This window comes from Notolepis coatsorum (genome assembly GCF_963971535.1).
Source record: "Notolepis coatsorum genome assembly, chromosome: 10".
Classification (NCBI taxonomy): domain Eukaryota; kingdom Metazoa; phylum Chordata; class Actinopteri; order Aulopiformes; family Paralepididae; genus Notolepis; species Notolepis coatsorum.
The window spans coordinates 36,683,857-36,828,035 of record NC_140174.1 but is presented as its reverse complement, the minus strand read 5'-3'; the positions used below and the strand labels follow the sequence as shown (position 1 = coordinate 36,828,035).

The window sequence follows — 144,179 nt, the reverse complement described above, 5'->3', positions numbered from 1 at the left end:
CCCACCCCCTAATACGGCCAATGTGTATTAGTACGGACGACCAGCTAAACTGAAAGCAAATGTGGAGCGCTGGGCTCGAACTGACGAGCCCAGCGTCTCCAGCATTTCGTGGCGAGCGCCTTGCCCACTACGCCACGTAGCCGCCGAGCTCGTGCACAGTTTTATGCATTTGCATACCAGAACCGCCCCGATTATCCATATATGGTAATGGAACACCCCCATGGGATGTGAAATAATGGACTGACCCGAGCGAACTCTGAGAGATTGTTCACAGAGGCGCTGCCGAACCAAGATATAATATGATGTGTATAATATAATGTGTGTAGAGGCATATGATACAATCTATTTTGTTGTCTGTATTAGGTAGCCTATATGAATTACATATAATAGCAGCCAGCCCATAGCCTACATTATGCAACAGTAACTTGCGCATATATAATAACACACAGCCCTGCGATGCCTGCATACAGTAAACTAACTTGATCATTAATCTAGCTGTTGTATCTTTACGCTTATGAAAACATTAAATAATATGTATAGGCTATAGGCCGTCGCTTTAATAGCCTATATTCTCAAATTGCATTTAATGGCTATCCGACTCGAGTCCTCGCTATCCTCGCGGACGGTATACCTTTATATCATATCATATTCATATTCATATCATAGTTTACTCTATCAGCCTACCAGCATGTAATACGTTCTTTGTTAGAACTCAACTCGTTATTATTTTGCGCATAGATTGCAGAAATACGGGAACGTTTTGATTTAGGCTTTGACATTGTAAAACTAAATAAGTGAAATTCTGTAAGCAGAATACAAGTCATGATATCACCCACACGATATATGCTCTGTATCCAGAGCATGTATGCTTTTCATTCATTTAAGACACATTTATTGCAAGGGTTTTGTAATACACATACACTCAACAAATAACCTCTGTTCTCGTTGCAATGCATTTTTTATTCTTTCTTATACAGTAGGAAGGGGGAAGAACACTATATCGTGGGTGTTCATATGACTTGTATTCTGCTTACAGCTTCGGGGTTCCACTTATTAAATATAATCAAAACGTTTTTGTGCAGGGGGGGTACTCTCGCAATTTTGAAGTCTTTGGGTACGTGTCCCTGTTTTATGGAGAGGTTTATTATGCGTGTGATGACTGGGGCGATGGCGGCTGCTGAGTCTCTGAGCAATTTGGAGGGAATATTGTTATGGCCAGTGGCCTTGTTAGGTTGGAGGGCGCTCAGTTTTTTTAGTACCTCAGCTGTTGTTACCATTTCTAGTTTGAAGTTGTCTTTGCGGACCCCTAGGTTATTGTAGTAGGCTATGATGTGTTCTACCCCAAAATGCCCTGAGTGGGAGGGTAGTTTATTTACCAGTGTTGTGGCTATGTTTGTGAAGAAAATGTTTAAGTAATTGGCCACATCCAGCTTGTCTGTGATGAGCGTGTTATCTGTATTTATGTTTATGTTTGAAAATCTGGTTTTAAGCTTTTTACTGCAGCCTAGTTGATTATTGAGTCATTTCCAAAGTTCACAGGTTTATTTTTGTTTTCCTCAGTTTTGTCATTGATGAAATTCTTTTTTGCAGTTTTGATCATGGAGTTAACATCATTTCTTAGTCTGTTTCTTTGCAGTTTGAGTTCGGTCACGTGGACTTGGAGTTCACTTGCCATGCTTTTGGTAAGCTTTGATTGACTCTTACGAAACTCGGAGCATTTTTTGTCTCTGGTTTTCATAGTGGTCAATATTTCGGAGTGCATCCACGGCTCAGCACGATTTTTTACCCTGGTGGTTCTTAGGGGGGCCATGTCGTTTAGTATTGTTGAGAATTTGGTTTTGAAACCAAGCCATGTTTCTTCAAACAGTGTACCACTGAGTTCTTATGACCAGTCCAGGCTCTCCAGTTCTAGGCTAAAGGCCTCGCTAGAGTAGGTTTTGAGGTCTCTAGATGTGACTGTTTTGTCTTAGCTTTTTGCGGGTACAGAATATCATATAATGATCGCTTAACCCGCATGCTATAACCCCTTTATTGGAGATCCTGGACTTGTCAGAATGAGGTCAATGGTAGTCTGTGTTGATTCACATGTATGTGTGGGTTGGGTGATTAGCTGGCTGAAGCCATGCAGAACGCAAAACCTACTGAAAGACTTGAAGACGGGTGCATCTTTTCGTTGCATATCCGTGTTCCAGTCTTCAATAAGTATTTTCTCTACATCCTCAACTCCAGCTAAACACCCGTCAAGTGTATCATAAAAGCCACTATGATCTGGTGGTCTGTAGATTGAGCCAACTAGTACGGATTTCGCCCTTTCGAACAGGATTTCAACCCATACAGTTTAAATTGATTCATGATTCAGGTCAGCTCTGTTAATGAATTTGGTATCTTTATGTATATACATGCAGACAGCACTTCCATGCTTGTTCCTATCATTCCTGATTATTGAGTAGTTTTCTAATTCAATCTCTGGGTCATTCACAGAATTATCAAGCTTCGTTTCTGAGAAGCACAGTATGTTTGCCTTACCATTAATGAATAAATGTCTGATTTCATCCAATTTGTGTCTTAAGCTGTTTATGTTGAGGTGGAAAATGTTTAGACCATTTGCGTTGCTTATTTCGTTGATGTTGTCCGGTTCGAAGTATTGATCATTTGTGTTATGTTCGTCGGGGGCTTTGTTGTCGTGTTGTCGTCAAATTCTACTTAAGTAAAAGTGGAGAATAATGTACTTAATGTATCTAAAGTAAAAGTATGCATTATACATGCAGTTTGTGTATTCCAGTGCTTGGGAGCATTACATTCTCGATCCATTGACCTCTATAGGTTATGTTAACTCGCCACGCTGTTTTCCCATCTTTACTCAATGGCGCCAGCGTTATTGACCATTTTCAAGCCTAATGGAGGTGGGGATGCTGTTCCACAGTTCAGGGGCTGCGACAGCAAAGGCACGTCCCCCCCTGAGCATAAGGTTAGACCTCCGGACTGTCAGGAGCCTCTGATCGGCTGACCTGAGGGACCTGGTGTTGGAATAGGGGGATAGGAGGTCTGAGATGTAGGAGGGGGGCTGACCATTAAGGGCTTTAAAAACTAATAGGAGAACCTTAAAATCTATCCTGTAGCGTACTGACAGGCACTGTTTATAGTTCAACATTGACAAACCAGTTTGTTTCTACATACTTCAATTTGTACACTATTCCACGCTAATTCGTCATTGCAATTATAACGTAGGCAGCGGGGCCAGGGAGACACAGGCAGGTCTGTGCAAGTGTTTAGAACGGGAAAATCAAACAAAAAAGGATCTAAACCCGAGAAATCTCTGGGTTGCCGCTCAATGGTTGGATTTGAAACCCGAGAAACCTTGGGTATGGCATAGGCGGCGGGTGAGATTAAGAATTGGGTAGGCAATATCGCGTGGAGCGCGCAAAATCTTTCCTTTTTTGTCAATACACACACCCACTAGGCTATGCAAGGCGAGCCCCACTCAGTTAATATATAGTGCAAATTAAGTGTTCAAATGAAGGCATCCAATAATAGATTAACCATTGTCTTACCTTAACGCAGCAAAATTTGATGAACTCTGACTCTCATCATGTCCTCTTACACTTAGAGCAAGCCCTTGTATGCCAAGATAAAGCAACATATAGCCTCCGGTGATCCGTAGTTATGCCCAGGGGCAGCCCGGTGCAGCTTCTAAATTACTTTGTTTATATGCCTTGGAAAAATACCGTATATCCATTTTGCTTTTTGAAATTTGACTCAAAATAGCGCGCTGGTCTTCGCTACAAAGGATCGGCGGGCGGAGATTCGAAACGCAGATGTTTGCTTTACTCGGCCTGCGGGATCAGGATGATCATGTGAATTATGTGATTGGCTACATTATTTAACCTAAGCCTATGCGTGATTGGTTACTGCCTGTACCTGGAATGTTAAACACCGCCACCTAGCCGATTGACACCTTCGTCGTTGACACATTGGCCAGCGGGCTGCAGCACAAGACACACACAATAGCCAGCAGCCTGCGCACATATATATACATTTCAAGATTCCCAACATAACGATTTGGGTAGGCCTAGCCCTGGCCTTATATACCCCGCCGCCTATGGGCATGGCGCAGAAAGAGTTAAAGTGGTATGTGGTACAATTATGCTGCTCTGATTACATCTTCTTGAAGTTGACAGGCTTCAAATATGAAAGTATATAATCTTCATACATTCTTGCCATGTTTTCTATGCAAAATCCTTTTCTTCAAAGTAACTGGTAACTGATGGGTTCAGATAAATGCAGTGGAGTAAAGTGGTATCTACTTCTTTTCGTTGTACTGTACAACTGTACTAAGTGCTGTTTAATGACAATACACTTGAATCCAATCTAATCTAATCTGTTCTAATGGAGCAAGTGGCAGCAAAACCCCTGAAGAGAGAGACATAGAAAGAGACATGAGAGAGAGACAGAGAGAGAGACAGAAAGAGAGAGGGATGGCAGTCTGCCAGCGAGGTGACTTCTGACATGAGAGAGAGTGGAGAGAGAGAGAGATTTATGTTTGTCACCCCTTTGTTTCATCCAATCCAGTTACTCCTTTATGTTTTAATAAACATCTTTGGACAAATGTGTCCCTAAACCTTTTTTATTTTTATTTTTATTATTATCTTTTTCCCCCTTCTTTTTCCGTTTTTCTCCCATCCCAATGTTAGTCGTTATGCCAATTCCCAATCCCCTTCCTGGTCGTTGCGCACTCTACCCCCTACCGTCAGTCCGGGAGGGCGGAGACTATCACATGTTTCCTCCGACACATGTGTACCAAGCCCACCGCTTCTTTTCACCTGGCAGCGCGGACTCTCACTGGGAGAGTGTAACGTGTGGAAGGTCACACTACCTCTCCTAGATCCTTCCCTTGCTGTGCAGGCGCCCCGACCGAACTGTAGGAGTCGCTGTTTACAACGACCAGGACCCACCCTCGCCGGGTTTCCCACTCGCTAACACTGCCAATTGTGTTAGTATGGACGGTCGGCCAACCCGGAAGCACCACAGCTGGATTCGATCCCACTGTCTCTGTGGTGGTAGACAGACGCTTAGTCCGCTGCGCTACCCGGCCGCCTTGTGTCCCTTTTTTTGGTGTCGTTGCGTGATTTTTGCCATTTTGTTATTGTGAAATTGGTATTAAATTTCATTCTGAGTGGCATTAAAAAAGTATTAAAAAGCCTTAAATCTGGGCTAAACCTGCAGATACCCTGATACACAGTCCTCATATCCCTCCTAGTTACACATACACACAGTCCTCATATCCCTCCTAGTTACACATACACACAGTCCTCATATCCCTCCTAGTTACACATACAGTCCTCATATCCCTCCTAGTTACACATACACAGTCCTCATATCCCTCCTAGTTACACATACAGTCCTCATATCCCTCCTAGTTACACATACACACAGTCCTCATATCCCTCCTAGTTACACATACACAGTCCTCATATCCCTCCTAGTTACACATACAGTCCTCATATCCCTCCTAGTTACACATACACAGTCCTCATATCCCTCCTAGTTACACATACAGTCCTCATATCCCTCCTAGTTACACATACACACAGTCCTCATATCCCTCCTAGTTACACATACACAGTCCTCATATCCCTCCTAGTTACACATACAGTCCTCATATCCCTCCTAGTTACACATACACAGTCCTCATATCCCTCCTAGTTACACATACACACAGTCCTCATATCCCTCCTAGTTACACATATACACAGTCCTCATATCCCTCCTAGTTACACATACACAGTCCTCATATCCCTGCTAGTTACACATACACACAGTCCTCATATCCCTCCTAGTTACACATACACACAGTCCTCATATCCCTCCTTACACAAACACAGTCCTCATATCCCTCCTAGTTACTCATACAAGTAAAAATAACTGAAATTTTTTTAAAGCATGTATTGCTTTTTGTATAAAGTTGATCAATTGCATGTCTTTTTAAGAATATCAGTGAATTCCACGACCACAACACCAGAGGGAGTTCCACAAATCATGTTCAACCCAGATTCGGCTCAAACAAGGAACTAAACACGTTTTGCAATTATGCCACAACAATGTGGAACGCCCTACCCACAGCTGTAAAATAATGTGAATCCCTACCCACCTTCAAAAACGCCCTCAAACAGCACCTACGGGAGGCTGCAATTCGAAACTGGCCCCCGTAAATGTCCAAACTCACCAACCCAACCCCCTCCTAATGTACAGTTTCACTGGTATTCTTACTGCAAAACATCTCTTCAGTGTTTGTGAAGATTAACAAGTTGAAAATTAAATGGAACACTGATGTAATGATTGTTTGTTTTTACTGTTTATTACTTCTATATTTCTATATGTATATTCTTCTGATTACCAGTAGCAGCTAATCAAAATATATAATTTACTACTTTTTACAATGGGAGACAATGAATATTGAGCAGAATTAAGTTCAAGTTATCATTGGTTCGGCCCTCCAACACAGTTCAGGTTTCTCATGTGGCCCCTTGTAAAAATGTATTGCTCACCCCTGTTCTTGACTCTCTCTGGAGAAGACTGTAAGCTAATTTCCCCAAATGTTGGCATGTTCTTTTAAGTACAGTACTTGAGTAAACATACTTAGTTACTTTCCACCACTGGAGTTGAAGATAAGCGGGTTGCTGTGTGATGATGTCCGCACGTTGCACAGTGAACATCTCTCTGTTGTGTAGGGCTCATATGGATCGCATCGGTGATGGTGGGCTCTCCAATGCTCTTTGTGCAGCAGCTGGAGGTAAGTGGTTCCCTGCATTGCAATCATCCAGCATGCTGTCGTAGCATATGGTGTGTCTTTGCAGCTTTGACTCAGCTTTGACTTTGAAGTTATTTTCAGCAGGAGTAAAATGCATGTATATAGCCGGCAAGCGCCACACTCAACTGAGTCAGAACACAATGGCATCAAGCTCATGAAACAATTAAGTGTAAAGACATGATTGAGGCTTCTGGGGCCAACGCAGTTAAGGTTGAAATGGTGAACTACCATTTCACATTATGAATTTAGTGCAACAAACGTTTTCTTATCTGATTGATTGATTGATTGATTGAAAAGTTTATTAACAGATTGCAGAATGGGTACAGTACAGTACAGCTCAATACATACAATTGTTAAGGGGATGCAGACCAGAGAAAGACTTTCGTCTTGTTTACATCAGGGTCCCCCATTTTCAATTCATCATAACATATATGACATACATGACATACAGATAGACATCTGCTACATCTATACATTTATGACATCAGATTTGCAAATACAGTACTGTTTGTGATACAAAAGTGTCCAGAAAAAGAGTGTATATACATTTGACGTAGAAACTACATTGTAGGAGGTTGGGTGGGTGGGGTGGGGTTGGGTGGGTGGGTAAGGGCTGTACATTGGAGGTGGGGGGGGGGGGGGGGGGGGGTTGGGTAGGGGACACACACATTTTACACTGTACATTGGAATACTGACAAAGCCTTACTTGGTAATTTACTGTACAACTAGGTTAGGACATTTGTAGGGGCCAGTTTCGAATTGCAGTCTCACGTAGGTGTTTTTTGAGAGTGTTTTTGAAAGTGGGTAGTGATTCACATTCCTTTACAGCTTTAGGTAGGGCGTTCCACATTGATGTGGCATAATTGCGAAACGTGTTTAGTCCCTTGTTTGAGCCGAATCTGGGTTTTACATGATTTGTGGAGCTCCCTCTGGTGTTGTGATCGTGGTATTCACTGACCTTTGGGAAGTATTTTGACATGTACATGGGTACCTTGGTCGCGTAGTGTATCTTGTAGACCAGGCCCATTGCAAGTTGCTGTACTCTGTCGTCTACTCTAAGCCATCCTAGGTTGTCAAAGTGGGCAGGGGTGAGGTGGGTTCTAGGAGTCAGGTCACGCAGTAGTCTGACTAGCTTGTTTTGAGATGTTTGTAATTTGTTTTTTAGTGCCTTTGAGGTGCTTTGGTACCATGAGGTGCAAGCATAGTCGTAGTACCCTTGAATGAGTGCTCCTGCTAGAGTCTTCAGGGTATTCTTGTTTACCAGAGAGGAGATCCGGTACAAGAATCGCGTTTGTTGGTTGACTTTTTTTATTACATTGGATGCCATTTTGTCACAGGAAAGATTAGCCTCTAGGATGGAACCCAGGTAGGTAATTTCATCTTTCCTTGTGACAATATTGTCACCCACTGTAACCGAGAAGCCGTCGGTCTTGCTGAGTTTGTTATTTGAACCGAAGAGAATGGACTCTGTTTTGCCCATGTGTAATGATAGTTTGTTGTCGGCGAGCCATATGCAGATTTTGCCTAGTTCCGAGCTGAGGGCTTTTTCAACCTGTAACTTGTTCTTGTCAGAGACCAGCAGGGCTGAGTCGTCCGCAAACAGGAACAAGTTGCAGTCACAAGCTGACGACATGTCATTTGCATAAATTAGGAATAGTAGCGGTCCTAGTATGCTTCCTTGTGGAACACCACAGCTCACTGTGAGGGGGGGGGATAGGGTACCGTTTACCTCCACCATCTGTTCCCTCCCCTCCAGGTAGGATTGTATCCAGCTCACTGATAAACTATCAAAACCAATTGCTTTTAGCTTGTCAATCAGAATGGTGCTTACATGCCTATTAGTAAAGAACACAACGTATTAAATGTACAAATCAGGCCATCTAGCCTCCAGACATATACTGGCAAAGTGCACCCTGTCAATTTGAGCTCCTGCACTCAAAGAGTTGCCTCCAGACATATATATATATATAATAGCTCTTTCTAAATGCCCCTTGTTCAGGTGAAGTACGACTTCTTGTATGACCATTACCACGTCTGCTGTCAGGAGAGTTGGCGCTCGCGGACCCACAGGCAGGTGTACGCCACCTTCATCATGGTGGTGCTCTTCCTGCTTCCCCTGGCTGCCATGCTCTTCCTCTACACACGGATCGGTATCGAGCTGTGGATTCGCAAGAGAGTGGGCGATTCCTCTGTCCTGAATACCATGAACCACAGGGAGATCAATAAGATCTCAAGGTATACTATATATAAAAAATATATATTTTTTTTACATTCTTCCTAAATGATAAATGGCGCATTTATATACAGTAACAGCTTTGCTAATAAACAAATATACAGTAACAGCTTTTATCCAAAGCGCTTTACAATTTTGTTCCTCAAATTCACCCATTCACTCACACATTCACACACCGATGGCGGAGGCAACCATGCACGGTGCCAACCTGCTTATCGGGAGCAATTAGGGGTTAAGTGTCTTCAACACGCTGCCCGGGAGGAGGGGGAATCGAACCAATTATTTGTACAGCTTTGATTGTGAAATTAATTAAAATAATTATGAATTTGCAAGCTAATCATACATATTGTGTTTTCAGAATTCATAATCAAGAGCGATTATAGCAGTTCTAGCCTAGGTTAAACTGGTCCTGGACTTGGAGAACTAAGTGGAACACACATTCACACGCACGCACGCAGCACACAAAACCTCTCACTTCGACATCACTTTCTATCGCAGCTTTCAAAACCAATTATTTCCACTTAAAATTGGATGCAACTGAATAATACCGGCCAGAGTCGAGTGAGAACAGACAGCTGATCTTTTTCTCATAGGTAAAAACATAGATCTAATTTAATTGCATGGTGCAAACCTGTTCATCAGGAGCAGTCAAGGGGGTTAAGTATGTAGGGCTTCTATGGACTGTCAGTAATGAAAGGTCCAATTATGTTGAAGTAAAAGTGCATTCATTATATCTTTTGATCAGGAAGAAGAAAAGAGCTGTCAAAATGATGATCACCATTGTGCTGCTGTTCACCGTCTGCTGGGCTCCATTCCATACGGTCCACATGCTCTTTGAGTACAGTAAGTAGGCTATTACCTGCAGTGGTGAACATTTTTTACAATGAGTACAATTTCGAGCTACTTCACTTCAGTATTTTTATTTTAGAGAACTTTGTGCTTTTACACTCCACTACATTTAAAAAGGAAATATTGGTCCTCATTCTCGAAAATGTACCTTTGTAAATATCTTGGTAAAAAGTTTGTACGGTACTAACGCACGTACAAAAATCCTCCTCCGGATTCCTGAACGCGTGAAACAGTCTCCGTAAACAGCCAAAATCTTTGCAGCTGGGTTCCCATGAATGAAAAACGCCACTCATTCTTAAACTGGAAGTGTGTTCTCATACACCTGAATTTGCATACAGAAACGCCCTGCCAGCTCCTTATAAGGAGAGGCTATCCATTGCGTTTACTCCATGCTGACCCTTATGGGGGAAATATTCAACAGGTAGTGTGAAAAGCTATTTGCGACTAATCGAAGTTAGATTAGATTAGATTAAAATGTATTGTCATTATACAGCACAAGTACAGTACACCATCCAACCAGAGTGCAAATGTAACAGTAAAGTGCAATAGTAACAAACAATGCACAGGTGATGAAACTGGTAAAAGGCTTCATTTAATGGGATAAATAGTTTGCGTTCACGTCGATTCTACAGACATCCTCGGAATTAAATAATTATAATAAAGATAAATATGACAATATTTGTATCATTAACAATTATGTTTTACATTTATAGTCATGACTCAACGAACCATGTCCGAGAAACGGCTTGTGTGTGCGCTGAGCGCATCTGCCTTATGCATCATCACCAAGCCGTTTCTCGGACATGGTTCGTTGAGTCATGACTATAAACGTAAAACATAATTGTTAATGATACAAATATTGTAGTATTTATCATCATTATAATTATTTAATTCCGTGGATGTCTGTAGGATCGAAGTGATGGCAATCCCCAAGGACTTCTCCCAAAGACGGCTGTTATAAACTCGGGTGCACGACAATACATCAAGAAATAGTCGTATTTATTAACTTTATTATGATTTAATTCCGTGGATGTCTGTAGGATCGAAGTGATGGCAACCCCCAAGGATTTCTCACAAAGAAAGCCATTAAAAACACAGGCGCACACCGGTCTGTCTGACTTACGTCCGACTTACGACTGCCTTTTCGAGTTCGTAAATCCTACAACGAATTTACAATACGAAGCCATTCGAGAATGCTGAATAAATGAGTCAATCGAGTTACGAAGGAATTCCAAGGTAACTTTCACGTATGTCTGTTAGAGTATGAGGACCATTGTTACTTTTTACTCCACTACATTTATCTGAACCTACCAGTTACTAGTTACTTTGAAGAAAAATATTTTGCATAGAAAACATGGCAACAATTGATGAAGATTATGTACAATCAGGAGGATTTATACTTTTACTAGAGTACTAGTAAAGGAACTGTGTACTTCTTCCACCACCGATTACCTGATAATGGACCCTTTCAAAGACGTAAAAAACAGCTACACCCAATAACATTAAAGGAAAAATCCACCCTAAAACAAAATTCACATTGGGCTATTCCAATTATCTTGGACAGTTAAGTCAATATCAATGAATAGATATAAATGTATCGCTAGATATGAGCTAACACTATTGGTAATCCAGCTTCCTGCACACCAGTCTACCTACCATATCCAATGAGTGGTGCAGAAATGTTTATATAATTCCACACCTTCAAGGGTATATTTGCCACATATCACCATCATTGGTTCACTTTGCTCAGCAAACACAGATAGGAAGGTTTTGGGGGCTTCACCTTTGAAGATACTCTATGCTCTAACTCATAACTAGAGATACATATCGCTACACAGTATATCGTTAGTGATCCACTTAACTCTTTCAATGCCATGCCTGGTTTTCCGTTTTACCGCTTGAATGCCACCATCGGCGCCAATGTTAACGTTAATATCGCCTAATCTATGTTTTAAATTATGTGTCTAATCTGCCCATCGCATTATCAAATACTATTTTCCAGTCAGTGCTGTGAAGGCAGATTCTTTTTTTATCGCGTCGTTTCCGTTTCAGAGCAGTTAGAAAAGCCCCCGTTTTGATATAAAAAAACAGCTCATTCTGGAGCATTCTATGAAAATCGTCTTTTAGTGGAATATTCCACAACGTTGATATTCGTCTGCCTTTTTATGAATCGTTTTCAAATAAACGCTAGATGATCAATATTATACGTGCACGCACGCACATTACGGCCGCGCACTGATAATCGCCCCGTTGATTTCCTCTCGGACTTTTACAATGAAACCGAAAGAAGACATTTCACAAAACAGCTTATAACTTCATCAAACTTACTCCGATTATCCTACCACTGATAACACAGAGTCCTTACCTGACATCAGATGGTATCCAACTGGTATATTCCAATTCCTGATCACCATTCGAAAAAATCGATAAGTGTATGGATCCAACGCGACACAGTAGATCTCTATGATCCGCGGGGATCTGAGGCTCCAGAATGAACTGTGGTAACCCCGGCTGGATCAGTGAACTGGAAAATGTGGAGTACCGGATTTTTTTCCCCATTCATTTTCATTGAGTCCATTCCAAAATCACTTATGTCATCTGGGAGACGACAGGGGGCGCTTTTTTCCACAGTGATCGTCGGCGCCCCTCGGCTATACTCGGGTAGGCTCGGGTGATGCAATAATTTTTCAGATCGCAAAAAAAAAAAAAAAAAAAAAAATCCGAGAAATCTCGTGAGTGGCTAGCAACCACCTATAAAAAAACACGAGAAATCTCGTGAGTGGCACTGAAAGAATTAAAATGTAGCTACATTGTATTAGCTTGGCCATTAGCTGGAGGAGATGTGGTGTCAACCGTTTCCTATCTCCCATAGTGCTTGCTGACAGCCCAATCTGTGTCACGAGGCTAAACATCTTGTTGGTAAACTCAGCTGACACCTTGCCAGCTGGAACGTTAGGAAAATATTTTGCCGCTGCAAAGGAGAGGGAGTGAGGGGCCAACACCAGAACCTACTCTTCTTCTACGCGAGGAAGAACATGGCATACTTTGTCCAGGAAGCCTTCAACCCAGGAGACATCCATGCTGAAGATGACTGAAGCTGAAGCCCTGGATCTTGGTAGACGCAGCATATTTTCATTGTTTGTCTATTCCACTGTGGTGACTCATTTATCACTCACAATGGTATAGACATTCACCAGTCTTTAGGAGTGGAGTGAGGGCTCCTTTAAGTCTCTGGGTTCAGAGGGTATAAGGGGTGCATTCTGGGAAACAGGGGGTGTTGTTATTATTTACATATGTCAGCTGTCAGCTGTCACTTTTACGTTGATCGTCTCTGCACTCTATGTATGTAAATTCATGTTGGGAAGTAAAGGGAAGAACTCGACCACAGTCTACTGTCTCATCCTTCCTGCACTCCCACACCACGATGTACGGGAACGCCAGAGCGTTCTGGAGGGGCAGTCGCTTGCTTGTGGTCCAGTTGGTTGCACAACGAAGATCCCTGTTTACAAGACAGAAAGTTGTGTTGTGTGAACAGCACAGCACTCTTTTTTTTAAATATATTTTTTAGGGCATTTCTGCTTATTTTTTTTTTATTATGGACAGGACAGTCAGAGAGGGGAAAGTGGGTGAAGAGATGGGGGGGGGGACATGCAACACATGTCCTGGGCCGGATTCGAACCTGGGACGTTGCGATCACACAGTATGCGCGATCACGCAGTATGCGTCTTAACGTGGTGTGCCACCGGGGCGCCCCAACAGCACAGCACTCTGATGATTTTTAAAGCTGTGTAGTGTGTCGGCGGCATTAGTTCACCCAGCACTCAGTCCGTTCACCAAATGTTGGTCCTGCTGCTCATCTGGCAGGGTGTCAGTGTCAGAGGATGAAAAACTCATTGTTCCCTTCATCTGACGAATCTTGCTTTTGGAGCAGAAGTCGGCTGAGGAAGCTCAACCTTTTGCCACGGAAGAAGCACAGGAATCCTCATCGGCAAAAACAAGTGTAGCGCAGCAGGATGTTGTAGCAGATGTCTCCCAGCTTGGCACAGTCTGCACGTTGGGATCTTAAGCAATGAAGGCATGTGTGGTCCAGACAGAGACAGACATGCAGTGGTGGTCGGATCCTGAATGCTGTCCTGGCATCTGGAGCTGGCGTGCATGTCCACTCGTCGTCGACATCGTTCAGTTCGCTGAACATAGAAAGAATGAAGATGGTGGGTGATATGTGGCAATACCCTTGAGGGTGTGGAATTATGAACATTTCTGCACCATACATTATACAGTATGGTTGGCTGACTGGTAGGTTGACTGGTGTTCAGGAGCCATGGCTCTTCGTGGGACCCCATAGTACCCATAGTGCTAGCTTTGAAGCACTAATGATATATCTTAGATAGATAACTGTCACCCTAAACTGGAAATCACAGCATCAAGCCTTGAATTTGAGTTGGTCCATCCACAATGAATTAGTGGATGACTTTTGGGGCCAATATAAATATTAGTTTGAGCATTACATCCAAATGAGTTTTATTTAAATGTAGATTGTATTTAAATGTCTGAATCAGAAAATGTACCCATATCCCAGTAAAAATCACTATGGGTACCGTCATGTTGTCCTCTGAGTTGTTCCAGTACCCGCCATCTATGCAGCAGCTCCAGAATTTGATGACATGGTCACTAGAGTCTCTAGTGCTTCAGCTTAACTCTTTGACTGCCACGCTGTTTTTCCATCTTTACTCCCTGGAGACAGCTTTTTTGACCATTTTCACGATGTTTGCAGACTCATCGTATATTATAGCTATGGAGACAATAGTATGGCTCATTTGACAGGCACTATTTATACTCCAACAGGGAAAAAAACGTTTATTTCTAGTTTGTGCGCTATCCCATGCTAAAAATGTTCCAGAGAGAGAGAGAGAGAGAGAGAGAGAGAGAGAGAGAGAGAGAGAGAGAGAGAGAGAGAGAGAGAGAGATAGAGAGATAGATAGATAGATAGATAGATAGATAGATAGATAGATAGATAGATAGATAGATAGATAGATAGATAGATGGATAGATGGATAGATGGATAGATGGATAGATAGATAGATGGATAGATAGATAGATAACTTTATTGCCATTTCAACACATGGTTGATTGGGATTTGTCTTGGTGCCAAAACAAGATACATATGTCAGCTGTCACTTTTACGTTGATCGTCTCTGCACTTTATGTATGTAAATTCATGTTGGGAAGTAAAGGGAAGAACTCGACCACCGTCTACTGTCTCATCCTTCCTGCACTCCCACACCACGATGTACGGGAACCTACAGTAAAAAAAAACATACAATATAAAAACACACAAGAATACATGCAATGCAATCCCCACAATAGAAGTATTACACAAACAATAAAAAAAATGCTACAGTACCTAAAATAGCTCAGTGTTCCAGTTTAAAGTGCATATTGCCTTAAAGGAAAACTCCAACATTTTGGGAAATTAGCTTATTTGCCATCTACCCTGGAGTTAGACAAGAAGATACATACCATTTTCTTCTCTGTGCATGCAGTAGGAGTAGGAAGACGTTGGGAACTAGGCTAATGGAGGAACCTACTTCCAGTGACTGACGCTAAGCTAGGCTAATGGTGCACGTCTTACGACAGAGTACAGCAACTTGCAATGGGCCTGGTCTACAAGATACACTATACGACTAAGGTACCCATGTACATGTCAAAATACTTCCCAAAGGTCAGTGAATACCACAACCACTACACCAGAGGAAGCTCAACAAATCATGTTAAACCCAGATTCGGCTCAAACAAGGGACTAAACACATTTCGCAATTATGCCACATCAATGTGGAACGCCCTACCCAAAGCTGTAAAGGAATGTGAATCACTACCCACTTTCAAAACCGCTCTTAAAGAGCACCTACGGGAGGCTGCAATTCGAAACTGGCCACCGTAAATGCCCAAATCCCCCACCACCTCCTAATAGACAGTCTCCTCCCCACCGCATGTATACTGACGCTAAGCTAGGCTAACGGTGCACGTCTTCCTACTCCTACTGCATGCACAGAGAAGAAAAAAGGTATGCATCTTCTTGTCTAACTCCAGGGTAGATGGCAAATAAGCTAATTTGTTGGAGTTTTCCTTTAAAGTGCCTGTCGGCTGGTGCTAGCCCTTATGGTACAAAGTGGCTGTGCATTAGGACTTGAGTTCAGGTGACGGATAACTTCGGGATATGTACTGTTTTTAAAATGAGATGTCCTACACCTGAGACTTTGGAGTCTTCTATCAGAGGGAAGGGGGTTAAAAAGGTGGTAAGCAGGGTGAGAGGGGTCACCGATCACCTTCTCCCCTTTCCGCTTGATTTGTGTGGCATATATGGAGGCCACAGAAGGGAGATCACAGCCGATGATTTTTGACGCTGTGCGTACAGTTCTTTCTAGCTGTCCCCTATCATGGGCGGTGGAGTTTCCGTACCACACCGTCATTGAGAAGGTAAGGACACTCTCCACAGTGGCTCTGTAGAAGCTGAGCCGCTCCCTGGATATGACGTGTGTTGTGCAGCATGCACATTTTCGTGCGGGTTGCTCGCCTGAAACCTATATTATTTCTAGGTCAAAGGTAAACACAACCATATATAGAATGTTTATATTCACAAAGCCACCAAGGGGGGGGGGGGTCGTTTTCCGACGCTGGGATTATTACAAAGGCATGTTTTATGATGGGGTTCGGTAAAATAGATGTTACCTTTGTCAACAGGTCCACCAAAACCCTGTCTACTCTTGTTCCAAGTGTCTTGGGTTAGAACAGGATCAATAAATATAACGTTAGTTGGCCCGTTAGCAGCGCCAGGGTAACGTTACATCCAAACAGCCTGTTTGAAAATACTAGAATCCAACATACCGGTAGTCTGGTGAAAACGCACCTTATCATCCATAAGTGTGATCGTTTTGTCCTCTTCATAATAATTTCCAATAGTTTGCAGTCGCCATTGCCGCTAAAGTTTTCAAGCCTCTGGAGTGCTCTCCTGGCGCAGACTATACCATGGAGCGTTGAACAGAATACATTACCTCCTCGGCCGGTTTGACTATAGTATTTTTATGATTTACCAGAAGTTCTGAGTTCAATGTAGTCTGGTGAAAACGAGAACTCTCGTTTTTGGCGTTCAATGAGTTAAGGAGAGACTTGTCCATATTCACAAATCAAAACTAAGCTGAACAGTATTGTAGAAATAACATGTGAATTCTATTTTAGGGTGAATTTTCTGCTTGATTTAGGTCTGCCACTGAGCGGGCATACACAATACTCAATAAATGCTGGCTGACTGGCACACCTACATGAAGCGGACACATAGCAAAAACAAGAACCTGTGTTTACCCTTCTATGACAAAAGGGTCCATTGGGAAATTGATTGTGTCTATCATAGCATGCTGTCGTGTGTGAAATCACACTCTATCCCATCGTTTTGAAAATTATGCTCCTTTCTCTGTATATGTCACACAGATGACCTGGAGAAGAAATACGACGATGTCACCGTCAACATGATCATCGCCGTCGTTCAGGCCATCGGCTTCTTCAACAGCTTCAACAACCCCATAGTGTACGCATTCATGAACGAGAACTTCAAGAAGAGCTGCGTGTCCACCCTCTCACGTTGCATCAGAAAACCTGACCAACAACCCAATGCTGTGCAGGCGCCCAATCTGTGTGTGCAGTTCATCAAACCCCTGAACCGGGAAGCCTTCCTGGGGCCCAGTGACAACAGTTTCAAACATCACACCGCACAGAAAGCCCCCACAGATTCCTCAACTGGAGAAACCTCAGATAAGATCTCCACCATCCAGTCAGAGGTCCCAGGGAGTAGTTGTTCTACGAAATGACAATATAGTTCAGTCGCTTTGACCGCTGTTACCACCTTAATGTTGTGGAATCGCTGACGTGAGACATCGCAGCTGGACATAGCTGATCTAGATGCTCTCAAGTGTGGTTTCAAATCTGTGCAAGAGTCATGGCTCAATGTCTCGAAAATCTAAACGGTGAGTATGTCTACTCTATGACAGAAGAAGCAAACCTTTTACCTGGGTCAGAATGGAATGGAACCAAGGTCTGGACATTGATGACGTTTCCTTGACAACAATGCAGAAATTCATTGACCACTGGGACCAGTTTTTTTTTTTTTTTTTTTTTTTTAAGTATTATATTTATTTTTGGGCTTTCTGTATTTTTTCACCCATCCCAATTTAGTCGTTATGCCAATTCCCTTCCTGGTCGTTGCGCGCATTGCCCCACTGACGGCCTGGGGAGGGTGTAGAACTACCACATGCCTCCTCTGATACATGTGGAGTCGCCAGCCGCTTCTTTTCACCTAACAGTGAGGAGTTTCACTGGGGAAAGTAACGCATGCGGAGGTTCACACTATTTCCCCAGGATCCCCTCCCTATTGAACAGGCGCATCGACCGACCAGTATGAGTTGCAGTTTACAACGACCAGGACACATATCCCACCCGCTAACACTACCAATTGTGTGACCAAGCCGGAGGTACCGCTGTGGGACCAGGGTTATTTTCAAGGGAATGAAACATTGAGAATGCTGGTCCCAGGCAGTGCACCAGTAGATATATTTACTTCTTGCATTGTGACCGAACCTTCGTAATACAGGGACCCCATGTCATGTCCCCATGTCATTGATATTAACGGTAACCAGGGGAGAAAATCGGATATCAACTTTGGAGGGGACAATTACATGACATTTTCTCAAGAGCAATTCCTGAGGCGGACACCAAAAGTAGTACTGTAACACAGCCTGAACCATAATTACTCCTACTGGATAATTGATAGGTAGTTAACTGAAGGGTTGTCCCAACTTGTTAAAATAAAAAAAAATTGTAATTTTAATATAGTATATGTTTTAATTTTATATTGGCTGGCTTCCCACAATAGCTGAATTTGCAGAGCTAGCGAGCACAAATTCCGTTTCTGTGGTGTTTGCTATAATCTTTGCTATCGTCAGTTTACTCCAAGATCGGCACACAGGTGCATCAAAGTCCCCTAGCGACAATTTCGCTTTTGCAATGAGATAATTAAAGATCACAGGGACTTCGAAGCACTACAGCTGCATGCTGATCTTGGAATAAACTGATGATAGCAAAGATTCCACATAAATGGAATAGGTGCTAGCTAGCTAATATTTGCTTTAGTTTTCTCTATCGGTTTGCTTGCTACAGTAGCTCTGCAAATTAAGCTATTGTGTGTGTGTAACCTGCCAACATAAAACAAAATCGCTATGGTGCGATTGACTGGATTAACCTCACGTTAGCTACAGTACGTACATTGAGTGCCTTTCAGACGGTAGACATGGACACTGTCACCATGCCAACTAAGGAACACTACATTGTGGATGTTTTTAGTGTCAAAAAACACTTGTGGGCTCACTTGTCGATTACTTTGGGAAGAAAGTCCTGTAGCTCCTGAATTAGCTGTCCCCCATGGTATTGCGAGAACACTTTTTTATCCTCTTTAAGGTGGAAAAGTTGTTATGATGATTTTCAGCAGACTGACGCTCTCAGTAAAACTTAAGCCTCTTCTAGGTTGTTCTCATGGATGGATGTTAACGGTTACCCGCGGTTACCTTTGCAAGCTGTTTGAGTTATAACAATATCCAGTGGCTGGTGTGGACCCAGACGTTTGATTTCAATGTCCTCCAAATTCAGGGTTTAAAACCTGTGCTTGAGTAAATAATCCACATTGTTAATTTTCACGTAACGTCACTAGCTAGGTAGTTTACAGTAGCTGCCGTTAGCAATGAAAGGATTCTTTACCGACTGTCTGTAATCCGACACAGCCAATCAACTTTGAAATACGAAATTATGTTGTACTTGGGGTTAGGGGCTCCGAGCCCCATTTGCCATCAAATGTATGTGGTCTACTGTGAATGATACTACACCCTGAGCATGCACACTTGGATTTTACCACTAGCCCCGTTCATGCTATTTTAGACCTAATGGTCGGGAGAAGAACGCAATCTGAAACAGCAAAGCAGAGAGATGACATGAACTAAAATACTAATAAAATGTATATGCAATTTAGTAAGATGCTATATCCATTAGGGATGAGCATTTAAAAAAAGAAAAAATCCAGATCGATTGATCGCATGATGTACTCGAGTAGTGATCGATTACTCGTGGAGGAACACAAGTTACTTAACGTTACACAGGTCGAGCTATGCACGCTTAGCTTGCTAACGTTAGATAGCAGTGTTTATAAGGAGTCGTCTGCCAACAAATATGTTGTTTCAACAAATGTATTCACAAAATGGATTACCATCCAAATGTTATTGAAGACTCCTGTGACCAGTAAGTGGGTACTACATACATCTTAACTTTTATTAACTATTTTTGACCGCATAAATATGCGCAAATGTTCTATGTTATATGCGTAAATGTCCGCTATGTGCCTAAAGTCAAGACTCGACTGTGTGTGTACCAACCCCACTCATCCATGTCCACACGGAGACGAGTTTGGGTGTATCTGCCAAAGTATTTAATCGTATGCACATTTCGTCCACACGGAACCTCAACATTTGTATCCTAGACATTTTCAACCAGTCAAAGGAAGACAAATATTAGCTAGCTTAACTAGCGTTAGCTCAAAGCACAGAACCGGACAACACAAGTTGTCAACAATAATACTTCCGGTCGTGGGGTTTCAAAATAAAAGAGCGAAGTCTAAAACACAAATATGAAATATCCTAATATCCATACATAATACATTTGAGCAAATAATAGGCACATCTTTAAGAATGAATAACATTTGTCTGCAGTTCTTTTTGGTGACACTAGGTGGGGATTCCCACACACGCACTGTACCTACATCATGTGCCACTGCTGGGGGGTGGGAGGCAGTTGATCAAACCATTGTGAGGCAAAGGGCGGGGGATCGCAATCTTTTGAAACTTAAAAACTCGCTTGTGTCTATAATCAGTGCTTTCATTGCGTATTATTAATATTATGGAAATTACATAGTTATGTTTACAGTGATATATTGGGGGGGGATATATCATATTTTTCTCAGGATGAGGGGGGGGGGGGGTCACGTCCCCCGTGGGATTTCCGCCTATGCCGGTAACAAATTGTTACCAATGGACTGCAGTAAATACAACTTCTGTGTGAAGGAGGCAACGACTAAAGTATGAAGGGTTTCAAATGAAACCATTTCCAAATTGTTTAAAGGTCCTGTGTCTTATAAATGGCCTTTTCCAGTGTTTAGCATTGTTTCCTAGCAATGGGGGATTATATCAATGTGGTCTGTGTCTCTAATTATTATTTTGACTCATCAGTCTAGTCTCGAGTTCACGAGATCTTCCCTCACTCAACTAAGCCATTCTGATTTGACTGTTTTGCTGACGTGAATAAGGCACTGATCTGCATAACTAACGCCCCCTCTATGGTTGTAGCGCAACCATTCGCTCAATAGCAGAGGAGTGGAAATACCTTCACTTCCTCAAACGGGTGGAGAGAGGCAGAGAACGAGCGAGAGGGAGAGAGAGATAGAGAGGGACAGGAGCTTCTGTTGGGGAAACAAACACACGCATTTTACACACAACCTGACCGCACGCCGGGGAAGCACTAAGCACACACGCATTTTACACACAACCTGACCGCGCGCCGGGGAAGCACTAAGCACACACGCATTTTACACACTACCTAACCGTGCACCGGGGAAGCACTAAGCACACACGCATTCTACACACAACCTGACCGCACGCCGGGGAAGCACTAAGCACACACGCATTTTACACACAACCTGACCGCACGCCGGGGAAGCACTAAGCACACACGCATTTTACACACAACCTGACCGCGCGCGTGGAGGGACTTCTCCCTGGGAGCACTGCACATCACTGTCAAAATATCTTTGACTCCCACGCGCACGCCCATATTCCGATCCGTGCAATAATATTCACAGTGGTATATATTGTCATTTGAAACAAGTTACCAATGCATTGTCCCATGGGATTATGCCCCCCCCCCCCCCCCCCCCCGCGCCGAAATTAATTAGTATCCCCCTCCTCTATCTCTCTCTCTGTGCCAGTGCAGACTGTGGGTGACTGTCACTCAAAGCGCTTATGGGAGGAGCCCAGCCCAAACAGCTTGGAATCTTGAATTTGAAAAATAGATTTTGAGTAATTGATTAAAAATATAAAACAATGCATTTTTGGAAAAATACTTTACAGCTGTGTTCCATTGACTCACAGGAATTGTGTAAAGTTGCCCAAATAGTGCAAGGAATAGCAAGACATGGGACCTTTAAATTTTTTTTAAGTGAACAATCTGGCATATGAAATTAGAATTTTGAGAACTGAACATTGAAAAGATGGTGTCACAATGGCTACTGGTAGAATTATACGATACAATTTGGAGGATTTATGATGAACTTGTAATGACTCAACAGTATGTACTACTAGCAGTACGGTTTAAGGGGAACAATGCAGTTTCAGTGGGCGGGATTTTGTTTACAATCATTTTGACAGTGTGAAACACACGTATGCCTAGTATATGTTTGGCAAACACAATTGCAGGCTTTTGTAAACCGCAGTAACAACAGTAACTCTTCAGGTACTTTAGCTTTCTAGGTTCAAACAGTGTTCCAGTGCACATTTCAATTATGTGCAATACAGCAGGAACAAATAACCAACTGCCTAGACTTGGCTCCTGTCGGAAAGCAGTGAACACATAATCATATTCAGTACCAGCCGCAGTAATCTCACACACAGGGTAGCATCATTCTAGAATGTTCGGAATGCTAAGATTGTGATTTCTTTGGGCATGTGCAGATTGCTGATTTCTTTACCGTCAGTCCAAAAAGCAGCCCAGGGACACTAGTGTTGGGATATCGTGTGCTTGCTTCGTGCAGTGGCATTAAAATCAATTTAGTGTTGTAGCGTTGATGTTTTGAATGCTATCAAAGTGATAGTGTTACCAGTGTTGGCTACTGCCACTGTGTGTGAAAGTATGTGACTTTTTTGTCAGTGATGCCAAATACTGTATTTCCTTCTATGTAATGTACATACCGTAATTCCTCTAATAGTAACCCCGGCTTGTATTTGTTTCAACTGTAGCGGGTACCAGGCTTGTATTAGGAGGAGGCCTGTATAAGAGGGAGGCCTATATTTCAAATTTTCAAACGGATCATAATGAATAAATCAACATTTTGTGTCAGTTTGAACCCAGTCAAATGTACTGGGTTCATTTATTGAAACCAAGTACTGTATGAAATAGTAAACAGTCCAATTACAGGTGGTCACTGGTCATTTCAACGTTTTCAAAGTGAAATCAAGTAACTAGCTCAGTATGCAGCTCAGTATATTAGTAACCCGGCTTGTATTAGGAGGCCGGCTTATAATTGCTTAGCTCAAGAGCGCACCCGGCCATTAATAGAGACCCGGCTTGTATTTGAGACCCGGTTACTATTAGAGGAATTACGGTATCCATGTTTTTAAAGATGTGCTATTGACAATGCATTTTGAGAGACCATTTTGGTATTTCCAATTGTTAAGGTTCAATGTAAACAGGCTCTGTCCACAGCTTTTGTGTCTAATGAGACTTTATCCACATACAGTAATAACCTCAATGACCGCTCCTACCAAGTGTCATGGAAAGGGACCCTGTGTCCCCCAGGGCTCGGTCCTACAGTAGGACCCCTTCTCTTCTCCCTCTACACTACATCTTTGGGTAACATTATCACCTCTCATGCCTTCTCGTATCATTGCTATGCCGATTATGCTCAACTCTTCCTCTCCTTCCCTCCCTCAGATATTCACATCTCCGAGCTAATCTCGGCCTGTCTGTCTGACATCTCTGCCTGGATGACGACCAACCACCTCAAACTGAACCTAAGCAAAACAGAATTGCTTCACCTGCCGGCCAAATCCTCCCCCCTGACCGACCTTTCCATCACAGTCGAGAATGCAGCTGTGACCGTGTCCCCGACCGCCAAGAACCTTGGTGTTGTCCTCGAAGACCAGTTGAACTTCTCTGCTCACATCGCAGCGACAACCAGAACCTGCAGATTCCTCCTGAGCAACGTCAGAAGGATCCACCCCTTCCTGACAAAAGAAGCCACCCAACTCCTCGTCCAATCAACAGTCATCTCCCGCCTCGACTACTGCAACGCACTGCTTGCTAGCCTTCCGACCACTGCCACCAAGCCTCTTCAACTCATTCAGAACGCAGCGGCCCGCCTGATCTAAAACCTACCAAAGTCAGCCCATGTCACCCCACTTCTTAGGGACCTGCACTGGCTCCCCATTGCCACACGAATCAGCTTCAAGGCCCTCGACCTGGCATACCGTGCGGCAAAGGGAACCGCTCCCGCCTACCTCCGGTCAATGGTCTCTACTACACACCCTCAAGACCCCTACACTCTGACCATCTCAGACCCACTCCTATCCGAGCTCCGGATAGGAGAAGCCGCCTTTTCTCAGTCCTTGCCCCACAATGGTGGAACGAACTGCCCACCACAGTTAGGACAGCCGAAACCCGTCGAATCTTTCGCCGTCGACTAAAGACGCACTTCTTCAACAATTATCTGAAATGAATTTTTTTTTTTATACAAAATCTAACCCTAACTAACATTACTGTCATACACTTGTCCTAATACTAACCTACACTGTAGCACTCAACACTTTGATGAACATTGTTACTCAGCTGATAGAGTTGTGCCCTTTCTGATGACTTGTACAGAACTTGTAAGTCGCTTTGGATAAAAGCGTCAGCTAAATGACTAAATGTATCAATGGATTGGTGTATTGTCCTTTTCAAAGCATATGAATGACATTTCTCGAGCCTAGAAAATAAACAAGACTATACATTATACAGATTGTTCTTGGATTGTTCCCCGTTAAGATATTTAACTTTGGTTGTTTATTGTGTTGCAACACAAATCAATCAATTGGGCTGCAGGTTGGTCCTGATCAATCAAAGGCTGATCAGATTCTGGAGGATCACAGGGTGGATTCTAAGAGCTGAAGGTAGAGGACAATCCAGACAACGGGTTGGAGTCACCCCCAGTGGCTTTGGAAATGAGGGTTTTTAATATTTGGTTACAGCGTCCATAGGGGGCACTTTAACTCACTATAAAAGCCCTACTATTTTGTGTATTGTTACAGTTTAGTTGTAAAATGTGATTGATGGTTTTTCCACAATATTAACTTTTGTAGCAAAATGCAAGTCCTCAGCTCATTGGCCACATTTGTCATTTAGTGATAATCACCTGCTAGTTAATTACAATCCCCTGTTGTGATGCCTACGGTGATCTATGAACAGAAAACAAGTTAGAAACTGGTTACTTGATTTAGTAATTTACAGATATACTTCAGAATCTTCTGGTCAAACTCTTACCCCCCTTGCCCCCAGAAGATAGGATATTCCTTTATTGATCCCCTTGGGGAAATCCAGGCATCATAGCAGCATGGGGGAGGTACAGGCAGTACTCGAGTTGGTGGTCAATATCATCCCCCTTCTAAAACGGCCATCCCCCCTTCCCATCCCTTATGTAATTTTATCAATGAACATGGTATTACTGCTATTTCAACATTCAGTTTTGCGCATATTGAAAATATTGCTAATATATGCAATGACATTTTTAGCCATTATCAGATCATATGATAAAATCCACCGAACTGGCATCTGCATGGCTGCAGATCCCGGGGGGGGCATGTCCTCCCCAAATTTGGAGAAATATGAATGCCCCCCCCCCCCCCCCCCAATAATGTGTGTAAGAGTAGTGTATCTACTCCTGCTCTGTAATTCTAGTTTCAAAATACTCCTAAAAACTTAATTTGCGTATTAAAATCATTACAATTTTCTACCGGGGGACGATGCACCCGGACCCCCCTACTCTGTGTCCACCCCAAACTTGTCATGAGATCTGCAGCCCTGACCATCCCCCCCGTTTTTATTTTTCACAACTCGAGTACTGGGTACAACAGGTATGGGCACGGTAATATAAGACTATAGGCAATACAATTGTATCTGAATATGAAGATATGACGTCTGTATACCCTCAGTCATAATATGTTACAATAGAAATATAATCTGAATGTTACAATAAATAGAAATATAATTGAATATATACTATGAGGGTCTAAGCGGTAAAACAGTATACACAAGGTGCAGGTGAGGGTCTGTACCCTAACTGGCATAATATACATTATAGTCTGTGCAGGTTTTGGTGGTTTAAGAGTCAGACATAGTGATGGGTTAGACATTCGTCTGCAGCTGTTAGTTCTCCAGCTGCTGGCAGCAGTCCATGCCCCCGATTGTGGAGCCTGATGGCCGCTGGCTCGAAGCCCAATCCATTCAACTGCCCCCTCTATTTAAAACATGGCTCCCATTTTATCAGTACTTTTGTCTTCAACACAGCAACCCAGCATTTACATTGACATTCTCCCCTGGCTATCAGCCATCTATCACGCTGTAATCTCTCCCACTGCCCTCCTACAAATGACGTATCAGCCCATCACATCTCCATGCCTCACTCACATCTAAAAGGTCATGCCGGTCATGTTCCCAGTGCTTCAGTGTCTGCTCTTGGGTTTTAACTGACTGGTTAGACCGCGGCAGTTTGAACTTTTCATCCATGTGGATCGGGGGTCTCGGATCCCTTCGTGCATTTATATTGGTGCCTTCACTCGGATCCAATTAAATCCCCCGGCTCTCCTCCCAGCTGCAGATGACTCATTATGAGCCAACTCATTATGCATTCAACAGACAACCACACTTTTATTTATGTTCCCTCAGGAAGCCAGAGTAACAAATTACCTTGACATTACAACACAAAATAATGAAAACCCACAAAGGTTTGAGGCATGATTTTCAATGTTTTACTCCATTGTATTTATTCACACACGCACGCACCCATTTTTGGAGCTAAAAGCTAAGCAGCCTAACATTCTCCTTATCCAAGCGAAAAGCATTTTGTGAACAGAATATACTGTACAACTATTTTGAGGCAAATAAAATGTTTTGCCCTCATCTCTCAAACCATGTGGCCCCCTGCCGGGGATCCACGTTTGTAAACCGTGGGTCTAGAATGGATCAGAAGGGAGCTTCATTACATCATCAATTCATTGAGGATGCAGTTTCATTCCCTGGCTGTTGCCAAGGAAACTATAAAACAAGGGAGGGTCATCACGTCACTGTGTAGCACGTGAACGCACGTTGGTGCCAAGTGTGGAAACTTTCAGTTCGATGACATCGAGTTGAATGGGATCAGCCATCTCCTCATAATAACCATCGTCATTTAAACAGGTTATTACCTCGGATGTCAGAATGATCAACGTTTGATATATTGGTTGATGTATATTTCATCAGATAGCTTGTGTATTTTAATACAGGATTCAAAAGAACGGGCACCAAGCAGAGCATAGAACTCTGGTATTCTGAGCCTTCCTTCTTTTATAGTTTCCTTGGCTGTTGCCAACCAAATGGATCTTTCAAAATGATTTAATGCAGCATCCGATGCCACCAAACATTAGTGGTGGAAAGTAACCAAGTATTTTTTACTCAAGTACTGTACTTAAGTATAATTATGAGGTACTTGTACTTTACGTGAGTATTTAAATTTAAGGGAACTTTGTACTTTAACTCCACTACATTTCAAAGAAGCTATTGTACTCCACTACATGTATCTATCTGAACCCATCAGCTACTAGTTACTGTACTTTGAAGAAAAAGATTTTGCATAGAAAACATGGCAAAATTGTATGACGATTATGCACTTTCACATGTGAAACCTGCAAACTTGAAGAGAATGTAATCAGAGCAGCATATCCAGACCACACACCACTTATAGAAAACCTATAGTCAATGGATTGAGGGTTGAATGCTCCCAAGCACTGGAATACACAAACATCATGTATAATGCATACTTTTACTTTAGATACTTAAGTACATTCAATAGCAAATACTTCTCTACTTTTACTTAAATGGAGGACTTTTACTAGAGTACTATTTTATCTGCTTAAGTAAAGGAACTGTGTACTTCTTCCATCACTGCCAAACATTACACAGAATTCATCTTTTCAAATATACTTTATTTACAGACAAAATATATACATCAACATAGGACACAAATATTGTTGAGGTTCAATAAAGTCAGGCAATGAACTGCGGAGTACTCGGTATCATTCGGACCCACACGGAGCTCGGTGTGAGAATACTTTGTCTTGAGAGACATTGTACTTTACAGGATTCATTTTCATTACTCAATTTCTCTCAAATAAATATGAAACTGGGAATTTTTTTTTTTTTGTTGCAACATGCCTTTAAATCTGCTGAGGAAAAAAACATGTATAATATCGTAGTGAATAACTGTTAGCATCTCTCAACAGTGCTGCAGACTGTGGTATAGAACTACAGTGCAAAGCGCTCAACCAGAGGAGAGCAAGTCTGATTTCAGCTCGATTTAGAGGTCATCTTAGTTTCGACTGCATTCATCCACACACACACACACACACACACACGAGTGAGATCCGTTCTATATTATCATAACCGTAAACACAAAATGCAGCCTGAAAACAGCATTCATCAACATAGTGTTGAGGAAACATCAAATAAAACGTAATGGAATAAACACGTTTTTATAAGCAAGTAAAGCTGTGAATAAAGGGTATTTCACTGTTTACAGTAAACTGAAATCTCAACAAACTTAACTTATACGTAACATTATTATCAGCATCGAAATTATTCTAAAATAGTTTGTAAAATAAAACAAAAAGAAAAGAAAATCAGTGGCACTAGCAAGTTATATAATTCCAGAAGAAATCGGTCAGGACAACTCCCAGTTTTCTGTTCTACCTCTGTAAAGGAAGATATTTGATGTTTTGAGAGGCCCTTTCGTATGTGCTAAAGGTAAGTGACCAGACTATGGCACCATTTCGGGCTTGGTTGGCAAAATAATTCATGAAAATAAATGCCAGTCACTCTAAGGCACAGGCGAACAAAACAAAGCTGCTCTGCGAATGTTTTCATTGTCTAAAGGCAACGTTTAAGCCATTTATTATTCTAGGAAAACAGAAGCATTACTGAGGTATTGTCGTACGTACACACAGAGAGCAGCTCTAGTCACCGGGAGTCCATTCATTTTCAATAGAGCTGGGTGATCTGGGAAAACTGTCGTGGACAAAAATTACTAGAATAATATGCATTATATCAAAATGGAAGAGGAGTTGATCACATGTTCCAAGGTCTCCCGGCACTCTACAGCCTTTATTTGAAAGACTACAGAAATAAACTTCCCAAAGAGGCCGCTATGAAGACAATTGCGGGCAGCGCGAGAGGCTACAATTGACCCATCGCAAACTCCTCCCTCTCGCACCGCCCGCAAAATATCAGAATAGAAACACCCAGTGACCGCGCGGGCACGTGTGTGTGCACGGTTACCCCTGAAAATACACTGGAAAGTGAAAGCAACGCAGAACCGCTTCTCTTTGGTATCCATGTTAATGGTGTTCACACATCCCAGAGCTCTGCATGGCTCACAGAGGGGTTGGAATGAATCCACATCAAGGCTGTTTTCCTCCAAGCGCCAACATACACGTCACTCGCACCACGCAGCCCGTTCTGCCTCCATGCTCCGCGGTGTATCAGGGGGATTTGTCTCAAGGGATTCTACAGAGGGGGGGTGGGGGGGGTCGTCTGCCTGTGTATCACTACCTGATCAAAGGGATGTGAAAGTCGGGGCTGTCGAAGAGGAGGGGCCTGTGGGGCGGAGAGGGAACCTTGTCGGCCTTGTGTAAGAGTTTGAACAGTCCTGTGCCGATGTTCATAGGGATGCCCATGATAATGCACTCAGACACACCTGGAAGGAAGCAAAGTTACACGCTCGGATGAGTACGTAAATACGTGTATACTTGTCATGGATCCAAGCGAGGGTATAGATTTTCACTATACCGTATACAATATATACAAAAATTTATTATATATATATATACATACATATGTTGTATATTTCTAAGTTAATCAAAATAAGATTCCTTGCAGCAGTATTAAAAAGTTAAAAGAAAAACATAATAATTTGTTATGAAATATGACCATGACAATTGTATTACAAGATACAGTAAAGACATGAACAAATGTCATAACGCATTGTAATTTGTGCTGGAAAACTACACCGTCAAATACCATTATACTGTTAAAAGTATAAAAGTACGTAACAATGAGCAGATGTAATGTTTTTTCTCGTTAGACAGCCGCAACTTACCGCATACAGAGTCCTTTTGTCCAAAGTAGGCGGCGTCGAAGAGGTGATCGGCGGTTTTCTCAAATGACGCCAGCATAAGGACGCTTTCCTTCATCTTGGCCAAGCCGAACCTAGTGATTCCAAGAATCTCCCCCTGTACAGAAAACACATTCAGGTAACATTTAACTCAATGAGCGCCTAGAGGTCGCTGTTTACCGTCTGGTAAGAAGGCCAGCGCTCTGTTCAATGGGGTTAATGCCGGTGTTTGCGAGTGCTAAAATTATATTAAATATTATAGCTATGGATCTAATAAACACGTCGATTGTCAGTGAGTTTCTTCCGGTCAACATGCAAAAAACAGATACTTTTTTCATACATACATTTCCGTTTTATACCGTGGTGAATATGAGTATAGTTTTAGAGTGATCCTGTCGAATCCCAATAAACTCCAGCAAACGGCGCTTCAATGAATTTCCTTAGAAATCGTGCCATTTGTCACTTGATTTATGAATCGTTCTGAAATAAACGCTAGATTATCGGTATTATATGTTTCATCATGTGCGCACGGAAGCTGGGGCTGAAAAGTCACCCCTCCGTGCTTTGGTCGGCGCCAACAGCACGCACACACACACACACAGACAGGTTGTGATCGTTACGAAAGAAACATCGGATTAACCCAAGATTGGCAACATAGAGTCCTTACCTCACATCTGATGTACTGCAAAAAGATTAATCCAATTCCTGATCGCCATTCCAAATATTGATCGCGTTTATTGATCCAACGTTTCTCAACCAAAACACATGAATCCACGCTGCTCCAGTGTCCCCCAATCCGTGTCTTATAACGTTACTCTTGCCCAAGAAGGAAAACCTGGACTGGACTTCTTAGATCGATGCACATCCCCAGCCAGAGTGATTCCAATGATGTGCCATACCGGCCGCAAGGAATTAGGCGGCGGTATTGGCCTTTTGCGAGCTCAGACCCATTCCCAATGATAACGCTGGATGGATGAAAAATGTATGGATATAGCGAATAAAAGAAATAACAATTAAAACCAGACTTTTCACGTAATTGGCGCTAAACCGCTGGCGAGATAACCCGACTTTTTTAGTGATTGGCCCTGAAACAGTTAATAAGACAACTTATTAGAGGTGGGCATAGATAAAAAAAAATATCTAGATTAATCTATCTGCAATCCTGGAGTTAATCTAGATTAAAATGGCTCATTTGAAGTCTGCCGAAGGCATTCAAAATATGTGTGTTCTACCTAGGGATGGGTATCATTAGGATTTTATCGATACTACTACTCTTATCGATACTGCTTAACGGTTCGGTACTTTATCGACATTGCTTTATTATTTATAACTTTATAAATAAATATTATTTCTTCAGCAACAGCAGCAGCAATGTTCTTTTATATAACTTTATAAATAAATTATAAATAAATATAAATAAATATTATTTCTTCAGCAACAGCAGCAACAATGTTTTAAATGTGTCTGAATTATAGACTTTTTATAATAAACAACAAATGTAAGATAAAAAAAACTATATACGCTGAATGATTAGTTGTTACCTAAAGCCCTTGGACTCCACTGTTGAGAAAGGGTGCAGGCCTTTGACAACAAACTGGGTCACAGCCCTGTGACACTCATTCCCCCTACCTCTGTCATCCTTCCTAGCTGCTAGGGTGAAGGGACTTTTCTTGGCTGGGACCGGTGGTGGAGGGAGAGGGAGGAGGCATGGGCTGTCATCTTTCAAATATATTTGTAGCTAAATAATTAGCTAAGCAATTATATTTTATTTATTAGCCTATTCGTAATAATTCGTTATTAGCCTAGCTAACTCCGTATTATCTTGGCTTACCTGCAGTGGACGTGCATGGATGGAACACTGCAAGCAAAGCAGTCGAAAACGGCTCATTACTGCAGACTAATGTTATGTTTTGACAACAGATGTTTTGACAAATTGCTTGTATTGCCACCCATACTTGCAAATGTTTTATTGCACTTGTGGCAACGTGCGTTGTCGGCATCGACTTTCGTAAAGTGTACCCAGACTTTCGTTTAGTTCTCGCCTCCATGATGAGCGCAGAGCTCGGTCTGTGTCCTCAGCGCTTCAACACTGAGCCACAGATAGGCCCAACCCTGAAGTACCCGTATGTGTGAGTGAGTGAGCGGCTTCTCGTGCAGACAGAGAGAGGAGAGGAGACCCAAGTTTGAGAAATAGATTAACGGCGTCAATTGCATTATCGCGCGATAACAGTCCGGCGTTAACGCAGCACGTTAACGGCCCAGCTCTACAATTTATACATAACAAAAATAAAAACTCCGAACTTCCAAGATACAATAGGAATATAATACACCTTATAGATGGTTTCAACTTTCAACCCTTGACAATTATAAACGTAATACAGCGTTCTAGAACTGAAAACGATATATGTACTAGAACATGAGGTCATACAGTACCTTATAGGACATGAGGTCATACAGTACCTTATAGGACATGAGGTCATACTGTACCTTATAGGACATGAGGTCATACAGTACCTTATAGGACATGAGGTCATACGGTACCTTATAGGACATGAGGTCATATAGGACATGAGGTCATACGGTACCTTATAGGACATGAGGTCATACAGTACCTTATAGGACATGAGGTCATATAGGAGATGAGGTCATACGGTACCTTATAGGACATGAGGTCTGCTAGGAGCATGACGTGGCGCCGGTCGATGCTCATGCCATGGTTCACCATGGTGTACTGGATCTCGTTGATAATAGTGGACCTCGCGGCCTCGATGCCCAGCGTTTTCTCAACCTGGAACACAGAGTCCTCATTGAAAGCACTTAGCAGTAAGTACCGGTACTACACGGGTTACGAAACGGTCGTCCGCCTCCTCTAATTACCGTAATTACCAAGCCTGGTACCCGCTACAGTTGAAACAAATACAAGCCGAGGTTACTATTAGAGGAATTACGGTAATTAAATGTTCCTTCATCGTACCTCGTAAGTGTTGTTGGAAGTGGTCCTGCTCCCGTTGACCCCGTGGGTTGCCATGACAGCCCTCAGGTTATCGCCCTCCACCAGGAGTTTGTACTTTTTATTGCCGCTCTGCTCGTCGATGTGAATGACGGCCCTGGAGACCTCCGGGATCCCCTGAACCACCACCTTGTAGAAAGAGGAGTGGGTGTACAATGATACACCTGTAGGTACACATCCTTTATCCAACGTAAGTGAAATGTACACAGCAGTTTCCAGAGTAAATCGGCGCCTCCTCGGGTTGTTAACCTCTTAAATTAATCCATGTTGTAGGCGAAATTGGTTTAATTTGCATACAGCGATACAACGCGTGGGTGAAGTCAAGCCCGCCGCGCGTGGAGGACACAAACGCAACACTTCAAAAGACATCGGAGGGAGTGATTGATTCAACCTGTGTTTCCCCGTGTTCCCCCACATCAAACACTCACCTTGGGCAGGTCTCCCTTGAGAGTCTGCAGCACGTAGTACATGGAGCTCTTGCTGTTCTCCCGGGGAGAGACGCAGACCACGGCCTCGCCGTGCACCGCAATGTCTCCCGGCTTCACGCGCAGCTTGGACATGCAGATGGAGTAGCGCACCGTCTCCGCATTCACCTGGCCCGGGCGGAGGAGCAAAAGAGGACAGAAAGCTTTTGCAGTGTGTACGGCATCAGGGCAAAACGTGCAGTTCAGCAGCACCCCGCAATCTAGAGAACAATCGACTGGGAGACCCGTGTAAACAAACCGCCCTGTTGGTTCTTAAGCAACGGCCACGCTCTCCCTGGTCTGTTACTATGGTCTTGAGGAAACAATGGGTTTTTGCCTAGACGGCTTTGGAACAACTGGTTCAATCTGGTTCCATTTCATTCAACTTTTTTTCTATCCACCATAAAAAGATATCAAGTCAAGAGAATCAATTAATTTACTCGTTTGTTGACAATAAAAAAGAAAGGGAGGGTGAAAAAAAGGGAATCTTATTCAAGCCTTTTTCAGAAAAGCAAGACAACTAGGGATGTCCGATATTATCGGCCTACTGATATTGGCATTAAAATGTACCGTAATTCCTCTAATAGTAACCCCGGCTTGTATTTGTTTCAACTGTAGCGGGTACCAGGCTTGTATTAGGAGGAGGCCTGTATAAGAGGGAGGCCTATATTGCAAATTTTCAAACGGATCATAATGAATAAATCAACATTTTGTGTCAGTTTGAACCCAGTAAAATGTACTGGGTTCATTTATTGAAACCAAGTACTGTATGAAATAGTAAACAGTGCAATTACAGGTGGTCACTGGTCATTTCAACGTTTTCAAAGTGAAATCAAGTAACTAGCTCAGTATGCAGCTCAGTATATTAGTAACCCGGCTTGTATTAGGAGGCCGGCTTATAATTGCTTAGCTCAAGAGCGCACCCGGCCATTAATAGAGACCCGGCTTGTATTTGAGACCCGGTTACTATTAGAGGAATTACGGTAATATCGGAAATTATCGGTATACATTTTTTTTAAAGCCAATATCAAACATCCCTAAAGACAACGTAACATTTATCGCATAAATTTACCCTCTGTACGATGTATATCAACAATGCGACAGTAGCCCAGGTGGTAGAGTGGTCATCTGGTAATCGGAAGGTTCCTGGTTTGATTCCGGCTCCTCCTGGCTGCGTTTAATTTAAGATATTCCTTTATTGATCCCCTTGGGGAAATTTGGATGTCAAAGCAGCATGGGGGAGGTGCCCTTGAGCAAGACACTTAACCCCAACCCAAACTGTTCCAGATGAGCAGGTCGGCACCTTGCATGGTTGCCTCTGCCATCCGTGTGTGAATGTGTGAGTGAGAGGGGGAAAATGTGAGGCATAAATTGTAACGCGCTTTGGATAAAAGCGGTTATATAAATGCAGTCCATGCATTCTATTTAATACCAAAAGCCCCATAACGTACGATGGTTTGATCATTCATAAGCCCCCAGCCAAACAAACCCGACTGTCATTATCACAGACCTGCTCCATTTCAAGCCAATCAGACTTAAAGGGGACCTGCATTGCTATTCCTAGCACTATTTGGGCAACTTTACACAATTCCTGTGAGTCTATTGAAGACATCTGTAAGGTTTATATTTCTTATCAAGTACTCAAAAGCCTCATTTCACAGCATCAGTATTTTAGGCTGTGATGGCCTGGCTCCGCCCATAAGCACTTTGAGTGACAGTCATCCACAGTCTGCAACTGGTAGACAGAGGGAGATAGAGAGAGACAGGCACGGAGGAGCACTGTGTAACCAAGCACACGCAGACGCTGGCTCTCGGAGCGATCTCTCCTCTCTCTCTCCCTCCCTCTCTATCTATCTCTCTCTCTCTCTCTCTCCCAGCGACTGGCAGACAGAGAGAGATAGAGAGAGACTGAGGCACTGAGCACTGTGTAAACAAGCACACGCAGACGTGGGCTCTCTCCTCTCTCCCTCCCTCTCTCTCTCTCTCTCCCTCTCTCTCCCTCTCTATCTCTCCCTCGCAGAGTGCTGTCGAGGTGTCGGATTACACTATCTGCCTCGCTGTTGGAGGAAGTGATTTCCACTCGCTCTGCTATCGCTGTGTGGGCTGCCTAGGTTGTGGGCGGGCATTGGCTCCAACCACAGAGCCAATCGGATCACTATCCGCTTCCCCAGCGCCACGTGACGTCACCATGCGCGTCAAATCAGAACGACCCGATTAAAATGGACCAGGAAATGAATGACGGCAATCCGCCAATATGGTATTTAGAGACACAAACACATTGATACTAACTCCTATTACTATAATACAATGCTAGAGACTCAAAAAAGACATTTATAATGCATGTCACCTTTAAATACTCTCCTCCCACCACAAATCATACCCATCATCACAACAAGCATTGGCTGCTCATTTGAAGAGAGCTTGTATGAGTGGTAAATAAAAATGGTAAATGGCTGCATTTATATAGCGCTTTTTTTTCTTTTTTCTTTTTGATCTTTTTCCCCCTCCTTTTTCCTCCCATTTTCTCCCATCCCAATGTTAGTCGTTATGCCAATTCCCAATCCCCTTCCTGGTCGCTGCGCACTTACCCCCCACAGTCGGTCTGGGAGAGTGGAGGCTACCACGTGCTTCCTCCGACACACGTCCAGCCAATCAACCGCTTCTTTTCACCTGGCAGCGCGGATTCTCACTGAGAGGGCGTAGCGTGTGGAAGGATCACACTATCCCACTTAGATCCTATCCGCGCTTAGCAGGCGCCCCGACCGAACTGTAGGAGTCGCTGTTTACAACGACCCGGACCCACCCCGCCAGCTTCTCCCACCCTCTAATACTGCCAATTGTATTAGTGTGAACGGCCAGCCAAGCTGGTGACAACCCCGGAGCTGTGAGCTGGATTCGAACAGGCGAATCCAGCCGCTCCGGGGTTGGTGACGAATGCAATCTCCGTTACGCCACCTGACCGCCGACTATAGCGCTTTTATCCAAAAGCACTTAACAATTGTGTTCCTCACAATCACCCATTCGCTCACACATTCACGCACCGACGGCGGAGCCGTGCAAGGTGCCGACCTGCGCAGGACACTTCGACACGCTGCCCGGGAAGAGCGGGAATCTTGAGGAGGGCTAGAGTCGTCGTTGGAACAGCCATAAATACGTGTTTTCCAAAATTACACATTTATGCCTATTTATTCTCTTGGTTATGACGTACAAACAATACATTTCCCATCTGGCATTTCCCAACGCTGAAAACACTGCTTCAACCAGCAAGTACGGGGCAGACATGATACCTCTAGTCGTAGCAGTCTGATCCTCTCCAGGGACAGTTTCACCAGAATGAAGCAGTCGTCTGGTAGAAACACCTCCTCTATGTACTCGGAGATCTGTGGGAGTTACGAGAAAGTCATACATTTATCAGGACACGAGCTAGAATGTTTGTTATGTACGAGCAGAGACCAGAGAACCCGACTCTCTCAACTCAAAAACACTTTTTGATTCACATACCAGGTGCAGACTCTTACACCCTCAAAATCTGCACTGTCAAAATACTGTATGTTTTAAACGCTTCTCTAATGCACAGCGGCAGATGAAGAAACAAACGCTTTTCATTTGCATTTAGTCATTTAGCTGAACGCTTTTATCCAAAGCCACTTACAAGTTCTTACAACAAGTGAGCAGGAAGGGTACAACTCTGGCAGCTAAGGGTGAGTGTCATTGTTCGTCAAACAATGTTGCTCTTGAGTGCATAGTAGTATAGACATATTAGCATAGTAGGTAGTAGTATAGGCATAGATTACTTACTGTAGTAGCAAAGTACATAATAGTAAAAGGTTAGTCGTTTAAAAAAAATATATATATATTTTTTTTAAATCTTTATTTCGAACATGCAATGAATACAAACAAACAATAACAAAAGCAAAACACAACTCAATCTACATGTTCTAAAAGGAGTAGGAAGAAGTATACACTTATTTAATCCTACCCCTTTTCCACTACTCAAATGAGTGTACTATTTTAAAACATAAAAAAAAATATATATATATATATATATATATATATATATATATATATATGCAAAACAAAAACTATATATGTAAAACATGAAAGAAATAAAATAAAAATGTAAACACCCGTGAATATCAAGTCCCTTCCTCATCCCTGTGCCTTGTGAACATCATTTCCTTATACATCAGTTTGAATTGTCTCATGTTTGGACATTGCTTTAGCACCACATTTAGACTCATGGTAGTGCGTACATTTAGCACTTTTAAATTGTGTTCTCCCCTCAGATTATAACCCCCCTCCCTATCAAAGAACAATTCTTGAATGTTTCTTGGAAGTGCATGACTTTTTGCTTTATACATTAATTGTGCCGTTTTAAATTCCACAAGATCATTTAACTTCAATGTCTTTGACTCCAAAAACAATATGTTTGTGATCACGAGAACCTGCAATGTGAACTATCCTTATGGCCCTTTTTTGGAGTATAAAAAGTGGTTGTAGTGTAGACTTATAATTGTTTCCCCAGACTTCAGCACAGTAATTTAAATATGGTAAAACTAGTGAACAGTAGAGAATGTAGAGTGATTTTCTATCCAGAATGTGCTTTACTCATGACTGAAATGCTTCGTGAGAGTTTAGATTAGACATGTTTTATGAGAGGTTTCCAACAGATTTTATGGTCTATTATTACACCTAGGAATTTATTTTCATAAACTCTTTCAATAATCACATCATTTATTTTAACTTGTACCCGAGTATCCAATCTACAGTTTCCAAACAACATAATTTTAGTTTTGCTCAAGTTCAATGATAATTTGTTTCTATCAAACCATTCCTTCAATTTCTTCATTTCAGATGTGATGACCTCTAAAAGCTGCTGGACATTCTCACCAGAATAAAAAAGATTAGTGTCATCCGCAAATAAAATACATTTAAATATATTGGATACTTTACATATCTTGTTAATGTACAAGATGAACAGTTTTGGACCCAACACTGACCCCTGGGGGACACCACAAGCAATGTCCAAACATTCAGATTTATAATCTCTCATTGTCACAAATTGTTGTCTTTTATTTAGATAGCTTCTCACCCAGTCCAATACTACCCCCCTGATCCCATATCTCTCCAATTTCCTGATTAATATATCATGATTAATAGTATCAAATGCTTTTTTTAGGTCAATGAATACTCCAGCTACATGTTTTTTTTTATCTATGGAATTTGTGATTTTTTCAATGAGTTCAATTGATTGAAGATGTGTGTTTTAGTCAACAGGAGAACATTTTGCAGGTTTTGGCTGTCCTGACTGTGATGGGAAATTCATTCCACTATCATAGAGTGAGGAAAGAAAAATAGCCTGCTTCGCTTTGATGACCCCCCCCTTGATGGCTTTTGATGACCCATGGTAAGTGAATCAAAAAGCCTTTTTGAGTAGAGTTGACTTTTTTGGATACTGTGTGGAGGCAGAACATTTATAACAGTACAAGGACTGTTAATTTCATTCAGTCCCCTCTGGTGACAATCATTTCGTAATCAAATACGGCTTTCAAGTAATAAAATGACACTCAAAGCCTGTAAATCAAGACTAACTTCACTGGAAGAAAATCACACCAAGCAGGAGGCTGACAAAGTCAAAACAGGGGGGGGGGGGGGGGGGGGTAACAGAGTGCCGAACTGGGTTTAAAAGACATGACATGACGTGTATCTGCAGAGCCAAGGATAGTGGTACCTCTCCTAGAAGTGTTTTCTCAATCCGCCCCTTCACCAGACGACCAAAGTCTGCGTCGTCATCCACATCCAAATGAGCGCTGATTATAGGGGTGCTGGGTAGGGGGGGGAGAAGGCACAAGTGTTTATAGAAATTAATAGTTTTCAGGGGTGGGACAAGCAGGTATTGAATTGTGGACCGCGGCGGCCGAGGTGGTCAAAGGCACAATGTAGCGGCGGAGTGGGGGTGGGATGTTGGTCCTTGGGGATCCGGCGGTCTTGGGGGGGGGGAGTGGGGAAGGAAATGTCCAATGTCTAATGTCTTGTGTTGTTTTTATTTTTTACTTGGTATTTTGTATTTATTAGTTAAGTTTTGATCTGTAAGTATTTCTTATTTCTTATTGTCTTGTCATTATTAGTTGTTGATGTTGTGTTGTTTGTTGAAAAATGAAGAGATTAGCACACAAAGAAGAAAATTATAGTTTTCTCACAACAAACACTAGCTGAGGCCGCACTACTCATACTAAACTCTGTGTCTGCGCCCAGACGTGATTATGAAATCGATAAATCTTATACAATGGAATAACGGCACTAACATTTTTTTTTTTAAATTTATTTAAGGTTTGGCAGAAGTCCATTTCAGTGGCTCCATGTTAACCGACAGGACCGCTCACAGTCTAGCAGGATTTCTGAAAAAAGCCCCTGTATCACGCATCAGGCTCTACGAGCATTTTAGGGTCAAATTTGGGAACCAGGTTGTCACCTTCCAGATCTTCCAATTTGCATAACATTTTAAAATGTCTCCAATAACTCTGTAACCAGGAAAGCAAATAAATACAAAGAAAGAGTCTATACCTATGTTTTGAAGGTCGGATAATAATAATAAGAGGATAAAACATCTTTAGTAAGTATTTAGTGGTAATCCTACTCTTATATTATGCAAATTAGCATACACATCATTGTTCTGCAATGTCTCTGTAACTAGGCAAGCAAACATGAGAAATTAGTGTCTATACCTATGTTTTGAGGGTCTGTGAATGTGATCAGTGATGCTTCATTATGCAAATTAGCTACCAATGAATTACACAGCAATCCATGTAACAATGCTCAATGCACAGGTTCCCAAATGTACCCCACAATGTAACCCAGATTTGCTGCATTTGCAATGATGGGTCTGGCATTGCATTGGGCGGCCATTTTGTTATGCAAATTAAAATGTAAGAAACTAAAGGTTTCGCTTGGGAACCAGGTTTATCGGATTCAGCCATACCCGAATTATGCTAAAAAGTCTTTTTTTCAGGAATCCCGCTAGAAGCCGGCTCAGATCTACAGCGGCGGTTTTGGCGTTTCCGTTTTCTCTGTAAATGAATCTGGACATATACCAGATAAAGAAATATTTAAACTTTATTAAGGTGTTAATATCTCAATTGTGGTTAGGGTAGGATTTTCTTTGTCAATCAAATCTGTTTGGTTTGTCACCAATTTTATGTTGTATTTATATTATTCACGGGTGGGTTGTCGACGACAACGAGAGAAAAGGCAATAGGGAGGTGTAGTGGTTACGTCATCTTCGTTTTTTCCTGTTCCACCCTCTGTTCCACTCCATGTATTTCCCCATTGTCCATTTCTAAATCGGCTCGTTTTAGAGAAATAAAGCATTAACGTTGGCATGGTGTACCTTTCTGTGCATATTCATCCACAATCTATAGCTCAACATGAAAATATTTGCAATTAATCGTAAATGTAGCAAAATAACAACGTTTATGTTTTCGTTCGCTGGGAAACTACACTGCTATTTGGCACTGCTGACTGACGTCATCACAGCGTAGACGCCTGGCTTTAGTCACAGACCTAGGATCAGATTTCCCTTACATTCCATAAGCTTAACAATTCGTACAATGGGAAAATAAGTTAACTGACCCTGAATCTGTGGCTAGTATCTCTCTGGTGGTCATAACCATTCATCTCTAAAGCCAACCACCATTTTTAAAAGCAACAATCACGTTACCATATTTGTATTTATATTTTAAATCGTATAACGTTATTTAGCTGCATAATAAATCAGTGTAAATACTAATGTAAATCATTGTTTCGTTGTACATAGTGTATAGTTTATAACGTTAATATAATTTTTTACATGACGTTAGTAGCTAGCTAGCTTGCTAGCCAGCATTCCCGAAACTCTAACATGCCCAGATTTAAAATGGTTCTCTCCTCTTTGTATACGTTTGTCCTCACAAACAAAGTATTCTGCCAGGGAACTTATGGACACGACAGTAGTAGTAATTACGGTATAAGGTTTTTGAGCTTGTAACGTTAACGTTAGTTAGCTATCGTGGTAGCCCCTTTCGTGACTGTGATGCACCGAGTGCATCACAGTCACGAAAGGGGCTACGATCGTTATCAACATGCCGTGAAGCTAGCTAGCTTGCTAACCGGCATCATGCGTGTGCAGTGTTTGCCCCACAGGTCTGAGAAGAGGACCTGCACATTTTACTCGTTCCCGAAACTCCTCTACATGCCCCGTTTTAAAATGGTTCACGACAGTAGACATAATGCTACGTAATAGCATTTAGCGGGGTAACGTTAACGTTAGCTAGCTAGCTTGGTACTATGACCCGTGACGGGGATAAGGCGACAGCCTAACAGACCAATAGCATAGCGTACTGAACAACAGGCTGCCTAGTGGTAAATGTAGTTCTTTTTTTACGACAAATTAAAAACCTTATACTACCTTTGTTTCAACCAAAAATGCTTAAACAATCATGTTAGTGGGTAGAAGCCAGGGAACTCATTTTGTGCAAAAATGGAAAGCTTGCCAATGTTCATGCGGCAGAATTGTTACAATAGCCGATAATCCATTTTCCCAATGATAAATCCCTATACGGGTGGAACAACCAGTGACGTCAGACTACACCTCCCTATAGAGGTGGATTTAAAATGTCCCAAGAGTTACCAAACTCTTGATTTAAAGCCATGATAAAGATCAGCTCTACCTGCGTGGAGCAGACAGGCGTGGGGCAGGAACAGAACTGTCAAAACAAGTCACTGGGACGCACAGTTTATTTTAGTCATGGTCGAACATCGTAGTTTTTCTCAGAACTATTTCATGAGGTGAGAGCGATCGTCTCGGAAGTAGTCCCGGGTTCAGGCAGACTCGAGGCGATCACTGTCCCTTCATGAAGCAATTCTTGTGTTCATTGCAATGATGAATTATACTGACCAAATCATACGGTTACACTTCTGTGACGTGTTTTAACGTTTGCCTTCTGTGAAGTCACAGAACTTCTCTAAAGTTCTGTGACTTCTGGATATGAGCTATAATCTGGTGTTGGCTGGTGTTGTACTTGTAAGTAGAAGACATGCATTGTTGGTTTTGGACTTTTCGTAGGCTATGTTGTTGACAATAAGAAATAAATAACATTTCAGATACTCTGTAAGCCTAACCTCGAGCCTGTAAAAAGATTATGAAAAACAATGTCAGACATCAACTTTGGATCAAACGTCAAAAATCCACATGCTAAAAACACAAATATTGTCCTTTACACAACAGTTTGTTCCAACCAAATCATTTGATTGGACAAGAGGCATTCTATAAGTGCTGATATTCAGTATAACAGCACTAGGACTTTTAACTATGTATCACACTGAAAGCGCTTTACAATGTAGGGTGGCAATTGCCTCCTACACCACCACTGTGTAGCACCCAACCTTGGGCTATGCAGGCTTAATGGCTGCCATACACTGGCAACAGGCACACATCACACTACACAATGGCTAAAAGGCTCAGGAGACGAGGTTTAACGTCTCATCCGAAGGACGGTACTCGCAACTGTATGATGTCTATCACCATTGTTACTGCCAGGTCCAGAGGACAGAGTCCTCCCTGCTGGACAACAACAGCACTTTCCGGCCATTGACCGGGGTTCGAGCCGGTAATCTTTCAATTAATACTGCATCTCAGCTTCGTGGCCCAAGTACCTGATGTTCTTGGAGGCGTTAATGATCTCTTTGATGCGGGGGACTCCCAAGGTGATGTTCATGGACGCTACCCCAGCGAAGTGGAAGGTCTTCAGGGTCATCTGGGTGCCAGGCTCTCCGATACTCTGGGCGCACAGAGCCCCCACCGCTGAGCCCGGCTCCATCTGGGCTCTGAGTGTACAAAACACAAGGTAGAGATAAGGACTAGCCTATTTCTGCTATACCATAAAAATTAGAGGTGGGCATAGATACATTTTTTTAATCTAGATTAATCTATCTGCAATCCTGGATTTAATCTAGATTAATCTAGATTAAAATGGCTAAAAAAAGAAAAAGAAAAAACCTGCCAAAGGCATTCAGAATATGTGTGTTCTACCCAAATAATGACCAGAAGTAAGTCCTTACTTTTTCTTTCCTCCTTATGTTTCTCAGGCCAGGTGGCCCATTACACCATGAGCCCATCTCCCGTTTCCAAAATGCATTACAGACTGTTGGAAAAGTTGTTTTGCTATGATAATTGGTAATGAAATATCAAAATAATGTTCAATAAGATGTACTTGTGTTTAATAAGTTGTTTTATTCAGAAGTTAACACAAATAAATAATATTACCAGTACAGTACAGTATCTAGCACACTCTCAGGAGCAAAACAGAAAGAATCATTTCAAACTTGAACTATGTGACATGGCTTGAATCAACTGCTCCAGTGGAGTTGCTCAGTGGCCAATGGTGTCAACTGTGGTTGTACTGGGCAGCTCCCAGGTGTGAATGGAACTGTATGAATGTGAAGCAGGGCGTTCCTGAAAAAGAGCATCTGTGCTCAGCGAACCTACCCTGGGTAGATAAAGGTAAAAAAAAAAAAAATCTAAAAAAAAAAAAAAAAAAAAAAAATCCTTTAGATTAATGCGTTAATTATATTATCGCGCAATACTAGTATAGCGTTAACGCAGCACGTTAACGCCGTTAACGGCCCAGCTCTAATAAAAATGCAGCGTTTTTCCTAATTTATACACACAATATGATACAAGCCCACCACAAATAGACGCATATTGATAATGCTGCTTTGCGTTTCACACACATTTCTCTGGTTGAAGGTACGTTCATATAAGATCAATATGTAATTTTGCCAAAAGGTCGCACAAGGGGGAGCTCCAGTAGCTCACCGCGTACCTCGGACGCCATTTCGGCGTCAGGGACAACCGTGCGCGTCACGGATCTGGGGTACACGAGTTCGACTCCCGGACTCGCCGTATTTTCTCAGAGTGTCTTTCCCCCGATCTATACCCCATTCAACCTGTTTCTGTCGGTCATGCTTGACCAGAAAAAGCGATAAACGCTAAAAGAACCAGCTGACTGGTCAAAGTTTAAAAAAAAAAAAAAAAAGTCGCACAAGAGGTGCCCTAAATCTCTATAAGGAGCACTAATAAGGACCACAGCCTGATGTGCAGGCCTCCTCTCCCATATGCCATACCACGATGCAGTATGGAACTCCAAGTCGTTTTAAGGAAGTGCTTGTTTTAGACTCTGCCCCCCGCGCTCACGCACATCAAAGTCTGTGCATGCTAGTGTGCTTTCATAATATCAGGGATCTAGGGGATTTATCAGCAGCCCTCAGCATGGATTACTGGCATTAATGAGAAGGCACATCCAGGTGCTCACAAGAACATTGTGTAGAGTAGGCATGATTTAAAGGCCCAGTCAGTGACCAAATATAGACAAACCAGAAATAAGAAATGAAAATAAAAATATAAGAGACGTGTTTCTATTCTCCAACGCAGGGGTGTCAAACTTAATTACCAAGGGGCCGGGATTTTTTTATATAAATTTTGCAGGCCGGACACATAAGACCTAAAAAAGGTGCATTTCCCGAGTTCACTTAGCTTAATTTGTCATTATGTTTAATATCTATTTAATTTGTGCATACCAGCTCAATATGTCAATATGTAAATTAGGTGCCTCAATGAATACAATGAGGGCCGTTTAACACTTTGAGTGCCAGCCACGAGAACCTCGTTAGTTCATGCCATGCGTTGAGTGCCAGGAACGAGAAATCTCGTTATTTAAATGTTATTTTTTTTTATTATCGATTTCCATGAATTTTTCATCAATCTAGCCTCACGTTACCAGTGGGGATCTGTCTGAGCTCGAACAGGGAAAATACCGCCCCCTATCGTCTCTCCGGATGGTATTGCACCCATTGGATTGGACTGGACTGAATGAAATGGATGGGGAAAAAAAGAGTCCGGAATCCACATTTTACTTGTCAGGCATGTAACCGGAGACGATCCCAGTCATTGCCCACCCTCAGAACAGCGTGGAATATGTGTTACCAGTACCCAGAGTTGGATCAATAAACGCGATCGATATTTGGAATGGCGATCAGGAATTGGAATAATCTTTTTGGAGATCTGAGGTAAGGAATCAATTTTACCAGTCTTGGGATAATCAGAGTTTTTTTCACCTATATCTCAGCATGTCCCATATGTGTGTGTGTGGCTGTGAGTGTGTGTGTGCTGATCAGGAAATAAGATAATAGATTTTTCAGCCCGCTTCTCTAGCGTGCATAAGTACACATAATATGTAGTATATTATACTATCGATAATCTAGCGTTTATTTGAAAACAATTCATAAATAGGCCGAAAAATAACAACGTGTTTTGTGTATTCCAGTAAAGCGTGATTCCTGCAGAATCGTTTTTTTTTTAAGTTTAAAAAAACGAGCGTTTTTCAAAATGGTATCAAACAGAAATTATCAGATTAAAAAACAATCCGTTTCGACAATGTTGACTGCAAACAAGTCATTGATAAGCGCCGGGCATATTAGACACATAGCCATAATTTAAAGGGGAACTATTTTACTATTTCTTTCACTATTTGGGCACTTTTACACAATTCCCGTGAGTCTATGGAACACCTCTGTAATTTTTTTTTCTTTATTCATTGTTTTGTATTTCTAATCAAGTCCTCAAAAACAGCATTTTTCTACCTCAAGATCTTAAGCCGTTTTGAGCCTGGGCTCCAACCACTGTGTGCAGCTCATCATGAGCCTGATGCCACACAGCCACATTATCATGCAGCTGAGTCTCTCTGACATCACAAATCAGCACATTTTCAGATGACTCAGTTCAGTGAGGGTGAATATTGTGAGAGGAGAATTGGAAGAATGCGCCAATATGAGAATTAGAGACATAGATCATATTAATATAAGTTCACATAGCTAGGAAACAATGCTAAACACTCAAAAAGGCCATTTATAAGATAGTTCCCCTTTAACACTATGGTCGCCAAAAACGCTTTACCACGTCATTCCCCGCCATGCTCATTCTGCCAAAGACGCCGTACCACGTCTTTGATATCAATATTTCAAGAATCTGTGATCGCAATCATATTTCTCCCCCGGAGACTTGAGATCTACTGTTGATCCCCTCTCAACTCTCCAACGGTTCAAGAGCGCCATCTGGTGGCCGATCGGCGGATCGCCCAAACCGGAAACAGGAAACGGAAGCTGGTGCTCATTCCAATTCGGTCCGATCACTCGCTAATAGTCCCAGGACTCGAGCTAGACACAATGGATAGCAATCCGTTACCAATAACTCGATAAACAACATGATTTGGACTTATATACTATTATACAACCTGGAGATGGATCGCATATTTCTACATCCCATAATAGGAATATTTCTGCTCCACGCTCATCGCCCAACGCTACGAGGAAGCTACGGTAAGTTTCAGCGTTATTTTTTAGCGCGTTCGATATAAACTGCTCTGATGATCATATCACCCACACTAGATGAATCATCTAACGTTGGCCACGGAATTATAAACGACCCCCCCCCCATCCGGTCAACATCAGATGATAAGTAGTAACTTCTAGAAGCACGTCCATTTGAAATTTTTTTATCTTGCGCAGATTGCTATCAAACTGTATTTGATCATCAATATAATGCATTTAGGGCTATAAATCACGTTCTGGAGAAAGCTGCAGAAAACGATAAAAACATACTTATACTTTAGACCGTATTTTAGTATGAATATGTGAATGAAAAAGTATAACGTTGCTACACCCTGAACAATAGATACTTGACGTTGAATGGGCCATAGTAATAGTCAATTTAGCAATACAATTTAAAAAGTTATAGCCCTGCAAAGAAGGGGAACTTCTCCATAGACAAATAGAGCTGGCGTGGGATGGTTTATTGTGAATATAAGCCTGGCGACCAAAGTGTTAAGATATAGTTTATGCGTTCGCAAATGTGATCGCCCTCCCATTGACTACAGCGCTGGCACTCAAGCGCTATTTCTGGTGCCCCCTGCTGGTACTCAAAGTGTTAAAAGGTGGGTAGGGAGGCATCATTTATGGATAATTGGCTCATCTCACAGATTTTAATTACATATTAGTATTCAATGAATTATTGTAAGATTAGCAATTCTAGGCTAAAGTGGTCCTGGACTATTGGAGAACGGTTACACACACAAAACATTGCTCACCTCACTTACGGTATATTGTGCAAAACCAATAATTTCCACGGATTTTATTTCAGAGTGGGTATGATGAATTAGCAATAATTCACTTGATGAAGTAAAAGTGGATGCAACCGAATAACCCCACGGCTTCAGTCGAGTGAAAACGGACGACTGACAAGCTTTTAACTCGCCAACAACGATTATATATGTGTTTGTCCGACAACCGTTGAACGCCAACCACGTATATATACGTTATTTGATCGTTATTTCTTTTATTCGATATTTCTATTCATTACAGGCGCACAGACTCTGGGTTAACATGGGGAATCCTCATGAGAATGTAAAAGTGCAATACCGGCCACATCACGCTAGACGGGGGTATCGAGCACCCTTTCTACCCCTGTATCTTTCTCTGTGGGACACCCCCAGGTCTCTGGTTTCATGTTTCCTTGTCGGGCAAGGGCAGTTGTTCTGCCGGTTCCATCGAAGCGTGTCAAATATCTCCGATCCATATGTTGTGGTGGATTATGCCGTCGACGAAATGGACATTGGATATACCAGATGGCGATCAAAGAATTGGAATATTATTTTTGGAATACTCCCGGCCACAGGTAAGGGCGATTTGATGTAAATGTTAGCTTGATCCTGCAATGCTTTCATACCGATCGGGCTGATAACCGTTTTTAGTGTTCAATGCGAATGCCGTTACTGACAATCAAATAATCAGAAACGACCCGCCCCCCCTTTCATGCATTCATGATGGAACATAATAGCTATGATATATATTTGATTTCGGGATAATAGCATATACAGGCAAGACATGGCAACGTCTATAGTGGAATCGACGTATAGGGCTTTAACTCAGGATTTCATGAATTACCCTAGACCGCTCTAAAACCATACTTATATTCACCACGGTATAACACATGAACGTATGGATGGAAATATTCATTCTTTCTCAGATATTGAACGATAGATAGGTGATGTCAAATGGGCCATAGTATTGTATCCATAACTATAATATAGAATATAGTTATAGCTCTACAAACAAGGTGACTCAGTCCTATATTTTAACGTGTGGCAATGCGACCACAGGGCGATGGCTAATCCCCGGCGGTCAATGAGTTAAAAGCTAAAGTAAATAAGAACACAAGATACAAGCGAAAATATTGGGTCCTCCTCCACCGGTCCATGCGGGGTTGATGCATTTTTATTCAATAAGAACACGATGCAGGTGCAGATAACGCTCTGTGCGTTTGCTTGAAAAGTCAAGACATTTGTTCTTGCCGCGCAGTGAGTCCAAGGTGCACTTGATTTCTATCACAGGCCAGTTGAAGTGCGCCTTGGGAGAGGCAGCGGGCCAACATGAACTGATAGGCAAATTCAGTCGGGATGAAAATGGCAGGCGGGACGGATTTGTCCCGCAGACCTAGAGTTTGACATAATGTGCTCTAATGTCCGTAAAATGTTTGTTTACATTGTAAACATGTAAACACAACATATACCTATATCCTGAAGCTTTCAAAAAGCCCACGTTCCATCGACAGATCGATCTCTTCAAGAATGTATCTCAATGTAACCCCACATTAGTATGAGAATTGAAATAAAAAGAAAAAAGACGATTTGGCCCTTTAAATCTGTGCGTGGTGCGGTACCTCATATATTTGTCCCGGCACGTCTCGAGGAACTTCTCCAGCTGAGTCGGGGTAATGCGGTCCAGCTGATACAGGACTTTTGGCTGTGGAGTGGAGAAGGAAAAAGATTTTTTTTTAAACGTAATTAAATGTGGGATTATGAAAACGCATGTCGCTGCACATGGAAGCTATCTGCGGCTCATCTACCTCAGTGGTGCCGTTGTCGTTGATGCCATACTTGTCCCTGGTCTTCTTGATCCTCTCCGACATTCCCTTAATGAACTTCTTGATCTCCTATTGTCGAGAATGCAGAAAATAATATTATATATATAATATATGCACAGAACTTATAAAAGAAAATAAATAAATAAACATAATCACAATCATATCCACTCAAAAGAGAAAATGTCAATATGCTCATTAGGCAACTGCTTCACACAAGAGGGAATTATGACCAAATGAGATCTCGGCGGTAAGTGTCGGTTTCCCCACACGGGTCAGATTCATGCCATTATTAGACGCGTTTAAAAACCACTCGTGCCCACAATGGATGCGGTCATTCGAATGCAAACGTTGTTTGCAGAGCATTCGGCTGAAAATGGCACACAGTGCTTGCATGATTAGTAGTCAAATGGCGAGTTAAAAGCAACGATTAGGGCAGCTGAACCGTGGCTTTTGATTAAAGCCGTATAAAGGCATACCAACACACGTCTATTCGCAAGATATTATTCACTGGTTTAACACCATCAACCAACATGCTTCATGACTCTACCTCCAGGTACTTCTCTGAACCGGTGTCGGTTAACGCCTTCACAAAAGGGAGGGAAAGGATTAGTGATGGAACGACTGATGGGGCCAGACATCTGACATTTTGAGATCATCTGCGTGGGCCAATGCCCGAGCTCACGTCTGCAGGGGTTGGAAAACATTTATCACATGTGTCATATTAGATGGCTGTGACAGTAAACAGTCAAGTATTGTATTGTTGGTGAGCCTGTGGTCTGCCGTTGTTAAGCACATTACATAAACATATCTTGTCTCGTCTTTTCAATGGTGCTCCTACAGCTACATGATCAGCGATCAGGGGCGACAGTGGTTCGGGAGATAGAGCAGTCGTCTGGCAATCCGGAGGTTTCCGGTTCGATTCCCGCTCCTCCCGGGCATCGTGTCAATGTGTCCTTGAGCAAGACACTTAACCCCTAATTGCTCCCGATGAGCAGGTTGGCACCTTGCATGGTTGCCTCCGCCGTCGGTGTGTGAATGAATGGGTAAAATGTGAGTAACAAATTGCAAAGCGCTTTGGATAAAAGCGCCATATAAAAAAGCAGCCATTTACCATTTACCATTCAGCCAGTGCAAGGTTTGCCAGCAGTAGCTCTCCTCTCCTCCTCTCCCCTCAATATGATCGCTTAGATTGACTATTTGGCTTGTAACTGTTCATTGGCTTGTCTGTCAACAAAAATAAACAAACAATATAACTATATGCATCACTCCGCGCACAGGTGTTCTATTAATAACTGTTGACATTTGTGTGCTCCCCCCAAACATTAATTTCAGCTTGTGTTGAGAGGAGAGCCATGGCGCATTTCTCCAGTTATTTAGAAACATCTTTGGTCATTTGTAGAAGATGACAGAAAGGCATCCTTTGGTCGAGAAGAAAGGTAAAACTAAATCAGTGGTAATGTGTGTAGACTAGGGATGTTCGATATTGGCTTTTTTACCGATACCGATATCGTCCAACTCTTAATTTCCGATATCAACCGATATATGCAGGGTTTCCCGGAATAAAAACGGAATAATTTCAGGTAATTAACATTGCATATCTCTTGTTGTGGAATTAACATTACGCATACTTTTGACAATAAATAAAATCAGAATTTGTTCTTACTTGCTTGCCTGGGTAAATAAAGGTTAAATAAATGTAATTCTTTTTTTAAATATCAACGTCGTCGTTTTTTGCTGTTTTTGTAGGGTGATTATGGTTTATTTACATTGAGGTTCTGGGGTCACGTGGAGTGTGTTATACGAAATACCCCCCCCCCCCCTCCACCTACCAATCTCCTACCTACCCAACCTCCTCCAATGTACAGTTTCTTCGTCATTATACTCTCTTTTTTAGACTCTTCTTGTATCACAAACAGTACTGTATTTGTAAATCTGATATTTCATAAATGTATAGATGTAGCAGTACTGTCTATCTGTATGTCATGTGTGTCATATATGTTATGATGCATTGAAAATGGGGGACCCTGATGTAAACAAGACAAAAGTCTTTCTCTGGTCTGCATCCCCTTAATAATTGTGTGTATTGAGCTTTACTGTATTGTACCCATTCTGCAATCTGTTAATAAAATGTTCAATCAATCAATCAATCAATCAATCAAATAACAACTGGTAACTCCACTGTGCTTCTTAAACAAGATGTAGCAGTACTGTCTATCTGTATGTCATGTATGTCATATATGTTATGATGCAATGAAAATGTAAACAAGATGAAAGTCTTTCTCTGGTCTGCATCTCCTTAACACATCCTGCGCCAAAAACTTTACTCGTTATTGCCCGCCAATCTAATAACGCCAACAACGAGTTTACTCGTTTTTATGATCGTTATTTCCTTTATTTGCTATTGGCATTCATAATTCATCCAGGAAGGCTCCGGGAGCCAGCTAGACCCTGTCTGATATTTCAACGCCTCAATACCGCCGCCTGGTGGATTTCGGGCAAGTTGCACTCCACTCTAAACCAGATGTGGCGCTCTGTGCATCGGGGAAAATCCTCCGGCAGAGATATCTTGTTATGTTGATCAAGACAAACACTTGAGTGTATTTGATCGCTTTCGAGACGCAAGAATCAATATGCTTTCAGCGTTTATTGCGTCATACAAACGGAAAATGGATGTAGCAGATCGACATCAAATAATTGGAATTTATTTCTCCAGACGCATCGGCCACAGTTAAGAGGAATGTAACGTTAATTCCAGCTCGATTGTCCATTTATTTCATTGCAATCCATCTGCTCAACGTATGATGTCATACTAAGGAAAGCCGTTACTGACAATCAAGGAATCATAAACGACCCCCCCCCCCCCCTTTCCTTCACGCATGATGCATTTGAATTTTTTAATATAGCGTGTATAGGAACGAAACGCCAATCGATTATGTGTAATATGCGTCAGGGCCTATAACTCGCGTTCTAGGAATTACTGCTATACACTCCAAAAACATACTTATATTCACGACGGTACTAACACGACAATTGTGGGGCGGCGTGGCTCAGGGGTAGAGCGGGTCGTCCAATGATCGAAGGGTTGGTGGTTCGAATCCCGCTCAAGCCCATGTCCATCCCACTGCCGTTGTGTCCTTGGGCAAGACACTTAACCTACTTGCCTCGTATGAATGTGTATGCATGTGAATGAATGTTGGTGGTGGTCGGAGGGGCCGTAGGCGTTGATTATTCGCCACGCTTCCGTGAGTCTGCCTCAGGGCAGCTCTGGCTGCAATTGTAGCTTACCACCACCGGTATGACTGTGTATGAACGAATAATGGACTCTGTAAGCGCTCTGGGGTCTCTGGGGTGTCACGAAGAGCGCTATATAAATCCAATCCATTATTATTATTAATGTATGAATGGAAAAATATAACGTTCCCACATCCGGAACGATAGATACCCGATGTTGAATGGGCCATAGTAATGTCGATATAGCTATAATATTTAAAAAGTTATAGCCCTGCAAAGAAGGTGAGCAACTCCATAGGCTTACAGCACTGGCAGAGAGTGGTATAAGATGATCATGGGCAAACTGCGTGGCACAGAATGTGTTAACAATTGTGTGTATTGCGGTCAGGTGGCGTAGCGGAGATTGTGCTCGTCACCAATGCAAGAGGCTGCGGTCTCGACTCCCGGAGAGTCAGCATTGCCTTGGCTCGGGCTGATCGCTATACTAACTCGTTTGGCTGAGTTAGGGGGAGGGGAGCCGTGGGTGGGTCCTGGGCATTGTGGACAGCGACCCCTACAGTTAGGTCGGGGCGCCTGCTCAGCGAAGGTAGGATCTGGTGAGAGGTAGTGCGGCCTCCCACACATTACACTCTCCCAGTGAGAATCTGCGCGGCCAGGCTGGCTGCCGGCTGGCTGCACATGCATCGGAGGAAAGCATGTGACAGTCTCCGGCCTCTCGGACCAACAGTAGGGGAAAGTGCGCAACAACCAGGAAGGGGGTTGGGAATTGGCATAACGACTAACAGTGGGATGGGAGAAAAATCGTAAAAAGAAGGAGGGGGAAAAAGATAATAAAAAAAATAAATAAACAATGGTGTGTATTGAGCCGTACTGTATTGCACCCATTCTGCAATCTGGTAATACAATTTTCAATCAATCAATCAATCAAATCTGACACAAAAAAAACATCTGCCATTTTCTTTTTCTTTTTTATCTCCGCAATTTTTCTTTTGTTTCACAATGAGTCATGACAAATTAATTACATAATCCATGTGTATGTAACGAACTAACATATTCAAGTTGACTATCTTTTTTGGAGGATTCATTCAAAAGCTATTAATACTTCCATTTTTCTATCTATAGCGGATTGATTCAGACAGAAAAAACAAAGTAATTCGGTTGTGGGAGGGATCTGGGGTCATGTGGAGTGTGTTATATCCCACGGGACAGTGCATTGGTAACTTGTTTCAAATGACAATATATATCCCTGTGATTATTATTGTATGGATCGGAATACGAGCATGCGCGTGGGAGCATGCGCAAAGATATTACAGTGATATGCTGGTGCTCGACTGCGAGGGCGAGAGAGAGATAGAGAGGGACACACGGAGGCACAGAGCACTGTGTAAATGCTGCGTGTGTGAGAGAAGAGGGGTCCCCCTCTCTATCTCTCCCTCTCTAGCTCTCCCTCGCAGAGTCGTAGTCAAGCGCTTTCTCGTTTGAGGAAGTGTCGGGTTACACTATCTGCCTTGCTCTGTTTGAGGAAGTGAAGATTTTCCACTCGCTCTGCTGTCGCTGTCAACCATAGAGGGGGCGTTAGTTATGCAAATCAGTGCTATATTCACGTCAGCAAAACTGTCAAATCAGAACAGCTTAGTTGAGTGAGGGAAGATCTCGTGAACTCGAGACTAGACTGATGAGTCAATTATGGTAATTATAGACACAGACCCATTGATACTAACCCCTATTACTATAAAACCATGCTAAACACAGAAAAAGCCATTTATAATGCATGTCCCCTTTAAAACTGCCCTGTTGCGGCGGCTAGGTGGTGCAGTGGGCAAGGCGCTCACCACCAATGCTGGAGACGCTGGGTTCGAGCCCAGCTCTCCGCATTGCTATCAGCTTGGCTGGTCGTTCATACTAATACAATTGGCAGTATTAGGGGGTGGGAAGCTGATGGGTGGGGATCGGACATTGTGGACAGCAACTCCTACAGTACAGGTCGGTTGGTGCGCCTGCGCAGCAGAATCAGGAAGCGACGGGGGCGGCGTGCCCTCCAAACGCAGACCCCAGACGCTGAGAGATTGCGCTGTGCAGGTGAAAAGATGCGACAGCTGCTTCCTCGAGTACCGGAGGGGACACGTGATGTAAGGCTTTGTCCACATTGCAGCCGGCTTGTGGGAGGCATGGCCTAACAGCGTTCGAGACAGGGGAGGGTAGAATTGGACGATACGAAATTGGGATGGGAGAAAAATTGAAAAATGGGAGAAAAAGTAGATAAAAAAAAGAAAAACTGCCCTGTTGCAGGTCACAAAAAGATTAGGGCTGTCAGTTTATCGCGTTAATTAGATTAACACTTTGGCTGCCATGGGTTAAATTCATTATCAACCGTAGGTTGCCGGCTCTATTTGTCTATAGAGAAAGTCCCCTTCTTTGCAGGGCTATAACTTTTTAAATTCTATTGCTACATTGCCATTATTAGGGCCCATTCAAAGTCCTATATGTATTGTTCATTGTGTAGCAACGTTAAACTTTTTCATTCACATATTCATAGTAAAGTATGGTCTAATGTATAAGTATGTTTTCATCTCTTTCTGCAGCTTTCTCCAGAACGTGATCTATAGCCCCAAATACATTATATTGATGATGCAATACAGTTTTATGGCAATCAGCGCGATATAAAAAATTCCAACTAGACGTACTTCTAGAAGTTACTACACGTCATCTGATGTTGACCGGATGGGCTAGGGGGCGTTTATAATTCCGTGGGCAGCGTTATACCAATCATCTAATGTGGGTCAAATGTTGATAATAGCAGTTAGTATCGAAGACGGTAACTTTACACGCTAAAACTCACCCCAGTCTCCGCGCGCCGTTGGGCGATCATCGTAGAGTAGACATTTTATCATTATGGGATGTAGATTTACCCGGTCCATCTCCAGCTTGTATAATGGTATATACGTCCAAATCATGTTGTTTATCGAGTTATTGGCAATCGATCGCTGTGTATTGTGACGAGCTAGAATGCCGGGACCTATAGCGAGTGCCCGGAAGTAATACGGCCGTCCAGCACAACCTCTATGGCACTTCCTGTTAAGCGATTGCGCCGATCGGCCACCAGATGGCGCTCCTGAACCGCCAGAGAGCTCAGTGGGTCCTCCTGGTGGATCTCAGGCCAGCGGAGGGGAAATATGAATCCGGTCCCAGATTTTTGAAATATTGATATCAAAGACGCTGTAAAGCGTCTTCGGCAACTTGAGCATGGCCGGGAATGACGTGTTTAAGCGTTTCCTGGCAGCCAAAGTGTTAATAAATTACACAGCAAATTATCGCATTATTAAAATTAACACAACATTTATTAAAAAATAATACAAAAAGAAAATTGTAATTACAGTTTAAAAAAAATTAAAAAAAAAATTATCTCATTAATTCCATAAGAACGTAGAATAAACATTTACAGACTTTTTTTTTTTAAATGGTCCATTTGCTATATGATTTTAGGGACATCTATGGATCTCAGGGAATGTATTCCCAGTGTCAGAAATACTGTGTCTGTTACTAGGCTTGAGTAAATTGTAATGAACCAAATGAGAATATCAATACATTTTTTTTTATCTTTGACTATGAATAACACCATGCTAAAATTTACCAGACCTGAAAAATCGAAGCAAATGAATAAAGGGAAGATGATTAAACAGAAGGTTTTGTAGATACAGTACTGAATTCTGCCATCCAGACACATGCAATTTGAAATATGATTATAGAATATAAGGCCTAAAATGGTTATGCGATTAAAATGAGATTAATTAGATTAATTAATTACAAATCCTGTAATTAATTGGATAAAAAAAATGTATTGCCCGACAGCACTAAAAAAAGATATATATATATATTAGAGCTGGGCCGTTAACGGCGTTAACGTGCTGCGTTAACGCAAGACTAGTATCGCGCGATAATATAATTGACTCCGTTAATCTAAAAAAAATAAATAAATAAAAATTACTTTTTTTATTTTTGGCTTTTTTTTTAACCTTTATTTACCCAGGGTAGGTTCGTTGAGCACAGATGCTCTTTTTCAGGAACGCCCTGCTTCACATTCACACAGTTCCATTCACACCTGGGAGCTGCCTAGTACAACCACCACAGTTGACACCATTGGCCACTGAGCAACTCCACTGGAGCAGTTGGGGGTTAAGTGCCTTGCTCAAGGGCACTTCAGCGGTTGGTGTTCCTGCCGGTCCCAGGGATCGAACCGGCAACCTTCCGGTCACAAACCCGCTTCTCTAACCTTTAGGCCACCGCTGCCCCATGGACTGAACTGAATTGAGTGACCTGACTGGTTTATGAGAGTTTAACACACATGCTGGACTGAAAATGAATTGTTTGTTTTATAGAATAGAATAGACTTTTAATTGTCATTGCACAGTATACAACGAAATTGAAATGTTTGCTTATTTGAATTGAATCCAATACATGGACATTTTGAATTGAGCAGGACTCTTGAGTGGTTTTTGAATTTATGAAAAGGTAATTGATTGTTACATTTTAGCAAACTAACCTATGATTTAGCTTGCTCAGTAGTCTAGGCCTACTATTAATTTAATTATTTGCCTACCTTTATGTGGTACAGTCTTATGCCGGAGCTATAGGCCTAATTAACAAATTAAAAAGGTAATTTGATTTGCATTGGCAGGGTTTGGCCCTGTCTGGCACCCAACAGGAAACATATTATAGGCACTATAAGTAGACACCGCTACATAAAACAAGCTGGTCTGCCTGAGTGACTGGTGGAAGAAGGAGAAATAGAGATTGGACTGATTGAGTCAAGCCATGTCACATAGTTCAAGTTTGAAATGCTTCTTTCTGTTTTGCTCCTGAGAGTGTGCTAGATACTGTACTGTTCTGTACTGGTAATATTATTTATTTGTGTTAACTTCTGAATAAAACAACTTATTAAACACAAGTACATCTTATTGAATATTATTTTGATATTTCATTACCAATTATCATAGCAAAACAGCTTTTTCAAACAGTCTGTAATGCATTTTGGAAACGGGAGGTGGGCTCATGGTGTAATGGGCCACCTGGCCTGAGAAACGTAAGGAGGAAAGAAAAAGTAAGGACTTACTTCTGGTCATTATTTGGGTAGAACACACATATTTTGAATGCCTTCGGCAGACTTATTTTTTTTTGAGCCATTTTAATCTAGATTAATCTAGATTAAATCCAGGATTGCAGATAGATTAATCTAGATTAAAAAAAAATTATCTATGCCCACCTCAAATATATATATATATATTTTTTATTTATTATCGATCGAGATCGATTCTCCCTCTCTCTCTCCCTCTCTCTCTCTCCATCCATCCATCCACCATCTCCCTATCTCAGTGCAACCACAGTGACAATGGACTGCCGTCAGAGAAAACAAACATGGCCACAATATTAACACTTTCAGCGCCAGAGGTTGCTGTGGGCCGTGTGGCAAGAATGCCAGCGCTTTAATGAATGGGGATACCTGCCGGTGTTTGCAGGGCTAAAACTATATTAAATATCATAGCTATGGATATAAAACTATTGCCCATTTGACATCGAGATCTATCGTTCAATTTGTGAAAAAGAAAAAAAAATGTCATCCATACCCGTTTTATACCGTGGTGAATATGAGTATAGTTTTAGAGTAATTCTGTGTAATCCCAGGAAACACCGCTATGCAGCGTTTAGTGCATTTCACTAGAAACCGTGGCGTTCCTCGCCTGGATCAACAATCAATCTGAAATCAATGCTATATTATCAGTATTATGTTTCATCATGCATGCATGAAAGGGTGGGGGGGGGTTCTATGCTTCGGTCGTCAGTGCGTCACCAACGGAATACGTTACACACACACACACGTTAGGATCGCAGGGAAGGGATTCTTCGATCAACGCAAGATTGATACCATATAGCCCTTACCTTGACTAGGATGTACTGCAAAAAGAATATTCCAATTATCTGATCGCCATTCCAAGTATTGATGTCGATCGTGTTGCCAACATAATCCACCAAAGAACATGAACCGGGAGTGCTTGATTATCCTCAATCCATGTGTTATAACCGCTCGCCATGCCTGACTAGGAAAACCCGGACCGGATTCTTTAGATCGACGTACAGCCCAAGCTAGAGAGTTTCAAAGGATGTGCAATACCGTCCGCAAGGCGTTAGGCGGCGGTATTGGACATTTGCGATCTCAGACCCATTCAGGACAGCCTGCACAGCCTTCCTGGATGGATTATGAATGGAAATAGCGAATAAAAGAAATAACGATCATAATAACGAGTATACTTAGGGGCGGCTAGGTGGTGTAGTGGGCAAGGCACTCGCCACCAGTGTGGAGACGCTAGGATTCGCGTGTTCGAATCCAGCTCTCCACATTGTTTTTCAGTTTGGCTGGTCGTCCGCAGTAATACACATTGGCCGTATTACGGGGAGGGAAAACTGAAGGGTGGGGATCGAACGTTGTGAACAAGCGACTCCTACAAGTCGGTTGGTGCGCCTGCGCAGTAGAATCAGGAAGTGAGCAGCGTGAGCCTCCCACGCGTTACTCCTCGACACAGATCGAGCTGCGCAGGTGAAAAGATGCGACTGCTGTTACCTCAAGTACCGGAGGGGACTTGTGCTATGTATGACTTAGTCCACATTGCAGCCGGCTTGTGGGAGGCAAGAAACAGCGTTCGTGACAGGGGAGGGTTGAATTGGATGATACGAAATTGGGATGGGAGAAAAATATGGAAAAATGGGAGAAAAAGTGGATAAAAAAAAAAAAATAACGAGTATACTTGTTGTTGGCGTCCAACGATTGGCGGCCAATAACGAGTATACTCGTCGATGGCCGGGAATGAGTTAATGTGGTTTATTGTTTTAGGTTATCCTCTCCACTAGGCTATGCTTCACGACTACCACTGATGATGATGTTGGATGACTGATGACTGATGTTGGAGGCTATTGGGACAGGTTGCCCCGTCTAGAATCTAACATCTTTTCTCCAATGTTCCTCTAATGTGCAAATTAACTGAATGATGGAACAGTTTGCTTGGTGAGGAAGAGGTTTGGACTGAGGTTTGGACACCACCGGAGACTTTATTTTCCAAACCAAACAGGAGGGTGGGTTCGTGTTCCGAATGTGGAGTGGATATACAACGCCACAAGGATGTCCCGCCTGATTGACATGATGAATGGTGTCAATAAGACTGTCAGGGGAACTTGCTAGAGCTCCTCCGAACATGAAACAACATAAAGTTCCCCTGGCAGAAGAGGGAGAGCCATGTTTCCTGGGCTTCAGGAGGAGTCTAACCATAGGATGGACACAAATGCTGGTTTTGAGGTCTGGTCAGATTGGCCCGACCATAATGACCTCTGTCAATGAGCGCTGGACAGGGTGAAACCGGACACACACAGAGAAACCGGACACACAGACAGTAGCTTCACTAGTAAAAAAGGATGGGAGGGATTGGGACTCTCTCTCTCTCGTATCAACAATACACGTTGTATTTATGGCAATAACGTTGAGGTTTGTTCGACCTGTGAGATATAAACACAGGTCTCAATGCATGTAAGAAAAGAATTGTGTTCCTTCCTCTTGTTCATTACCACCTAGAAGCCACCTGGTCGTGGAGCCTTCTCTCTAGTTCATTACCTCCATGAAGCTACCTGGTTGAGGAGCCTTCTCTCTAGTTCATTACCTCCATGAAGCTACCTGGTCGGGGAGCCTTCTCTCTAGTTCATTACCTCCATGAAGCTACCTGGTCGGGAGCCTTCTCTCTAGTTCATTACCTCCATGAAGCTACCTGGTTGAGGAGCCTTCTCTCTAGTTCATTACCTCCATGAAGCTACCTGGTCGAGGAGCCTTCTCTCTAGTTCATTACATCCATGAAGCTACCTGGTTGAGGAGCCTTCTCTCTAGTTCATTACCTCCATGAAGCTACCTGGTTGAGGAGCTTTCTCTCTAGTTCATTACCTCCATGAAGCTACCTGGTCGGGAGCCTTCTCTCTAGTTCATTACCTCCATGAAGCTACCTGGTTGAGGAGCCTTCTCTCTAGTTCATTACCTCCATGAAGCTACCTGGTTGAGGAGCCTTCTCTCTAGTTCATTACCTCCATGAAGCTACCTGGTTGAGGAGCCTTCTCTCTAGTTCATTACCTCCATGAAGCTACCTGGTCGGGGAGCCTTCTCTCTAGTTCATTACCACCATGAAGCTACCTGGTTGAGGAGCCTTCTCTCTAGTTCATTACCTCCATGAAGCTACCTGGTTGAGGAGCCTTCTCTCTAGTTCATTACCTCCATGAAGCTACCTGGTTGAGGAGCCTTCTCTCTAGTTCATTACCTCCAAGAAACTACCTGGTTGAGGAGCCTTCTCTCTAGTTCATTACCTCCAAGAAGCTACCTGGTTGAGGAGCCTTCTCTCTAGTTCATTACCTCCAAGAAGCTGTCTCTGCAGCAGATAAAGTCAGCCCTCTTCATGATGGATTCAGCAGTGAGGACCACCTCATTCTTACTGAGGGCAGGCTGGTCTGGACATGGGTACACCGCCTGGGGGGGGGGCAGTGAAGAGGGAGAGAGAGACAGAGAGAGGTTATTATTAGGTCAGAACAGCCCACCAACTTTCAATAAACATTACATTCCGCTGATATTAACTGGTAACCTAGCAACACCCTTTGTCACAGCTACACTTTTATTTACTTCCAGAAAGTGTAGTTGGAAAAAGAAAGACCACTTCAATAAAGTCAACAGGTTTTGCTGTGGAAGGCTCTTAACCTCTTAATGTGCACCAGGGCGTATACGTCCCGATGTGCCTGTGGGCGGAACGCACAAAAGTCACAGCACTTTGCGAGCGTCTAGCGGCTGCATTTTTCACCAAACATATAAATTACCGTTCGAAAGGTCTATATAAGCGAATAAGGTATCTAGGTGAAAGTTGACGAGCGAAAACCAGAAGTCAATCACACAGGGGCGCTCCAGTAGCACACCATATAGCGTGCTGAGTCGCGAAGCGGTCGTCCCGGGTTCGCTTCCCACACCCGGTGACCATTTGCCGCATGTCTTCCCTACTTCTCCTCCCGTTCTCCCTCTCTCCTCTGTCGGTCCTGCGTGGCCATAAAAAGCTGTAAAATGCTAAAAAAGATAATAATTAGGGATGTCCGATATTATCGGCCTACCGATATTATCGGCCGACATCGGCATTAAAATGTGATATCGGAAAATAACGGTATCGGTTTTTACATTTCTATAACCTTTATTTACCCAGGCAAGCAAGTAAGAACAAATTCTGATTTTATTTATTGTCAAAAGTATGCATAATGTTGTGTTAATTCCACAACAAGAGATATGTAATGTTAATTACCTGAAATTATTCCGTTTTTTGGGGGGGGGGAAACCCTGCATATATCGATATCGGTTGATATCGGTATGGGAAATTAAGAGTTGGACAATATCGATATATCGGTAAAAAAGCCAATATCGAGCATCCCTAATAATAATATCACACTTCAGAATGAACGGCCGTAGATGAGGAAATGGATTTTGCAGACCTCTTTATTTTGGCGCGCGGTTTACCCGGATCTCTCAAAGACCCATTTCTGAACGAATTTTTATCAAATTTGGACCTGTACTACATAAGACTGGAAATATGTATTCAAAGCTGTTTTGCGGCTCTGCAATTACTTGGATCTCTTCGGATGGCTTGCCGGAGAAGTAAAATGAGGAAACTGGATCCCCCCCCCCCCCCACCCCACCATGTATTTCATTCAGTCTAATCCAATGGGGTGCAGTACAACAGGGAGAGACGATAGGGGGCGGTATTTTCCCAATGGAGCTCAGAGAGAGTTTGCAGCACTAACGTGAGACTAGATTGACGAAATATGAATTCAAATCGTGAAAAAAAAAAGACAAAAAACGCTATATGTCGTCGCTGGCATTCAATGGTCGGCATTAACTAACGACATATAGTGTCGTTGGCACTCAAAGTGTTAAGAGGTTAACTTGTCGACAACAAGTGGAATCTCTCCCTCTCTTTCAGTCTACCCAGCTATCTATCCATCTATTAATTGATTTACCAACTATCATCCATCCATCCATCCATCCATCCATCCTCCCTCCCTCATTCTTTGATGAAGTGTCTCTGAAGTCCACGTCATCCAAATCATCAGGGAACTGGTTGTGGATCTGGGGAAGAGGAGGAGTGCACCTGTGACCCCTGTTTCCATCAGGGGCATTGATGTGGACATGGTTGAGGATTACAAATACCTCGCTGTGCACATCGACAACAAACTGAACGGGTCAAAACATGCAGAGGCACTCTACAAGAAGGGCCATAGCCGACTCTACTTCCTCAGAAGGCTGAGATCCTTCAACGTCTGTACAAGGATGTTGAGGATGTTCTACAAGTCGGTGGTGGCAGGCGCCTTCTTGTACGCTGTGAGCTGCTGGGGCAGCGGACTGAGAGCGGGGGACGCAAACAGGCTGGATAAGTTGGTCAGGAAGGCCAGTAACGTGATAGGGGTGGAGCTGGACTCTCTAGCGGTGGTGGCGGAGAGGAGGAGCCTTGCTAATCTCCATGCCATCAGGGACAACCCCTCCCACCCACTATACACAGACTTGGCTGACAAGGGCGGTCGGATGGCGTAGCGGAGATTGCGCTCGTCACCAATGCAAGAGGCTGCGGTCTCGACTCCCGGAGTCAGCATTGCCCTGCGGCTTGGGCCGGTCGTCATACTAACTCGTTTGGCTGAGTTAGCAGGAGGGAAGTCGAGGGTGGTAATCTGGCGTTGTGGACAGCGTCAGGTCAGGTCTGGGCGCCTGCTCAGCGAAAGGCAGGAAATGGTGAAGGCAGCGTGACCTCCCACGCGTTACGCTTCACCAATGAGAGTCCTCGCTGCCAGGTGAGAAGAGAGCCACTGGCTGTCTCCACATGTGTCAGAGGAAGCATGTGGTGGACTTCAGGGTTCCCTTGTACCGACCAGTAGGAGGAACATGCGCACAACAACCAGGTAGGGGAGGGGGGAGAATTGGGATGGGGAGAAAAAATAGAAAAATCAGGCGGAGAAAAAGAGGATTAAAAAAAAGACTTGGCTGACAGGAGGAGCATGTTCAGTGCTAGACTAACACTCCCAAGATGTAGCACTGAACGGCACAGGAAGACAGGAAGTCCTTCATTCCAACAGCCATCAGACTTTACAATGCATCACTGAGCACAGGGTGACAGTTACCATCTTCCTGGACTTTTACTTTTAAAACAACATTGTTCAATATTACACTTACTGTACACTTACTGTAGACTTCTGTATATTTTATACTAGAATGTATATACATAACATACGAAATGTGAATCCCGGACCGTACTTTATTATTATTATTATCTTATTCTTAGGCGATTTTTTTCTTATTCGTGACTTTGTTCTGTCTACCTAAATGTTTACTGTGGGCGATTTGTAGTGCCAAATTTCCCTCGGGATGATTAAAGTATTTCTATTCTATTCTATCCATCAGGTTAAGGAGCCCGACAGCAGAACATAAACACTGCTGCCTGCACTCAGATTTCAAGAACTTCCAAGAATTTCAAGAAGACACTTGATGCATGTGCATGTCCACACACATACAGTGAGAGATGGAGAGAGGGGGGTGGACAAACAGAAAGGAAAGAGACAGAGAGAGAGACAGAGAGGACAAAATACGTTGAATGAGTGATATGGTCATTCAATGTGATATGGTGCCCATCAGGGCCGCCTCAGGGGGTGTGCGAGCAGTGCGGTCGCACAGGGCCTCGCGGGAAGGGGGGCCTCACAAAAAAGATTATTATTATTTTTTTTCCGAGGCCCCCCTTCCCGCAAGGCCCTTTTTCATCACAGACCTAAAATCTAGTTTTGCTTACATGCTTACCGTAATTCCTCTAATAGTAACCAGGTCTCAAATACAAGCCGGGTCTCTATTAATGGCCGGGTGCGCTCTTGAGCTAAGCAATTATAAGCCGGCCTCCTAATACAAGCCGGGTTACTAATATACTGAGCTGCATACTGAGCTAGTTACTTGATTTCACTTTGAAAACGTTGAAATGACCAGTTACCACCTGTAATACACAGAGACACTGGTATCGAATCCGGCTGTCAGCGGTCCCTCCGGCTTTGGCGGTCGTCATACTGACACAATTGGCAGTGTCAGCGGGTGGGAAACCGGTGGGTGGTATTCTGGTCATTGTAAACAGCGACTCCTACAGGTCGGTCAGGGTGCCTGCACAGCGAGGGAAGGAACTGGGTAAGGTAGTGTGATCCTCCCACACTTCCCTAGTCCTCGCTGTCAGGTGAAAAGAGGCTGCTGGCTGTCTCCTATGTATCGGAGGAAGCATCCGATAGACTTCAGGGCTCCCTAGACCGACCAGTGGGGGGCACATGCGCGCAACGACCAGGAAGGGGAGGGGGGAATTGGCATAACGACAAAAATTGGGATGGGAGAAAAATACTGAAAAATAGGAGGAGAAAAAGTGGATATAAAAAAAAGAAATGTATTCAGCTTGTAGACTATAGAAAAGTCAAGTGGAAATGAGTCTCGGGATAGAGTTTACTGACAACAAGGACAGACGTAGGCTACGGCAATGGCCCTAGAACTCTGTCAAATAAAGTATTTATACAGGAGCGTAGACAAAAAAGGTAGAGCATTGACGTACATAATATGAATTATAGATATGATGTACAGAGATATCTGGATAGTGACATATTCTTATGAGAAGGCTGTGTGTGTGATTATTTTTACTCAATCAATTTCCACCCACCCCTTGTGTTTTGAGTCCATAAACTCCACATCCACAATCCCTACAATAAAACAAATAAAAAAAAAAAAAAAAAACCATCAGCCCCTTCAAGCGACAATGTGTGACCTTTCTAATAATTAATCAAATTATGTGTACAACAACAAACCTATCTGGCAAAGGTATCGCACCACGAAATGACAGTGAAGCAGTGACAATGCACTAATACCGTTGTTTTCACACATTCATATAAGCTTAGGCTTCTTCCTACACCTTTTCGGTCATTTATTTTTATATTCTGATCTATTTTGATTTATTTGACATTAACACTTTCCGTGCCAGCTGGGGGAGCGAAAAATAGCCCTCGAGTGCCAGCGCTGTAGTCAATGGGAGGGCGATCACATTTGCGAACGCATAAACTATATCTTAAATTATGGCTATGCGTCTAATACGCCCGTCGCTTATCAATGACTTGTTTGCAGTCAACATTGTCGAAACGTTTGTATTTTTATTTATTTATTTTTTAAATCGGTTCATTTCCGTTTTATACCATTTTGAAAACCCCTAGTTTTTTTTTACTTCCAGAAGAAGAAAAAAATATTCTGCAGGAATCGCGCTTTACTGGAATACACAAAACACATTGTAATTTTTCGGCCGATTTATGAAATCGTTTTCAAATAAACACTAGATTATCAATAGTATATGTGTACTTATGCACGCTAGAGAAGCGCGCTGAAAAATCGATTATCTTATTTCCTGATCAGCACACACACACATATGGGACACGCTGAGATATAGGTGAAAAGAGCTCCGATTATCCCAAGACTGGTCAAATAGATTCCTTACCTCAGATCAGATGTTCTCCAAAAAGATTATTCCAATTCCTGATCGCCATTCCAAATATCGATCGCGTTTATTGATCCAACGCTGGGTACTGGAAATACTGATTCCACGCTGTTCTGAGGGTCGGCGAAGACTGCAATCGGCTTGGATTACATGCCTGACAAGTAAAATGTGAATTCCGGACGTTCTTTTCCCCATGCGTTTTCATTCAATCCAATCCAAAGGGTGCATTACCATCCGGCAGACGATAGCGGGCGGTATTTTACCTGTTCAAACTCAGACAGAGTCCCAGTGGTAACTTGAGGCTAGATTGATGAAAAATTTATGGAAATCGATAATAAAAAAAATAACAACGATTAAATAACAGGATTTCTCGTTCCTGGCACTCAACGCATGGCATGAACTAACTTAGACAAGATTCACAGAACGTGGGGTATTTTTTTAATGATGGAAAACAAATACACAGCCACCCTAACCACAGAGAAACCACAAAATCGCTCTGCATAAAATCTGCAAGCAAAAACAGAATAAAGACATTAACGGGAAATGTATTACTAAGCATGGAAGCAGTACCGCTAGTGGCCAGCGGGGGCCACAGATACACAATTATGGCTTTAAAAAAGTCTCACCCGGATGTTGTCCAGGACTCTCTTGAACTCCAGGGGCTCGTCCTTCCCCTCCATGTCGGCAGGGTCCAGGCCGTCGCCGCCGTAGATGAACTGGATGATGTCACCGGTAGAGCTGCGTACCGTCAGGTCGTACTGGGAGCACAGGTCCTCCAGGGACTTCACCAGGCGCCTCTGTGTACACACACACACACACGCACACACACACACACACAATAAGGCATCCTCTTTCCATGTGGACCTGAAGGTGGGTCCAGGGACTGTTCATGTACTAGTTAGTTTAGGTTTGTGTTAACGTTAGATAATGTACAAAATAAACGTTTTCTGCTGCTATAAACGTCGCACTTTTATTTTGACAACCCCAGAAAGGAAGTCGTTATTTATGCTTTGCGATCCTGGTCTGTGTTAGCTCCGGTTAGCTCAGAGCGTCCGGTATATAACAATACCAGCCATTGGATTACTGTTTTCTAAATTGGGGAGGCTTTTAATCGTCAAGGTAAGAGGATTTCAAGTCATGGTATCCATAAACTTCAATCGGTTTGGATCTTTTGAATGAATGAGAATGTAAACACACACAGCGTCACGTTGAAATCACTGGCTGCGCTCATAGAGTAGTGGTTGGTCAAAAAAAAAATTCGAGTATATTTGCTTATAAAACGTAATTGTCTAATTCAATTATTTTTTATTTCTCCACCTGGTGAATACACAGGTCACAACATGTTTACATGAACGTTTTGGAGTTGTTTTTGCAGTGTATTCTGCAATCTGTTAATAAACTTTTCAATCAATCAATCAAACTATACACTGTAAGGCACTGTAAGGCTCCGGATCTGCCTCACTTCCAGTGATGAAGCTAAGCTATGCTAACGGAGCGTCTATTCCCAAAGCTAAATGCACGCACAGAGACAAAAAAGGTATGTATCTTCTTGTCTAACTCCAGGGAAGATGTTAAATAAGCTAATTTCCCAAAATGTTGGAGTTCCCCTTTAAGGGGAACTATCTTATAAATGGCCTTTTCCAGTGTTTAGGGTTGAGTAGGTGGGGTGGGGGGGGAAACTGTACATTGGAGATGGTTGGGTGGGTGGGGTGGGTGGTTGGTTGGATATGCGGGGTGGGGGGGGAGGGAAACTGTACATTGGAGGGGGTTGGGTTTGGACATTTACAGGGGCCAGTTTAGAATTGCAGTCTCCCGTAGGTGCTCTTTTTTTTTTTATTATTATTTAAACATAACATAAAATTAGACACACAAGCATTAACAGTAATATCCAAAGTAAATCACAGGACTATACATTCCATTTGAATCAATATAAATGTAGTTTACGAGATATATACCTAATACTTGCAATCCAATACATACATTATGCTCTAGCTCGCTCTCCCCCCCAGGACCCCCACTTGGACAATCCATCCATTTTCATTTGTTTCTAACCAGGAAATTTCGAGTCTCTGGCTAATCTGATAAAGAACTTGACCGACAAGGTAAAGATCTTAACCGACAAGGTTGACAAGCTTGATGATAAGATTGATAAGGTTGACGCCAAGGCTGATAAGGCTGACGTTAAGGCTGATAAGGCTGATTGAAGTCTGATGGCTAATACCTTGGAATACAGCTTGATATCGGTTCCGAGGAGGCTCAAGGGTCTATAACTACCGCAATCGGTGGGGTCTTTGTCTTTTTTAAGGAGGACTGTTATGAGTGCAATATTGTCGATCTTATGGAAATTCCCCTCCTTGATTGAGTATAAAATCATATTAAGTAATAGGGGTCCAATTACATCCCAGCATGAGAGGTACAATTCTGGTGGGATACCGTCCCTTCCAGGAGCCTTACCAATTTGCATTTCAGATATAGCCTCCCTAAGTTCATCTAGTGTGATGGGTGTTTCTAACTGTTTAGCGTCTTCCTCTGATAGTTTAGGTAGGTTAATTTGATTAAGATATATATCCATTTTGTTTTGATCGAAGGCCATTTCTGATTTGTACAAGTTGGAGTCAAACTTTTTGAATGTCTCGTTGATTTTTTTAGGGTCTTTAACAAGTCCTTGCTGGGCCTTATGGTGCGTTCACGTCAGGTGGGAAGAAGCGGAAGAACCAGCTTCCGACTGGGAAAAGCCATTCACGTCAGCCTCCTAGTGGTAATTCCTACTAGGTCATATGGGAGTTTTTTATATACCCCGATATCTCCCACTTCGCGTCCCGAAATGCGGAAGTAACTATCAACCATCATGGCAGCAAGCTTGACGGCGATGTCGGCAATACAAGGTAAATACAAATCAAAATGATCACTTTGATCACATAATCAGAATAATACAATCATACTGCTGTACTCTTCATATGAAAAACTAGCTATACTTGCTGCTGTTCGTCTACAGTTGATTTTAAAGTAACTTGCTAACGACTTGTAGCAATAGGTTGAAATAATAATAATAATAATAGTTGAAAACTTTATTAACAGATTGCAGAATAGGTACAGTACAGCTCAACAAGCTTTTCTCCATATAATTGTCTTACAATTCATGAATTGTTGCATATAGTGTCTAGCTAGCTTGCTATTCACCCTAAGTAATACTTATCCCCCCCCCCCTTTTATGTCAGTGTTTGTGGATGCCGAAATGAGGCTTTTCTTCGATAAGAGTACGAAAGCACCCTTTACAGCATCGTTGTACCAGGCTACTGGAGATCCCAGGTACTACCTGGACAAGGCATTGACTATCCTGGTACAGTTGTGTCCAGCTGAAAGAGGAATACCAGGTAAATTCGACATGATTCATTAGCTCTACATTTATTAGCATTATTTATTTTGTGTGGTTGATAATGTTATTACAGTTTTGATTGATTGATTGAAAAGTTTATTAACAGATTGCAGAATGGGTACAGTACAGTACAGCTCAATACATACAATTGTTAAGGGGATGCAGACCAGAGAAAGACTTGTCTTGTTTACATCAGGGTCCCCCATTTTCAATTCATCATAGTCAGATGTGTTTTACAATTAGACATGTTTTGATGTAGCCTATGACATTTCGTTTTTCATTGATATCCTGTTTATTAATATAGGACTTTGTGAGCCAGAAAAAGAGCAGCCAAAAGACAGGGAGCCGGTATGCGAGGGAGAGAGTCCAAGTGAAAGGAAGACGCCTGAACCTTCCACAAGCGGAGTCACCCCCACAGCCCCACTGCCAGCGCATGATGGATTCAATAGAGATCAAACTCTGTATTTGATTGACCTAATGCGCCAACATTTAGAAGCAGAGGGGGATGACTTACCTAAATCAATTGCTGAATTAAACACTAGAGTCAGAATGGCTAAGGGAAAAAAGAAGCAGCTCTGGATGGAAATTGCTGCAAAACTGTCTGTTCGGTTTCAGCAGCAGTTCCACCCAGACAAGGTAGCAAGGAAGTGGAGCACTCTTGAAGATGGGTACAAGAAGGTTGTAGATAACAATAAAACCACAGGAAAAGGCGCAATGAGGTTTCAGTTTTACAATGAGATGAATGATCTTCTTAGGGGGCAGCATGATATCTTCTTTCCTGTTGTGGCCTCTGCTGACGGGATTGAGATTCGGCGCCCAGAAGCACTGGGAACACCCACAGCCACCCCAGCCACTGGAGTCAGCTGTCCTCACAAGCGCAAAGGGCGAGTTGCAGAGGATGATGCCCTCCTACAACTGCTGAGAGACTCAGAGGGGGCAAGTCAGAAGCGACATGAAGAGATCTTGGGTCAAATGGTGTCAAACCAGACATCTTTTGAAAATGTTATGGCTTCCTTCTTGGAGAAAATGTAGGTCTGCCAATGCTGCTGTTATGCATATGTTATGCATTGTTGTGCATGTTGAAACTTGAAATAGCACTTTTGCAAATTTTTTACATGCATTGTTGTGCATGTTGAAATTGTAGGCCTGCCAATGCTGCTGTTATGCATATGTTATGCATGTTTAAACTTGAAATAGCACTTTTGTATCTAAAAAAAAAAGAAACATTTTTTACATGCATTGTTGTGAAATAGCACTCACAGTCACAGAGACACAGAATGTTAATGTGACAATACATTTTTTGTATTTTTGTATCTAAAAAAAAAAGCAATAGCAGAAGTTAGTTTTGCATTTTTTTTTACTTGCATTGTTGTGCATGCTGAAATAGCACTCACAGATAAAACTGCAATAGAAGAACAGAACATTTCATTCTTATTTGTATATTTGAACAATAAAGCAAGGTTATTCTTTCAAAATGATGTTTGCTATAGTTGTTGTGCGGTTTATCCTATCAGCTGTAGTGTTATACTCTTATAACAAGTACGTGTTCATCACTGCCAGCTTCACTCTAGTCATTTTCATCCTCCACTCTAGGACATCCATCAGGATGGTCCTCGCATCGCCTACCAACCCCAACAGAGCACATATTATGCAGTGTGCATGCAGCTAGAATAAGTTTGACAATAATGTCTCGTCTTGTATTTTGAATACTGCGTAACCGCCTCCATCTACATTTTAACCGTCCGAAGGTTTGCTCAACCACAACTCGACCCTGGCATAACCGAGTGTTATTATGCTGGTCTTCCTCACTCAGCACGCCATTGTCTCGCTTGGGTGTGAGAATAAAGGGATACATATTGCCGATGTAAGCTGAGTCTCCTAACAGCTTGTATTGTCCCATTTTATCTTCCCATTCTGAAAAGGGAGGAAGGTGGAGGACCTTAGAACTCTCGCGTCATGCACCTTGCCAGGTGCTCCAATAAAAATGTCTGAACTGCCCACATTCATCCACTATCCCCTGCAGCAGAATGGAGTAAAAACCCTTCCTGTTTAGGTAGTCCGTTCCTCTAACATTGGGTCTTTGGATTTTAATATGACACCAATCTATTGCTCCAATTATACCATTAGTGCCACATACTCTCCTAAACTTTTCTGCACTGGTGTGTTTGGCACGGTCATTTGGCCACCTTATGAAGACACTACCCAATTCACATGTTTTATCCAACACTTGTATTAGAACTTTGTGTGCAGCTCCTTGAGACAGGTCAAATTTATCAGACACTTCCCTGAATGAATTTTCATTAGCCAGGTACCACAGAAAAAGTACAACCTTTTTAACTAAAGGAACCCCCTCTGTCCCCCCTCCTGTGCCAGCGACTTCATCCAGTCCTCTTTGCTTTAAAAGGTCCAGGTACTGGTTGAACTGGTGTCTCGTTAGTCTCAGATGTCGCTTGAAAGTGTTGTCGTCCATATCCAAAATCAGCCGCCATGCAATGCCCGACTTCAAGATCCCAGGGGCCTCTCTCTCTCTGACAATGCAGGCAATAACGGACCTACAAAAACGGGGTCATTGATAGAAATAGTGGTGATTTAAACATAAGCCTAAAGTAATCCAAATAATAGCATGGACAGTATGTGTTGAGAATTCGATAGTTATGATTTAGTTATGATTTTGCAATAGTTTAGGTTACCATCTTCGTTTCCTTTGCTCCTCAATGTCTTTCAGAAGGAGATGATAATATCGGTTGATGGTAAAATATTTTATTATAACAATAAGGAGCGCCAAAAATAACACTGGTCTTACGATCGCCATCTTGGATGTGGGCGTTTCCTCGAGTTCAACGCGTGAATGCTTCCTAGTTGTAGCAACGAGATGTCACCTGGTTCGTCCGCTTCTTCCCACCTGACGTGAACGCACCATTAATAGTAGGGATATCTGCAAATTTTGCGTTGGCGGGTCTGAGGCTGAGCTGGGAGAACGATGTACGTGAGGATATTACTGAGGAAATGTGGGAGAAGCTGGTGTCCAAATGGGGTAAATTCTCTCGGGAGGCGCAATCACAACTTATTTTTTACAAAGTGTTGAACAGAAGCTATTGGACGCCTAGTAAACTGGCCAGACTGAAATTAAGGGACAGTGACATCTGCTGGAGATGTGAGAAGGAGACAGGCACTTTACTACACATGCTATACGAATGTGAGAAGGTCCGGAAAATGTGGGATCAAATTGTGATATTCGTAAGTAAGGTTCTGAATGTGAAGATAAATAACGCCCCAATGGCATGTGTTTTGGGTATAGTACCGAAAGGGATTAAACTGCCTAAATACCGGGGAATGTGGTATAGAATGGCCATGATATCAGGATGTAGAATTGCATTACGACATTGGAAATCACCTGTTGATATTACTTTTAAAGAATGGATGGAACTAATGTTCCGGACAGCATCATATGAAAGGGTGACATATAGAGTCGCAGGAAGAGAGGATATCTTCGCTGAGGTATGGGACAGTTTTCTACACCCGACTGAACGGTCTGGGGACGAATGATTAAGGTGGGGTTTCAGTATTATCAATGATGAAGGTGAAAAATGGGATCTGACCTGATGGTACCTATACTTTATATTGTATTATGTATGTATATGCATTAACGTATATGCATCTTGGTTATATATGCACATATAGTAATGTTTTTTTTTTTAAGTATTTTTTATAATTTCCATGTCTGTTTTTGGTATGTCTGTATAAGTCTTTTGTATGTTTTATATGTCTATACGAAAAAGAAAAAAAAACAAATCTTGGAATTTGCATATTATGCTGTTGAAAGATATCTTTGAATATTTGTAAGATTTGTGCAAAAATATAAAAGAAAAAAAAAAGAGCCACATCAACCCGTTTGTTTTTCATCAGTGTGAGCACGCTTTTGTGTTTATGTTGTTTGTTTATTCCCCCAGTATTCCAAATCATTATATTCAAACTAGCCATAATCTATACAAGTTGTTGTGTACTTGTTTGTAATTCGTCTGGAGTACGAATTCACAATGGATATATATCCAATTATTGAGGTCCTGTTGAGAGCAGAGCTTAAAAACATACATATATACATATAATCCCCTGAAACCCCCTCCCTTAAAGAGCCGTACAAGGTACCTGTGTTCCTTTGACACCCCCTTTGCGTACAACTCCACCCTCCCTTACACCACTGGTTAGCCCAGAATGAGCCATTTATCCTTAACTTTCCTATGCAAATTGCCATAGGATCTAAAACTTTTAATTCTAATTTAATAGAATGTCACCCGTGGCCTAGCCACGCTCCTGTTAATGTAAGTGGAAGTTGGTGCTCATTTCAGGTCATTATAGGTCCCGGGACTCGAGCTCGACACAATGGATATCGATCCGTTGCCAATAACTCGATAAACAACATGATTTGGACGTATATACTATTATAAAACCTGGAAATGGATCGGATATTTCGACATCCCATAATAGAAAAAATTCTGTTCCACGCTCATCTCCCAACGGCGAGAGGAAGCTACGGTGAGTTTCAGCGTTATTTTTTAATGTCTTCTATACTAACTGCTCTAATGATCATATCACCCACACTAGATGAATGATATAACGTTGCCCACGGAATTATAAACGACCCCCCGCCCATCCGGTCAACATCAGATAAAAACATACGTATACTTTAGACCGTATTTTAGTATGAATATGTGAATGAAAAAGTATAACGTTGCTACACCCTGAACAATAGATATAGGACTTTGAATGGGCCATGGTAATGTCAATTTAGCAATACAATTTAAAAAGTTATAGCCCTGCAAAGAAGGGGAACTTCTCCATGTTAAATAGGGCTGGCGAGGGATGGTAAATTATGAATTTAACCCCGGCGATCAAAGGGTTAATTAATAGGAGAAGGTCCACATTACAGTTCTACTTTTGTTTTGATGTGAAAAGTGATGCTGCATAAGATGACTGCACTTAGCACTGACTGAGAAAGTACACATTACAGTTCTACTTTATAAAATGCTAATTGTAATATGTTTGTCAATGTTAATAATATGAGAAAGTCCACATTACAGTTCTACTTTTGTTTTGATGTGAAAAGTGATGCTGCATAAGATGACTGCACTTAGCACTGACTGAGAAAGTACACATTACAGTTCTACTTTATAAAATGCTAATTGTAAATATGTTTGTCAATGTTAATAATATGAGAAAGTCCACATTACAGTTCTACTTTTGTTTTGATGTGAAAAGTGATGCTGCATAAGATGACTGCACTTAGCACTGACTGAGAAAGTACATATTACAGTTCTAATTTGACGTTTTAATGTTGGACCAAAGCATTGCATGTAATTAGAATACAGGCAAATAAAAGTCATTTAGTTTAAAGTACAATCTTGGCTGTCTTTTTCTCTCAACGCTTCAATAGGTAGATCTTGCCTTCACCAAAAAAAAATAAGTGATCTTGGGCTTAAAAAGGTTGGTGACCAAATGAACGTAACGTATACATGGACACATAATACACAAGCTGATGGAGGAAATAAATGGAAATATAACTAGGTTTGATAGGCGAGACACAGAACATACTGAAACAGATACATAGACACACGCTGTGAGTAACACAGTTGGGAGGGATTAAGGGGATAAATGGACATCACATAGAAAATAGAGGAGAGGAAAAGAAAGTAAAAAGGGGTACACAGGAGACACCGCACACGGATATGGGAGGAAGGAGGGACAATGAAACATATGAGTCACATTGAGAGGGACCAAGAAAAGAGGGTCTTTGATCAAAAGGAAGGACAGAGCGCTTTTGACCAGGAGCTCGAAAGCAAAAAAAAAAACAGTAAGAAAGCTGGACAAATATGACGAGCGATTGGGGGTAAGGGTTTCAAACCCCCAAGCCGTCAGGAGGGGGCCCCTCACTAGGAGGGCAATTACCCCTCACCCACCAGCAGGGGACAGGGGGGGACACAGGGACCCCCCGAACGCCTTGGGAGCACTTTATGTAAAGTTTATGTTTTTTATTTATGTTAATCATTATATGTATTCGGTGAAGAGAGCGGAGGCTCCAACCGGAGGGGGGAATGAGTGTGACATGGGGGGGACTGACAGACGAAAGAAGAAGAAAGATGACAATGGTTAAAGGTATAAAAATGATGTCGTTAAACGTTAATGGAATGAATAATGCGATAAAGAGGGGCAAAGTGATGTTGAAATGTAAAAAAAGTGAGATGGAAGTGATTTTTCTGCAGGAGACACATTTGGTAGCACAGGATCATGAGAAACTGAAGAGATTTGGATATGAAAATGCATACTATAGTTCCTTTAAACAAAACCCGAGGAGAGGAGTAATCACGTTAATCAAAAACAGTCAAATTTGAATTGATCAAGGAAGTAAAGAGACAAGGAGGGAAGGTTTGTTCTGGTGAAGGGGAAAATGGAGGGCCAAATGGTTACGTTAGTAAATGTTTATGCACCCCCAGAGAGTGAGAGGGATTTATATGAGACCATTTTTGATATGATAGTGATGGAACTAGAAGGGATATTGATATGTACAGGAGATTTTAACGTAGTACTGAATCACGACCTAGACACCACGAGTACTAGAAAAGGACGAGCACCCATCAGTAGATATATGAATATTCAGATGACGGAAATGGGAATTACAGACGTTTGGAGGGGGATGCACGCCATGGACAGGGAATACACACATTACTCACACCCACACGTGACATATGCGAGAATAGACTACTTTTTGATGACGACGGGGGACAGTTACAGGGCACGGGAGAGCAGTATAGGAGTGGCGGACATATCGGATCACAGTGCCATATATCTGACAGTAGATCTAGAAGGGAGACGGAGGAACACGATTTGGAGACTAAATGTAGGAATATTAAATAACAAGGGGGTGGTGAGTCAGATCAAGGAGGAGATAGCCAGATATAAGGAAGAAAATGACAACGGGGCGGTAGACCCGAACATTCTATGGGACACACTGAAGGTGGTGATAAGGGGGAAATTGATGGAAAAAACAGCAATGCTGAAGAAGGCCAGAACGGAGACATATCACAATCTGATAGGGAAGCTGAAGAAGCTAGAGGGGAGACACCAGATATCAAAAGAACAGGAAACGCTCGGAGAAATCAAAGAAGTAAAGGCCAGGATAAATAGGGAATTATTGACGGAAATAGAAAAGAAAGCGAGGTTCATGAAACAAACGTACTATGAAGGGGGACCAAAAGCGACCAGACGGTTGGCTAGGAGAATTAGGACGCAACAGAAGTTGAACACGATACACACAATAAGGGATACAAAGACTAATGAAATATTGAGGGACCCAGCTGAAATAGAGAGGACATTTAGAGAATACTATGAGAAATTATACACACAGCCAAAAGCAGCGGGAGAAGAGGAAATAGAAACATATCTGTAGAAGCTAGAGTTACCATCGATAGGGAAAGAACAGAATGAAGAATTAAATAAAATAATTACGGAACAAGAACTGGAAGAGGCAATTAGTAGAGCTAAAAACAACAAGTCTCCGGGGAGCGACGGATTCCCATCGGAATTCTACAAGACATTTAGAACTGAATTAGCACCCATGTTAGGGGCGGCGTTCAGACACACGATGGAAGAGGGTAAAATGCCCCCCTCGTGGAAGGAAGCCATAATCACCACGATACCGAAGGAAGGGAAGGATAGGGAATTATGTAGTAGTTTCAGACCTGTGTCCATACTTAACGTGGATTACAAGATGTATACATCGATAATATCAAAAAGATTTGAGACGTTTATGCCAGACATTATAGATGAAGATCAAACTGGATTTATTAAAGGGAGACAGACACAGGACAACGTGAGAAAGACATTACACATAGTAGAGGAGATACAAAAACAAGGGGGTAGCGCGGTACTGATTAGCCTAGATGCAGAAAAAGCGTTCGACAGTGTGAGCTGGACATTTTTATATAAAACATTGATGAGGTTCGGACTGAACGGGAGGGCGATGAAGATGATCAAGGCGCTATATCAAGAACCGACAGCGAGGGTTAAGGTGAATGGCAGCTTGACGGATAGAATCAGATTAGAGAGGGCTACCAGACAGGGATGCTGTCTCTCACCGACGCTCTTCGCCGTTTTCATAGAACCACTGGCACAACTGATCAGACAGACCGAGGACATCAAGGGAGTAAGGATAAAGGGAACGGAATATAAACTAGGCCTATTTGCAGACGACGTGATAGTATACATGAGGCAACCAGACAAGAGCTTCCCGGCACTGATGGATCTACTGAAGGAATATGGCCACTACTCAGGATACAAACTAAACGTGACAAAGACACAGACCTTAGCATGGAACTATACCCCAACGACGGAAATTAGAGAACAGTACGGGATAAGATGGGACATGGACAAGATTAAATACTTAGGGGTGAACATCACGAGAGGGGTGGAGAAACTGTTTGAGGCGAATTATACACAGATAAATCAGAACATCAAGAGAGACTTAGAGAGATGGATAGTAATGCCCTTGGACTTCAATTCAAGAATAGAGGTCATTAAAATGAACATACTATCAAGGTTACTGTACCTATTCCAGTCACTACCGATACAAATACCACAGAATCAATTCAGGGAGTGGGACAGACTGATATCGAGGTTCATATGGGCGGGGAGAAGACCACGGGTCAGATATAAAACACTACAACTACCAAAGGAAGAGGGAGGGATGGCAGTACCCAGCCTACAAGATTATTACTATGCAGCACAACTGAGAGCAGTGACGTGCTGGTGTAACGACAGATATGAGGCAAGATGGAAAGACATTGAAAAAGAAGGGGAGGGATACAAGGTTCAAGCTCTGGTGGGAGATAGGGAACTATTTAAAGAGAAAGAGGGAATATTAGATCCAATCACCAAATACACCTTGAACATATGGAACAGAGTAGTAAAAACACACAAATTGGAGAAGCAGTCAGGGGTCCTGAGATGGGTAGCACATGACAAGAGATTCAAACCAGGGAGGTTAGACCATGGATTCAGAAGGTGGGAGAGGGGGGGGGGGGCAACAGCGATATGCAAAATGATAGAGAAGGGGGAAATGCAAACACTACAAAAATTAAAGGAGAAATTTGGACTAGAAAACAAGGACCACTTCAGATATCTACAGATTAGAGACTACTATAATAGAGAAATAAGAGGGGACAAGGAAGAAGAACAGAATGGAATAATTAGGATGATAGTAAGGGCATACGAAGGAGGGAAAGGAAGGGTAATATCAGCACTGTACCGGGCTATAATGACCAGCAAGGGACACACGACCGATTATATAAGGGAGAAATGGGAGAGAGAACTAGAGATAGGAATAACAGGGAAGGAATGGGGGAACATATGCGAGGTACAACATTCAACAACAGGATCGAGAATATGGAAAGAATTTGGATGGAAAAACATAATCAGATTCTTTATAACCCCAGAGCTGAAGGGAAAATATGCACCAACACAAAGAGCATGCTGGAGGATGTGTGGGAAGGAGGGGGCAAATCACACGCACATATTCTGGGGATGTCAGAAGCTGAAGGGGTATTGGGAGGAGATAGGGGAAGCAATGATCAGAATATTAGGATACGGGCTACCACAAACAGGACTGGTGCTTTACTTAGGAGACCTGACACACGAGGGAATACAAGGGGGGGACAAATATTTAATAAAGATAATGTTGATAGCGGCCAGAAAAGCAATAACGAGACTGTGGTACAAGGAAGACCCACCGACAATAGCACAATGGGTAGGAATAGTGGAAGAAATACAGGATATGGAAAGGATAACACACATGCTGAGGTTACAGGAAGAGAAATTTGGGGAAAGATGGGGAAAGTGGGAGGATTATAAAGGGAACGAGAACGACATCACAGAGGAAGAACCAAATGCAACACAAGAGGGCGAAGGGTAAAGGAGGAAAGATGTTCAAGGAGGGTCTATGAACCCATGTCACACACCTGTGCTTTAGTTAGTATTTTCTATTTTTTTTTTGGGATATTACAATTGCTGAATGTTTTTATACTTTATTATTTATGTCTGTTTAACGGTGTGATATTAATATTCAGGGATGATGTGGTTTGTGTATGGGTGAACCAAAAGGCAAAGTGAAAGTTAATAAACAAGAGAGAAAAAAAAAAAGGACGAAGGATAAGGGAAGAAAGAAGCTCAAGGAGGGTCTCTGGACCCAGATCACACATACAAACCTTAGTCAGTATTTATCATCTTTGAGTAGGAATTACCTGTTTATGCCTGTTTAAGGGAGATACACAATCAGCCTTTGTATCAAGTACCTAGAAAACAACTGTAGGGGAACCAGACAACTAACCATGATACCCATGTAAATATTTATGTGCACTGTTTTTTCTTTTTGTTTTTATTGTGATGTTAGTTTCTTTTTTTTGTAAGTGCTGTCTGTCTAAAACTGTTAATAAAAATTTAAGTTAAAAAAAAAAAAAAAAAGTTGGTGACCACTGGTTTAATATATCCTTACATTTATACAGGATTGATACCGATTTAAGATTATATTCCTTGAATATAGTTAATATATTGTTTCCATGTCAATTTAAATTTCTGATCAATAACTACCCCTAGAAATGTGATCTCAGAAACTCTTTCAATTTTAACATCACAGATTTTTAACAGTTCAGTAACATTGCAAATATCATTAATATAAAGTATAAAACGTTTTGGACCTATCACCGATCCCAATCTCCAATTTTAATATGCTGTGATCTAGTATCAAAAGCATTCTGCAGGTCAATATAAATGCAGATACAGCCCTGAAAAATCAAGCATCTACTGCTCCTCTACCACTACTCCACCACTCCACTCCAAACTGATTTTGTGACTCCTATTGTTCTGGACCGGGCCAGATTTCACACCTCCACTGCCTCCCACAGGCTGGGGAGATTTTCATCGTACATTTTTATTCGTCCCAAATGTCCCAGCCCCATCCGATTTCTTAGCTTTTTTCACTGTTTATTTATCATGCATTGCAACACTAATATATGGTCAGTACCCAAAGTCAGACTGCCCATATAAAAATGATCTTGGTGGTCTGAGGGCAGTAGCCCCAGACCCCCTCCCTGGAGAAGCACTTAAGTTAAGTACCCTCCATTTGTTTACGTTTAGACCCAGCCACCAGCCCCCGAAAATTAACACCGAGTGCTAGTTCTAAAGTGGTAGAAGCGCAGCAGTAGGGACCTGAATCTGAAGGGCTTCATCTGTACCAATATAACACTCATCATTTTCAACTGCCTTTGTTATTTCTTCTACCATCTCCATTACTGCATATGCAGTAAGTTGCAAATAGTTATTTTCCCTAAACCCATACTGGTGTTCACTCAATATTTAGTATTTGCCAATGAAAAGATCCAGTTTCACAAATAATTTCTCTAATATTTTAGAAAATGTTTAATGTTTATTGTTGTGAAGGATCAGATTAAACCGAATATATGTATTTATTCATGGATATATATTTAATAGTATTTGTATATCGTTTAATATCCCCTGTATATTCCTTGTACAATATGCACTGAATATCCCTTTAGTCTACTAAACAGCCCATAATAGTTTCATTCTACCATTGGACGAGAACCTGGCGCCAGCAGCCATACCCCTAGGTTCAAGTTCAATCGTGCCGACCAACATGTCGTGGCAAGCCCGGTTCCGCGTAGGAATACGTCTGGCGAAATACGAATGGTACTATTTGTTCACAGCGCATATATATATGGCGCAAGTAAAGTAGAACTTTCTTTTAGTCCATTAGTTCTTTACCCTCCAACCTAGTAACAGACGCGAAGCCTCACCCACGACGCACGTGTGGTGCAGTAAGGCCTACTTGGCCTCAGAATAGGCATTGAGATATCGTGTGGATTAATAGTTGAATTGTCATAGTTTGGCACTATACCGTCGAGTTGGACGTATTTCTATTAAGCTAATAATAGTCTATTATGTATGGTGCATCGTTCGGTTAGAGTTATAAAGTGAGCAGCACCCCCATCGTTCCTGACGTTATCTGGAGTCTTAACCAGGCTGGGCAGACCACTTGTGGTGCTTGCATCCGAGGAGCTCCGGGCCAGGACGAGTGGACCTGTACATTGGATTACTTTACCCGGACGACGGCGAGCCTTCCACGGCTTGGATTATCTACATGCTTTGGGTGCTTTGATTATTCCATGGATAACGGCCAACACTGCTGAGTGTTGGAACTACCCCCCGGAGAGGAGTCCAGGTGAGACGGCGCTCTACACCAGTGAGGTCGCCTCACGTCTCTTCGTCTGTGGACCGGCAGCTACCGTCCACCAGAGGGTCCAGCTGTATTCATCTGCGGACCGAGGTTCTGTGGGCATCGTGTTCAGGACTCTGAATTCTCCCAAGAAATCGTCGGCCAGATGGGATACCGCCAGCGGCTCTTCTAACCCCCCCCTCCTACTGTCTTACAACCAGCGGGACCCCCCCCCCCCCCCTTAGTGTATCCAGCTATAATCATTTAAGTACCATCGCTATAGTTCCCTAAAGAACCGGGTTGTATACTTACTCCCTGCGTAACCAGAGATTGGACATTCAATGTTGATTTACCTACGAATACTCATTTGCCATACAAGTGCATTTCAAATCATAAATGTCATCAAGTGAACGTTGTATATACCCTTTGCTATATAAAATATTCGATTTGTACATTTGTGTGGACTTCGTTTCATCAGGTGGGAAAGTGTTCATCATATCTATATCATGTACTGGATGGCCAGAAGTTAAAGTACAAGAGGTAGTGGTTTAATAATACCATACTTATCAATACAGTCAGGGAATTGTACCCCTCAGTTACATTTATTGTGTATGTCAATTTCAGCCAATATGCACCATCATTTGCCATCTTTACTGTTACTTAATGACTTTCCACAAATACAAATGTACATTGCACTCAGAAAATACATTAGCATATGTATATTTTTGGTATGTATATTTCATATTTTGGTATAGCGCCCCCACCCCGGAGAAAAATGCACGAGCCGCCATTGGAATGAATCGTGAAATAAAATGGCACTTGAGCTGAAAGGGAGCTCAATCCTGAGAAATGGTCTGAGCAGCCAGATGAGCTGTTTTGAGCTGGGTTTTATTATAGTTATTGACATGGGTGGTTAATGTTTTCCTGTGGTGTGATAAACTCACAAGTTTTCATTTTAACATGGACTTTAAATTCAATGTTACCTGCATGTATCCGGTCTCTGCTGTTTTGACAGCGGTGTCCACAAGACCTTCGCGACCAGCCATTGTATGGAAGAAGAATTCAGTGGGGGTCAGGCCTGAATAGAAGCTGTCAGCCACAAAGCCCTTGGCAGCGGGAAGCTGCACAGAAACACAAAAAAAACACTGGAAATCACTGTACTGCTCTTGACAGGCTTATATATTAGGGAGGTGAACCACTTTCCTGCAGTCACCGAAAATATTTTCATAAAATCTGTGGTAGAGCCATCAATCAATAATACCAGAATCAAGAGGATTGATTGATTGATTGATTGAAAACTTTATTAACAGATTGTAGAATGGGTACAATACAGTACAGCTCAATACACACAATTGTTAAGGGGATGCAGACCAGAGAAAGACTTTCGTCTTGTTTACATCAGGATCCCCCATTTTCAATTCATCAGGACATATATGACATACATGACATACAGATAGTCAGTACTGCTACATCTATACATTTATGACATACCAGATTTGCAAATACAGTACTGTTTGTGATACAGAAGGAGTCAGGAAAAGGGAGTATATACATTTGACGTAGAAACTGTACATTGGAGGAGGTTGTGTGGGGGGGGTTGGGTACATTGGGATATTGACAACCATACTGGGTAATTTACATTGGAGGTGGTTGGGGGGGGGGGGGCCGGGGGGCACACTGTATAAACAAGTAATACTGTACATTGAGGGGGGGGGGGGAGGAGACACTGTACAAACAAACAAAATTGTACATTGAACTATTGACAAAACCATACTAGGTAAATGACTGTACATTGGAACAACTATGGCTCCTCATTAGATCTATTGTATATATATTAGGGCTGTCAAAATGTATGCTTTAACTTGAGATGAATTGAAATTATTTAAAGCGTTAAAAAAAGTTTATCTACATTAATCTATGGAGTGAAAAAAATTCAAAGTTCTAAACTTTCAGCAGTATATTAGCTTGTTCTTTTTTTGCATTGACTGATGCACCTTTTTGAGAATCATCTGACATAAAGATGGAACACATTTTTGTTGTTAAATTACTGGTAGTTCATACAAGACATTATCGTCCTCTAAGCCAATCTGCACTTTAACATAGGCCTGGGTTGTTTTTATTTCTGTTAGCACCGCGGATATAAGAAAGCGGTCTAGCTGGGTCAATGTTGATGGTTTTGTTGTTTGTATTTCACAGGAGAGAAACTGTATTCAAAGAAAGCTATTAAAATAGTCTTTGAATCTAAATATACTTTCTTTGTGTTGATTTTACATTAATTCCATGATTTTACTCAAGTAAATATCTGTTACAAGCTTCAGTCTTAAGTAGAAAAATACGATTTAAATTTTTTTTTATCTATTGACAGCACTAATAAATATATATATATATATTATTTATATATATTTAGAATAACATGGAAAGGTTCTTACTTTCGAGTGCTTCTCAAAGTGAGGGAGGGAGCGGTTCTCAAAGCCATCGGGCACTCGAGAGCCACTTATAGCCTGCTGGCCAACACATGCAATCATCTGGGAGATGTTGATGAAAGAACCTGTGTGTAGGAGAGAGAAGGAAGGGACAGGGGTCAGGGATATGCAAACAAATAACTAAACATAAAAGATCACACAATTAATAGCTGGAGATGTAATGATTACCCTGTTATCTGTTTGAACCAAAGAGACTTCTGGAATACTTTTTTTTTTTTTTCATTCATGTTTTTATGTGTTAAATGGACTCATGGTGTGGTCATATTGTTACAGGTCTCTGAGATGCTGACACATCATGAATGAACTGACATAATGACACATTATGAATGAATAGTTGTTGTTACAGGCCTCTGAGATGCTGACACATTATGAATGAACTGAGATACTGACACATTATGAATGAACTGAGATACTGACACATTATGAATGAACTGAGATACTGACACATTATGAATTACCGGTAATAGTTGTTGTTACAGGCCTCTGAGATACTGACATATTATGAATTAACTGAGATACTATTACTGACCCATTATGAATGAATAGGTGTTGTTACAGGCCTCTGAGCTACTGACACATTATGAATGAATAGTTGTTACAGGCCTCTGATATATTGACACATTATGAATGAAGAGTTTTAATTTTTTTTTTCAGGTTCTCTCACTTTGCTGCCATCCCCCAATTTAGACGTTATGCCAATTCCCTTCCTGGTCGTTGCTCTGCCCTACTGTCTGGGGAGGGTGTAGACCACACCATGCTGCCCTACTGTCTGGGGCAGGGGTGCAGTGGTAATTTCAGAAGTGCCTGTACTCTGTTTATAATGACGTCACGTGCATGCAATATTGTAGTTACAATTTCTTTAATTGAATTAACTTAAACTAGAAAAGTAAATAAAAACTAAATTAACAATGTAACTTACAGTTTACAGAAGGACAGTTTCCTTCTGAAGCACAACTTAAGAAATGTCTCATCCTTCCAGTCGGGCTCCACAGCTCAAGCAACCCCCCACAGGGCTTGTATTTTGGTTTGGCTCTTCTCGTTCTTTGTTATGCTATTGTTATGCAAAGACTAGTAGCTAGATAAGTACCGGTACTTGGCGCATGGCACGACGAGTCGAGTGAAAGTTGTGAACGCATTTTTGTGTGCATGTGCGTGCGCATGCTTCTGCTCAGAAAAGTGGTGGAACAGCGTGGTACCGCGTGGCATGAGCACTGCACCTCTGGTCTGGGGAGGGTATAGACTACAACATGCCTCCTCCGATACGTGCATGATCATGCTGATCGGTTTGGGAGCAATCGTCATCTGGGATTGGTTTTGTTTAAAAAGAATTCGGAAGGACGTAAATCCTCTGGCGATCGCGTTGGCCAGGATTGAAGCCTCACACATTGAACTGATTAAGAGACTCGCGCTTTACCAAGTGGATGAACAATTGAGATCAAATGTTATGTTGGGGACCACGCAGGAGATTCTGACCTTGTTAAATTGTGATTAAAGCTAAATTGGGGCATCTTTCTTGGGAAGCTTGCTGCTACAATTGTTGGATTGTGGAGCTCCAAGGCCAGGCCTGGCTGAAGGAGATAAGAATGGCATGCAGCCCCCACCCCCAACCCCCCCTTCCACATGTATGTCCAGCGCCTATCCCACGTGTTGGTGACTGCAGCTAATTAGTATGCGTGCTGGAGGGGGGGAGCCAAGAAGACTGTCTCGTCACCAAGTCCCACACTCAGCTGATGTAGTCAAGAGCATGATCCCCGCCCCTTCCTGTATTGAAACGGTGATTCAGGACAACTCTTTCCCTCCCTCCCTCCCGCCGTGGCACGGCGGCACTCCGGTGCTGCTGCAGCAGACTATTCATATGGTGTCTCAGACACACTGTAGTCGACATGTGTCAACAAATGTACCGTAGTTTTCGGACTATAAGTTTTCGGGCCTTTCCCCCCCATTTTTCGACCCTGCGGCTTATACAACGGTGCGGCTTATATGCGACTCGACGTGACCAAACCCGAAAATGTACAAATCGAAATATTGCTTTTTTGACTGCATTGAAATCTGTTCCCTTATTTGCTAAACTTAATACAACTTGTAAATGAGTTAATTCTTGTTATTTGTCCGACAGTATTGTGTCCCAATGCTAATTACATATGGTAATTAAACATTAAAACACCTGCGGCTTATAGTCCAGTGCGGCTTATATATGTACACATCATTCAATTTAGCTGCTGCAGCTTATATTCGGGTGCGGCTTAGTACGAAAATTACAGTACATGCCTGTTTGAATTTATGTTGTGCCGTTGTTACTGTAAAACTTTAATGATTGTGAAATGATGATCGTCTAATGAGACGATGAGCTGTATGTGTATGTCACTGGAATTTCCCTGTGAGGGATTAATAAAAGATATCCTTATCCTTATCCCTATGTGGACTTGCCAGCCACTTATTTTCCCCTGCCAGCAAGGAGTTTCACTGTGAGAGCGTAACACGTGTGGATATTCACACTATATCCCCCCAGATCCCCTCCCTGCTGAACAGGCGCCCCAGGTGAGGATGAAGAAAAGAGGGCGGGTTTGAGATAGGTCAATTCACCCTCCTTGGCATTTTGCACATCAAAAACGCGACAAAAGGTCAGAGTCAAAGAGCTTGGACCTGATCAGCCAGGCATCTAATTCAGCAGCAATCAAAAGACAGAGGAAGACAATACACTCAAGACAGGTTCCACTGATTTAAAGCACTTTTTAGAAAAAGCTAAAAAAGCACAAACAAACTAGGATGATCGGATCCATATGGAAAATGCAATGCGATTAGCAACGATGAAAAAGAAAGCTCAGACAATCCGGGTTTTTTTAGAGGATGGTGGATATTTTTTTAAAAAGATGCATGTACCTTTCACTCACATGCAAATACTTTAATTAATATGAATGAATAATTTCATGCCATGGCCCATGGGGCAACTTGATAGTGAGTTTATTATTTATAAAATGTATTGTGATAAAACACTGTAAAATACTTGTACAGCACTACAATGGCTAACATGTTTTAGGTTGGTTAATAGTAGACGGCCCTTGGGTGAACAATTATTGCTTTTACCAGGCAGTGTCTCGACAGCGCTTCCTTGTCGACACACATTACATAACTAATAACCATAAAATGAGTAGTTTTGTTAACATGTAATCTCTTTGCGTCTATACTACTGGCAATACGGTAGTCTAGGTTGCCCTCTTGAGGCTGTGAAACGCATGCGCAGTTAGTCTGTGTCGACCTCGAGGAAGAGGTCCACTGTTCGTGTATGGCTCTGTATTGGTGTTATGCAAGTTGATTGAATAAACCAAGTTAACAGAAGATAAACGTCGTGTTTATTTATAGTAGACTAACATTGGTAGCAGAGGATGGTTAGCAGAAGATGGCTACTGCCAACTACAAAGTTCCACCGAAGTTCGACGAATCTCGACCATACGAGTGTTGGAAAAATGAGATCGCCATTTGGAAGCTGGTTACTGAACTTGATCAGAAGAAACAAGCCCTCGCCGTTGTCCTGGGGCTGGAAGGAAGGGCAAGGGACATCACTATGGAAATACCCGCTTTGGATTTGAACAACAACAATGGTATGGACACGCTGCTAGCAAAACTAGATGGCATGTTTCTCAAAGAAGAGAGAGACTGCGCATGCATACTCTTTTTTTGACTGTATCAAAAAGGAGAGCTCCGTGTCCATGGCGGACTATGTGATTGACTTTGAACAGCGATACAACCGAATGAAAAAGTACGACATGACTCTTCCTGACGCCGTGTTAGCTTTTAAACTTTTAGACACGGCTTGTCTAGACAAGAAAAATAGACAAATGGCGCTGACTGCGTGTACAGATTTAACGTTTTCTGCAATGAAGTCCGCGCTGAAGAGGATCTTTGGGGGGAAGAGTGCACGGCGGCACATCAAACGGAATACACGTTAATGATGAAGCGTTATTCACAGAGCAACGCTCACAAGGAAGATTCAGACGTCCAACAACGCAGCAGTTTGGACAAGTTAGACAACAAAGGCAACCGTCACAGGGTACCAACCCACTGGATAGGTTCGGTAAGAGATCAAAATGTTCTATATGTCAGAGCACGTTCCATTGGGCTAAAGACTGTCCTCACAAGAGTAGTGAGCAAGTAAAGCTAACTGAAGATCGAACAAGGGTAGAGGAATGTGACATCACACTGTTTACTAAAGCCTCACTGTCTGAAGCAGAGGTATTCCTAACTGAGTCCTTAGGGACGGCCATCATTGACACTGCATGTACCCGCACAGACAGTGTGTGGAGAAAAATGGTTGGACAGCTTCGTCGCTGATCTCAGTCAAAGTCAAGTGAACCAGATTGTAAAAAGTGAAACCCCAAGTTCCAGACCATTCCGGGTTGGAGATGGAAATATAGTGCATTCCTCCAGAATACTGAAATTGCCTGCCAAAATAGGACTGACAAAATGTCGAGTGGAAACTGAAGTAGTCAAAGCTGATATCCCACTACTTCTGAGTAAGACATCACTGAAAAGGGCAGGAACCATCTTGGACATGGAGAATGATAGAGCTGTGATGTTTAAACAGAATATCCCTCTTGAACTCACCAGTTCAGGACACTACTGTATAGATATCAGAGACAAGGACACAGGAATGAACCAAATTGAGATTAAGGATGAGGTCCTTACAGTCACAGAAAACAGCCAGGATGAAGATGAGGTCCTTACAGTCACAGAAAATATGACCTCAAATGAGAAACACAAAGCTCTCCTGAAACTACACAAACAGTTTGGTCACGCCTCTGCAGAAAGACTACAGCGACTCCTCCGCAGTTCGGGAAATAAAGACAAAGATTGTGACACTATTTTACAACACATAGTACAGGAATGTGACATATGCCAGAGGTACAGCAAGACCAAGCCGAAGCCTGCTGTGGGCTTGCCTCTGGCTTCAGAGTACAATGAAACGGTGGCAGTGGACCTGCACGAGTTGGAACCAAGTTTATGGTACCTCCACATCATTGACCAATTTACACGTTTCAGCACTGGAAGCATTGTGAAAACAAAGAACTCCTGTGATAGTGAACTCTTTTCTTCATAAATGGATCAGCGTCCACGGCCCGCCACGGAGACTTTACAGTGACAATGGAGGAGAATTCAACAATGCAGAGTTCCGTGACATGGCAGAGAACTTTAACATCGAGACAAAAACCACGGCAGGATACAGCCCCTGGAGCAATGGGCTACTGGAGAGACACAATCAGACCCTCACCGACATCATCCAGAAGGTCAGACGGGAAAATGGATGTGACTGGCAAACAGCCCTGGACTGGGCTCTCATGGCTAAGAACAGTATGCTCAATGTGCACGGCTACAGTCCTCATCAACTGGTGTTTGGCCAGGACCCCAACCTACCTTCTGTACTGGTTGATAAACCACCTGCGCTAGAAGGTACCACTATGAGTGCTAGAGTAGGAGTGATATGTGATATGTTATCAGTGATATGTCAAAACCAGTGGGAAGTCCATTCTATGGACATCAAATCTGCATTCTTGCAGGGTATTGAGCTATCCAGGGATATTTATATCCGCCCCCCTCTAGAGGCAGGATGTCAACATGTTGTATGGAAACTAAAGAAATGTGTATATGGTCTTGCAGATGCATCACTATATTGGTACAACAACGTGAAGGAGATCATGCTGAGTACTGGTGGTAGAGTGTCACAGGTGGATCCGGCAGTCTTTTACTGGTTGGATGAGCAATGTAAGGTCACTGGGGTGCTTGCACGTCATGTAGATGATTTTCTTTGGGCAGGCTCATCAAACTTTTCATCCAATGTGATCCCCCAACTGCAGTCTGCATTCAAGGTTGGGCGTGAGGAGCATGAAAAGTTCTCCTATGTAGGAATGGATTTTGTAACTGTTAAAGGTGAAGTTCAGGTACATCAACAAAGTTACATTGAGAACCTGGAGCCCATTCCCGTACAAGCAAGTCGGGCCACACAGAGAAATGAACCCCTCAACGAAACAGAGACAGCAGCTACGATCAAAAATAGGACAGATCCTATGGGTTGCTAAACAGACGAGACCTGATGTAATGTTTGATTCATGTTGTTTGGCTTCTAATATAAAAAGGGGCAACAGTACAGTCTGTTCATGATGCTAATAAGATAATCCGTAAGCTAAAGTCTGAAAAGGTGACACTCAGATTTCAACATCTGGGAAACAGTGATGCTTTGAACTTGATAGTTTTCAGTGATGCTTCATTTGGAAACCTCCCAGACGGAGGTACACAGGGAGGTACTTTTATAACACTTATGGGAGAAAGCGGGAAGTTTTCCCCCGTCTGTTGGCATTCAAAGAAAATCAGACATGTGGTTCGCAGTACCCTTGCAGGGGAAACTCTTGCCATGTCAGATGGGGTAGACAATGCAATTTTTCTAGCCACACTATTTTCTGAGCTCACTACTGGAAATGCTGGACTGAATGCACTCCCTGTAATCTGTGTGATCGATTGATTGATTGATTGAAAAGTTTATTAACAGATTGCAGAATGGGTACAGTACAGTACAGCTCAATACACACAATTGTTAAGGGGATGCAGACCAGAGAAAGACTTTCGTCTTGTTTACATCAGGGTCCCCCATTTTCAATTCATCATAACATATATGACATACATGACATACAGATAGACAGTACTGCTACATCTATACATTTATGACATATCAGATTTGCAAATACAGTACTGTTTGTGATACAAAAAGTGTCCAGAAAAAGAGTGTATATACATTTGACGTAGAAACTGTACATTGGAGGAGGTTGGGTGGGTGGGGTGGGGTTGGTGGGTGGGGGCTGTACATTGGAGGGGGGACACACTGTACTCTGTACATTGGAATACTGACAAAGCCATACTTGGTAATTTACTGTACAACCACTCTCTGTTCGATGCGCTCAAGTCCACGAAACAAGTCACAGAAAAGAGACTCAGGTTGGAAATCAGTAGCATTAAGGAGCTCATTCAGAACAAGCGGATCAAGCAGGTGCGTTGGTCAGACATAAAATCTCAGCTTGCTGACTGTCTCACAAAAAAAGGAGCTTCGGCTCTTTTGCTCTAATAAAAGCACTCGGTGAAGGACAATGGGATCTGGGTTAAAGTGTCTGTTGAAATGGAACATTGAAAACACCTTTGTTTATGTATTTGTTTCTAAAATGTTTCCCTAATTTTAATTTATGTTGACTACTGAGGGAATTTAAACATTTTTGTTTTAAGTCACTGTGTGATTGTTTTATGATTCATGCAAGGTAATGTTATTTTTGTTTTGTTTATTTCTTTAAAAAGATAGAATGAGATTGTTAACCCTTTAATCGCCAAGGACGCCGTAACACGTCATTCCCCGCCATGCGTAATCTGCCAATGACGCCGTAACACGTCATTGAGATCAATATTTCAAAAATCTGTGATGGCAATCATATTTCTCCCGCGGAGACTTGAGATCCCCTGTTGATCTCCTCTCAACTCTCCAACGGTTCAAGAGCGCCATCTGGTGGCCGATCGGCGGATCGGCCAAACAGCAAACCGGAAACTGGTGCTCATCCAAATTCGGTCTGACCACTCGCTATAGCTCCCGGGGCTCCATCTTGACACACTGGATAATCAATCGCTCGCCCTAACTCAATAAACAACATGATTTGGACGTATATACTATTATACAACCTGGAGATGGATCGCATATTTCAACATCCCATAATAGCAATCTTTTTGCTCCACGCTCATCGCCCAACGGCCCGAGGAGACTGGGGTAAGTTTCAGCGTTTATTATTACCGTGTTCGATACAAACTGCTCTGATGATCATATCACCCACACTACATGAATCATCCAACGTTGGCCACGGAATTATAAATGACCCCCCCCCCATCCGGTCAACATCAGATGAGTAGTAACTTCTAGAAGCACGTACATTTGAAATTTTTTATCTGGCGCCGATCGCTATCAAACTGTATTTGATCATCAATATAATGCATTTAGGGCTATAAATCACGTTCTGCAAAATGCTGCAGAAAACGATAAAAACATATTTATACTTTAGACCGTATTTTAGTATGAATATGTGAATGAAAAAGTAGAACGTTGCTACATCCTAAACGATAGATAATTGACGTTGAATGGGCCATAGTAATGTCAATTTAGCAATACAATTTAAAAAGTTATAGCCCTGCAAAGAAGGGGAACTTCTCCATAGACAAATAGAGCTGGCAGAGGATGGTATAAGGATGTACATAAGCGTGGCAGAGAAAGGGTTAACATGTAATCTCTTTGCGTCTATACTACTGGCAATACGGTAGTCTAGGTTGCCCTCTTGAGGCTGTGAAACGCATGCACAGTTAGTCTGTGTCGACCACGAGGAAGAGGTCCACTGTTTGTGTATGGCTCTGTATTGGTGTTATGCAAGTTGATTGAATAAACCAAGTTAACAGAAGATAAACGTTGTGTTTATTTATAGTAGACTAACAGTTTGATTATGTCTAATGGTGTATACATGTGACATGACATCTATATCAACATTAATTCTCTATCTCAATGTAATTAATGATGATGAACGTGCCATTACCTGAATACATCAAAATGAGTAAACATATTGCACAATTTAAAAAGCAGCTTAAAAAATACACATATATATATACAGAAATATAAAATTGAGTAATGTGGATAAACAAAGTTATGTTATATTGTGTTATGTAGTGTTGTATTGTATTTACTGCTGTCAAGCGACTCAAGTTTTTTCTTTTTGTACTATAAGTAAAAGTATATTACCGTATGTAATGTATTATACTAAATTATGTTATATCAAGTAACATTTTATGGAAGCATTTTTTTTAGCTTCCCTCTACTCCTTTTTTGAACATGTCAACTAACTTAGGTACTACATTGCTCGACTTTTTGCTTAATTTCTTTTTCATTATGATTGTTATGTATGACGGCGCTTGATATTGTGATTTGTTTGGAGGAATATGGAGAATATATGTTCAAAAATAAATGTTTCATTAATTCATTCATTCATTAATGTGCCGTTCTCTGCTGTCGAGAATTGAACCTCTGATTCTTGAGTGGATGCGCTGCAGCACAGGCTGTAGTGTGGAGCAGCGTTAATTGCTTCTCCTGATGGCTATAGTGGAGCTGGGCAGTGAGAAGGAATGTCTTTTGTAATGTCTGGCAATATAATTAAATTTTTATTAGGGATGTCCGATATTGGCATTCAAATGTGATATCGGAAATGATCGGTATCCAAATCTTTTTTTATTGTCAAAAGTATGCATAATGTGTTAATTCCACAACAAGAGATATGTAATGTTAATTATGAAATTATTACATGCAGGAGGGACCCTGCATGTATCGGTATCGGTTGTTATCGGTATCGTAAATTAACACATTGAGTGCCACGCCCCTTTGACCATATATGGCTGTTCGGTGCCAGCGCTGAAGTCAATGGGAGAATGGTGAAATTTGCGAATGCTTAAACTATATCTTAAATTATGGCTATGGGTCTAATACACCCGTCGCTTATCAATGACTTGCTTGCAGTCAACATGTACGAAACGGATTGTTTTTTCATTGGTACATTTCCGTTTTATACCGTTTAGAATACGAATATAGAATATAAGATTTCTAGTGATTCCAGAGAAATCCGCGATAATAGCTCTTTAGTGGAATACACAAAACATGTAGTAATTTTTCGGCTGATATATGAATCGTTTTCAAATGAACGCTAGATTATCGATAGTGTACTTATGCACGCTAGAGAAGCGGGCTGAAAAATCTATTATCCATGACCTGGTCAGCGCTAACGTCATATACACACACACACAGACACGCACACAGACACGCTGCGATGGCTGAGAAAAAAACATCTGATTAACACAATACTGGTAAAATAGAGTCCTTACCTCACATCAGATGTGACGAGAAGTACACATAGTAACGAGAAGAGGGGGCGGGCCTGTCGTTGCTAGGGGGAAGACGTTATGATGAGCCTCAAATAGATCCGCTATCAACTCTCTTTAATCTTTCAAAATGTTCAGTTGCTATCGCTATTAGCTCTATCTTTAATCTTTCAAAATTTACAGTTGCTATTGCATGCACTCATCTGTGTTTCACCACACACATGAGTGCATGCTTACCAACTGTCCGTCTGCAACACTACTATCACCAACATCTAAGAAGGGAGATCCCCCCTTGAATGGCTCTTCTAAGGTTTCTCTCCTCCACACTGCCTGGAGCTTTTTTCCCTATTGTTAGGTTTTAGTGAGTTTTTCCTTACCTTCGCGTGGGGTATGTCTGGGAGTGCTTGCATTCTTTCATTTATTTGCATTCATCTAAAAATGTTTGGACCTTATGGTGTTCTTGTTCTGTTCTTGACTTATTGTTATGTTTTCTTCTTGACTTGTTTAAAGAAGACCTGTACGGCCCATGGGGACATTAACGTGTGTTGTCGGGCCCTATAAATAAATTTGATTTGATTTGATTTATGAGAGATCCTTCCGGGGTAAGTTAGACTAAGATACGACGTGGAGCCGAGCAGACACCACAGACTTTGAAACGATTCCCCTCCCCCCTCGCGGGGAGGGGTGGAAGGGAGAAATTAAGTGCCACGACATGAGGGAAGGCTTTTGGATAACAGCTAGGCCGCCACGACCACCGAGCGGGGTAACAGGAGAGATCATTAGAATAATGAATTTAGTTTCTTCCAAAGACTTTTCAAGGTCACAATACATAACTGTCTTCCATCTGGTACAGAGGCTCCGTTTATAGAATAAACAACGTTTTTCCAAGAAAGATATCACGTTGCCAGTGTCAAATTCTTATGATTACGGATTGCATTAACGCATTGAGTGCTAACGATGAGAAATCTCATTGTTGGCCGCCATGCGTTGAGTGCCAACGACGAGAAATCTCGTTATTTAATAGTTATTGCTTTTATTAGCGATATCCATACATTTTTCATCAATCCAGCCTCATGTTATCATTGGGACTGGCTCTGACCTCAAAAAGGGCAAATACCGCCCCCTATTGTCTCCCGGATGGTATTGCACCCATTGGATTGGACTCAATGGAAATGCATGGGGGGGGGGAACCCGGATTCCACATTTTACTTCTCAGGCAATGTAACCTGAGACTACTGCATTCATTGGGGACCCTCAGAGCAGCGTGGAATATGTGTTTCGAGTACATAACGTTGGATCAATAAACACGATCGATATTTGGAATGGCAATCAGGAATTGGAATAATCTTTTTGCAGAACATCTGATGTGAGGTAAGGAATCTATTTTTACCAGTCTTGGGGTAATCGGATGTTTTTTTCACATATTTCACGACGTGTACCCTATGTGTGTATATGACGTTAGCGCTGACCAGGTCATAGATAATTGATTTTTCAGCCCGCTTCTCTAGCATGCATAAGTACACATATACTATCGATAATCTAGCGTTTATTTGAAAACGATTCATAAATCAGCCGGAAAATGACAACGTATTCCTGCGGAATCTTTTTTTTTTTCTAGTAATTTTTTAAAACGTCCGTTTTTCAAAACGGTATAAAACGGAAATGTACCGATGCATTTTTGCACATGCGGGTTAAGGGAGAGGTGGGCTATCGCGTCATCGGTTCAGGAAAAGACTTGTATGGCTTGTAAAGACGGCCGCGCAAGGGGAGCGTCTTCAGAATTGCGCACTCTGAGGGCCGAAAGTAGCGTCTTTAGGCTGCCAGAACGCAGTTCCGTGTGGATGAAAGGTGCATACGATCAAATACTTTGACTGATACGACCAAAATCAGTTTCGTCTGGCTCTCCCTTCCTCTTGATTGCAGCAATCATCTCCATTTAGAGTGAATGAAGTGCCATTAAAAACTACAGGTACCTTGACCGACAATATGGACAGCCGAGACGGAAAGAATAGAGCATGATATGAGCTTATCCGTTACGTCTCAGCTATAACTTCCGATCATACCAGCTAAACTGCCCTGAGAGTAATCAGGCTCAGCTAAACCTATTGTTTATTGCCATTTATGACAAGATGATAAGGCTCAGCAAGACCAACGGCTTCTCAGTTACAGTGGGTGACAATATTGTCACAAGGAAAGATGAAATTACATACCTAGGTTCCATCCTAGAGGCAAATCTTTCCTGTGACAAAATGGCATCCAATGTAATCAAAAAAAGTCAACCAACGAACTAGATTCTTGTACCGGATCTCCTCTCTGGTAAACAAGAATACCCTGAAGACTCTGGCAGGAGCACTCATTCAAGGGTACCACGAGTCTACGACTATGCTTGCACCTCATGGTACCAAAGCACCTCAAAGGCGCTAAAAACAAGATTACAAACATCACAAAACAAACTGGTCAGAGTACTACTTGACCTTACTCCTAGAACCCACCTCACCCCTGCCCACTTTGACAACCTAGGATGGCTTAGAGTAGACGACAGAGTACAGCAACTTGCAATGGGCTTGGTCTACAAGATACACTACACGACTAAGGTACCCATGTACATATCAAAATACTTCCCAAAGGTCAGTGAATACCATGACCACAACACCAGAGGGCGCTCCACAAATCATGTTAAACCCAGATTCGGCTCAAACAAGGGATTAAACACATTTTGCAATTATGCCACATCAATGTGGAATGCCCTACCCAAAGCTGTAAAGGAATGTGAATCACTACCCACTTTCAAAACCACTCTCAAAGAGCACCTACGGGAGACTGCAATTCAAAACTGGCCCCTGTAAATGTCCTAACCCAACCCCCTCCAAAGTACAGTAAATGTCCTAACCCAATAATACACGAGACCCTCTTCTTGGGACCAAGTAAGGTTTCGTCGTTGTACAGTTTCCCCGACCCCGCCTACCCTATGTCATATATGTTATGATGAATTGAAAATGGGGGACCCTGATGTAAACAAGACAAAAGTCTTTCTCTGGTCTGCATCCCCTTAACAATTGTGTGTAGGCGGTCAGGTGGCGTAGCGGAGATTGTGCTCCTCACCAATGCAAGAGGCTGCGGTCTCGACTCCCGGAGAGTCAGCATTGCCTTGGCTCGGGCTGATCGCTATACTAACTCGTTTGGCTGAGTTAGGGGGAGGGGAGCCGTGGGTGGGTCCTGGGCGTTGTGGACAGCGACCCCTACAGTTCGGTCGGGGCGCCTGCTCAGCGAAGGTAGGATCTGGTGAGAGGTAGTGCGGCCTCCCTCACGTTACACTCTCCCAGTGAGAATCTGCTCGGCCAGGCTGGCTGCCGGCTGGCTGCACATGCGTCGGAGGAAAGCATGTGACAGTCTCCGGCCTCTCGGACCAACAGTAGGGGAAAGTGCGCAACAACCAGGAAGGGGGTTGGGAATTGGCATAACGACTAACAGTGGGATGGGAGAAAAATCGGAAAAAAGGAGGGGAAAAAAAGACAATAAAAAAAAAATTAAAAAAAATGTGTGTATTGAGCTGTACTGTATTGTACCCATTCTGCAATCTGTTAATAACATTTTCAATCAATCAATCAATAAACATGTTACCATTTCGATCAACACAATTCCCTTAGAAAGAAGTTTTGCTCAGAAAAAATGTTATGGTATTGAATCGTGAACCCAGTTAATGTGTATATCGAGTAGATCTGTGTCCCGAGTATTATGATTGCATTCCTTCCCAGCGGTGACTTGCCTTTGGAGCCACAGAGAGCCATGACTAGTGGGCTGTTGCTCTTGTCCAGCTCTCTCAGGCAAGCGCTGCCTGCATGGTCCCTGATGACAGAGAGCTCCTTCAGGATGAGGGCCTGTTGAAAAATACACATGCATGCACACACACACACACACACACACATAAGTGCACAAGGATACACACGTGACTTGACAAATAGCAAATCCACTCTCCCTCATATACAAGATTCAAGAGGTTTATTCGTCACATGCATACACAATACATATAGTGAAATGAAGGTGGCCATACCCGCCTTCGATTGTGCAAAAAAATACAATATAATAGAATAAATAATAAAAAGTACTAAGATAAAATACAATACAATGCCATTGCTAAGCTTACCATAGGTGACATTGAATGAGTTGTTGGAATTTCAGTAATTGAACAGAGAGCGCAGACAGACAGCATCAAACAGAGGGGGGGGGGTGCCTCGAGAGAGACCAGGACAGCCAGGTGTCAGGAGGAGGTAGATGAAAGAGGGAGGGAGGTGAAGGGAGGGAGTCAGGACAGCCAGGTGTCAGGAGGAGGTAGATGAAAGAGGGAGGGAGGGAGGTGAAGGGAGGGACACTAACCTCCAGGGTCTCCTCTGCAGTGCAGCCTGCCTGCTGCTGCAGCTTCCCGGTCTTCAGGGCCTCGATGTACTCGTCACACTTCCTGTAGCCGCTGTCCAGCAGGTCCTGCTTGGCCTTCAGAAGCCCCTGGCCTGGTGTCACGTCGCCGATGCCAATGGAGAAGCCCCGATTGGCTGCAAATCGAGGGGAGGTACCACAGGTGAACAAAGGGGGTGGGGGGGGGGGGGGGGTAATCCTTTCATCCTATCAGAATTAATGTTTTTACATGTGGAATGTAGACAAATATTAAAAAATAAAAATAAAAAATAAATCTTTTTTACCTTTGTCATTTTTGCATGCCAGAAAGATTTTGAAAATAGTTTTTAGTATGATGGCTTACATGACACAACTGGTATAAGATTTGATGATTATTTTATATATTTTACAGAACTATAGCAGTTGTAAAAGCAAAGTACAACAATATCTCAAAATATACCTTCCCGGACAAAATCTTCATGTTCACCTAAAGAAATACTTTGAGAATTTACTCTATACCACCAAATTAATCTAAGAAAATATAGTTGCAACAGTATTAACACATTGAGTGCCACGCCCCTTAGGTCTAGATTGCCACCGCTTTAATCAATGGGAGGACGGGGATATTTGCGAACGCTTAAACTATATCTTAAATTATGGCTATGGGACTAATACACCAGTCACTTATCAATGACTTGCTTGCAGTCAACATGTACGAAACGGATTGTTTTTTCATCTGTACATTTTCGTTTTATACCGTTTTTAATACGAGTATAGTTTGAGATTTCTAGTAATTCCAGAGAAAGACACGATAATAGCCCTTTAGTGGAATGCACAAAACACGTGGTCATTTTTCAGCTGATATATGAATCGTTTTCAAATAAATGCTAGATTATCGATAGTATACGTGTCCTCAGGCACGAAGAGAAGCAGGGTCTGAAAAATCGCTTCTCCGTACTTTGGTCGGCGCGAACCTCACACACACACACGCTCCGATGGCGGAGAAAGGAACATCTGATTACCCCAAGATTCGTAACATAAAGGCCTTACCTCACATCTGATGTCATGCAAAAAGATTAATCCAATTCCTGATCGCATTCCAAATATCGATTGCGTCCATTGATCCAACGTTATAGTCCAAAACACATAATCCACGATGCTGCCAGTCGCCCCAGTCAATGCAATAGTATCCAGCTGCATGCCCGAGAAGTAAAACCTGGACCGGACTTATTTTTTTTATGCATAGTCCCAGCCAATCCAATCCAATCATGTGCAATAACATCCGGGAGACGATAGGCGGTGGTATTTGCCCTTTGCGAGCTCAGACCCATTCCCAATGATAACGTCAGGCTGGATGGATGAAAAATGAATGGATATCGCTAATAAAAGAAATAGCGATTAAAACCTGACTATACTCGTGATTGGCACTCAAGCGATGGCGAGTTAACCCGACTATACTCGTGGTTGGCGGTTAAAGAAGATTTTGGGATGAAAACTGGGTGTAAAATAGAGAGTTGTGAATGCAATTTCACTATGACAACTGTACTACAAAAATCTAAATGAGTGTCATACGAATTAAACATGGCGACAGGGCCGCCTCAGGGGGTGTGCGAGCAGTGCGGTCGCACAGGGCCTCGCGGGAAGGGGGGCCTCACAAAAAAAAATAAAATAAAAAATAAAAAAATAAAATTATTTTTTGCGAGGCCCCCCTTCCCGCGAGGCCCTTTTTCATCACAGACATAAAATCTAGTTTTGCTTATATATTTCACATTAGACACGTTTGTAGAATGTTCCTGGCTCTGCGGCTCTGCACTATTCTCTATTGGAGCTCTGGGGCTCTGCAGATTGGTTTCAAGAAGGGAGGGGTTACATCATGTGTATGCCGGCGTGCGTCAGCTGCGTTTGACTATTTCGCGCGTGCAGCTTTGGAGGTTATGCTTAGTTATGCCAGCCAAAACGAAGAGGATGGTCATTCGGCAGATGGACTGAAGATGAAAGTTGTTGCATGTTAGACAGTTCAGTCAGGCTAGCCATCCCGGCTAAAGGCAGGTACAGCTAGTTAGCTTTAGCTACGTTATAATATTGAGTGCTAACGTGTGGTTCAGTCGGGATAGCCATGATGATGTCGGCTAGTAGCTAGCTTAGCTAAAGGCTAACTAGCGTTAGCTAACCTAGAGAGAGCGCGTGCAGCATTGTTATGCCAAGATGAAGAGGACGGTCATTCGGCAGATGAACTTCGTCAACTCCACGCGGTTGTCTCCATCCTCTTGGACGTTTGGTGAGTTTTTAATGCACTCTATTCTATTCCCGCCGTGGATATATCTCTCTCTCTCTCTCGGGAGCCAAACGGGCCGGCTAGCTGTTGTAGTAGCTAACGCTGTGTGGCCTGGTGTCAGCACCTGGTGCGAGGGAGGCGAGCTTGGTGTTTCATTATGAGAATATCTCCATGCTCAAGTCGGCTATAGTCCGCAAGGGACTTGTTGCCGGCACCGCTATGGTAAACACCACTCTGTAGTGGGACGTGTATTACCTTCTTTTTCCCTTCCCTCTTCGGATGAGAAGAGGAAAACACAGCGGCTGTCTGAAGTGTTGGCCTGTATTGCTTTTCTCACGTTGTACAGTTTTTCAGTGGTAGCCGCATAGCTTGCTTCTGCGTTAGCTAGTGGTTAGCGATAGCCGGGTTGAGCTAACTGTTAGCCAGTTAGCTGTTTAGCTACGACGTTAGCTGCTCGTTTTCGCTCGGCTGGGAACGTTAGCGTGATGCTATCAGTTAGCCTAGAGTTAGCTGTTAGCTTGTGCTACGACCATTGACATTAGCCGTGAGAATAGCAGGCCCTGGCACTCTGACTACGACATCATCTTTGACAGAAGATGTAGTCGGGCCTGCACCATGACAAGGCTCTGGCCATAGCTTCTTTTTGTCCCGCCAGCGAGAGGCCTTTCGTCAACGTGGAGACCTGTGTTGCGGCCTTTCGCCCTGCGTTCCTTGGTGCAGGTAAGATGTCCATTGGACATTACCCCACTCTTCCTTCCTTCCCCTCCCGAATGTTTTGTTAATAACGATGTTTTTTTCCAGGCAAAACATATGTTACTTCACAACATTTGGAGATACGACATGTGCTGTGTGTGAATTGTCTTGGTCGTTTGTGTAGCTTGGGTAGCGTTGGCCAAAGCTGTGTGTGGCCTGGTGTCAGTACCTGGCTACTCTATTTGCAGTTAGCCTATTTAGCTGATGTCGGCCATTGGCTCCTTGCTACTTTGTTTTCTCTGGTATAGACCCTCTTCTCTTTGGATTTAAGTGTTGATCTTTGTCCTTTTGGATCTATGTATATTCATGTTGCCTTTGTGAAGTTATCTTTTCCTTCTGTTTTGTTCTTCCATTAAAAGTTGAATATCCTTTAGGGGCTCATCTTTGCTTATCTCTCTCATACATGCTCTCTCTCTAACACACACACACAGACATGCTCTACACATGCTCTCTCTCTCTCTCTCTTTCTAACACACAGACATGCTCTATATCTCTCTCTAACACAAAATGACATGCTCTCTCTATATATTTCTCTCTCTTTCTAACACACATATACATGCTCTCTCTCTATCTCTCTCTCTCTGGCCTTGCTCTGGTGGAGGGTCAGGGGCATTGCCGGGTCTGTGCAGCGATAACACTGTATATTGACTGTAGAACGGGAGCTCTCTCTCGCTCTCCCTCTTGCTATATGTTGACTGTATCATGCCCAGCCTCGGGCAGCGCTATTATTTAAGAATATGTTGACTGTATGAAAAAAAAAATCGCGTTTAAATCTCGCACAGGGCCTCGCATTTCTCCCAGGCGGCCCTGCATGGCGATATGATATTTCATCGTCCAGCACTAATATGAGTGCCATGAGCAGTGAAGTACAGAGACAAGGCTACTCGTGGGACACCAGCCTTCTGGGCACGTGCCAGTATTTCACTCCCCATTCACTTCCATAGTTTGAGAATCTAGTCACTTCCATAGTTTGAGAATCTAGTCTAGACTATACTAAACCGCCCCTTCCTGACAAAAGAAGCCACCCAACTCCTCGTCCAATCAACAGTCATCTCCCGCCTCGACTACTGCAACGCACTGCTTGCTGGCCTCCCGGCCACTGCCACCAAGCCTCTTCAACTCATTCAGAACACAGCGGCCTGCCTGATCTCAAACCTACCGAAGTCGGCCCATGTCACCCCACTCTTTAGGGACCTGCACTGGCTCCCCATTGCTGCACGAATCCGCTTCAAGGTCCTCGACCTGGCATACCGTGCAGCAAAGGGAACCGCTCCCGCCTACCTCCGGTCAATGGTCTCTAACTACACACCCTCAAGACCCCTACGCTCTGCATCCTCTGGCCGTCTCAGACACACTCCTATCCAAGCTCCAGGAGGGTCGTCAAGGAGAACCTGCCTTTTCTCAGTCCTTGCCCCACAATGGTGGAATGAACTACCCACCCCTTAGGACAGCTGAAACCCGTCCAATCTTTTGCAGTCGACTAAAGACGCACTTCTTCAACCACTATCTGAAAAAATAAATAAACTCTCTCCTGTCCAGTGATGAAACAGCCTTTATTTTGGTGGCTAATGCATGTTGTAAAAGGTTTTCCCTTTGTTATTGTTGTTGTTCACCCTCTGGACTCCACTGCACTTAGGACTCCTCCGCAACATGCATTAGCTTCTTCCATTTCAACCCTGGTTAATTGGATGTTGAATGTCGAGCTAGGACTAGCAGACTGAAAGACAGCATCATACATCAGGCTGTCAGGAAGCTGAACTCTCTCCTATATATCTATATATATTTGCACTAAGCTCATTTTTAGCTCATTCTAATTTATTGTATATATTGTGCATATCTTGCTGTCCTGTATTGTGTAGTTGTATATTGTGTGTTACAATTTTACTTGTATTGTTTATATTGTCCGTCTATATCTTTTTATATACACTGTGGAAATTAGGGGAAACATAACTTTTTGTATGTCTTGCGCAATAGAGAATTGACAATAAAGTTGACTTTGACCTTGATATACAAAGCTCCATAATGAACGAGTGGTGCTGCCACCACTGGTCGCCAATAAAACACATTACCATCACTGTTAACACTTTGAGTGCCAACGACGAGATTTCTCATCCTAACTCGCCATGCGTTGAGTGCCAATGACGAGATTTCTCGTTATTTAATAGTTATTTCTTTTATTAGCGATATCCATACATTTTTCATCCATCCAGCCTGACGTCATCATTGGGAATGGCTCTGAGCTCGAAAAGGGCAAATACCGCCGCCTGTCGTCTCCCGGATGGTAATGCACATCATTGGATTGGGAGCAGCTTTCGATTATGTGTTTCGGACTATAACATTGGATCAATAAACGATCAATATTTGGAATGGCGATCAGGAATTGGATTAATCTTTTTGCAGAACATCTGATGTGAGGTAAGGACTCTATTTTACCAGTATTGGGTTAATCAGAGTTTTTTTTCATAGCGATCACAACATGTCTGTGTGTGCGTGTATGACGTTAGCGCTGACCAGGTCATGGATAATAGATTTTTCAGCCCGCTTCTCTAGCGTGCATAAGTACACATATACTATCGATAATCTAGCATTTATTTGAAAAGTATTCATAAATCAGCCGAAAAATTTCGTGTTTTGTGTATTCCACTAAAGGGCTATTATCGCGGAATTTCTCTGAAATTACTAGAACTCTCCGAAACTACTCGTATTCAAAACGGTATAAAACGGAAATGTACCAATGAAAAAACAATCCATTTCGTACATGTTGACTGCAAGCAAGTCATTGATAAGCGATGGGTGTTTTAGACCCATAGACATAATTTAAGATATAGTTTAAGCGTTTGCAAATATCCCTGACCTCCCATTGACTAAAGCGCTGGCACTCAAGGGGTTATCTGTGCAAAGGGGTGTGGCACCCAATGTCTTAACCAGTCAGGTCAAAGTGCTGATCTTATTGATGACCAATGGTGGCAGCACAGAGCGTTTGTCGACTGGAGGATTTGAAACAAGACTTCGGGGAGAAAAGGGTCATTTTATACTGTATTTCAGCAGCGGCTTGTGTTTTTTTAGTTTAGTTTACTCTACTCAGTTTATTTGATCAGGGACAGCGCATATCAATCAACAGTTATACATTTATAAATGAATACAAATTAAAAACTGTAAATATGCCAACATTAGCAGGGTTGCTAGTTTTCAGTTGTAGTCACTGGGCTAGATGTTTAAGCCAGAAAGAAACAGAAAAATAGGACATTAAAGCTAATATAAAAACAGCTTAAAACATATTCTGTACAGGCATTCGTGCATCTATATAAAAAGAAAAAAACAGTGTACAGGGACAAATCAAAGCCCATACATGTATAAGCACCGTATAGGCAGGCACACATAGCAGGCACACATATACATAATCACAATCAGGACAGTCAGGCTAGTGGGCAAGCATACGGAGGCTGGGCAGCTGGACTCCACCGGTCTTTGTCGAGACTGAGCTTTCTATTGATCCCTTTGAAAACACAATGCGAACTTGCAATAATTAGTTATGACGAGTTTTGACTTAACCTTTAGAATTGACAGCGGATCGCTATAGAGCCTTGTATACACATAATGCATACAAAGCTCCTCAATAGAGCTAGTTTCCCCCTAGCTCCTGTGCACTCTCCTCTCCACTTCCAACCAACCTGGCAAGTCAACATCTTTCCATTTGAATGAAACTGGACTTTGAAGAAGTCTTTATTTGTAGCACATTGCTACATCGTCATGCAGCGTACACACACATTATGAGATGGGCGACACATAGGACCGACACACACGTGCGCACATTTGGGTCGCCGTTGAAATGTCCTCTCTGCACTTGACCCATCCCGTCGTCCTTGCTCTATAATGAACCACTGCAGATTCTGAGGGTTAAGTCAAAACTCATCCTAACTAATTAATGCTTGTTCGCATTGTGTTTCTCGAAGGGATCAACAGAAAGATCAAAGGGTCTCGACAAAGACCAGTGGGGTGAAAACAAGCATCGTCTCTCTCCTTTCAAATCCTCTAGTCGAGATGTTCTTCTGTGGTTTTCTGGGAAAGCTTGATGAGCTCTCAGTGCTGCCACCACAAAAAACCGGGCCACTTATTTGTCAAATGGTCCAACTCCTAAAAATGTTTATGGAGACTCTGGGCTAGATCCACAAAGAATGGATTGCACGGAGCAAGTTGCACCCTTACTTAAAATTCATTATGAATTGAAAATGGGGGACCCTGATGTAAACAAGACGAAAGTCTTTCTCTGGTCTGCATCCCCTTAACAATTCAAGTCAAGTCAAGAGTTTTATTTGTCACGGCATACAAGTATACAATGAAATGCGGGTGGTCTTGCCCGCAACGATGTGCGTAATACAATAGTAATAACATATAATAGAATCCAATAGAACGACATTGTGCAATAAAACAAGTAAACAGAGTAGGGCATATCGGTATATGTACATACGTTATTTACAGAGCATGGTAGGACATGCTAGGTCCTGTGGTAGTGCAATACACTGTTAGCTACGGATGAGGCACTGGGTCTTTCTGTACATGCTATTTTATACAATCTCAGGTTATACTATACTATTCTTAAAGTGACCTTTCCTTAGTGGCCATAAGTGTGGGCGTGTGCAGCATGAGTGTGTGCTTGCTCATGTTAAAGTGGCTGCTAGTGTGTGAGCGTGTACAGTGTATGTGTCGTGTGTGTGCTCATGTGTGCTTGTGTGTGGAGAGTTCAGTGTTCAAGGCTCTGATGGCCTGGGGGAAGAAACTGAGCCGAAGTCTCTCTGTCCTAGTAGCTGGTGTTCGCAGGCGTCTGCCTGACCTCAGCAGCATGAACAGGCTGTTGTTGGGGTGGTGAGGGTCTTTCATTATTCTGCAGGCTCTGGATTTGCACCTCTTGTTGTATAGAACCTGCAGGGGTGGTAGTGCAATAGCTGTGGTACGCTCGGCTGAGCGCACCACTCTGTAGGGCCTTCTTGTCCTGTGCCGTGCTGTTTCCATACCAGGCAGTGATGTTTCCAGTCAAGATGCTCTCTACAGCTCCGGAGTAGAAGGACTGGAGTATCTTCCCAGATACTCTGAACTTCCTTAACTGTCTCAGGTGGTAGAGGCTCACTTCGCCTTTTTTTACGACAGAGTCTATGTGTGTTGTCCATGTCAGATCCTCTGCAATGTGGACCCCCAGGTACTTAAAGCTGCTCACCCTGTCTACGGTAGCCCCGTTTATCCTCAGTGGTGTGTGTGTCTCCTGCTGTCCTCTCCTATAATCCACGATCAGCTCCTTGGTTTTACCAATGTTCAGGAGCAGGCTGTTGTCCTGGCACCAGCGTTCCAGTACCTCAACCTCCTCCCGGTAGGCCTTCTCGTCGTTGTCCGAGATCAGCCCCACCACCACTGTGTCGTCCGCAAACTTCACTATGGAGTTGGAGCTGAACTTGGCCACACAGTCATGTGTGTATAGTGAGTACAGCAGGGGGCTCAGAACACAGCCCTGGGGGGACCCGATGCTCAGGGTGATGGTGTTGGAGGTCTGACCCCCCACCCTGACCGCCTGGGGCCTTTCACTCAGAAAGTCCAGTATCCAGGTGCTCAGAGCGGAGCTCAGACCCAGCTCGATCAGCTTGTCCACCAGTCTGGTGGGGACTATGGTGTTAAACGCTGAGCTGTAGTCAATGAACAACAGTCTCACATAGCCCCCCTTCTGACGGTCTAGGTGAGAGAGGGTGCTGTGCAGTACTTGGGAGACTGCATCGTCAGTGGACCTGTTTGGCCTGTATGTAAATTGTATAGGGTCCATATCACTGGGGAGGGAGGCACAAATGTGATCCTTGACCAGCCTCTCGAAACATTTCATGGCCACAGAGGTGAGTGCCACCGGTCTGTAGTCATTGAGACCTGTTGGGGAGGGTTTCTTTGGTACCGGGATAATGGTAGACATCTTGAAGCAGGCAGGGACCACTGACTCCGCCAGGGATCTATTAAATATGGTGGTGAACACAGGGGCTAGCTGGTTAGCACAGGACTTAAGTATGCGTCCTGTTATTCCATCTGGGCCAGCAGCCTTTCTGGTGTTCACCTGCATAAATGCTCTTCTCACACTGTGTACCGTCAATGAGAGAGCGTCCCCACCCCCCCCCCCCCCCCCCCCGTGGATGCCGCCCCCCCTCCACAACAGCCGGCGCGCCAGTGACGTCACTAGTTGTTGAGCTAGCGGCGCCGCTGTTTGCACCAAACCGCGACGTAGAAGGTGTTGAGCTGGTCCGCGAGGGAGGCGTCGTCGCTCCCCATTGAGGGGGCGCTGACTTTGTAGTCAGTTATCGTCCTCAGTCCCCGCCATAAGCCTTGTGTCATTCTGTGCCATTTGTGCCTCCATCTTGTCAGCATACGTCTTTTTCGCAAGTTTAACAGCCTTGCGCAGAGTGTAGACTGTTGTCTTGTACTCTTCCATGTTTCCTGTCTCTCTGCCCAGGTTGTAGGCAGTGGTGCGAGTTTTCAGAGCTGCTCCGATAGTACTGTCCACCAATGGTTTCTGGTTCGGGAAGACCCTCGCCTTCTTTGTGGGGACGATACTATCAGAAAGTGTTGTTATGAAGCACACAAGTGTCTGTGAACTCGCTGACGTCACTGGCGCTTCCCTCAAACATTCCCCAGTCGACGTCCTCGAGAGCGTCCTGAAGCGTGGCCTCTGATTGGTCGGACCATTGTGTGTATTGAGCGGTACTGTATTGTACCCATTCTGCAATCTGTTAATAAAATTTGCATTAAATCAATCACCGTGCAGATTGATCGATTGAATGAAAATTGTATTAACAGATTGCAGAATGTGTCTTGTTAATCTTGTCTTGCTAGTAGTAGAGGAAATGGCACATTTGTAGCCTAAAATTGATTCTAGCCTACATCTAGGTGGGGACCAGGTTAGGTTGGGCTCGAAAATATTTCCAACTACCCAAGTGGGGCTGGATTGAAAACGTTTGGGAACCACTGACTTAACTTAATTGTGTGAAGTGAATGTGAATCAGGGTAAATAAAAGGTAAGAACAAGAAGACAACCGGGGGAACCTACAGAGGTAGCAGGGAGTGAGTCTTGCCAGGCGGGACATGGCGTTGGCAGCCTCCAGCTGACCCCAGTCTCTCAGCAGGATGTAGAAGATGTTGTTCTTGGAACCAGAGCCCAGCGTGCCCTTGTCCAGAGTACCACACATCAGCTCACTGTTCTGAATCACCACATCTGCAGAGCGAGTGAAAGGCGAATAGAGCGCAAGTCAGCATGTCCGAGATGGCTCACATTAGAACGAAATTCTTAAGTCAACTAATAGTCTTAGGACTTTGACTAATTGATTCGTTTAATTGAAATCAACACATCTGTAAAATTATGTTTCCCCATGACATGCAGTTGTGCAAATCACAAGAGCAAAACGGATCTGTCTCCACTTCTCCTTTTAAACCAAGGTGCATGAACTGGAAGCGGGTTATATTTCCTGTGACATGCCATTGTGCAAAAGGACCTCTTTAAATGTCATGCTTTCCAGAGGATGTTATCGTTTTTCAGTAAGGAAGAAAAATTCAGCTACTCTTGGAGACCAATAGATGTTCCATCCATCAGCCTCCCAATAGTAGCTGAATGTTTCTCCCTTACTGAAAAGTGATAAGTACATCCTCTGGTAAGCATGACATTTAAAGAGGTCCTTTTGCACAATGGCATGTCACAGGAAATATAACCCGCTTCCAGTTCATGCACCTTGGTTTAAAAGGAGAAGTGGAGACAGATCCGTTTTGCTCTTGTGATTTGTCAGTAATTAACTCCTTCAGCACAGAAAGAAATAAACAATAACTACTAGTCGAATAGTCTTAGTTGAGCAAAGCAACTGAATAATCGACTACTAAAGTCTTAGTCGACCAGAAACTGTATTATTAATCAACTCGAGTGATGACTCAAGTGGGAATTATCAAATAGTCTTTATCCTGATTATTCCGAGTGAGGATATTTGTGAAGAGTGAAAGATTAAAACATTTGATTAATTAGCAGGAACCTTATTGGCGAAAACATTTGCCACGGCTGGGGGGCAGGGACTCACATGAGTCCATGTGGCAGAGGTCTTCTCCCTTGCCGCAGTACTGTTTGCCCTTGGTGCGCAGGTTGGCCTTGATGGGGCAGTCCTTATTCGGCTTCAGGATGAGACTGAAGATCTGCTTGCCTGTCCAAAGAGCCATGGGCTGATAACACACAGAGAGATATCACGCGTCAGCAAGCTACCACAGTCACTGAACCCCTCCCCACAAATCCACACAGGCCAGATTGAAGTACCTTGAATATAGCTGGGTGAGGGAGAGAAATCCTGATCTTCTCATCTTGTCCCACTAGTATGGATGCCACTATCTGACAGGTATAAGCTCTGTCGAAGAAAGTGTCTTTCAATGTCAAGAGGTATGCTCCTAGGAGAGATGGATATACAATGCAATCAGTCAGTATGTATGAAATATAGAGTACCAATAAGAATGGGTACCAATCAAAAGAATGCTCACATTGCTTACTTTGTTTCAGCTAATACTTGGTGAATAAATCACTGATTCATTCAGTATTAGAACATGGAGATTTGTTAATCTGAAGAAAAGCAACAATCAACGCAAACCACAATTAGGGGGGGGGGGGCTAAAGTGGCTCAGGAGGTAGAGCGGTCGTCTGATAATCGGAAGTTTCCGGTTCGATTCCCGCTCGTCCCGGGCAGCGTGTTGACGTGTCCTTGAGCAAGACACCTAACCCCTAACTGCTCCCATTGAGCAGGCTGGAACCTTGCATGGTTGCCACTGCCATCGGTGTGAGAGTGAATGGGTGAATGTGAGGCATAAATTGTAAAAGCGTTTTATATAAATGCACTCCATTAACAATTATACCCACAATGAGCCGTTAAAACATTTTGTACAAGGGGAAGGGACACAGAGCATGTAAGACGTGCTTTTCGCCGCTCCGCCGTTTTGTGACAAACTTCAATTATAAATAGTCCTTTAACTACGTTTTTTCTTTTTGGACTTTGGACACTGGACAACGTATGTTCATCTACCAGTCAGGCAGACTTTGACACTTTAAATCGTCCATGGGTCCTGTTAAACCCAAATTAAGGACGACGCGTGCAGGACAACAAACAATCTTTGATCAGCCACCCGGGCCACCCCCACCGCACGCGCCAGCTGCTAACATGACCAGCGGCAGCGCCTTTGATCTAGGGGCCTTACAATCAATGCTGAACTCGCTGAAGGAAGATATTTGTGGCAGAATTGACTCATCGGCAACTAACCTGAGAGCTGAAATCCTTGCAGTGCGCACGGAGCTGGTGAATATTACTGAACCATTGCTGCTGAAAATAAATGAACACGGGCAAACTATCTGCGAGTTGGAACGTGTGACGAGCGACCACAGTGACCAGCTCTCCTCGCTTGACTCCACTGTTAAGGAGCTCACGTCACAGGTGAAATTACTAACCGACAAATGTGAGGACCTAGAGGGGAGATCGAGGAGGAACAACCTTCGACTCGTGGGGATACCTGAGGGCTCGGAGGGTCCGCGGCCAACGGAATTCATCGGCCGCCTACTCAAGAACCTACTGGGCCTGGATGATGAGCCCCTACTCGACAGAGCCCATCGCACTTTGCGGGCTAAACCCAAAGAGGGAGAGACGCCTCGTCCGCTCATCATCAGGGTCCACGTCTTTCATCTCCGAAACGAAATCCTACGTCGGGCCAGCGCGACCTCCCGTGACACCCCTCTACTCTTCCAAGGCAAAAGGCTCTCTATTTTCCCTGATTACACCGTCGCTGTTTCCAAGAAGAGGGCTGCGTTTGGAGGAGTGAAACGTGAACTCCATGCATGTCCTGGTATCAAGTTTGGGCTGATGTTTCCTGCGGTTCTGAAAATCACTCTGCCGAGTGGTTCAACGCACACGTTTGAAGACCCGGCCGCCGCCTCGACTTTCATAAACACTAAACTCAGAAAAGCGGTTCCCCAGACTGTAACCATCAGCTGAACGGCAAGTTCATAATTCATGTCCATATGACTGAGCATATACAGACTATTTCATTTTGGGACTACGATATTTCACAATATTAACATTTGTCACTTAACCACGGAAGGGGTGGTGTTTATCTTTAGAGTTAGTAATAGTGGGTTATGCGCGCGTCCAATTTGAGGAGACGCATCAGCATGGAAGGGAGGGAGGAGGGAAGGGTTTGTTTACATTTACAGTTCTTTTTGTGCGATGTTTATACTGTTGTTGCTTTTTCTATGACTTGGCCACTGCACATAAAAATACTATTAGGACATACTTTTCGATGTTACTCATTGTACACTCAACACCAGTCTATGACTCAACCTAAAACCTCACAGCAGATTGGAGGAGTGGTCAAATTTACTAGTTGGAATTGTAAGGGCTTAAATCAGCCAATCAAACGTAGAAAAGTACTGGGGCATCTTCAGAATTTGGGGGTTCATATAGCTTTCCTTCAGGAAACTCATTTCAAGCTATCTGATTATACCAGACTACGTAAACGATGGGTTGGCCAAGTGTACCACTCATCATTTCAGAGCATTGCTAGAGGTGTGGCAATTTTAATCCACAAATCAATAAATTTTATTTGCTCAGATGTTCTCTCTGACCCAAATGGTAGATTTGTGCTGGTAACTGGAAAGCTCTGTGGCACCCCAGTGATTATGCTTAATATCTACGGCCCTAACTGGGACTAGGGGTGGGAATCACCAGTTTCATCACGATACGATACGATATCGATTCTTTGGACAACGATACGATATTTTCCGATATCACAAAGTCTGCCACGATACGATTTGATTCAGGTGCCTGCGATCGATATGAGACGATATTACATGCCCATTTAACACAATCAGTAACATTTAAATCAACAAAAAAAAGGCAGTGGAAATATCATTTGACATTTTAATTTTTGATCTCTTCCAGACATTTAAATGAAAAACAATATTGTTTTTAATACAAATAGACCTCCTGTTCACTTTTTTTTTTTTTTTTTTTTATATTAATATCCTATCACAGCGCTGTATTTTGGCTGGAAAAGGCATATTGGGAGTCAGAAGGTGCAATACCGGCCAGATCCTGTTAGTGGGGCTATCTCGAGAATGCAGTAACCCCCCCCTCCTTCCCAGTCCCTAGTGGGCCTCTGCTGTCCTCTCTATCGCTCTATCAGCTTAGCTTAGTTAGCTCACGCTAACGCAACGTTAATTTCAGTATTTAACGCGACGTGGGCATAAAGGAATGGCGAGGATGGAAAGCATGTTAGATGCATTTGACCCCTTGTGGGGGAAAAAACAACAGGCACTTACTTCGGGCAAAATAGGCGGACTCTGAAGCTATGCTGTCTAATGTCTACACACGCTGAGCTGCGCTGAGCTACTGTTGTTGCAGCCGGGTGGATATGCTTACGAGGGGATTTTCAAAATAAGAGTATCTCAATATGAATCGATCTTTTTACGTTGCATCGATCCTATTTGATAATTGATAATAGATCGATATATCGATCTGGATCGATGTATCGTCCCACCCCTAACTGGGACAATAGCTAATTTTTTAGATCTGTGTTCTCTTCGATACCTGACCTCTCCACACATTATCTGATATTAGGAGGGGACTTCAATTGCTGGCTTAATCCATCATTGGATCGTTCATCTACCAGAAATGCTGTACTTTCAAGCTCTGCTAAAACCATTCAATATTTTATGGAAGAGTTTTCACTTTCAGACCCTTGGCGTTTTCACAACCCATCTAGCAGAGCATACTCATTCTTCTCTCATGTTCATCACACCTTCACTCGTATTGATTATTTCTTGATCGACAATCGGCTCATCTCATCAGTATTATCTTGCTCATATGATGCTATTGTCATATCGGACCACTCTCCAGTTCTAATGGAACTGCAAATTAGGGGATGTGATAACACCCGACCACCCTGGCGACTGAATACTAGTTTGTTATCGAACGAAGATTGTTACTTTTATTTCCAAGCAGATAGATTTTTTTTTGGATATCAATAAGACGCCTGGGATCTCAGCTTCCTTACTATGGGAGACACTGAAGGCATACTTAAGGGGGGAAATTATTTCTTACTGCACTTATGAGACTAGAGCCAGAAAGAAGAAATTAGATAATTTAACCAAACAGATCACTCAGATTGACAACGTTTACTCTATCGCTCCATCACCTGATTTATATAAGGAACGCCTATTGTTACAAGCAGAATTTGATACTCTGACTACCACCCATACCGAAAAATTACTATTCAAATCCAGATACAATTACTATGAACACGGAGATAATGCGAATAAACTATTAGCTCATCAATTAAGACAGGCATCAGCTTCGCATCAAATACCACAAATCCAAACTTCAACAGGCAGAACTACAGATCCCAAAGAAATTAATGAACAATTTAAAAACTTCTACTCATCTCTCCATGCTGCAGAACAACCCACTGACCCGTCTGCCTTTAGCAACTTTTTTGACTCTCTTGATATTCCTAAAGTTGACTCCGACTCAGCGGTGAAACTGGAGGAGCCTATCACAATAGAGGAGATTGAAGAGGCTGCTCACAACATGCAGGCAGGTAAATGCCCAGGCCCCGATGGTTACCCAATCGAATTCTATAGGAAGTTTTTTGGCAAATTGGCGCCACTTCTTATTGATATGTACAATGAATCCTTCTGCTGTTTTAAATTGCCCCATACACTCACTCAGGCCACAATTTCCTTAATCTTGAAGAAGAACAGAGACCCTCTCCTATGTGGGAGCTACCGTCCTATAAGTTTGCTATCCGTGGATTTAAAGCTTCTTTCCAAACTACTATCTATGCGCTTAGAATCGGTACTACCCTCTATTATTTCCCCAGATCAGACTGGATTCATAAAAAAACGGTACTCTTCTTTTAACACTAGACGGCTTCTTAATATCATGTATAATCCCTCTTCTTCCTCAATATCAGAAGCTGTGATCTCACTAGATGCCGAGAAGGCTTTTGACCGGGTGGAGTGGAGCTACCTATTCTACACCATGGAGAGATTTGGCTTGGGTAAAACATTTATCACCTGGGTGAAACTGCTTTATACCTCCCCTATAGCCTCAGTCAGAACCAACAACACACATTCTGAATATTTCCCTCTCTTTCGCTCTACTCGGCAAGGCTGCAATTTGAGTCCCTTATTATTTAATATCGCAATAGAACCATTGGCCATTGCTCTCAGATCAAATCCTAACATAACTGGTATTCATAGGTTTGGCATCGAACAGAAGACTTCACTTTATGCGGATGACTTGCTTTTATATGTATCGAATCTCTCTGTCTCTATTCCAGCTGCCCTTGATGTTTTCAGTTAATTCGGTGCAATATCAGGATATAAACTAAACTTAGATAAAAGTGAGCTATTCCCTCTGAATGCTGAAGGTCGAAATTACCCCTTACATACTTTGCCCTTTAAAATTTCCCCACTTGGCTTCACATATCTTGGCATTCGTTTCACAGACAAACTTCTCCCCTTTGTTAAGCAAACTGCATAAAGACTTTGAACGATGGTCGCTATTACCCCTGTCCTTAACGGCACGAGTCAACTCAGTTAAAATGAACTCCCTGCCAAAATTCTCATACCTTTTTCAATGTTTACCCATCTTTCTCACACAAGCATTCTTCCAGAAAATTGACAGTTTGGTGTCGCAGTTCATCTGGAATAGGAGAGTCCCTAGGCTCGGTAAAGCCCTCCTACAAAGACCAAAGCCTCTGGGAGGGATGGCTCTGCCCAATTTTAAATTCTATTATTGGGCAGCCAACTTTAGAGCACTACAACATTGGGCAAGGTTTGAAGACACACCTTCATCCCCTGTATGGTTGCTTTTGGAATCCTCTTCTTCCAGCCCTGCCTCACTGGCTGCTCTGGCTCACGCACCTCTACCTTTTCCCACCTCTCCCTACTCTAAAAATATCATTGTCAAATCAACACTCAGGATATGGAACCAGTTCAGACGACATTTTGGTTTACAATCTTTTTCTTTACTAGCTCCAATTACAGCTAACCCTGTTTCCCCCCCCCCCTCTGTGATGGATAGAGCTTTTCTCTCCTGGTCCCCTCTTGGTATTAGAACGTTCAGTGATTTATATATAGAAAATATTTTTGCATCATTTGAACAACTGTCTGACAAGTTCTCTCTTTCGAGGTCACATTTCTTCAGATACTTGCAAGTCCGCAGTTTTGTACGTAATATCAACCCACAGTTCCCCAAACTCCCAGAAGCCACTCCTATTGACACTTTACTAAAGCCTACACTGGTCACAAAGGGTATTATATCTGTCCTGTATGGCTTGATTTCCTCACTGCGTCCTACCTCATTAGAAAAGATCAGGAGGAGATGGGAGGAGGACCTGGGTTGAGGACATCACAGAAGACCTGTGGGAGGATATTCTACACCGGGTCCACTCCTCTTCAATTTGTGCCAGGCACGGACTGATCCAATGTAAAATTGTTCACCGTTCACACTTTACTAAAGTCAGGCTAGCCAAGATCTATGGCAACATTGATCCCACCTGTGACAGATGCCACTGTGCCCCTGCTACACATAGTCACATGTTTTGGTCCTGCCCTTCCCTGCATAACTTTTGGTCTGAAATATTTGAAACTATCTCAAATAGTATTGAGATCCCAATCAGCCCGACTGCCATAACTGCTTGCTTTGGTGTCTCTATCTCCCCTACTACTCTGTCTCTGCCACGATATAAAGCTGACCTGGTGGCATTTGTTACTCTCCTGGCTAGACGTCTCATTTTACTGCATTGGAAGTCACCCACTCCTCCATCTCACTCTATGTGGCTCAGGGATATTTTGCACTTCCTTAAGATGGAGAAAATAAGGTGTGTCATAAGGGGTTCTACAGCTAGAGTTTATAAAACATGGGGCCGTTTCTTTACCTATGTTGGGGAACAAGGCTCAATCGACCCCCCATAAATAATGCTCACTCCTAACCTAGCACAGTCCAGTCGAGTGACCCATCTACTTGTGCAAATGTAACCGATGTCTACCTTCTCATTTAAAAAAAAAATTAATAAATGTGTTCCATTCCTCTATTCCTGCTGTACAGTGCTTGTCCTGAGTGTACATATCTGTTTAATTGACTATGTCCGAAACAATATCTATATTTATTTTGTGGTGTACTATTTTTTAGTCTATATATTCAACAGACCTATACTTTGACTACTTATACGTAGCCATGTGCAACATGTATATTATTTACATTCAACAGACCTATATTTTGTTTATTTATACATAGTTTTGTGCAATAGGTATATTGTTTATCCAACAGACCTATATTTTGACTAACTATATGTACCTTTGTGCAATATGTATATTGTCTACATTCAACAGACCTATATTTTGACTACTTATATGTAGATATATGCAATACGTCTGGCATATATGTGTACAATTTGACCTTGTGCTGATCTCATATTGCAATGAAAAAACTTCAATAAACAAAGTTTTGAAAAAAAAAAAAAACATTTTGTACAGATTGTTCTGAAACTTGGAGGGAAACCTACAGCTACTGTAAATTAACAACACCAATTCTACACCACTTTATATTAATTCAATCAATCAATCTTTATTTTGATTCCAAAACCCTCATTTACAGTGTCGTGGAGTCTTACATAATGGCTCCACGATTAATAAAAAAAAATCGTGATCTCGATTCATAGACCTATGCGATCTCATTTCTAAATTATGACGTTTTTTTTTAAACAATTTATTTGACTTTTTTTCTTTTTTACTTAACTTTTTTAAATGATGACGATTCTGACTTTAGTTATTTTGTATGTTACAAGAGACTTTTAAGTTTAAGTCAAGCACTTTCATATGTTATGTTTAAGTTTAAGTCAAGCACTTTGATATATTATGTTATGTTGTATGTTTAACTCAATCTGCGCCATCCACGTATATATACGTGTTTGCTCGCCAACCGCTGAACGGCAATCATGTACCGTATATATAAGTTATTTGGTCCATTTCCTTTTTTTCGATTTTAATATTCTATTCAGTGTCACGGACCTCTATGTTACCGTTAAAGGCATACTGAGACCCCTAGAGTGCAGTACTGGCTGCATCCTGCTAGGTGGCAGTATCGCCAGAGAATTTTGGTCCAGGCAAGTCTAGCGGTGCACCCGATCACATTGGAACTCATCCATGGCCCCTCGATCTGCGCCATCCACGTATATATACGTGTTTGCTCGCCAACCGTTGAACGCCAATCATGTATATATACGTTATTTGGTCCGTTTTCCTTTTTAATATTCTATTCAGTGTCACGGACCTCTATGTTACCGTTAAAGGCATACTGAGACCCCTAGAGTGCAGTACCGGCTGCATCCTGCTAGGTGGCAGTATCGCCAGAGAATTTTGGTCCAGGCAAGTCTAGCGGTTCACCCGATCACATTGGAACTCATCCATGGCCCTCGATGCATGTGTTGTGCCTAGGCCTGCCGCGATAAGCAATAAATCGATTAATTGCTGCGATAATTAAAATGAATGCAATGATTTTGACGGGCGCGATTAATTGCTATTTGCGCGTTTGTTTTAATGAGGCGGAACCAGTGCCCCTTGTCAGTCACTGTCCGTGTTGGGAGGCGGGCCGCTGACGTTACTAGAGTACAGCACGGGAGCTCCGTGGGGCAACGCCATAGCTTAACTACATTTCTCAATAGTGTTGCTCCTTTTAACCAAGTAGCATTATTTGTAGTGTAACGTTAGCTATTTTTAGACCCAAGTAGTTACTCGCTACTGCCCGGAGAAACTGGACTGCTAAATAAAGATGAAAGATAGAGCTTTGATTCTCATTCCATGCTAACAACATTAGCTAAATAGCTAACAAACGAAATACAACGTATAGCATAGCTACAAGTACAACACACAATACAATTACATGCATCATTGTTTACAATGAACGGGTGGGGCTAGTCAAAGGACTGGACACGGGGACAAGTTAAACATGAATTAATTTATTATAACACTCCGGTAGTTTCGAGTCGTGCTGCAGTGCTTACGCACCACAGCTATTCTATTATATACTGCTTTGACGCTTCCTCCTCATCGTTGATTGCCTGTAGTAGCTGCATCTAACGTTAGTAGCTAACGTTAAAACTAACCTAAAGTTAGTTGTTCACCAACAATTTGTTTTATCATTAGCTCAAAAACAGAACCGGACTTGTCGGCTCATAGGTTCTGCTTAGGATAATCACAACAATACTTCCGGGTCCGGTCGGTGGGCTTCAAAATAAAAGTCTAAAACACCGGAAAAGACGGAGCGGTGGGCTTCAAAATAGAAGTTTTGGGAAATAAATTTCTCAAAAAAAATTCTCTAACCGGTCGCAATAATATCGCTTATCGCGATATTTTCGGGGGCAATTAATCGCCCAGCAAAATGTGTTATCGTGGCAGGCCTAGTTGTGCCAGATTATGTCGGGGACCGATCAGACAATTGAAATATTCTTTTTGGAATAACCCTGATCAAAGGTAAGGGCTATCTGACGTCAATTGCACCTTGATCCTACAATGATTTCATATGGATCCAGTCGATCAACGTATGTAGTATTAAAAACGAATGCCGTTGATGACGATCAGAGCATCAAAAAACGACCCCCCCCCCCCCTTTGATGCATTCATGATGAAACATAATACCTATTATATACCGTAATTCCTCCAATAGTAACCCCGGCTTGTATTTGTTTCAACTGTAGCGGGTACCAGGCTTGTATTAGGAGGAGGCCTGTATAAGAGGGAGGCCTATATTTCAAATTTTCAAACGGATCATAATGAATAAATCAACATTTTGTGTCAGTTTGAACCCAGTAAAATGTACTGGGTTCATTTATTGAAACCAAGTACTGTATGAAATAGTAAACAGTGCAATTACAGGTGGTCACTGGTCATTTCAACGTTTTCAAAGTGAAATCAAGTAACTAGCTCAGTATGCAGCTCAGTATATTAGTAACCCGGCTTGTATTAGGAGGCCGGCTTATAATTGCTTAGCTCAAGAGCGCACCCGGCCATTAATAGAGACCCGGCTTGTATTTGAGACCCGGTTACTATTAGAGGAATTACGGTACCTTTGATTTGGAAACAGTAGCATGTCCAGGCGAGCAACGCGAACACATTTAGCAAAATTCACATATCGCTCCATAGCGCCGTTTTCAGGAATTAGCCAGGATCACTCTGAAACTATACAAATCACAGGTATATGACTTGTATATATGTATCATCACAAAATCATCATCGTTTTAACTCAAAATTATGATTACGTTTGCCAAGCATGTTTTTCGTCCGGTGAAACGTATACATAATATACATAAAAAAAAAAAAAAAAATCACATGTTGAACGAGGGATAGTTACTGTCAAATGAGCCATAGTATTGTCTCCATAGCTATAATATAGAATATAGATATAGCCCTGCAAACACCGTGACGCACAGTGAAAATGCCTATATAAAGCGTGGCGCATTTACTACAGGAGGAGAATAGCTGGCAGAGAGTTAAGAGTGCAATAAATGATTTTATTGAAAAAATAAGAATAGTGTGAGAGAATCGTGATCTCAATTCTTAGAGAGAAAAATCATGATTCACATTTTAGCAAGAATCCTGCAGCCCTATTACATATCCACATCAATGTCATGAACAATCGTCAATTAATATACAAAGTCACCAGTGCTCTAAAATCGACCCGTGGACACTAGTGCACTTTGTTTCAACGTCCCCTATAGGGCGCTCCACGATATCATAGGGCTGGGCAATATAACGACAACGATAATTATCGCAATATATTTTAATAATCGATATCGATTGATAATAAAAAGAAATATCAAAAAATAATAATAATAATTTGTGACCTGCAACAGGGCAGTTTTAAAACCAGAGACAGTGGACAGACTTGTCTTTCTTGCCTGCAACTTAAAGTAATGGCTTTGCTTGTCCAAATGACCAAATTCAGATTTATTTTTCTCTTGTCCATTTATTTTGTTTGCTTTCTCATTTAAAATACAGTTTGAAACCGTCTGTACACAGTAGGCTATGTGTGCTAGCAGAGCTAGTCTCCAGTCGCGAGTCACAGTGCACATGTGCTGTGGTTTGTCCACCAAAAAAGCACCAAAAGATAGAAAAGAAACTAGCAGAGCCAGAACTATTCAACTCCCCTGGAGCCACAGCCAACAGAGAAGCTTGTTTACTTTCGCTTTCAAACCAGCTGCAGCCTGAGAACTGGAGTGTGAGGGGCTGTAACACTAAAGATGGCGGCAACAACAAAGAATTGCAGCAAAATAAACATACATCTGTTGTTAAAAAATATATATATAATTATAACAATATCGATAATTATCGATAGAGTGATATGATAACATTATCATATCGTTATCGTGATATCATTTTTGGCCATATCGCCCAGCCCTACGATATCACACGATATTTGATTGGCTGCGCGGCAGTGCTGCTGTACTGACCTGTCAGGAAGTCTTGAATAGCGGCAATCAGAGGCTCTCCATTTCTAGGAGTCACGAGATTGGCTTTGGTCTGCGAGTAAACCAGAGAAAGACAGTCAAAAGCAGAGTCTTCACCTTCACAGTTCCAAAGAACTCCACGACGGCGTGGAGAATAGAAGTATACAGTGGCAAGAAATGGTTTCTGCGTTGGAAGTTGTGCACATTTAGTTTCTTTCTTTAGTTTCAGTGAAATTTGAGATATTTTGTTCTCTCTTGATTTAAAGTGGAAGGACATTTTGTGTTATAAAATAAATTAAAAGTTATAAAATACAAATAAATAAAACATACAGCATTAAAAAATATATACATCACTCGTTTCATTTGGTCTAAATTGTGTCACTGACAAGTATTTGTTCAACATTTAGTATCATGTGTTGTAATCATTTTCTTTTCCTTTTTGATATAAGAGGGATGAGATTTAAAGGCCAATCAGTGATGCAAGCATAAATAAAACCTTTGAGACAATAAAAAAGAGAAAATTAATCGTTCTTATAGCACAAAAAGATATGCTATTAGTCAGTGGGTACAGAAAATTTTTCTCAACACTGCAGGTCTGTGTGCATGTGTGCGCCATGAATCAATGCTTGGACTGACTGTGTGCGTGTGCATGTGGTACCGGTGCCACACGTACCCCCATCAGGATCAGGGCCTCCGCCTTCGCCTCCTCGGTCTGAGGCAGGTGCAGGTTCATCTCGTCCCCGTCAAAGTCGGCGTTGTACGGCGTGCACACACACTCGTTGAAACGGAACGTCCTGTGAGGTCTGACCCTGGCCTGTGAGGAAACACGTTTCATTCAAATAAAATAGACTAAATGATTTTTTTTAAATAAAATTAAAAAAAATTATTATTATGCAGGAAGAATTCCAACCCAAGAGCTGGGACTCTGGATCCAGCTGGACTGGACTGTGTGGATGGTCTGCCATCTAGAGGCTTTAAAAGATCCCCTCCACTGAAAAACATGGGGTTTCTTCCACAGCCAACTCCTCTTGGAGGCATGACGTTGACTATGCAGATTGTTATTTGTGCAGAACTTTTGTGTGAGTGCCTTTTTCACATTCTTCCACTGAAGAGGGAAGAGCTTCTCTGTACTTCCCTGAAATCTGAGTTGCATGTGTGATGTCACTAATGGGTCAAAACTCTCGTGGTTCAATATGTGGTAACTTGACACCTTCAGCTTGCACAGAAGGCTGAGTAGGTACTGGAATGTCTGGGAAAAGACACAATTAGTTTGTAATTTGCATATCCATAGATCTTTGCATTCTTAACTCATTCAGCGCCAATCACGAGTATAGTCGGGTTAACTCGCCAACCGTTCAGCGCCAATCACGAGTATAGTCGGGTTTTAATCGTTATTTCTTTTATTTGCTATATCAATTAATTTTTCATCCATCCAGCCTGATGTTATCATTGGGAATGGGTCTGAGCTCACAAAAGGGCAAATACTGCCGCCTACGCCTTCCAGTTGGTATTGCACTCCATTAGAAATGGTGTAGTTTCTTTTCTGGGACGATCTGAGCCGTGCGGGCGGGGTTTAAATACTCCGGCAGGACTATCGTTTTGTGTGAGTGCCTTTTTCACATTCTTCCACTGAAGAGGGAAGAGCTTCTCTGTACTTCCCTGAAATCTGAGTTGCATGTGTGATGTCACTAATGGGTCAAAACTCTCGTGGTTCAATATGTGGTAACTTGACACCTTCAGCTTGCACAGAAGGCTGAGTAGGTACTGGAATGTCTGGGAAAAGACACAATTAGTTTGTAATTTGCATATCCATAGATCTTTGCATTCTTAACTCATTCAGCGCCAATCACGAGTATAGTCGGGTTAACTCGCCAACCGTTCAGCGCCAATCACGAGTATAGTCGGGTTTTAATCGTTATTTCTTTTATTTGCTATATCAATACATTTTTCATCCATCCAGCCTGATGTTATCATTGGGAATGGGTCTGAGCTCACAAAAGGGCAAATACTGCCACCTACGCCTTCCAGCTGGTATTGCACTCCATTAGAAATGGTGTAGTTTCTTTTCTGGGACGATCTGAGCCGTACGGGCAGGGTTTAAATACTCCGGCAGGACTAGCGTTTACAACGTTACATCTGCGATGCTGCCCCCCCCCCCCCCCCCCCTTCATATGCAATGCCGGGCAATGTGGGACGGACCTCCAGGAGCAGTATTTGGAATGGCGATCAGATAATTGGATTATTTGCATTACATCAGAGACCAGGTAAGGACTCTATATATAAAATCTTGCGTTGATCTGATATTTCTTTCTACCCCGATCGAAGCTGTCTGTGTGTGTGTGCCAGGGCTGTCTTAAATACTTCGAAGCTTCGTTCGATGGCACAAGCTTCGAACATTAAAAAAAAAATCGAAGTAAAAAAATAAAAATAAAAATCTTTATTTAAAAAAAAAAAAAAATCACATTTTTTATTTTATTTTTACTTCGGTGTGTGTGTGTGTGTGTGTGTGTGTGTGTGTGTGTGTGCATGGGGCCATTGGGTGGGGCCGGGGGACAAATACACTGGAGGAAAGTAACCCAGCTCAGCACTGCCCAAATTATATCATCACTATTGCCTGTTTGAAGGATATCATCCTCAAACACATATACGTACACCACCTACACGCCTATTCTCAGTCCTTGCCCCACAATGGTGGAATGAACTACCCACCCCAGTTAGGACAGCCGAATCCCATCCAATCTTTCGCCGTCAACTAAAGACGCACTTCTTCAACCATATAAAACCATATAAAATAAAAAAAATAAAAATAAAATAAATCTAACCCTAACTAACCTTACTGTCATGCACTTGTCCTAATAAACTAACCTACACTGTAACACGCAACACTTTGATGAATATTGTTACTCAGCTGATAGAGTTGTATCCTTCCTGATGACCTGTCGTACAGAACTTGTAAGTCGCTTTGGATAAAAGCGTCAGCTAAATGACTAAATGTAAATGTGAATGTAAATGCCTTGTAGAATTCCACACATAAGAAAGAAAGACACTGGGATGAATAAACAAAATAGGAAATAAAATGTAGAAATGCATGCAATACATAAATAAATATGAATCTATATGAAATAGAACATTTAGATAAGGTGCTACTGAGATGTTTTGGTGAGTTCTTTGTTTTTTTGTGGAAGTAGCCCTTCTTAAAAATGCATGAACATTCACTGATAATTGGTCTGTAGTGGAGTCTACAAGGTCTACATTGCTGGACCATGTAGAATCCGGACCTTGTAGACTGACATAATTCTGTGCATAGTTTAGTCTACACAGGCCATATTTCAAATAATCAAAATCTTACTTCATTCATCTTAAACATTCTTGATTTGGGGGATTGGTAGTTCCCATGAAATCTGAAGTTGTTCAAACGACAACAGCGATCCACCTTGAATTAAATCACACTGTGTTGGCTGCGTCACAGTCACGAAAGGGGCTACTTAATTCATTAATCCAATCCACTTTATTTATAGAGCACATTTAAAAACAACAAAGTTTACCAAAGTGATGTACAAGTCCCACAACATAAGATATAAAAAAAAATATATATATAAAAAAAAAAAAAAAAAAAAAAAAAAAAAAAAAAAAAAAAAAAAAAAAAAAATTTAATTCGAAGCTTCGAATTAAAATCGAAGCTCGGCCCCGAAGCTTTGATTGCCAAAAAAAAAATCGAAGGTCAGCCCTAGTGTGTGGCTGTTTACCGTTGAGTGCAGGAGGTGGCGGGGGGAGCGCCGCGCTACGAGGGCTATTTCATGTATACACGAGGAAGGATAATAATGATAATCTAGCGTTGATTTCAGGAAGATTCGATAATCAGGCGAAAAATGACAACGTGTTTAGTGTATTCCACTAAAGGGCTATTATCGCGTCTTTTCCTGGGATTACTAAAAATCACCAAAACTATACTCATATTCAAAGCGGTATAATCGGGAAATGTACGGATGAAAAAACAATCTGTTTTGTGCATGTTGACTGGAAGCAACTCACTGACAATCGACGGGTGTATTAGACCCATAGTAGCTATAATATAAGATATATTTTAAGCACTCGCAAATCTCCCGATTGATTAAAGCGATGGCGTTCTAGCGCCCCCTGGCTCATTAAGCGATGGCGCTGAATGAGTTAATGAGGATAGATGCCGCTAAGCCATTTTCAGTAGTTCATTGCACAATTTAGTGGAAGAAAATGCTTATTCAATATAGAAACTTCTTAAAGGGTTTAAAATACATCTGGAGGGGACCTTTAAGCAGCCCACTGCACCTGATCAGCATCCTGCTCTTCGCTCAAGTCAAGGTACAGCACAGTTCTACTGTGGTGGTAAGCACACAAAAGGATAGGATAGCGCTGCAGTGTGAGTTGGGAGCAGGCCACGTGAGCGGATCGGCGCGGCCGAGAAATCCGCTCTTCGCTCTTTAAAGCTTGGTCCGCTCCGCTAATCGCTCATGTTGACCCCGCCCCCAAGTCGCTCTCCGCTCGCTCCCCACTCACCTTGAATCGAGCGCTCCCCGCTCCCCGCGCCAGATCGCTCGGCAGTTTTTCTTTTTCTTTTTTGGAGCATGGTGTAAATGAGCTCAAACTACAACAGTCTACACCCCCTCGGCCCCTTAACAATTGTTTGTATTGAGCCGCATTGTAATTGTAGCCATTCTGCAATGTTAAATAACGTTGTTTATCCATTCACTAGCTCTACTAAGCGATGATAGGCTAGCCGAGCCACAATGCTATGGTCGCTGCCATTAACGTTAGCATGTAAGCTAACGTCAACAACAATGGCGTCAATACTTTTTCTAACAGGAGTGAGTGTGGGCGTCATAGATATCTATGGTGGGCGTCTCTACAGTGACGAAGCCTGAACCCTTCTCATTGGTTGAAAATGGCCTTCATGTTTGTACATCGCCATCTGTTGCTTTGGCATTGTACTGCATGTATATATTACATCAACAGTGTTAAACCACTGTGAGCGGCCTGGAGTGGATTGGAGCGGAGGAGAACTCTCGCTCCGGACGTCGCGCCGACTCATTTTAAAACCCACTCCTCGCTCACGTCAAAACCGCCTGCTCCGCGCCCCGCGCCGCTCACGCTCCGATCCGCTCACATGGCCTGGTTGGGAGCCACCGCTCTCTCCAGCCAGCGCAGAGCTCTTATGCCGGTGATCATGTGTAGGCAGCTTTATCATATAACAAATTCCACATACCAAATATTACATATCTTCCACATGTCACTCATCATCACCTTCCCTCCCTCCCTCCCTCCCTCGCTCCCTCAGTCCAATATTGAGGAGGAAAGAGTCCGTTTTCCCCCAAAAAACCTTACAGCTCAACATTGTGACTCAGTCAGGCAGTCAGTCAGGTCAGCTATTAGGATGCACCATCCAAGTATCCAGTGAAAGGGAATGATGGCATTAGTTGGAAATTATTAAACAATATTACATTAATTCATACATTTTCTTTGACTGAACTTACGAGATGGGCCATGATGCTGAGTTTGTGCAGGGACGGCTGTCTGTTGAAGAGGACGACGTCTCCGTCTATCATGTGTCTCTCTACCACGTCGCCAAACCTCAGCTCCTGGGCCATTTTCTCCCTGTTGCCGTACTTCAGAAACCTAATGGAAAACACATGGAATTGTGTCACATTAAAAAGGTTTATTCAACCATAACTTATTTCTGTTATTCCACATAAGTAGACATTTTAGAAGACCGAGAAATAAGCACTTTTATGACATCAATGAAGTGCATTGCTTGAGATGGCCCAAAAAAATTACTTTATTGACATCGTGTTCCGATATCATTGCGTTAATATCAGAACATCACCGTCCAAAACATCTCAATGCAATTTGATATTAGGTTGCATTTTCCATGATTTTGAAGAGTCAATAAAAATCCAAAATGTTACTGGAACATTTTAAGGAAAATTCCAACTTGTACAACAACACTCTAGAAGCTAAAGGGATTGTTTGGATAGTTGCTAGTAGTGTAGTTAATGCTATTAGTTTACTCACTGTCCCACCGGAACGGGCAAAAAAGTGTTAATCCACACACCATAACATGCAGGCAAAAAATAAAAAACAACAACAAAAAATCTAAAACAAAAGAACTGCGGTCCTGGAGAATCTCCTACACTTGCTTCATGTTGGAACGTGGCCCAGCCGTGACAGCGTTGCTCTGAAGGACAGGAAATGCTTAAAATGCTTCTTGTTGATGATGATTGAAGCTTTTGCCTGCATGTCTGACGCTTCCCGGTTCGCCCCCACAACTCCCACCATGGGACTCGGTGAGTAAATAGCATTACATTAACTACACTACAAGCAAGTATTGCATACCACTTAATGTCAGTAATATCCCTTTGATCTCAGTGGAATGCCCCTTTAGGTATTAAGTATGAAGTTGAAGAAGCTTCTATCCCCAGGCCATCAGGCTGCTCAACGAACAATAAACACTACAACAACCACCAAATGCACACAGCACACACATCCACACGCACACACTCACTTTAAACAACACAATGCAGCACCCACTCTCCACACTTTAGATCACCTAAACACACTTTATATTTATTGATAAAGGATTTGCACTACAACTCGTACACCTTACTGTAAATTGTACCTAAATTGTACCTTATCCCATTTCTGCTTTGCACTATATAGTATTGTATATTAGTACACTGCATAGTATATTGTATATTATATGGTAACTCAGTTATGTCTATTCCGCATCGAACATTGTACATATGTCTATACTGAACACTGTGACCTAATTTTTTTACTTCTAATTTACATGCTATACTATGTTATTTCATACTTATCTTGTCTAGCACAGTCTCTGGAGGGTAACAGTAAGAAGCATTTTGTATAAAAGTATTCTGTACTTCTGTATGACAACTATTAAAGAAACTTGAACTTGAATCATAAAAAGGAGAAACCAGGGTCACCTTTTCATCTGTGTGTGTCGCTGCTGGATGAAGTTAGCTCCCGGGTGAATGTCGGGTCCGGTGCGCACCAGCTTCCTCAGCATCTCCAGATTAGCTTTATTCACCTGAAACATCATGATTTTATTCACCTGAAACATCATGATTTTATTCACCTGAAACATCAGGATTTTATTCAACTGGAACATCATGATGAGAGTTAGATAACGTCTATGCTATTATTAAAGGAAAGGTTCTGTAATGTGTATCTTTTCCTCAAGTTTATATACGATTTCCTTGATTCTGTGAACGTGTTTGTTGTGGAAGAAACAAGTCTAAATGTAATTTAAATGATTTCACATTTATTAGGGGTGTAACGGTACATTTATTCGTACTAGGGCTGACCTTCAAAGCTTTTTTTGGCAATCGAAGCTTCGGGGCCGAGCTTCGATTTTAATTCGAAGCTTTGAATTTTTTTTTTTTTTTTTATCTTATGTTGTGGGACTTGTACAGCACTTTCATAAACTTTGTTGTTTTTAAATGTGCTCTATAAATAAAGTGGGTTGGATTAATTAATTAAGTAGCCCCTTTCGTGACTGAGCCAACAAGGTTTCACTCGGCTGTGTGATTTAATTCAAGGTGGATCGCTGTTGTCGTTTGAACAACTTTAGATTTCATGGGAACTACCAATCCCCCAAATCAAGAATGTTTAAGATGAATGAAGTAAGATTTAGATTATTTGAAATATGGCCTGTGTAGACTAAACTATGCACAGAATTATGTCAGTCTACAAGGTCCGGATTCTACATGGTCCGGCAATGTAGACCTTGTAGACTCCACTACAGACCAATTATCAGTGAATGTTCATGCATTTTTAAGAAGGGCAACTTCCACAAAAAAACAAAGAACTCACCAAAACATCTCAGTAGCACCTTATCTAAATTTTATTTCCTATTTTGTTTATTCATCCCAGTATCTTTCTTTCTTATGTGTGGAATTCTACAAGGCATGTAGGTGTATATGTATTTGAGGATGATATCCTTCAAACAGGCAATAGTGATGATATAATTTGGGCAGTGCTGAGCTGGGTTACTTTCCTCCAGTGTATTTGTCCCCCGGCCCCACCCAATGGCCCCATGCGCACGCACACACACACACAGTCATTTAGCTGACGCTTTTATCCAAAGCGACTTACAAGTTCTGTACGACAAGACAGCAAGAAGGGTACAACTCTATCAGCTGAGTAACAATGTTTATCAAAGTGTTGCATGGTACAGTGTAGGTTAGTTTATTAGGAAAAGTGCATGACAGTAAGGTTAGTCACGGTTAGATTTTTTTTCTTTTTTTAAATCATTTCAGATAATGGTTGAAGAAGTGAGTCTTTAGTCGACGGCGAAAGATTGGACGGGATTCGGCTGTCCTAACTGGGATGGGTAGTTCTCACACACACACAAATCGAAGTAAAAAAAAAATATTGAAATTCTTTTTTGATTTTTTTTTTTTAACTTCGATTTTTTTTTTAATGTTCAACTTCGATTTTTTTTTAATGTTCGAAGCTTGTGCCATCGAACGAAGCTTCGAAGTATTTAAGACAGCACTAATTCGTACCGAACCATTTCAGTACGGGACCTTCGGTTCAGTACACGCTGTGTACCGGCCGAATGCAACGTTACTTTAACCACTAACGGAACGCACGTGGACAATTTTTTTTTGCATGCAGAACTTCATTCAAAACTCCAAGTCCTCCCCTTTCCCAAAATATAATTTGTGCAAAGGGCCGGATGTTGTTCATTCAGCCCACGCACACCACTGAGAGATTCTGTAATTTACCATAGCCTCATAGTATGGTAAACGCAAACGACAAGCCAGAGCTAGAAGACCTACCTATTATTATTATTCCTAGTTTGTATTCAACGGGCCATTTTTGGTGGGTACAAAACATTTACAAACTGGGAAGTAGATTATGTAGGCAGTGTTCCTGACAGCTAATTGATTAATTAAAAGCTAACTGATTGTATGTGGCCTAGTTATTATGACATCACAAAGGAGGCTCATTCTGAACAGCTTGTTTAATCTGGAGACTTTCTATTCAGACAACAACCCTGGCCAAACAACAAGGAGTACCTACCGGTAATACATGTTTAAATAACACTTCCAGGACACCACCAGGCCAAATCTATACCAAGACTAGGCAACTAGACTAGGCCGTAACAGGACCTCATTGGGAAGGCAACACCACAAAACAATATCTCATTTAGTAGGGCACTGGGTGAACCTGTAAATGTCAATAGTATCGACTGCAAATACAGATATTTCCAAAGTATCACTACTTGTGTCACTACCTATGACATCATCAATCCTAGAATTGATGCCACATTTTTGACAATCGATGACAGTTAGAGATGGCTGGTAGTGCCATCGTCTACCTAACCGTGTTCGGTTCAAAAAGATCACCCTCGGATTGATGATGTCATGAATCCTAACATCTAGACTTCGTAAACCAGACATAGCCAGGCAGCGTTGATATTTCCAATCAACAGTATATATGCATCATGTATATTTGCCTATGGCTCTACTAAATTAGATTTATATCGTTTTATGCTGTTGCCTTCCTTTAGAAATCACTGTTTTAAGGCGCATGTGGCGCAATACACTGTAGCTGTTTGTTTGTCCGTTTTTATTCAAATTTTAGTTTATATATTCCATTTTATTTGATTCTACTTTAATTGTCTGTTAATGTTGATACACCAAATGACCAAGACAGATTCCTTGTATGTGCATGCTTGGCAATAAAGACTTTTCTGATTCTGATTCAGAGCTGAAAACAGCAGGGCTTTACCTTCTCTGGGTATGTCAGGATTTTGGCCACATGGATAGGGACGGCCACCTCATCGATCCTCAGGTTGGGGTCAGGAGAGATGACGGTTCTGCCGGAGAAGTCCACTCGCTTCCCCGAAAGGTTTCCTCTGAATCGTCCTGACAGTTATTAGACGAAACAAAGAAAATGCATATGTAAGGTTTATTTAAGGACACGTACAAGGCTTAAAGGAACACGCACGTTAGCCTAGCTTAGCACAATGAATGGAAGCAGACAGTGACGGGTAGCCTTCGGGAGAGGTGTTTGTTGGACAATGCCTAGGCTACCCGTCACTGTCCGCTTCGATTCATTGTGCTAAGCTAGGCTAACATGCAGCCAGATAGCTTTCTACTGAAGGCACAGAGAGGAAACTAGTATCTATCTTCTTGTCTCTCTCTGGAGAAGACAATAAGCTAATTTCCCAAAATGTTGACGTGTTCTTTTAAGGACACATACAAGGTTTAAAGGACCATACCAGTCTAATTTCTACTATTCGCCATTACTGGAGATTGCCACGGTCTTTAACGAATGTTGTGTTCGTAGGTGTACAGCAGGGCTATTCAACTGGCGGCCCGCGGGCCAGATCCGGCCCGCGGGATGATTCTGACCGGCCCGCCAAAGATTACATGATAATAAAACTTTTTTTTTTTTTTTTTTTTTTTTAATATATTTTTTTTTTTTACTTTTTTCTTTTCATGTCAACGTTAACACGCACAATTGAGCCAACAGTCACTAAATTAATGACAGATTTCATTGATAAATTGAGGGAAAACTTTGCAAGTCGATTTGATGAATTTGACATGTCCAGAGAATTGATGCATTTTGTGAGCAACCCGCCAATGTAGCTGCTATTTCCACAAAAGGACAAGAGTTCCTTGCATCACTTCACATTGATGAAGGTCTCCTGCAACTTGAAATAATTGACATGCAAGCATCATCTGCTCTGAAGCAGGCACTTGAGAATGAATCCACCACAACATTTTGGATAAAGTGTATTCATGTCAAGACATTCCCCAAAATAAAAACGCTGGCAATATCTGTGCTAACAATGTTTGGCTCAACATACACCTGTGAATCCAGTTTCTCTCACATGAATGCCATTAAAACAAGCAACCATGCCTCCTTGACAAATGAGCATTTGCATCACTGTTTGCGGGTAGCCGTCACTTCCTATGAACCCTCTTTCTCTGCCATTGCCCAGTCAAAGAAGTGCAATCACTCTCATTAGATGTGTGTATGTAGGCTAGGCCTGTCTGCCCCCCACCCCCCTGATGTTTGAGAGTTAAGAGTCGACAATAAGTGCTAATAAGATGCTGTGATTTGCTGTTGTTGCACCGACATGAAGCACTTTTTCATAAGCTCAGCTGCACTATAAATGTGTTTTTTTGTTCAAGTGTTGATGTTAGAATGTTCAGATGCACATCATGCACTTGTTTGTTTTTTATTTTATTTTTATATTGAAATGTTGAAGAGGAGATGTTGCAGTTGTTGCACAGTCATAAATGAAGCACTTTTTGCAGGAGATGTTACAGATGTGGCACATAAATGAAGCACTTTTTTTGAAAAGTATACTACTTTTGCAATGTAGTTAAAGGGGAACTATCTTATAAATGGCCTTTTTCAGTGTTTAGCATTGTTTCCTAGCTATGTGGACTTATATTAATATGATCTATGTCTCTAATTCTCATATTGGCGCATTCTTCCAATTCTCCTCTCACAATATTCACCCTCACTGAACTGAGTCATCTGAAAATGTGCTGATTTGTGATGTCAGAGAGACACCGCTGCATGATAATCAGCTGAGTTTCCACACAGTTCCCACTGTGGTTGGAGCCCAGGCTCAAAACGGCTTAAGATCTTGAGGTAGAAAAATGCTGTTTTTGAGTACTTGATTAGAAATACAAAACAATGAATTAAAAAAAAAAAAAAATTACAGAGGTGTTCCATAAACCCACAGGAATTGTGTAAAAGTGCCCAAATAGTGAAAGAAATAGTAAAATAGTTCCCCTTTAAATAAAAGTTGTGAAATGTGGTTGCGTGTTGTGTCAAGTGTACATATATTCATAGCACGGGGAGGCTCCGTGGCAGTCCGGCCCCTGGCCCCTTGGGTTTCTGACAATGTGGCCCCCTGAACAATTTAGTTGAATAGCCCTGGTGTACAGTATATAGTGTATGTTTTAGCCGATATCAGCTTACCTTACTGAACTCCATTCAAACTGCCATGGATGTTGAAAAGGGTGAGACTTGAAAGTAGTTTGAAGGTTGCATATGCAACTCATCCTTCTAAAAACGACTACCGGTATATTCTTTTTATTAGAAGCCTCTAGGGATGGGTACCTTTCACATTTGAACCGATACCGGTACCGGTACCGGTACCTGTGAATCGATACCGGTACCCAACGGTACCTTTTTTCGGTACTTTAAAAAAATAATAAAAAAAAATAAAAAAAAAAAAAATTTATTAATTTTTTTTTTTTTACTTTTTTTTTTTTTTACTTTTTTTTTTCTTCGTGTCAACGTTCACACGCACAATATATGCTTACCTAGGATTTGACTTGATTCAACAACAAAGCAGTCGGAGCAATGACAAGCCGAAAACTGTCGAAATTTTATTTACCTACCTCAGTCGTAAAAAAAAAATCCAAACTTCAAATAACTACAATTTCGACAGTTTTCGGCTTGTCATTGCTCCGACTGCTTTGTTGTTGAATCAAGTCAAATCCTAGGTAAGCATATATTGTGCGTGTGAACGTTGACATGAAAAGAAAAAAGTAAAAAAAAAAAAAGTAAAAAAAAAAAATTAATAAAAAATATTTTTTTTTTATTTTTTTTTCGGTTTCTCACTTGATTCGATACTCGGTAGTACCGACGTGTTTCGGTTCGGTACCTCAAAAGTACCGAATTCGGTACCCATCCCTAGAAGCCTCGCACGTCAAAATTCCACATTAAGTTGGGTGCACGTGTTAACTCCTGGTTGCTGCACAAATTTGAATAGTTTGTAGTAGATTAAGACAGTAACATTAGCCAAAATAAAATGGTTTTCACAAGGGTGAACTTGTCAGTGCCTAGCGACTTTCAAGTTTCATGGAGCATATTTTCAACCCTTTTCTACATCAATGGCAGTGTGAAAGCTAGGCTGAAATCTACCAAAACATAGACTTTTATACACACAAAATGTGTTAAAGATAGAGACAAACCTACAAGGTTTAAGGACAGTAAGGACACATACAAGCACAGTGACAATGCAAGCAACAACCAGTTGTGTAGGATCACAATATTTCAGCTAATGTTAGCTACTTTTCCCAATACCATCATTGGAGCAGGTTGGTACACATACACAGTATACTGTACACATGGTAGTTAGTTGCCCAGTATTGGCACAGACGGTATTAGGGATCGAACAAACAACCCTTTTGATTACCAGGTGGCCTCCCTAACCAACCTGCCGTCCAATCAAATCAATCGTACAAGTTAAACTATTTTTTAACACTCCCTCTCATTCCCTTCTTATGCTTGCGGTTATAGGCAGAGTATATACAGTACATTGTACATTGAGTACATTGTCCGGCAGCGTGGCTTCATGATTGGAAGATCACCGGTTCAAGCCCCGGTCAAGGCCGTTGTCGGGGCTCGGGCTGTGTTGTCCAGCAGGGGGCACTCTGTCCTCTGGATTAGTCAGTAACACTGCCCATTTTTGCGGTGATAGGGACGCGTCTATTCGAAGCCTAACAGGTTCATGCTTCCGCGTTCGCGTTTTGCGCTCTGATTGGCCACTGACGTTTCTGGTCGCACCAATGACGGCAAGTTATTTTTTTTTTTTTTATCCACTTTTTCTCCCATTTTTTCTATATTTTCTCCCATCCCAATTTCGTATCATCCAATTCAACCCTCCCCTGTCACGAACGCTGTTTCTTGCCTCCCACAAGCCGGCTGCAATGTGGACTAAGTCATACATAGCACAAGTCCCCTCCGGTACTTGAGGTAACAGCAGTCGCATCTTTTCACCTGCGCAGCTCGATCTCTCAGTGGCGAGGAGTAATGCGTGGGAGGCTCACGCTGCCCCCGACACTTCCTGATTCTACTGCGCAGGCGCACCAACCGACCTGTAGGAGTCGCTGTGCACAACGCCCGATCCCCACCCATCAGTTTCCCACCCTCTAATACGGCCAATGTGTATTAGTATGAACGACCAGCTAAACTGAAAGCAATGTGGAGCGCTGGGCTCGAACAGGCAAGCCCAGCGTCTCCGTGTGACGGCAAGTTCTTTCGCCGGTTAAGCTTAGGCACTCTTTCGAAGTTGGTTAAGGTTAGAGTTTGTCTTAGAGCAGGGCGATAGAACACCAGCCCTGATTCCAAACTCTAACCGTAACCAACTTCGAAAGAGTCGCCTAAGCTTAACCAGTGATGAACTAGGCGTTAGGTAGTTTGCTGCTGGTCGAGGCGGAAATGGGCGTGTCACGCGATTGGGCGCACATGTCAGATGACCAGAAACGTCAGTGGCCAATCAGATCGCACCAGAAACGCCAGTGGCCAATCAGATTCGCAAAACGCGAACGCGGAAGCATGAACCGGTTAGGCTTCGAATAGACGCGATAGGGACACCGTATAGCTGCGAGTGCAGTCCTTCGGATGAGACGCTAAACCGAGTTCCTGACCGAATCTCGTCATTAACACTTTGATTGCCCAACCGAGTTCTCGGGTTTACCCCCCGCGGGATCTGAATTCATATTTCATCAACCGAGTCTACCGTTGGAAATTCAGCCACCCCAGGCACTCAGATGTGAAAAAAGCGCCCCCTATCGTCTCCCAGATGGTAATTCACCCTTTTGGATTGAACTCAATGAAAATGAATGAGAAAAAAAAACCCGGACTCCACATTTTACTTCTCACTCATGCAACCGGCGTCGATCAGCTTCACTCTGGAGCCTCAGAGCAGCAGGGATTATGTGTTTTTACAGTATACGCGGTGGATCAATAAAAGGATCGATTTTTCCAAATGGCGATCAGGAATTGGAATAATCCATTTGGATACCATCTGATCTCAGGTAAGGAATCTATGTTACCAGTCTTAGGATAATCAGACCCGTTTTCACGGAGATATAAGCTTTTATGTGATTATGTGATATGGATGTTTGACTGAGCGAGCGGTCAGGAACTAGGAGAATTGATTTTCAGCTTGCGGCACGAGCGTGCATGCGTACACATATACTATCGATAATCTAGCGTTTATTTGAAAACTATTCATAAATAGGCCGAAAAATTACAACGTTCTAGAATATTCCAGTAAAGGGCGATTATCATGGAATGTCTTCTTTTTTCCGTGAAAACAAGTGCTTTTCAAAATGCTAGAAAACGGAAATGAACCGATAATGCTACGACAATGTTGACTGGAAAATGAGTCTTTGATAAGCGACGGGCAGATTAGACACATAGCCATAATTTAAAACATAGATTAGGCGATATTAACGTTAACATTGAAGTGGTGCTGGGCATTCAAGGGGGTAAAAAGGAATTAAGCTTGGGCTCTGAAAGTGTTAAAGAACCCAGGACGCCACTGCAAAGAGTAGCGGGTTCCCCGACGTTCCTGGACAAATTCCTAATCAGGTCTCTGACATCAAGGCCACCTAATCATCCCTTCCGCTTAATTGGCTGATCAATCCCTGTCTCCTGAGCCATTCAGCCATTGTGTAGTGTGATGTGTGCCTGGTGCCAGTGTATGGCAGCCATTGAGCCTGTGTAGCCCAAGGTTGGGTGCTACCAGTGGTGGTGAAGGAGGCAACCCTACATTGTGGGGAGCGCTTTGAGTGTCTAGAAAAGCGCTATATAAAATATAATGAATTATTATTACAGTACTAGACAACCTAAAAACCTCTTTTAGATAGGACTCACTATACCTTGCTTTCCCTTGAGTCTCTGGACAAAGCCTCTGGTCCATTTCTTGGGCGCCATGTTGAGGGGGATGCCGGAGAGTTCGCTGTTGATGTAGAGGGCACACTGCAGCTGCAGGAAGTCCCAGTCCTCCATGATCATCTGGGTCTTGGCTCCGGTCATGCGGTGCTGGGTCAAAGACAAGGTCCATTAATTAGCCTAATTAGTTAGCCCACTGAAGTGGGAACTAGGGAGAACCCAACCTACTACAAGGGAAAATGCAATGGAATGGCCTTCAAAGTCAGAATTCCAAGTAGGGGAACTCAGGGGTTGGTCTCTAAACTCTTGACTTCTAGATGTAGATAGATGCAGGTCGGGAGGTTATGTGTAAATGCGTGTGTGTTTCCCCCGAGAGAAGCTCCTGTCCCTGTCCCTCTCTCTCTCTCTCTCTCGTTCTCTGCCTCTCTCTGTCGGCACCCGCTTGAGGAAGTGTCTGTGTTTCGACTCGCTCTGTTGTTGAGCGAATGGTTGCGCTACAACCATAGAGGGAGCGTTACTGCAGATCAGCTCCTTGCTACGTAGGATAGCGAGTCAAATCAGAATAGCTTAGTTCACTGGGGGAGAATATTGTCTCAACTGAATTGGAGCAATCCGCCAAAATGAGAATTAGAGACACAGACCCCATTGATACAAACCCCCATTGTTAGGAAACAATGCTAAACACTGGAAAAGGCCATGTATAAGACAGGGGACCTTTCAAATGATCATGTGTGGATCTGTGCTCTAATATTGTCAACCATATCGCAATATCAGTCAAATGTAATCGTCATTAGATATTTTCGTTCAGCCCTCCCATCACCCTATATACCAACCTTTTTGATGACGTCGTTGAGGAAGATGATCTCCGTGAGCTTCATGGTGAGATCGTCCTCGTTGGTGCCAGACTTCAGGTCGCTGACCACGGAGGGCCGGATGCAGAGCGGAGGCACCAGGAGCCGCGTGAGGACCAGGTCCGCAGGCTTCCCCGCCTCAGGGTTCATCAGCAGCAGGGGGATGTCCTCGGCAGGGATCCTCTTGAACATGTTGAGCACCACCAGGGGATTCAGGTTCTCCTGGAGACGGAGAGGAATAGTTAATAGCCGCCTCGCGGGGACGAAATTTTTTCCGGCTGCTCCCGTCTCTCAAGGTTCTCCTGCAGCTATAGCTAAATTAACAGACTATTAATAGATCGCTCCTAGCTTCATCTGTGGTTCATGCAACCGCGGTCCTGGTGAACAAATCCTTCTAATATACATTTCTCTCTCTGATAAGGCACGATATTTCGACAGCAGTTAAAATCGCCAGGCAAAACTAGCCTAGCGTTGCAGATCAAGTCACCAGACGTCACCAGCGTCAGTGCCTCCTTTGCAACATCCAGTCATTTAGTGCTTAGCTATTTGCCTTTTAAGAATTGGAACATCAACAAAACGTGAAATCCTTTTCCCCATGAACCCCACATGCAGCACCAAGGGTGGTGGCAGGGGGAGGCAGGATGGCCTAGAGGTAAAGAGGCCGGCCAGCAACCAAAAGGTCGCTGGTTCAATCCCTGGCCCCGACAGGAGGGCGTATTCCAGATTTTTCAGGGTGGCTGGTATTACATCTACGGTGCCCACCATCCTGCCCAAGTGACCTTGAGCAAAGTACTGAACCCCAAAACTGCTCCAGAGGGATATGCGAAAAGACAAATTTGAATTGCCTTGTGTACATATAATATATATATATAATAAAATAATCTTCAAGGACTAAATTAAAACACAACACCATTCCTTAGGCAAAAAGAAAAGGAACGTGCAAGAGGTCTATAGGGCTGGACAATATTCAGAAGCCTTTTTTTCATAACCCAATGTATATCGTATTGGACTGCACAGTAATTGAAAGCATAATCAATTATCAAACTGAAACTGTAATGTTCAACGGACATTCAATGCACAATATACAATAACACAGATATGACAATACGCTACAAATCCACACGCACACACCCACTTTAAACAAACACACTGTAGCACCCACTCCACACACTTTATAGCACACACCCACTTTAAACAAACACACTGTAGCACCCACTCCCCACACTTTATATTTATGGATGAAGGATTGCACTACAACTCGTACACCTTACTGTAAATTGTACCTAAAATTGTACCTCATCCCATTTCTGCTTTGCACTAGATAGTACTGTACATTAGTACACTGCATAGTATTGTGTATTGTATATTATATGGTAACTCAGAACATTGTACATATGTCTATACCGAACACTGTGACCTCATTTTCTTCTTCTAAATTCATGCTATATTATGTTATTATGTTATTTGATACTATCTTGTCAAGCACAGTCTCTGGAGCGTAACAGTAAGAAGCATTTTGTATGGAAGTATTCTGTACTTCTGTATGACAACTATTAAAGAACTTGAACTTGAACTTGAAATGACTCTCCGCACGTCAACATTCAGTGAACTCCAGGGAATCTCCAGTCATAATATGAATTCCCATGTTGTTGGATTTTCTTTTGCTGGTCATACCACATGGTGAAGTAAAAGGACACGTAGATCAGGTACCTGAGCCCTGTTGAGCAAGCCCTCCACTTCTTTGTTGTGCTCTATGGCGATGTCAAACGACTGGAGGAAATCCGTCACGATGGGATCCACCACTTTTTTGGTTGTCTTGTACTTCTCATGAAGGATCTTTAACAAGCCACACTTCTTCACCGGTCCTGAAAGGTCAATGAAGACTTGAATCAATAGCTACAGTAAACCAACTGCTTAGGCAGATGTCAGTGTGAACCTGCATAATAGACCTGTTCGCTGTATATAGTATACAAACATATCGTGTATCAGCAATACCAACTGAGTCACGTGACTAAGTTGCCTCGGACCTGCGCGAGTTGATGTGCTATAGCTATAAGAATACGACAGGGCTCTATAGAGAAACCCTGGCACTCCTCTGACTAAAAGTAGTTTCAAACTAAAACGGCTGGATGTCATTTTGCCAAATCAGCATGGCTGTGAGTGTGAGTCTTTCACCTTTTACATATCTAGCTTTGGCATGGATGATTGTTTAGATCGCTAACATGGCTAACAAATGCAAATATATATTCTAGTCTGCCCCATTGTTCTGACCAAGCTTACGTTCCTTTCTGCTCCGGTGATGCGCGTGTGCACACCGAGTCTGACGTATACAGCGAACACTACAGGTCTATAACAAAGACAAAAAGGTTGCTTTCTTTTTACCGTTCAATGTGGAGCAATTCAGACAGAGTGTCCTTTTGCGACATTTGTCTGAGATCTTCTTCTTCATGCCTCGTTTCTGGAGGTAGGGCAGGTTGGGCCTTTTCAAGGTATCCATGAACACGAGCTTCTCCTCCTTCGTGAGCATGATGTGAGAGCATGTCTTACAGATCATCTAGAGAAGAAAGATTCTGTTAATATGGCAAAAAAAAAAAAAAAAACATCCAGACTCAGAGCGAAACTATGTGTAGGTGCTACCAGTCGGTTATATAGGACTGCATTCATATAGTGCTTTTGTCCAAAGCGCTTTACAAGTTATGCCTCACATTCATCCACACACCGACAGCGGAGGCAACCATGCAATGTGCCAGACTGCTCGTCGAGATAAGTTAGGGGTTAGGGGTTACGTGTCTTGCTCAAGGACACTTCAACATGCTGGCGGCAGGAACATTCAGATTCCTTAGTAGCAGAGTGCATAATAGTAAAAGACAGTAGAAAGGTTAGTAGTAGTCTTTTTTTAATTTTATTATTATTATTTATTATTATTGATTGAAGTGTGTTTTTAGTCGACGACGGGTTTCGGCTGTCCCGACTGTGGTGGGAAGTTCATTCCACCATTTATCTAGAGGAAAAAGCTACTTCACTGTGTTGAGAGGCAGCTAACGCTAGCTGTGTAGCCAGTTAGCTTTGCAATGGCCACAGTGAGCTCTGAAGATCCGAAACGATCAGCCTTGATGTAGGCAACATGGCCCGGCTTCCCCGACTCTGCTTTGATGTGCCATGTTCCACATTTAGTATATGTCACGCCAAAACTCTGATAACAATTTCAAAAAGCACCAGCAGGTATCAAGCTAACTGGTCTGGGTTAGCTAAAGTAGTTAGTAAAGATATGGCTCGGAAATCTCAGATCAGCGCGGCCATCAGCAGGGCTTTTAGACTCCCAGACCAGCCAGAGCGGGTTTTTAGCAGCTGGGAGAAGCTTTTGTGTGTGTGTTGTAAATATTGTGCAAAGCGGTATCATGTGGATAATGCTGTTTGACGTGATGATTTTGGCAAGGAAACTATAAAAGAAAGAAGGGCCATCACGTCAGAATACCAGCGTTCTATGCTCTGGTTGGTGCCAGACTTTGGTGCCAGTTCTATTCAAGTCAAGTCAAGTCAAGAGTTTTAATTGTCACGGCATACAGGTATACAATGAAATGCGGGTGGTCTTGCCTGTATTACAATTCTAAATATACAAGCTATCTGAGGAAATATACATCAACCGATATATCAAGCGTTAGCTAGTTAACAAAGCAAAGAATGGCTGAAGATTCTGACATCTGAGGTAATAACCTGTTTAAATGTCATAAACGAGGAGATGATGATCCCATTCAACCTAACGTCAGCCGAATTGAAAGTTTCCACACTTGGCACTGTGTGGAAGTTCCCTTTAAAGGCCTCTGTTCACACCACACCACCCCTTATCCTGTATCCTCCTCTTCCTCCCACCCTTCCACCTGTCAGTCCCTTCCCCGCCCTATCCCTGAAAGCTTAAGAGGCAAGCTGGCCGGAGAAAGTCAAGTCTTCTATTGAACCCCTGAATCTAATTTGTATTTGACTAGTGTTTGTGTTTTGTTTTAACAATAAAATGGTATCAACCATGAAGATTTGACCACACGCATGTTCCACCACAGCTGTGTAACTCGCCTGTAGGATTCCTATGATGGCTTTGAAATAGCCGACGTGGAAACAAGGCAGCTCCAGGTCCAGGTAGCCATAGTGACCCAGACAGTCAGCCAGGTTCTTACCGCACGTCTCACATGGCCGGTCTTTCTCACTGGTGCCCTGTAAGAAACATGAGAGATTATACCTTTTAGTGGGGCAGTGCGAAAATGCTACAGCAAGGACTTTGTTACCACTGATAGATGTCAGCAAAACAGACAAACAAACGTGAGTCTCCAATAGGGCCGTGACCGTCCTTCACTAAAATAAATCTTAGTCTACAAAATTATAAGACTTTTGTTGACTAATACATTAGCCTTCATCAACAAATCTGTAACATTGTGTTTCCCTCAAGCAATCATGCAGGAGGATGTCTTTATATTTAGCGACTTGGGAGTGAAAAAAGGGAGGAAGAGAGGGAGCAAAGGAGGGGAAGGAGGGAGCAAAGGAGGGGAAGGAGTGAGGGAGAGTACGTCTCGTACCACAGAGATGTCCAAAACTTTGTGGAGCAGTGTGTGTGTGTGTGTGTGTGTGTGTGTGTCATACCATACGGTGGTCCAAGACTCCATAGGCCAGTGGCGTGTGCTTTGTGTCCTGGCTGTAGAGGTTCTTACTGACCACCTGGATGTGGGCCTGCTGACGCATCTGCTCTGCAGATTTCATCCCAAAGCAGATGTGGCTTCTGAAGACACAAAGCAAAAAGTAAGGTCAAGGTAGGCAAGGGAGATGATGGGTTATCTCTAACTAGCAATCAAAGGGAAAGCATTCCATCAGTTCCCTTGCCTCGTCAGCAGTGTTGATTGATCAGGTGAATAAGCAAAGTCACAATAGCAAGATCAGGTCAATTAGTAAAGTCACAATAGCAAGATCAGGTCAATTAGTAAAGTCACAATAGCAAGATCAGGTCGATTAGTAAAGTCACAATAGCAAGATCAGGTCAATTAGTAAAGTCACAATAGCAAGATCAGGTAAATTAGTAAAGTCACAATAGCAAAGTCCCTTTTGGGGGCTGGGACACAATGTTGTTGACACTTGACAGACAACCACAAGCAAGAGTAACTTTAACTTGGTTGCTAATGGTGTGCGGTCAGTACAGTAACTGGACTCATACACTTCATCTACAACTAAAATTAACTCTTACATTACGCTAACCGTTATTGTAACTGGTTGCAGTTACCAAACCAAACTAAAATAGCTAGCAAGCGAGCTCGCTGTCAGACTACTACTCACATTTTCTTGGCCACATCGGTCTCTCTGAACTGTTCCTTGACCATCGTGGCTGCTTTTCCGGACCAGATACCAATAAGAAATACCAAAACACTAAACCTAATAAATAAACAGATTTCCCCCTGCAACCATCACACTGTCACTTCACGTTCCCATGTTTTAGAACTGCTGAACCACTGTATACAGTAACCACTATACAGTAACTGCGATGAGCTGAAAGCATGTGAACTAAACGGAACCAAACAAGCAACCAACCACGACCTCACAGACAACGACGAAAACACATTACGTTCAAGAGTCAACTTGCCAGAATATGGAGAGTTTATTATACGAATACTGCCGCCTACCGAATGGAATTGGTATTGCTTTCTGAAAGGAAAGCCCAAAACTGTCGACATTTTCAGGTCAAGGACCCATATTAAAGAGCCCATATTATGGCAATTTCCCAGTTAATATTTAATTTACAAAATTGTGCATGTTCTATGGTCAAAAAGCACCTAGTTGGGCGCCCCAGTGGCACACCACATATGTTTTATGTTTATTTAGGATCCCCATTAGCTTTTGCACTTGACAAAAGCTATTCTTCCTGGGGTCCGGCACGGCACACACAACGATAGAACAATATTCAATGCATTACAATATTACATCATTATCAACATCAACATCAATTACATCATTATCAACATCAGTTAGGATGATATTGTACAAGATATTTATTAGTAAAAACTTTAAAGTATTAAAATTAAATAATTAAAATTAAATAAATAGTGCTTCCTGAGCAGCACTCACTCCCATCAACATAAATACA

The 144,179-nt window shown here is 42.5% G+C and overlaps 2 protein-coding genes and 1 pseudogene across 3 annotated transcripts in view; 1 reads left to right on the top strand and 2 right to left on the bottom strand.

The window, feature by feature from the left end:
* The window catches only part of qrfprb (pyroglutamylated RFamide peptide receptor b), a gene marked incomplete at both ends in the record, with an annotated part of 24,375 nt that extends 6,623 nt beyond the window's left edge, over window positions 1–17,752 (top strand). The window contains 4 exons of the mRNA XM_084323002.1: window positions 6,729–6,790; window positions 8,808–9,043; window positions 9,787–9,884; window positions 17,376–17,752. Of these exons, the coding sequence (XP_084179128.1) occupies window positions 6,729–6,790; window positions 8,808–9,043; window positions 9,787–9,884; window positions 17,376–17,752 (773 nt within the window). The remainder of the gene's footprint in view (window positions 1–6,728; window positions 6,791–8,807; window positions 9,044–9,786; window positions 9,885–17,375) is intronic.
* Window positions 17,753–27,983: 10,231 nt separating this feature from the next.
* polr3a (polymerase (RNA) III (DNA directed) polypeptide A) lies at window positions 27,984–143,498 on the bottom strand. The gene is made up of 31 exons (XM_084322846.1): window positions 143,375–143,498; window positions 142,691–142,826; window positions 142,130–142,267; window positions 140,444–140,615; window positions 139,772–139,926; window positions 138,044–138,283; window positions 137,198–137,360; window positions 131,286–131,422; window positions 128,471–128,574; window positions 127,004–127,145; window positions 122,170–122,310; window positions 121,500–121,569; window positions 110,269–110,396; window positions 110,039–110,177; window positions 109,027–109,191; window positions 98,912–99,084; window positions 98,304–98,415; window positions 84,551–84,669; window positions 83,105–83,242; window positions 67,095–67,265; window positions 61,302–61,415; window positions 49,619–49,705; window positions 49,433–49,515; window positions 43,315–43,485; window positions 39,356–39,449; window positions 36,912–37,004; window positions 33,589–33,753; window positions 33,125–33,289; window positions 32,807–32,938; window positions 30,136–30,268; window positions 27,984–29,733 (listed from the first exon to the last, which is right to left on the bottom strand). Exons 1-31 carry the CDS (start codon window positions 143,416–143,418, stop codon window positions 29,585–29,587), a joined length of 4,173 nt encoding a protein of 1,390 aa, XP_084178972.1. The 5' UTR covers window positions 143,419–143,498; the 3' UTR covers window positions 27,984–29,584.
* Window positions 71,412–72,314, bottom strand: LOC311234984 (putative nuclease HARBI1; annotated as a pseudogene). The gene has a single exon. The product of its transcript is annotated as a putative nuclease HARBI1 (transcript).
* Window positions 143,499–144,179: the final 681 nt, after the last annotated feature.

Coding starts and splice junctions, on each gene's coding strand:
- polr3a (XM_084322846.1), bottom strand. CDS start 143,418: ATGGTCAAGGAACAGTTCAGAGAGACCGATGTGGCCAAGAAAAT. Junction 127,146..128,470: donor CGACACACACAGATGAAAAG/GTGACCCTGGTT, acceptor GTTTTCCATTAG/GTTTCTGAAGTACGGCAACA. Junction 32,939..33,124: donor CTTCCAACAACACTTACGAG/GTACGATGAAGG, acceptor TCTGTGTTCCAG/GTTGAGAAAACGCTGGGCAT.